The 144,179-nt window shown below is 40.7% G+C and overlaps 1 protein-coding gene and 3 pseudogenes across 5 annotated transcripts; 1 reads left to right on the forward strand and 3 right to left on the reverse strand.

Annotated features, from left to right (window-relative positions):
* Nucleotides 1-535: 535 nt before the first annotated feature.
* Nucleotides 536-65,017, reverse strand: RALBP1 (ralA binding protein 1). Of its 4 annotated transcripts, none has more exons than XM_017963862.3 (10): nt 64,887-65,017; nt 23,783-24,081; nt 19,876-20,334; nt 14,621-14,970; nt 12,450-12,611; nt 11,340-11,471; nt 6,872-6,979; nt 4,600-4,721; nt 4,229-4,352; nt 536-2,479 (listed from the first exon to the last, which is right to left on the reverse strand). In XM_017963862.3, exons 2-10 carry the CDS (start codon nt 24,024-24,026, stop codon nt 2,213-2,215), a joined length of 1,968 nt encoding a protein of 655 aa, XP_017819351.1. In that variant the 5' UTR covers nt 24,027-24,081; nt 64,887-65,017; the 3' UTR covers nt 536-2,212. The 4 variants fall into 4 exon arrangements, with proteins under 4 accessions (XP_017819351.1, XP_035126455.1, XP_017819352.1 ...); XM_035270564.3 differs by lacking the exon at nt 64,887-65,017 and adding an exon at nt 64,525-64,551; XM_017963863.3 differs by lacking the exon at nt 64,887-65,017 and adding an exon at nt 64,377-64,546.
* LOC118147112 (U2 spliceosomal RNA) lies at nt 18,915-19,056 on the forward strand (annotated as a pseudogene).
* Nucleotides 65,018-85,880: 20,863 nt separating the features above from the next.
* On the reverse strand, nt 85,881-86,325 carry LOC100395379 (large ribosomal subunit protein P1 pseudogene; annotated as a pseudogene).
* A 15,520-nt stretch (nt 86,326-101,845) lies between these two features.
* Nucleotides 101,846-103,837, reverse strand: LOC100390795 (actin-related protein 2/3 complex subunit 3 pseudogene; annotated as a pseudogene). The gene has a single exon (XR_013525718.1). The product of XR_013525718.1 is annotated as an actin-related protein 2/3 complex subunit 3 pseudogene (transcript).
* Between the last annotated feature and the right edge of the window lie 40,342 nt (nt 103,838-144,179).

The following is a 144,179-nucleotide window of genomic DNA, read 5'->3' on the forward strand; positions in this document are numbered from 1 at the left end:
TAGATCTAACTATACAAAACAGAGAAGTCAGCTGTTCTCTGAGCTTTCAATGACAGATACTTTAATTGTGGAATTTTTAAAGCAAAAAAAGCAATGGAAACTTCATTTTTATTCTAGACCAGTCTATCCTAGACATGCTAATTATGATTGGCTGTGCTGAGTCCTCATTTACCGCGTGAAATGCAAATGTCTGTAAATTGCAATGCCTGGGGCCAAGCCAGGCCAGTGGACTTGTGTGCAGTTCCCACTAGAGCCAGGAGCGGCTGACTGCAGACCCAACCCAGTCCACTGGGTTTTGCAAACACGGGCTCCCTCCCAGCAGCAACGGCTTGTGGAAGGGTGGCAGGCTGCTGCTAGCATGCATGCCAGGGGCCTGGCGTGCTCCCCACACCTGCAGAGGTGAGGGATACAAAGTGAGCTGAAAACAAAACACTATGTTCTCCTTTAGCCTTGAAGAAGTGCCTCAACCAACTCCTCGGCAGCCACAGGGTGCTCAATCTCTTCACAGGAAGAATGTGTACAAAAAACTCGAAGCTTTTCTTTTTCCCAAATGGCTGTTGAATTTATTTGCTTGATCAATAATGGTCCTGGCAAAAATTAGTTAACCAATGTGAGACATTTGTAATGAAATACTAATTTAAAAAATCCATGACACCTTGATAGAAATTAGAGTTTACACAAACAAAAAAGGAACCTTCGATATTGCCAGCAGCTATAAAGTGAATGTACTGAGACCGACAGGACAGCAAGAAGGCATCTGCACATTTATATATGACACCCAACCATACTTTCAGTCACCAGAATATCTTCTCTCCAGATTTAAAAAAATAGTATGCTGATTTCTATAACAAAGCTTTTTTTCCGTACAAAAATCAAATAATGGCCAACGAGTCACAACAGTGCAATAAGTAGAGGATTAAAAACTGCATCAAATAGGTGCTGAAAATAAATACTACCCAGGAGGAGGAGGAGAGAGCCCTCGTGTGGGGTTTGTTTTCATCCCCTTGAATGTCTGTGGGGTTTGTCTTCCGAGCCACGAGCCTGGCCTGTCACGGTGCTGTTCACTCTGACATAGTGTGACTGCAGCACGTTGCCTCCAGAGCCCGGCCTCCCAGAAGCCTCAGAGCATCAGAGCATTCGTCTCATCAGATGGACCAGAAACAAGAAAATGGGGCGGAGTGAATCACAGCTATCATTCAAAGGAAAGGAATTTTTTTCTATTGCTCAATCTTGTCAATTGGGAGTCCACCAGTAGGTTCACCAAGACGATAGGGATCATTTCAAACTTTTGTTTAAAAGAATATATATGGCTTATTCAGGCAAGGAGACATGTACATTCTAGCCCAAGCAAGCAATCGGAGTCATTCTGTTTTTAAGGAAGGTCAGTCATTTAAAAGACTTCTGGTTTGAGCAACATCCTCTGTGGATGCACCCGGCCAAGGTGACTACCTTACCTTTGACCAACCCCGTGAGAAGGCCTTTATTGGTCCCCGCAGTGAGGAACCGGCGGGAACAGGCGGCCTCCTCTCCGCAGGCCTGCGCTGCCAGGGGCAGGTGGGCAGGCTCCACAGGCAGCCCCTGTCTATGGCCAAAGAGGCCATCCTGGTGACTCGGGCTTATGGACTGTGGTTTAGAACTGCAGAAGGAGTTAGGAGGGTGGGCCAGGGAATACCCACCAGGTGCCACTCTGGCCAGTCAGAGAATGTGAGGCAGCTCCCCCATAGGGATCTGCACCGAGAAGGTGTGGAAGGCACAAGCAAGAGTGACGGTACCAGAGATCCCGGAGGGCGCGGCTCGTGGCAGCCACAGCAGGCACAGCGCTGACCTGGTGTGGTTCCCCCCTTGAATGAAAAAGAGATCCTGATTCTGCTGTGATAAAAAAGCAAAGAAAGACAATTTTTGGTTTAAAAAGAAGCCACTCAAGGGTTAAAATAGTTATTTTAAGTTAACAAAGAAAATTAATCTTCAAATAAGCTGACACTATCTGGAAAACTCATCTGTCCCTAAAGCCCACAATGCGTCCACTGCTTCATCCTCCCACAGAACCTGAGCCTGACGCAAAGGAGTCAGACATGTAACAGAGGAAGAGTCTGAGAAGAGAAGAAGACACCTTTACAGAATGTACAGCGAGAGAGCCAGCCTGGCCCCCGGGTTACAGTAAGATGCACAGGTCCTTTCAGTCTCGTGGACTCCGGACGGCCGCGCAAGCTGCTCAGATGGACGTCTCTTTCCTGTCCCTGCTGGGCGATGGCTTCGCCGGCTCCTTGCCTGCCTTTGGCTGCTCTTTAGCTGCTTTCGGCTCAAGGACGCCGTCTCTGGGCGGCTGTACAGCAACCCCGCGCCACTCAGACTCCTCGTCCTCCTGAGCTTGCTGGTCGGCCTTGGCTCGCTGCATCTGGAGCAGCCGGAGCTGCACTCGCAGCTCGATGATGGCCTCACGCTCCTCATGAATTGCTTGATTCAAATGATTGTTCTTTATCTTTGGGAATGACAGAAAGGGCAGTTATCACTTCAGGAAGTCAGAGGACGATTTCTCAGGAGCAGACCGCAGTTAGCAAGGGCATCCTACAGAGCAATCTCGTTTTGTTAAAGTCAGTGGGTTGTGAAACAGAAGACAAACACAATGGGAATGCACAGTAAGCCACATGACTCTTCAGAATGTAAGGCTGGAAACCCTGCTCCTGGTTACAGGAGAGAAACGCATCCATGTGCCAGCAGAAAACCATTATTTTAATAATTCAGTATCCTAGTGTTTAAAATAGACAACCTATATATAATTTGGAAGTGATCTCTGAACAGCCTTTAAGGAGAAAATAAAAGTAATTTTACTAGCAATTAGAGAGGAGAGTTAGAGATCAGATAAAAGACTAAATTTGTTTCAAAGGTGAATCTCCTTTGTCTTTTGTGAATGGCATTACTTTAATTCTGAAATGTCCTACTCAAATCAAACTACAGAAAATTACTATCACTTCTAAATCATCTGGACACACTAGGCAAAGTTTAGGTACTATGGAACAGCAGCAGCCTTTCCTGCTGTGGCCTCCACTCTGTGACGGGTGCCAGCCTCCCTTGCTTAGTGTGGCATGGACTAGACTCTGCAAAGAGGACGTAAGCACAAGCACAGAGCGCCATGCGTGCACCCTGCCCTTGGTCACTGGGCATGCCTTGATCCCTTCCCTGCTGACTTAGTCCTGCTAAGAGTGGTAAGACAGAGCAGCCATGTTGGACTGCTGGAAAAAAACTTGTGTGAAGGATGATGGGCTGGACTGCCTGCCACACGAGACGCCACCTTGTTTAAACCACTATGTTATTTTCTTTTTTACAACAGTTCAGCCTACGCCCCCAGTACAATACTTCTGGATTCTGTTTTCCTACTACTACGATCTTAAAATGTTAAGAAAGGAACAGCAGGTACCAAGGTGAGGCCTTTCTGAACAGGAGCTCCAGCAACCCCGGTCTCAGCACCTGCAGGGCTTCCTCCCACAGCACATTCCTGCTGCAGCAAGGGTCTCTGCCTTGAGCCTTTGTGGCTGACTCTGAGCCCTGATCACAGGCTCAGCAGAGAGGATTCCTGTGCAGGGTGGCTGTGTGTGGAATTTTGCTTTTCTATGCAGGGTGTAGATCTGGTTCACAGCAGACACTAAGCGAACCCAAATGAGGGACACAGAGCTGTCCCTCTGTCCTTAGACTCCTTTCTATGAAGAGGATGTCTTCTCTCACTCAATCCTTACGTCGATATTTTATTTGGGGTAAGAAGGGAAATTGTGATCTAGACCTTTATCGCTGCGATTCCCTCTCACCTGCTGCCTCTCAGGCTAAGGCCAAGAGAAACTCTGAGAAACCCACAGAGAGACTTGAGAGACTGTCCCTTCTGTCACTAGCACTGATTTTGCTGTTCACCTTCTCTGGGAACAGAGACTAGGTCATTCAAAGCTGCTCAAGCTGACACAGTAAAGTGAGGCTTGCCTTTACTTCAGGAGAAAGGTCTAGATATCATATTAAAGTCATGGAATGCCACTTCATAGCCTGAGGAAGATACACAGGTACCATCTGCTTAGCCGGAACTTAGCTCATGTTCCCACAGACACTCTGTGAGGCGTCCCTTAAATTCCTCAGCCTCCCAACTGGCAATCAAGAAAAAGAAGGACAATTCTGAGGGTAAATATGTGGCCTCTACAACTTTCTAAAAGTTCGTACGCTTTTTTGGCTACTTGCCCCCAAAACTCACTTCCAGCTCTTCGTTCTGTCTCTGTAAATCTTCCAGAATGATCTGCAGTTCCTCTTCATCCTCACTCTCACTCTCACTCTCAGAGGAGTACTCCTCAGTCTCGCTGCGGCCGTGCTGCTGGCGACTGCAAAGGTGAGAGACAAAGGAAGACTTCACTGGGCGTGCTTGTCTGTGACCTCCTTTTATATTTACCCTATTTTCATGAATCTCCTCGAATTAAAACCATTCTTAAGACCTGATAAATAGGAAACTTAAAGATGATTAATTTCACATGCCTAATACTTTTGTAGGAAAGTCTGAGAGATAAAACAATTATGTTTATATTTAAAGAAACATTCTCAGAAGCCTCAAAACTCTTGGCTTTCCTTTACCTCTGAATTTCGGCAATCTCAGCTCTGAGGCGTTCAATCTCTTCTTTTTCTGAGGCAATCTGCCGGCGCAGAAACTGCTCCATGGCCAGGAGCTCCTCCTGTTCAGTCAGGATCTCATTCTCCTGAAATAATGATCACTGGTGAACACCTCTGAGTTTTACTCCAGGAAATGTCACTTGTTTGGGGTCTCCCATGTTGCCCTGAATTCTTGAGCCCCATTGAGTGCTGAACATGAGTTATGTACTTCACAACCAAAAACATCCTATTTCATTAGGGTCAAGAAAAGGCTTCTTTGAGAAAAAGTAAAGTTATTTTGGGGGAAACGACTAGATTTTTCTCAATAACAAAATGCCACAAAGGAACCTCACATCCTCCTACTGCAAAAGCCCCGTGAAGCCCACAGACGGGAAGAAGCCAAGGCTTGAGGGACAAAATTGGCTTTAGTTTCCCACTCTTAATTCCTCCCCATCTCTTAGGAAAGAAGGTGTATGTAGTGACATTTGATAGAGTCACTACGAAAAGGAGGATCTAAGAGATGTCTGGCTGATGTCAGTGTTACCTTTAGGGTAGATCAGAGTAAAGGAAAGATCATAGAAACTTTTTCTCCTTTCCATAAGCCACCATCCTCTTTAAAGTCTTAGAGGTTTTTTTTTTCACTGTTTATTTGTTTTTCGAAACAGTCTCACTCTGTTACCCAGACTGGAGTGCAGTGGTACACTCACTGCAACCTCCACCTCCTGGGTTCAAGTGATTCTCCTGCCTCAGATGCTGAGTAGCTGGGATTACAGGCACCTGCCACCACGCTTGGCTAATTTTTACAGTTTTACTAGAGACAGGGTTTCACCATGTTGGCCAGGCTGGTCTCAAACTCCTGACCTCAAGTGATCCGCCTACCTCAGCCTCCCAAAGTGCTAAGATTACAGATATGACCACCATGCCTGGCCCAGAGGTATTTAAATTTAAGTCAATATTCAATATTCTGCTTTACCAGAATATCCACTTCCAAGACTGATAAGATCACCAGTTTTATTAAAAGAATGGGGGGGGAAACCCCTATCTGCCTAAGATCTAGAAAGCCCCTCCAACCTAGAGAAAAGAACAAGACAGACAAAACAGGGAGTAACAGAAGGTAGCTGTGGGGATGAGGAGCTGGGTGCAGACGTTCCTTCCAAACAAGCAGGTACTGAGAGGGTAAGTACTTACCACAGTCACATGCCAAAATGAACTACCCACAACCACCAACAGCACTGTGAACCTCTCTCCCGTAAATGAGAGACAACAGTATTGCTCAAATGTTTTTGAACACACAGATGTCTTTCTTGTACCTCCGCATTCCATTCTCAGTAACATTCCAAAGCTAACATTCTAAAGCTAATTCTAAAGCTAAGATTCTAAAGCTAACATTCCAACCAATACCAGGTTGAAAAACCCTGAAACAAAGACATAATCTGGGACTTCATCCTCTCCTCAGGGGAAAACAGTTATGTGTTCCTGCTAGGCAAAACAACGCATGTTTCAGAAGTGACAGAGAAGCCTACCTATTAATTAGGCTTTAGGTAAACCATTTTCATGAGTTTCTGGAAGCCTAGACACAATGTTGTCAGAGCCTAGAACTTAATTCCTTTCTGATTAAACTCTGGCAATTTCCAGAACAAAGTAAGGCTGACTTGAGAAATTCAGAAAGAAATGAGCTCATCTTCAGCTCTATGGCTGGAATACAGTAGGCATGAAAGAGGTATCTGTTAAATCAATAAAGGACTAATAAGACAATTTGCCTCCAACAATTGACTTTCACTTGCAAAGAATGAAATCAAAATATCTAAAAGGTGTTATTAGCAACAACTATTAGATGAAATCTGTATTTTACATTTCAAGAATCCCAGACTTTGTAAGGTCAGGAACAACAGTTTTAAAAATATTTTTAAAAGTCTGATCTCATTATATGGAACAAGTACCCCTAATCTGTAAATTAGGGAAAAGACCTATAACTGAGACCTATGTGTGGACAAAATTAGATTAAGCACCTAAAACAAGTAAGGAGTCCATTGCCCTTAGGAGTCATTACTGTATAATAAGGTAGTTTCTTTCATCATTAACTGAACATTTTAACAAACACAAAATTAAAGGAGGGCCAAATAAAACAGACACAGGCCCTCAAAATCATGTTACAATTTTGGTTAAAAGATTCACATCTGTAGTAGAGCTTCTCAAGTTATTATTTTTAAATGACCACTAAGAGTCTTGCAAAATAGAGAAAAAGATTTTAGGTTACCTGAGCAAGAAGAATATTTATAACTTCTTCATTTTCATTCATCTCTTCTTTGGAAACATCCTCTTTTGAAAGACTGGCTATCTCTTGTGCAATCTTGGTTTCACACTCCTGCCAAGTAAGACAAATAAAAAAGAACTGGTCAGCCTATATGCAACACATATTCAACAAAGTCACACCACCACAAATCTAGACGATTCCTTCTTATTTCCTAGAATTGAAATAATATCATGAACCATCTAGATGAATGGGTATTTGGTAACTGGGCTTGGAATATAACATGGAGATATCTTAGTCTGTGGCTGCACTGTGAAAACATTCAATTCTGGTTAATGTACTCGCCATTTTTTGGTACTCTTCCACAGAAATTACCTATTGTGATACTTAGGAAGGGTGTAGTCAGGAATGTAAATCTAGAGCACAGAATTGAGTGTTCACAAACATACAGTCAAGTAACCACCACCACCACCATCATGCTCTAGAACATTTCCATCGCCACACAAAGTGCCCTTGTGCTCCTCCCCATCCACTGACAACTTAGCAACTACTGTCCTGCTCTCCATTGTAGTTTTTCCTTTCCCTGAGTTTCATAACTGAATCAATCAGTAAATAGTGTGATTATCTAGCTTCTTTCACTTAGCACAATGCTTTTAAGATTCATCTATTTGGTTGTCTGTATCAGTATCAGTAGTTGCTGAGCAATATTCCACACAATCAATGTACCCCAATTTATTTATCCATTCACCAACTGATGGACATTGGAGTTCCTTCTAGTTGTAAGCTATTATAACTAGAACTGTTAGGAATATTTCGCACATACTTTGAGAGGTCAAATATTTCTCTTAGATAAATACCTAGGAGTGGGAAGGATGGGTGCTATGGTAAGTAACTGTATGTTTAACTTTATAAGAAACTGCCAACTGTTTTCCAAAATGGCTGCACCATTTTGCATCACCAAGAGCAACCTATTCTAGCTGATGTATACTGTTACCTCAGAGTGCTTTTAATATGTATTTCCTTACTGACTAATGATGATGAGAGTCTTTGCATGTGCTTATTTGCCATCTATATATAATCTTTGGTAAAGTATTTGTTTAAATTTTTGCCTTTTAAAATTGGTTTTCTTATTAAACAGTAAACTTTTTTTAAAAAAATTCAAGTCCTTTATCACATACAAGCTTTTGCAAATATTTTATCACAACTTCTGTCTTCGATATTTATTTTCTTAATATCTTTTAAAGAGCATATTTTTAAATTTTTTATAAAATTCAATTTATCAAATTTTTCTTTTATAGTTTATAGATTTTGTGTCCTATTTAGGAAATTACTAAGCCAAGATCAATAAGATATTTTCCTGCTTTTTCCTCTGGAAGCTCAAGTTATTTTTTGCATATGTTATATGGACAGAGTCAAGATTTTTTTTTCTTTGCATGTGTTCCAGTGCTATTTTGTTGAAAAAAAAATCCGTTCCCCACTGATTTTAGCATCTTCATTAAAAAGTAATTGCCTATATATGTGTAGGTCGACTCCTGAACTTTCTATTCTGTATGTGTATCTGTATCTAATACCTACTGTCTTCATTCCTGCAGCTTTTTAGTAGGTCTTGAAATGTATGAGTCCTCCAAACTTCTGGCTATGTTCTTCTTCAAAACTGTTGACCTCACACCTGTAATCCCAGCAATTTGGGAGGCCAAGGCAGGCAAATCACCTCAGGTCAGGAGTTTGAGACCAGCCTGACCAACATGGAGAAACCCTGTCCCTACTAAAATTACAAAATTAGCCAGGCATGGTGGCGCATGCCTGTAATCCCAACTACTTGGAGGCTGAGGCAGGAGAATTGCTTGAACCCAAGAGGCGGAGGTTGTGGTGAGCTGAGATCACACCACTGCACTCCAGCCTGGGCAATAATAGTGAAACTCTGTCTCAAAAAACAAAAACAAAAAAACCTGTTGGGTTTTTTTTGGTCATCTGTATTTCCACATAAATTTTAGAAGAGCTTATTCATTTTCACAATACCATCTGTTTGGATTTTGACTGTGATTGGACCCACGGATCAATTTGGGAAAACCTAACATCTTAACAATACTGATCCTTCTGTTCCACATGCATGATTTCTCTCTCCATTTATTTAGGTCTCCTTTTAATTTTTTTAAGTTCAATATCCAATTGTGCATTGCTAATACATAGAAACACATCAGACATTTGTAAATCTGGTCGTGTATCCTACAAACTTCCTAAACTCACTGATTAGTTCTTTAGTTGTAGATTCTTTAGGATTTTATATATACATAATCATGTTATCCAAGAATAAAAACTTACTTCTCGCCAATATGTGTGCTTTTTTTCTTGCTTTATTGCGCTGGCTAGAATGTCTAGTACAATGCTGAATAGTGGTGGTAACAGCAGAAATCCCTGCAGTGTTCACCAATCTTAGAGTAAGCAGTTAGTCTTTCACCATTAAGTATAATAATTGTAGATTCTTTGTAAATGTTCTTTATTGGGCTGAGAAAGTTATTTGCTGGGAGTTTTATCATGAATAAGTATTGAATTCTACCAACCTTTTTCTGCATCTACTGATAGGATGTGGGTTTTTCTTCTTTTTAGTCTGTTAATATGGTAAATTATATTACTTCTGTCTTTAAAAGTGATATATTCCTCAAAGTTGAAATTTGGGAAAAGCTAACATCTTAACAATATTGAATCTTCTGTTCCACATGCATGATTTATCTCTCCATTTATTTAGGTCTCTTTTTTTTTTCAGTTTCAATAACCAACTGTGCATTGCTAATATATAAAAATACATTAGGCTTTTGTAGAATCTTTTGAGCCTTTTGTGAATTAACGAGCTGGTGTGAAAACATAGCAGCAAGAAAATTGGTAAAGCAAAGTTAATCCATCCCTTCTCATATTGGCTCTGGCTGCTATATCATGATTCCTTTATTCAAGCAAGATATAGAAGCAAGAGAAACAAAAGCCAAGCCTCCCATCAGCCCTGTCCTAGGTCAGTCAAGACACTCTTCATTTAAAGGCGGCCTTGCAATGCCCATACGATGAACAGTTACAATTTGCTCATGAAGTCTGAGTGGTCTGTCTCTAATATCTGATTCTAGGCTGAGATATGAAGGAAAAAATTTTAACAGCAGCAATAACAACAACAAAAACAAGTAAAGGAAGCAAGAGATAAATAACCTAGTGAGCAAAAGAAAAGAAGAAAGAAAAATATACAGAGAGCTTCTGCTAGATTACCTATCCTGGAATGCACATGTAAGAGTCCCATGAATGCACTCGTCTGACAAAGCTATCCTTCACATGAATACAAATCTCTGACCTCAAAGAAACAGAAGTACTCAGGTTACCTTTGTCTTTTTAACACAACCACAACAGAGACTTATTATCATGTTCCCCAATTCTGGCAAGTGCTAACTAATGTTCCTTAGCTGTGCTGTTTAGATGCTGCACAGTTGATCTGCAATGTGGATTTTAAAGTGATCCAGAGATCCGGGATTTTACCGTTGATGTGACTGGTACACTCGCAGTCCCAGAACCAAGCAACACACTAAACAAGAGGGAACTCAAAAGTCTGACTGGCATGCCCTAAACTCATCAGGTATTGCACACCACTCTTCTTCTTATTATATAAATAGAATCTCCCCTAATCTTCAGGGCCTTCCAGGCGACCCTCATCACTACATTTCCAAAGGGCTGATTCTAAATGCCTCAAATTCCCTAGCAGTCCCTGAAGGTGTCTCACCATCCAGTCTGCTTCTCAGCTGTAGAAAGCCCTGTTTACAGGTATAACAAGGCAGGAAATGACAATTTTTTAGTAAAATCATTTTTAATTAAAACAAAACTTTCTAGGCCAGGCATGGTGGCTTACGCTTATAATCCCAGCACTTTGGGAGGTGGGAGGACTGCTTGAGTTCAGAAGTTTGAGACCAGCCTGGACAACATTTCTACAAACAATAAAAAATTAACTGAGCATGGTGGCGTACACCTGTAGTCCCAGCTACTCAGGAGGCTGAGGTGGGAGGATCCCTTGAGCCCAGGAGGTTGAGGCTACAGTGAGCCATGATTGTGCCACTGCACTCCAGCCTGGGTGACAGAGTGAGAAATCCCGTTCCCAAAAAATAAAACAAGAAAACTTTCTAGATTTCATTAAAATATGTCACTGACACCAGGCTGCAATATCAATAATACAGGACTAGAAACATTTTAGTGAATAAATTTCCCATCAGAGTAGTTCACTTCAAGTGACATTATATATTATATTCTTAAAAGAAAGAACTTGGGCCGGACATGATGTCTCATGCCTGTAATCCCACCACTTTGGGAGGCCGAGATGGGAGGATTACTTTAGGCCAAGAGTTTGAGACGAGCCTGGTCAACATCAAAAGAAAAAATAAAAGCAACAGTACATAAAAGACTCCAATATGTTCTATTATAAACATTATGTATCAAAATAATAACTCACCTGTCTTTTAGCTTCTCTCAGTTTTCTTTTGAGGGCTGTCAAAATTCTTTGTACTTCCCATAACCTTTCTTCTTTAGATAAATCCTTTATCCCACCCTGCAGATCTCGATGTAAACAATTCAAAAGAAACTCCTAGAAAGCAATGCCACACACTAAGTTGCATTTCATATCCTCATATCTTAAAGTAACAACAAGTGCAAATTCTAAAGATGTACAATCAACTATTTTTCAATTATTCCTTATTTCATTAGAGTAAAATAATGGCACTAATTATTTTTTTGAAGATATGATTGAGAAATAATCATTATTTGTTTTGCCTATGAATTAGGCACTCATTCACTAATGTCTATCGGTTCAATAATACTTAATCCACACCCCCCATCCCCAATGTCATCATCACTAACTAATAACAATTGGGAGTTCAGGGCAGGTACAAGGGAAGAAAAGCAAGCAGGGGTTTGATAAAGTTCATGGAAATAAATAATCATTAATGTAATTAAATTTATTTAGTCTTGAATTTCTTAATTTTCTCACACACACACACACACACACACGGCATTGTTTCTTCCATCAAAATAGCATAGTAAACAAGCCCAGGATTTGGGCTCAAATCTTGGGTCTATAATTAGTAATCATGTTACATAGGGTAAGATACGTAACTTCCCTGAATTTTAATATTCTTACCTATAAAACACAGGCGATGACAGCAACCTTGGCCAGAAAAAGCAAACATTTTTAGACTATTTACAATTTGTCTGGCATGTTTGATGTATTATTTCATTTGTGGTAATCTTTACATCAATCCTATAAAAGGGTCCATTTTAAAACGGGAATACCAACACTTAAGGTGGTTAAGAATTCACCTAAAATCAGTTAACTAAGAGAAAAGCAAGAATATAAAGCCAGGTTTTTTGATTCCAAAACCATGCTCTTTCCACCACGGTATTCCAACTTATTTGGCACGAAATAGTACTGGATGGGAATTTCTGACTTCAGTGTGCCAAACAGCCCCAGACACACATAAAGTGCTCAGGAAACAAGAGCCCATCGCCACTGGACTCCACAATGACCAATGCAGAGGCAGGCTATAGGGCAAGTGGGTGCACACACCTGTCTCCTGATCTCCTCCTTGATGCCCGCCTGGGTCTCTGGCAGCGTGGGCATCGTGGCCATGTTAGACCATCGCAGAGGTTTTGTCACTTGCTTTAGTATCACATTTCCAAAGAGTTCTTGCACATGTGTGAAAAACACATATAGGACTCGATTGCTGATCTAAGAAAAAAAGATTTACAAGAAAACTATTTAAATTATTATATTTCACTTATTTGTGTCTATCACATCATGAATCTTTTAATCCTGGGCATGTAAAGAAAAATCTACCCAATACTGACAACACAGTCTTTGCTAGTTAATGGCCAATTTAAGAAGAAAATGGTAAAATATGAGTTAATCATATATTCAAGCACCAGAAGGAACTGAAGGGAAAAAATGCCAAGAAAAGGATAGAGAAGCTGATGTCCATCCATTTGTTTATTTTTTCTATCACAACAATATTAACTGATTAAAACATCTTATGTTCTTTTTTATTTTTTAAGATGGAGCTCTGTAACCCAGGCTGAAGTACAGTGGCACAATCTCAGCTCACTGCAACCTCCACCTCACTGGTTCAAACGATTTTCCTGCCTGAGCCTCCCTTACTGGTAAGCTGGGATTACAGGTGTGTGCCACTATGCCCAGCTGATTTTCTTGTATTTTTAGTAAAAACAGGGTTTCACCATGTTGGCCAGGGTGGTCTCAAACTCCTGACCTCAAATCATCCACCCACCTCAACCTCCCAAAGTGCTGCAATTATAGGCGTGAGCCACGGTGCCCGGCTAAAACATCTTATGTTCTTTATTTTCAACTTACTTTGAGATCTTTTACAGATACAATGGGCTGAATGAGGACTGTGAGGGAAGCCAGAGAACTACAGTAGTAAAGCTGGATTGAGGTTGAAAGCTCAATTTACGTATGGATGTTCATATGCTAGAAGATCAGAGCATTAGGATGACTGAAAAGCTAATATAAGAAATTATTTCCTACCTAAAACTTAACTCTTACAACACACTTGGCTCTCCTATGATACGATCATCTATATTACAGTAATATTAAGTATCAATGTAATATTTACCAGATCCTGAAATCCTAATATGACCAAACTAAAATCTGAGAAACTTTTGCTTTCAAAGTGTAATCAATGAATAACAAAAGAATCTTTATTTTTTAGAGATAGATTCTTGCTCTGTCACCCAGACTGGAGTACAGTGGCATGATCATAGCTCACTAATGGGCTCAAGCAAGCCTTCTACCTCAGCCTCCAAAGTAACTGAGACTACATGTACATGCTACCACACCCAGCTAATTTTTTATTTTTTTTTTGCTATGTTGCCTAGCTGAACTCCTGGCCTCTAACTATCCTCCTGCCATGGCTTTCTAAAGTGCTGGCATTACAGGTGTGAGCCACTGTGCCTCACTGAAAGACTCTTTAGTAAATAAAAACACACTCTCATAACAGCAACAGTCATTTATGGTGACTTAGAATACTGGCCAAAAAGAGGGCTTAAGATAATAAATATAACCTATCATCTCCCTTTTATTGGCCTGAGCAAAACATCATTAACTCTAATTAAAGGAAAACATATACTCTATGACAGCACCAATTGAGCAGCAACAAAGAAAGGTCAACGTGTATGTTGTAAAAAGATACCAATTAACATATTACCCAATTTCCTGAAGTACCTTCTCAGATTCAGAGCCTGTAACATGTCCCTCTAGGATCCATCCTTATGAATGAAATCCTCAGGCTAAATATTTGACCAAACAAATTAATTTTAGGTCCTTTTGTGCTTGAGTTTGATGCGTGTTTGTGATATAATTAAGTAATAATGCTATTTGATGAAATAACTGGCATCTCTAAAATTCTACACATGAACTCTCTAACTGTAGATGCCATGGGCTCCTGCTCCAATAACAAACAATCCCTGTCATCAGGCCTTATTTATAAACCCCCATCAAAGACTATACCATATTCACATTACATCATTACAAGCTAAAGGGCAAGTATGTTCATTATCTTATACCTTGACACTGTCCACATTATGAAAGAAAAAGACCTGTATTCAAGCTAATCCATTACCTATCTTCTCAAGTTCACTGCTTTACATGTGACTCAGCAATAGAAAATGTACTCCGATTCCCCAGTGTCAGTACTAGAGGGGATGTGTGTAGAGAAGACCATGTACCTGCACAGTTGGGCTGAGCACTATGGAAATGTTCTGTATGTTCATTTTTGTTTCCAGTTCCTTTGCGATGACATGGTCCATGTGCACAATGAGCCAAGAAATCAGAAGATAGTTACATTCTGGCAGTTCTTTGAGTAAACGCTGGAATTCCTGCACTTTCTCAGTCTCCGTGGTTCTCCCACAAGCCTCTTCAAATCTGGGCATAAGCTCTTTGGTAAGCAAATTCTCTGGAAGGTCTCGCAAATACTGCTTCAGCAAACTGGCTACAGTGTTAGGCTCATATTCTTCCAAGTTTGTAGACTCCTCTCGGTCATAGGCTGCTTTTAGCTCATCCACCTTTGATTTAATTCCTTAAAACATTCAAATTCAGAAGAGAGAAGATACTGAGAAAATAAAATAAAACACACAAGCTTTCTTCACCATTTCACACACCCTTGCTAGGGATCTGAGAACAGCAACCTGAACAATAACAAACCTCTTCCTATGAAATATTTATCTGCACAAAGGTCATACAATTCCTCTGTAAACACCAACGTGTAAGACAACACTTGGCCAGGCGCAGTGGTTCACACCCAAAAACCCCAGCTCTTTGAGAGGCTGAGGCAGGCGAATCACTTGAGCCCAGGAGCTCAAGACAAGCTGGGCAACATGGTGAAAACCTGTCTCTACAAAAAATACAAAAATTAGCTGGACATGGTGGCATGTACCTGTGGTCCCAGTTCTGTGGGAGGCTGAGTTGGGAGGACCACTTGAGCCTGGGAGGTTGAGGCTACAATGAGCCATAGTTGTGCCACTGTATTCCAGCCTGGGGGACAGAGTAAGACACTGTCTCAAAAAATAAAAAAATTAATTAACAATAGGCTGGGTGTGGTAGCTCACACCTGTAATCCCAGCACTTTGGGAGGCCAAGGCAGGCAGATCATTTGAAGTCAGGAGTCCAACATGAGCCTAGCCAACATGGTGAAACCCTTGTCTCTACTGAAAATATAAAAATTAGCCAGGCATGGTGGCACATGCCTATAGTCCAGCTACTTGGGAGGCTGAGGCAGGAGAATCACTTGAACCTGGGAGGCAGAGGCTGCAGTCAGCCAAGATCATGCCATTGTACTGCAGCCTGGTGACAGAGCGAGACTCCATCTAAAAAAGGAAACCCAAAAAACTACACTTCAAAAGTGAATTTAACCAAAAGTTAAATAAGAATTGAAAAACTCAACATTCAGAACAAAAGTCAAAGCAACCATGGATACATTACGCAAATATGCCCATCAATTCATGAATTTTTTTTTAATGTAAAAGTGATTAGGTGTGGCCTGGCGCGGTGGCTGACACCTGTAATCCCAGCACTTTGGGAGGCCAAGGCAGGCGGATCACAAGGTCAGGAGCTCAAGACCAGCCTGGCCAACATGGTGAAACCTCGTCTCTACTAAAAATACAAAAATTAGCTGGGCATGGTGGCAGGCGCCTGTAATCTAGCTAAGGCAGGAGAATCATTTGAACCCGGGAGGCAGAGGTTGCAGTGAGCCGAGATCATGCCATTGTACTCCAGCCTGGGCAACAGAGCAAGACTCTTGTCTCAAAAAAAAAAAAAGGTAAAAGTCAGACACACTACAATCCAAGTGTAAGTCTTGCTTTACACAGGCAGCCAACTGCTTTTTCCAACAAGTCACAAGACTGACAAAAAATGCAACTTGGTGTACATAAGTATGTTCCAAAAAGTTGTGGGTAAATGACTTTTTATGTGTAAATACTGTACATGTGTAAATATTGTACTGTAACTGCAAAAGGTGAGTTAGCTACCCAAACAAACTCTTTGAAGATTATTCTCCATTAAACAATCCACATCTAATTTCTATTTCAAAGTTTGGATTTTTTAAGTATACCTTTAATCTGAACAGAGCTGGGACAAAAAAATAACGTTTGGGGTTCTAAAATCAAATTGTTTTGCTTATTGAACAAAAGGAAACTCTAACACACAAGCAAATAATTTTCAAACATTGTATAAGATTTGAAGTCTTCAGTACAATCTGCATTAAGTGCCGTAATTTAGTGATAGTGATTGCTCAGAAGAACACAAAGTCGTTTTTTGTTGTTTTTAATACTTAACACTTTCATCCAATTATTTGAAACAAGCTACATATTAAGGCTGACGGTTTCTACCGGTAAATGCTATCTAAGCTGAACAGCACTTGACAGTGAATACGGTGCTTACATCTGGACTTTGGGATTCCTTATCCTTCGTGAAAACCTTTTAGTGGCATTATGATAAATCTAATTTAGTATTGACAAAATAAAATAACAAAATACAAAATAACACTATTAATTTATTTTTAGATAATCTTTATTTTGTGACAGCAAAGTCAAAAATAATTCCCATTTTCTTACTTTTATGATAATATGAGTAAACCGTGATAACTTTAACCGAAATCCTTGGCAAAGATTTATTCTCTTCCTCATGTATATTTAATTCTTCCCCTTATAGTACCTACCCAACAAATTGTACAAGTAGTCAATCGGAATGTGTGTTTGGTTTGCCTTACTCTGAAACTGTTATCAAAATGTTTTCCTTTTAAAAATTGGACACTCCAAATAAAGCATTCCACAGAAAGAGAGAAAGTGCATACAGGTACACTTCAGTGCAAAAGATACAAGAAAATGTAGATGAATAAATTGAAATGTATAAAATCACTTGAATTGTCTTTCATATTAGCTTAAAATTGGTAAAATCACTTGAATTGTCTTTCATATTAGTTTAAAATTGGATAATCAAGAACTAAAACGTCCAGCAAAAGGTCTTAAAATGAATTAAGTGAGAACTAACATCTCCAGCAAAAAGCAGTATTATTATTAGCACTGGCCGGAAGAGTAGTACAAGCCAGGCTGACTACAGCAAACTGCCACAGGTTAGAGAATAAATGGAAAACTCATCGGAGCAGGAGCTCAGCCCCTAGCTATTGCAATGATGGACAGCAGCTCAGTCTGAATGCTTTTACATACAGAGAAGAGGAGTTCTATGACTATGAATTTCCTAAAAAAATGCAGACTTTAAAGTAGGCCAGAGACAAAAAGAATCCTTTGAACAAAGCTGCAGAAAATTTTCAGAGAAACTTTTACCTAAAACAAAATTACTTTATGGCTACTAAGACCATGTGAGAGAGGCAGCTTGTGTTATTAATGTTTAAATGTTAAAAAATCAATTCAGTAAATTATTCTTAAAAATTAAATATTTGGGCCAGGCGCAGTGGCTCATGCTTGTAATCCCAGCACTTTGGGAGGCTGAGGCAGGCAGATCACGAGGTCAAGAGATCGAGACCATGGTGAAACCCTGTCTCTACTAAAAAAAAAATACAAAAATTAGCTGGGTGTGGTGGCACGCACCTGTGGTCCCAGCTACTCAGGAGGCTGAGGCAGGAGAATTGCCTGAACCCGGGAAGCGGAGGTTGCAGTGAGCCGAGATTGCACCACTGCACTCCAGCCTGGCGCCTGGCGGCAGAGCAAGACTCTGTCTCAAAAAAAAAAAAATCAAATATTTGTTTAAATATATTTATTGAATACTAAGGAGTTATAAACTTAAATTCAATGCCTAATTTATTTCATGTTCTATAAAACAGTAACATTTTAGCCAAAATACTCTTAATAATGGCATGTAATCTAGTGGATTATGTAACAGTTTTCCCAATTATCAAACCTATCTGCTCTTTCTCAACAAAAGTATCAAATCTACCTTCTCAAACTGTGTATGAGCCAATTAAATGAAAAAACTAAGTCTAATCTCTCCATATATTCTATATATGACTTAACAACACCTCATGAAAATACACGTGACCAACAAGTATTATTATTTTTGAGACAAGGTCTGACTCTTGCCTTGGCTGGAATGCAGTAGTACGATCATGGCTCACTGCAGCCTCAAACTAACTCCTGGGCTCAAGTGACTCTCCTGCTTGGGCCAACAATTAATTTTATAAAATAAATCTCTAAACAGAAATTGATAATGTACCAAGAAACTGAATAATGGGAATTTAATAATTTGGAACACAGATGCTGCTACAGGTCAGGGCTTTCATCCTATCCCAGTATAAACATCATACTGCTTTCTAAGAAATAAGTCTTTTTACTTTTAAATAATATACATATTGCTTGATTTAGATACCCAATCAAAACATATTCTTGCCGAGTATAAAAAAATTTAATTTGTATACATATGGGATAAAGATTAATAGAAAATCAATTTTGCTAATGTATGTAACAGCTGCATGTAGCTGACCAAAGCATTCACATATGGGGCTAAACATTTACTACTTCTTGGTCTTTTGGCTAAAGTCAAGTATAGTATCTGTTCTAGGATTTCTGGAGCAGGGAGATGGAACAGAAGCTTGCTTGGACCACTCCACATATTGACCAGGTATTATGATATCTCCAAGAACCATGCACCAAGAAAACAAAAACAAAAACAAAGACCATTTCATGCCTCTTAGCTAAAGAAATATCCATAAATGGGTTTCTTGGCCAAGAAGCTTCCTTCACACAGTTAACCTTCCTTCTCTTGCTAAAGACCCTCATACCACTGAGCCTCTGCTTAGAGAGGAAAGAAAAAAACAAAAGCAGGCATCCAGGCATAGTGGCTGATTATGAGTAATTCCAGCACTTTATGAGGCCAAGGAAGGCAGATCACCTGAGATCAGGAGTTTGAGACCAGCCTGGCCAACATGGTGAAACCCCATCTCTACTAAAAATTCAAAACTCAGCTGGGCATGGTGGCAGGCATCTGTAATCCCAGTACTCAGGAGGCTGAGGCAGGAGAATTGCTTGAACTTGGGGGGCAGGAGAATTGCTTGAACTTGGGAGGCGGAGGCTGCAGTGAGCAAAGATTGCGCCACTGCACTCCAGCTGGGCAACAGAGCGAGACTCTGTCTCAAAAAACAAACAAAAGAAAAAAAAAGTAGGGTCTGAATGCAGTCCTGTTAAGCAATGCTAACAGTACACCTCACTTTGTTTTAGTCCTGATTGCTGCAACCTCTGAACAACTCACATGAAATCCTCCTAACGAAATGGAATATCATAAAAAACCAAACTGCTCAAACACTAAAGAAAGGCTGGGGAGAAGGGTGGATTTTCGTGCAATTGGAAGGATCAAGGAAATGAATAAGGCTTAGGATCCAGGCCAAATTTTCCTCACAACATTTTTTTCTTCCTTTGAAAAATGAAAGTGAAGTTAATTATTAAAAATCACCAAGTGAAGTGCACATTCCCAGTACCTGATACTCTGTAGATGCCTTCGCACTTCATGCCATACTTCTCTACGTAATCTATACATTCACGGAAAACAGCTGGCAGCCGAATGCCATCATACATCATGGTCCTCTCTACTGCATCAGCCAAAGGAATTCCAAAAATGGGTTTGAGATTTGGAACATCAATCTGAGGCACCTCTGGCTCCTGAATTGGCTTTTTCTTTTTCTTCTTTTCCTTCCACTGTTTAACAACATCAGCTGCTGTTAAGTCTTTAGACTTCTTCTCTTTATGTTTTTCTTCTTTGTGCTTTTCTTCTTTATGCTTTTCTTCTTTGGGTTTCTCTTTTATTTTAAAATCCTTCTCCTTCTTTTTAGAGAAGCTGGGCTTCTTGAAAACATGGATTCCCTTGGACCTCTTCATTTTAGAAGGACTTTCTGCCTCATCTCCAGAGCTATCTTCCTGAAAGGCTGCATAGCCTTCAGCTGCCAAAGGAATGAAGACAGTATAAGTTATATGTTTGTTTAATGTCAAACTGTCCATATGCTTTCGAAAAACAGAACCAAAAAAACGGTGCCACCTGGCACCAGCTATCTAGTTTTTCACTTCTTGGCCAATTCCTTCTGGGCACTCCAAGCAAAGAAATGGGTTTCCCCTCAGTTAAAAAGAGATGTTGCAGTGACATCTCTTGACCACAAGAGGGCGACAAATAAACAGCAGTTATCATCCTTACAGTATTAGAAGGGGAAACAGGTTTTATACATTATATATGTGTATAAGTGAAATTCAGGCAAACCAAATATAAGAGATACACCTGAAAGGCTCTACATAGAGGGCTAATGGAATGAATTCTTCTCTAAAATAGAGTGAGCATCCTTTCATCATGTGAATCATATCCTCTAACATACTACAGGTTGAGTATCCTTTATCTGAAATACTTGAGGCCAGAAGTGTTTCAAACTCTGGATATTTGCATTATACCAGTTTAGCATCCCTATTCCACCCTATTCCAAAGATTTGAAATTCCTAATGCTCCAATGAGCATTTCCTCCAAGCATTATGCCAGTGCTCACAAAGTTTCAGATTTTTAGCATTTTGGATTTTCAGATTAGGGATACTCAACCTGTGTTCACTTTAACCAGCCTAACTTTTCCAACTAAGTAGTGCCTATAACTTTAGGCAATCTCAAAGCATGATAAACTGCACTACTGTTAATGTGCTTCAGTTATTCCCCTATCACACTTCACTCTCCTGTCACCAGCTGCTAAGTTCTTTATGGAGACTGCAGCAGGAACTGCAGCATCATTTGAGTAGAGGATTAAACTGGGAAATTCCATCTTTAGATGGTGGTCAAATCCACTGGGTGCACTTCCCTGCATCAGAAAGTTCTGGTTTTCACACACTGACAAATGTGCCCAATTGCTTTACCAACCATGTCAGAATTGTCATAGTTTGGTTTTGTTGTTTTAAAATATCTGTAACTCTCCTATATCTTTTCCTTAGCTACCTTGCAAGCTATTATATAAAAGATAACAGCTATTTCCTAAGTTACCCTCTAACTATAATACCATGTACTCCACACCAACCAGGGCAAGAATCTTAGGAACAAAATACCATGATGCTTTAGCAAGTGGAATGTTCATACATTGCTGGTGAGAAGGTAAACTTGTACAACCACTCTGGAAGATTGTTTTACAGGGATCTACCGAAGCTGAAATATACATGGCCTATAAATGAACAATTCCACTCCCAGGCATACACATAACAGAAATACAAAAATATGTACACCACAGAAGCACTACTCCTAATAGTCAAAAACTGAAAACCACCCAAACAAGCAACAACAGAATAGATTAATGAACTCTAGCATATAAAGCAATGAAAGAGTATCTAGTGCAAAGATGAACAAATTACTGCCACATGGAATAACATGAATGAATCTAACAAACATGTTAAATGAAGTTAAAGCTGCTTCCTTACATATTTTAAGTTTGGCCTAAAGGTTTCTCCATATACAGTGAACTGTAACCTAACTGGATGTATAAACAAACTGTAATCTACTCTTGTACCATTCACAGAGTTTCAGCCAATCATCGAGGGGGCAACTGTTCAAACTGCTCAAATAAGGCAAATGCCCATAACCAATTCAGGTGTTTCTGTATCTCACTTATGTTTTCTGTATGTCACTTTACATTTCTGTTCATAAATACTATGTGACCATGTGGCAGTCCCAGAGTTGCTCTAAGCCGATTCTGGTTTGGGGGCTACTGGATTCCCTAAACATTCTTTGCTCAATTAAACTCTGTTAAACTGGCCAGGGAGGGTGGCTCACACCTGTAATCCCACGACTTTGGGAGGCTGAGGTGGGCAGATCACCTGAGGTCAGGAGCTCAAGACCAGCCTGGACAACAAGGTGAAACCCTGTCTCTACTAAAAATACAAAAATTAGCCAGGCATGGTGGTGTGTGCCTGAAATCCCAGCTACTTGGGAGGCTGAGGCAGAAGAACCACTTGAACCTGGGAGGCAGAGGCTGCAGTGAGCTGAGATCGTACCACTGCACTCCAGCCTGAGCAAGATTCAGTCTAATATCGGGCAAAAGAAACTAGACACAAATAGAAGTATACATAAGTTTAAAGTCAGTCAGCATCAATCAACAATGAAAGAAGTTTACTTATGGGAGGGGTGGGTGATTCCCTTTAAAGAGGCAGCAAAAGAAAATTGATAATGCTCTATTTCCAGATCCTTGTAGTCATATCCACTCATCGAGTTGTATATAATTTGTACACTCTGTGCAAGCCTTCAAAAGAAATCAATTTAAAGTATCATGAAGTCCAAAATAAGGAATACTTAACTTATAATAACTCACTTCATTTGCTTTTAACATACTAAAAAGATAACACTTAAATGATTCATCCTTCTTACTGAACAAGACCTCAAATTAAATGGATCATGGAGTTGCTTAAGATAAATGAGTAACTACTTTATTGAAGGTTCCAATAAAGTATACCCCAAATAGGTGACATTACCTACCCAAGAAAAGTAAAATGCTTTAAGATGTTTCCAGTATCTACCTTTTTTTGAGAGGGGAGTGACAGGGTCTCACTCTGTCACCCAGGCTGGACTACAGTGGTACAATCATAGCTCACTGCAGCCTCAATCTCCTAGCCTCCTAAGTAGCTGTGACTACAGGCACACACCACCATGCTCAGCTAATTGTTTAACTTTTTTATAGAGAGGGGTGTTGCTTTGTTTCTCATGCTCTCAAACTTCTGACTTCAAGCAATCCTCCCATCTCAGCCTCCCAAAGTGCTGGGATTATAGACATAAGCCACTGTGCCCACCTCAGTATCTACTTTCTAGACATTATTTTGAATTATTACTTCAGGAAATATCCACTAGAAAACCTTGCCATTTCTGGAAACTCAGTATTTTTATTTGTGAGAGTAAGACCCCAAAATACAACTCTAATATACAAAAATTGAGACCCTGAAAAATAAAGAACAGAAAAATCAAACAAGAGTCTGTCTTGCCATGTTTCCAGAAGACAGTTGGTACATGTAATTAGAGTGGAAGTTTATTTAAAATATATCTAGGCCAGGCATGGTGGCTCATACCTGTAATCCCAACACTTTGGGAGGCTGAGACGAGTGGATAACTTGAGGTCAGGAGTTCAAGACCAGCTTGGCCAACGTGGCAAAACCCTGTCTCTACTGAAAATACAAAAATTCGCTGGGTGTGGTGGTGCACACCTGTAGTCCTGGCTACTCAGGAGGCTAAGACATGATAATCGCTTGAACTGGGAGGTGAAGGTTGCAGTGAGCTGAGATGGCACCATTGCACCCCAACCTGGGCAACAAAGCAAGACTCTGTCTCAAAAAATAATAATAAAATAAAATAAAAATGTCTAAAGAATAGGAAAAAATGGTACTTACTCCTCTTTTCCTTTTTCTTAAATTTTCCTTTTTTCTTCCCATGGTCTTTCTCATCATCGGACACTATATCAGGAGGCTCGTGGAGGATGTCATGAGGAGGTGAGGGCTCGCCAGTGCGGTACAATCCAGGAAACTTAGTAGGGCTGATCTCTTCAGAGCTGGGGGTCCGGGTAAGCCCACTGCCATGCTCCACCCTGCGGTGTTCACTGGGGCTGCTGGTTGGGGGCAGGAAGCACTCTGTCATGCTGATGTCCTGACTGGGAAGGAACGAGGTCTTCTCTGTTACCTATCCATTACACCTGCAGCAAGAGAAAAAACATCAGCAGAGTCACCTAACACCAAGGAACAAAAACACCTCAAATATACAACACAGCATTTACAAATCAATAACATTTTTTCCACAAATCCCTTTTAAAAATACTCTTTCAATTTATTATCTTGAGATACACGCATCACACATTTCAGTTCTCAGGTTTAAAAGCACTGGGATCGTCAAGTATTCAAAAAATAAATCAAATGAAAGTCAGAGGTAGACTTCTCAAAGCAGAATATGGAATTCCTTTGAAAAAGAACTCATCATTTTCAAGTGCTTCATTTTAGCTACTACCCAACATAAAATTTTGTTATTTTGCTTTATGACTAAACAACTATAAAGTCACAAAGATGACTTCATAACTACACATGAACAGTTGTAATTAAATTTTATCATAGCTAAAATGATACATTTAATGATTCATATAATTACAGACAACTATCATTCTACCATCGATGTAATTTATACATACAGCTCATGTGCTGATAGTAACTATTATATTTTGTACTGCAGTTATGCTGAAAGAAACAAAGGAACCCTCATTTAATCAATCCTAAAATACATACAAAATAGTTTTACTACAACAGATGCTACAAATAAGAGGAATTCAAAATCTGTCTGCATGTGTTCCCTTCGTTAGATGGTAAGTACATAGTCAAAGTACTGCGTTTAAAAGTTACTTGGATTAGTTCTTATTCCTCTTTAATGTCATTATGATATGCTTTTGAAATACTGTCAGAATCACTTTTTCCTCTCTGCGATCACTTAACTTTTTAAATTTTTTTTGAGATGGAGTCTCACTCTGCCATCCATGTAGGAGTGCAGTGGTGCAATCTTGGCTCTCTGAAACCTCTGCCTCCCGGGTTCATGTGATTCTCTTGCCTCAGTCTCCTGAGTAGCTGGGATTATAGGTGTGCACCACCACACCTGCCTAATTTTTGTATTTTTAGTAGAGATGGTGTTTCACCATGTTGGCCAGGCTGGTCTCAAACTCATGACCTCAAGTGATCCACCAGCCTCGGCCTCCCAAAGTGCTGGGATTATAAGGTGTGAGCCACCACGCCTGGCCTCTCTTTGCACTCACTTTAAAGGTTAACTTTACAGTTTAAAAAAAGCACAAGCCATAAGTGACAAATCTGACCATGAACAAAGTCAAAAGACAAGCAAATGTGGGGGGAAAAAGTTGCAAATTGAGAGAGCTAATTTCTTTAAAAAGCAGAGTTATTAACAAATTAATGAAAATAGCAACAAATTATGAGACCCAGACAAAGGATGTGAACAGGGAGCTCACAGAAAAGTGGCTAAAAAATGAGTGGAAACAATGTTCAAATCCAATGATAATTTTTTAAACAATGAGCTATCACTTTTCTAATATGAAAGTGGCAAAGAACAAAATGGCACATTTTGACTTTGCAAATTGTTCTTGTCACCAGATGTGTTCAGACACTGCTGTGCAATTGTGAGGGAGAGTAGGGGGAAAGATGAAATACTTAATGGTCTTTTTGTTTTATACCTTCCTTAAGAGGGGATAGTCTAGCCAACTTGCTCCAGTAGTGCAATAAAGACATTGCAATAGAGTAAAAAAAAAAAAAAAAAAAAATCCAGTGTGATGGTAAGGATAGAGGAAACAGGACTCATGAGAACACCTACTAATGGTAGAAGTATAACACGATCCTTTCTGAAAAGCAATCTTATCATAGCTATCAAAATTGTAAATATATTAGTCCCAGCACTAAATAATCCCAGCACTTTGGGAGGCCGAGGCTGGTGGATCACTTGAGGTCATGAGTTTGAGACCAGCCTGGCCAACATGGTGAAACACCATCTCTACTAAAAATACAAAAATTAGGCAGGTGTGGTGGTGCACACCTATAATCCCAGCTACTCAGGAGACTGAGGCAAGAGAATCACATGAACCCGGGAGGCAGAGGTTTCAGAGAGCCAAGATTGCACCACTGCACTCCTACATGGATGGCAGAGTGAGACTCCAATTATCTTTGATCCAGGAATTCTTTTAGGAAATTATCCTTCAGATATACCTTCACAAGAATGCAAAAAAAATTCACTGACATATTGTAAAAACAAAAATAAAATAATCTAAAATGCTATCAATAGAATATTGATTACATTATTGTTTATCAAAATAATAAGCTATAAAGTCACACACAAAGTTTCTGAAAATATATAAGAAACAATTACTGTTAACTCTTGGAAGCGTTAAAAGGGTAGGCTTTATTCTTTCCATTGTATCCTTTCTATATAGTTTGAACCTTGGCATGTCTATATATTATCACTTAAAAAAGATAAAAGGGGCCTGGTGTGGTGGCTCATGCCTGTAATCTCAACACTCCTAGAGGCCAAGGTGGGTGGATCACTCGAGCCTAGGAGTCTGACACCAGCCTGAGCAACACAATGAAACCTTGTTTCTTAAAAAACAAAACAGGCCGGGCGCGGTGGCTCATGCCTGAAATCCCAGCACTTGGGAGGCCGAGGCGGGTGGATCACGAGGTCAAGAGATCAAGACCATCGTGGTCAACATGGTGAAACCCTGTCTCTACAAAAATACAAAAAATTAACTGGGCATGGTGGCGCGTGCCGTATTCCCAGCTACTCAGGAGGCTGAGGCAGAAGAATTGCCTGAACCCAGGAGGCGGAGGTTGCAGTGAGCCGAGATCGCGCCATTGCACTCCAGCCTGGGTAACAAGAGCGAAACTCCGTCTCAAAAAAAAACAAAAACAAAAACAAAAAATTAGCTGGGTACGGTGGTACATGCCTGCAGTCCCAGCTATTTGGGAGGCTGAAGTGGGAGGATCACTTGAGTTCAGAAGATGGAGGTTAAAGTGAGCTGAAATCATACCACTGCACTCCAACCTGGGTGACAGAGTGAGACCCTATCTCAAAAAAAAAAAAAAGCAGGCTTTGATCCTGTAAAAATTACGCAGTATTAAAAACCATGTTTTTGACAGTATTTAACGGTGTGAGGAAAAAAGTAATTTTATTTATAGCATATCAATTTAAATATATAAATATATGCATAAAATAACAGATTAATAATTATCTCTGAATTATAAGATTATAAGTGATCTAATTTTTTTATTTTTCTGCATTGTATACATTTTCTACCCAATATACATTACTGCTTATATAATCAGGAAAAGAACATTAAAAACAAAATGTTTCATTGAAGGATCAATAAGCATCACTATAATTCTGTTTTTCTTAATGGGCCCTGACTTTTGGCAATTCTTAGTTTATTTTGTTTCCTTGTTTGTTTCCTTGAGATGGAGTTTCACCCTTGCTGCCCAGGTTGGAATGCAATGGCATGATCTCGGCTAACTACAACTTCCACCTCCCAGGTTCAAGCGATTCTCCTGCCTCAGCCTCCTGAGTAGCTGGGATTACAGGCCCCCCCACAACACATCCAGCTACCTTTCTTGCAAAGATGGGGTTTCACCATATTGGTCAGGCTGTTCTCGAACTCCTGACCTCAGCTTTCACCATACTGGTCAGGCTGTTCTTAAACTCCTGACTTCAGGTGACCTTGGGTAGCTGGGATTACAGGCATGAACCACCATGCCCAGCTTTGACTACCGTTTTTTAAAGTGCATTCTCTTTCCCCATTAACTGAAGTTTAGACAACCTAAGAGTGGAGAGTTTAAGGGACCTAGAGCTACACAACAGAGATAAGAAACTGAGCTCAAGTCCATGGAAGCTAAACCATAACTTGTGGGACAGGAGCACAACTTTACACTCCAGAAATAAAATTCCCTATAGACATATCACCCACAACGATACCATGTTATTGTATGCTTCTCTGTCTTTGCTCATTCTCTCCCAGGAATCCAGCTTTCTTTTCAATATTTTTACGTGGCTAATTCATACTCATCCTTTAACACCAGGCCTACAATTGGGCACGATTTTGTAAATCATGGAAACATCCTAACTTTGGATTATGGTGATGGTTGCAGAAACTCATAAACTGACTAAAAATCATTAAATTATACACTTCGAGTGGGTGGATCTTATGAGTTCTACCTCAATAAAGCTGTTTAAAAAAAACTAAGCACCAGCAACATTTCTCAAAGAATCCTCACTGGTGACCAACCCCAACCACTGCCACAAATACTCCTTTTCCACGTCCTAGAAAATTCTGAACATACCTCTTCACAGTGCTTATACCACACTGCATTGTAACTGTACGTGCATGTGTTCGCCTTGCTAATGGTGAGCTCCAACATTTAACACTACCTATGGCACATAGTAAGTACTCAAATGTTTATTTAATAAACTAATTGGTATCTTTTCTGTTCTCAACATATTTACTGTGATGAGACAAAGATTAGAAGAAATGAACCTTGCCTTGAGCCTTAAATTCAAATTCAGGAAACAAAGAAAGGGAATCCACATTTTACTTGAGTTCCTGTGGCTTCTAGAACTTTCACATACATTAATTTAGCTAACCCTGTGAGAAAAGCAATATTTTTCCATGTTTACAAACAGAAAGTAAGCCTCGGAGAACTTAAATAACTTACCCTAAATCACATAGCAAGTAAGAGGTAAAACTGGAATCTGTTTGACTCAAAACACTTTTTTTTTTTCACTGAACCACCTTTCATCTACACACACACAAAAGGAAATAAATACATTTATGCCAGGAGGAACAGTGTGATTAAAGACACAGAGTAACATTTGGGATTTACTATGAGAATGGGGAGAAGACCAGCCTGACCCAGGGAGTTCTTGCTAAGGAAGAATGGAAAAGACATTAAAAGACAAAGTGGGCTCAGACAACCGAACGCCATGCTGAAGAGTTCCGACTTGGTATGGGAGTCATTACCGATTCCAAAGCCAGAAAGTGACAAAACTGGGGCTACGAGAGGAGTAAGGGCAGGAATACCAGCAGCAAAATGTCAGACGGCTTTTGATCATTCACTCCTATAACATTTATAAGTTATACCTATGTTTCCATGTTCTCCTGGTTCACAATTATTTTTGTTTCCATACTAGACTGATAATGACAAGAAGACAGTTTTGTTCATAATGTATTTAATAGATTATCTCACAAAAGCTACTCTGAAGAAATATTTGTTGACTTGCTCTACGGACTGAATGTGTCCCCTCAAAATTCATATGTTGAAACTTAATCCCCAAGGTGATGGTATTAGGAGGGAGGGCCTTTAGGAGATGACTAGGTAGTGAGGGTGGAGCTCTCATTAATGGAATTAGTGCCCTCTTATGAAGACACTATGAACCAGAAAGCGGGCCCTCAGTAGACACCAAATCTGTCAGTTTCTTGATCCTGGACATTCCAGCCTGTAACTATAAGCAATAAATTTCTGTTGTTTATAAACTACCCACTTTATGGTATTTTGTTATAGAAGTCCAAACAGACTAAGTCAACTTAATTCATCTAGAGTTGAGAATAAGTGGAGTGGCTAAAGCAGACATGAAGGAGTGAGAGTCTGAGTGCAGGATGGTTAAATAAGAAAGGAAGAACAGCGTGTTTGCATTAGGACACACTGTTTGACCACTGGGGAGCTACAGCAAGCCTAAACTTCACTGAACTAAAGGGCAGAAGAAAGTGGCCATAATAAATTTAAGTATAAATATTCAAAAGTAAGAAAATAAACAACAAAAATCAGAAATTCTTATTTCTGAGGCAAGAGGAATCCTGGTATAAATTATTGAAAATTTGAATAAAGATTATTTATCCCTATTCTTCCTGGTAAGTACAATTAAAATTCCCAGATCAGATTAAAAAAGAAGAAGAAGAAAAAGATTCTGAAAAGCAGACAGAAGGAGGCAGACTGGTTTGGTACCTCAGGATAGGAGGAACACAGCGGTGAGTTCCCAGAGTTTTCTTCTGTCTCACACCACAGACTTGGAATGATAGAAGCTAGAAACCCCAGAAAAAACAACAGGCACAGACAGAAACAAAAAGAAAAAAAGCTACAGTAATCAGGACAGTCAGGTGTTGCAGTAAGAAAAGACAATAGATCATAGGAACAAACAGAAATTCCAAAAAGAAATGCACATGTGTATAGTTAATTGATTTTCAACAAAGGTTCCAGAGGAATTCAATGAGGGACAATCTTTTTCAACAAATAGTGCTGGCTACACGTATGGAAAAAAATGAAGCTTAACTCTCTAGGTTATATCATGCACAAAATATAATTCATGATAAATTACAGACCTAAAACCTAATGGTTACAAACTATACAACTACTAAAAACACGTTTTTGAGGCATCTGAGAGGGTAAAAACTTTCCAGACAGTACCAGAAAGCACTAACTATAAAATTAAAAACTGACAAATTGGACTTCTGCTCATCAAAAGACACTATTAAGAAAATAAACAGGCCAAGCACAGTGGTTCATCCTGTAATCCCAGAACTTTGAGAGGCCAAGGCAAGAGGATCACTTGAGCCCAGGAGGTAAGCTGCAGTGAGCCATGACCACAGCACACTTCAGCCTGGGTGACAGCAAGAGGCCTTGTCTCTTAAGGAAAGAAAAAGAAAAAAAAATAAAATAAACAGAAAATGGTCAAGCCAAAGACTTGAAAAATACACATTTGTGTGTGTGTGTGTGTGTGTGTGTGTGTGTGTGTGCGCGCGCGCGTCTGACAAAGGATTTTATCTAATAAAAAGATAAACAACCCATAACAAAAATGGGCAGAGCTGAACAAAAAATTTACAAAGGAAAATATTATATGAAAATTGATCGTATGACTTGGGTCACTCTTGTCATACCCAAATAAAACTGAGTCAAGAAGCCAGGAGGAAAAAGCACTCTGGGCACATACCATGGCTCCAAGAATGTAATTCTCTGCCAGCCTGACTGCTCAAACTATCTGCTGTAACCTGAAACCAGTTTTATCTAACAATCTGCTGCCACTCTAAGACTGGCTTTATCCACCCTGTCACTCACCAGTCAGAGCTTGCCAGCTCCCCAAAACCTTACTGGTGCTCATGAACTTTCACACAGAGCAATATATAACATCCCTCTCTTTTTTTTAAACAAAACCCCTAACCTTCTCTTTGTTCTTGGGACATAGCAAAGACCATCAGGACTGTGTGAGTACACAGTGAATTGTAATTCTTGCTTCCCAAAGAAAATGTTTTTGAATTTAGAGATCTATCTCTATATTTTATTTTACTTCAACAATACTGATGTATTGTACTTAGTAAGCCCAAGAAAAAAGCTCCAGATCAATAAATATCAAATAAATGCAAATTAAAATCAAAATGAGCTATCAATAGACATCATCTAGAATGGCTAAAAATTAAAAACAACAATCCCTAACACTGGTAAGGATATGGGGCACCCAAAAGCGTCACACATTGTGACTCGGAAAACCAGCAGTATCTTTATTTAAGCATATCCTTCTATATAATCTAGTAATTCCACTCCTTATTTACACCTAGGTATTAAAAGAATTTAGAACTATGGTTATGAGGGTATGGAGAAGAGGCAGGGGTTGAATACAAAGTAGCAAGGGAGAACATTCTGGGTTGATGGCCATGTTCTATCTACAGCTTAACAGGCATGTGGGCTATAAGTATGTATACATTTCTTAAGACTTATCAAAGAGTGCATTTCACTAAATATAAATAATGTCTCAATAAAAACTCTCGGAAGGAAAATTAATGGCCATGAATGCCTTACAGAGATGTGATCATGAGCCATTAAAAACTACGGACATTGGCCAGGCACAGGCTCACACCTGTAATCCTAACGCTCTGGAAAGTCAAGGCAGGTGGACTACTTGAGGCCAGGAGTTCAAGACCAGCCTGGACAACATGATGAAACCCCATCTCTACTAAAAATGCAAAAACTCAGCTGGGTGTGGTGGTGCATGCCTGTAATCCCAGCTACTTGGAAGGCTGAGGCATGAGAACCACTCGAGTGAACCCAGGAGACGGAGGTTGCAGTAAGCCAAGATCGCAACACTGCACTCCAGCCTGGGTGACAGAGTGAGATCCTGTCTCAAAAAAACAAACAAAAAAGAACAAGAGCTTTCCTTTTTTTTTTTTTTTTTTTAAGATGTAATCTCACACTGTTGTCCAGGATGGAGTGCAGTGGCGCAATACCGACTCACTGCAAACCTCTACCTCATAGGTTCAAGCGATTCTCCTGCCTCAGCCTCCCAAGTGGCTGGGATTACAGGTGCACACCACCATGCCCAGCTAATATTTTGTATTTTTAGTAGAGATGGAGTTTCACCATGTTGGCCAGGCTGGTCTCGAACACTTGACCTCATGATTTGCCCACCTCGGCCTCCCAAAGTGCTGGCATTATAGGCGTGAGCCACTGAGCCCGGCCTAGGACTTTCCTTTTCAAATATATGGACCTGACCTCATGAAATTTCAGAGCACAGGGGATAAAAAGATGATACCAAAAGTGTCCTGTGGGTGAGGAAGTTGGGGAAACAGCTTACATTCATACCCAATATCATTATTTCCAATCATTCCAAAATAAAAACATGTGGCTGGTTCCTTCCTGTGTAAAAGAACAATTTCTCCCTGGAGAGAACTGAAGATTAAAAAAAAAAATTACTTCTGAAATAGCAAAAAATATTAAATGTATAAAGCAAAAACCATATCTAGAACTTTAAAATCAAAAACAATTGTACCTTTGAAAATGAATATTTCAAGTAAGAAGTACAATTATGACAGTTACGACTGAGATGAAATAAACAAAAAGTTCATAAAACTAGACTCAAACTTAACTAGTTTAAAAACATTCACTTCTCTGAAAGACTAGGTTATACATTGTTCTTAAAGTAGTATTTTCTGCTCATATGCCAATATTAATCAGCAAACACAGTAGAATCAGCCACCCATGGAAGAGGACAAAGCAATATAAACAGAGAAGAAAGAAATTAAGGAAATTTGTCTTCTGAAATTAGCTTTCAAGAAAAAATCTACTAGTTTATTAAACTTGATAAAATCTAAACATAAAAAGATCTATTCCAGAAAAACAATAACTTGCTTAACTAATTTACAAGTTAAACAGATTCAATATTTTATAAATGCTCTTTATAATAAATATCAGGCTTAAGTTCACTAAAAGGAACTTTTCCTCACATTTATAGTTTAAAAAAATAATCTGTAAATTAAAAGTCTCTAATCTAAAATCCTTTAAGGGAATCCAAATACTGACTTATCAATACTTTATATACTGAACACCAAGCAGTATTAACCTATTTGGAAATGTTATATTTTGTAAGCAGTGTTTGCAGGCACAATACATTCTTATTCTTCTCACAATAAGGAAATAAATTGTCCCAGAATTTAAGGACAAGAATGTCCTTTGAGAGCACCCTTCATAATAAATGAGGAGACCTGTGACAATGCATCTCATGAAATTTCAGAGCACTGGGGATAAAAAGATGATACCACAAAGTGTCCTATGGATGAGGGAACTGGGGAAACAGCTTATATTCACAGGATGAGGACTAACTTGCCAACCGAAATACTTAAAGCTTAAAGACACTAAAGAAGTATCTTCAAATGCTGAAAGAAAATTAGTTCCAATAATATAGGTAAAATAAAGCCATTTTTAGACTAACAGTCTCAAAAAATTTATTTTCCCAATAATTTACAATCTTTTTTTTTTGACACGGAGTTTCGCTCTTGTTACCCAGGCTGGAGTGCAATGGCGCGATCTCGGCTCACCGTAATCTCCGCTTCCTGGGTTCAGGCAATTCTCCTGCCTCAGCCTCCTGAGCAGCTGGGATTAAAGGCATGCGCCACTATGCCCAGCTAATTTTTTGTATCTTTAGTAGAGACAGGGTTTCACCATGTTGACCAGAATGGTCTCGATATCCTGACCTCGTGATCCACCCGCCTCAGCCTCCCAAAGTGCTGGGATTACAGGCTTGAGCCACTGCGCCCGGCCAATTTACAATCTTAATAATATACTTTCTCAGTAATTCCAACAAAAACAAGGCAGTAAACAAACAGTAGGAAGACCTGATCGAGATTCAACCCTGGAGTACAGCAAAGGGAAGTCCCCATAAAAGCAGGTCTGTGATCAATTAATCTACAGTGTACCATGAGGAAGAACAGCTCCAAGGAATGGTGGAACTTAGATATATCTCACCATGTGGAAAACAACAATAAGATATGTTAAAAATCCACTGGAGCTTTAGGAATAAATTTGTCATAAGAATGGGCTGGCATGGTGGCTCAAACAGCTAATCCCAGCACTTTGGGAGGCCAAAGAGAGAGGATGGCTTGAGCCCAGAAATTTGAGACCAGCCTGAGCAACGTAGTGAGACCACATCTCTACAAAAAATTAAAAAATTAGCCAGGCATGGTGGCACCTGCCCATGGTCCCAGCAACTTGGGAGGCTGAGGTGGGAGAATTGCTTGAATCCAGGTGATCAAGGCTGCAGTGAACCTTGATCTCATCACTGCGCTCTATCATGGTCAAAGAGCAAGACCCTATCTGAAAACAAACAAATGAAGAAAACAGTAAATAATGCAAATGAAAAGAAAAAACAACTATCAACTCTAGGAGAAAGAAAAGTTAGATGAGAAAAAGAATCCATAGTCCACTTTTCAGTATTATAATACAATATTTATCTAGTTATCATAATGGTAACAGTGAATACTGACAAACATTGTGAAATGGTCACACTGGAGGACTGAAGGCAGGGAACTGGGGCAAGGGTATAAGAAACCTAAATCCTCATCTAATCGCAATACCTGATTAATAGATAACATCAAAAACTGGTATCTCAAGAAATAGCAGTTTATTATTAGAAAAAAGGAAACAAGTAGCAAAGAAAAGACCTAAAAGAAAAAAAAAAAGACTAAGTCAGAGAGGTATAAAAATGAGGAAGGGAATAGTGTTTTCCTTTTTAAGTCATTTAGTACTATGTCAGGGGCTGCACTCCCAGGATTGGTGATTTGCTAGAAGTACTCACATAATTCAGCATATGGTTTGTACTCACAGCTAAGATCTATCATAGAGAAAGAATACAAAGCAAAAAAGAGCAAAGGAAGAGGCACATGGGGTGAAGTCCAGAGGAAACCAGACAGACACCAGCTTCCTTGGGTCCTCTCCAGCGTCCTAGGGTCCTCTCCCAGTGTGTAACACTAGAAGGGTTCAATCTCTCCAGAAACAGTTAACATGTATAAAGTGTTGTCTACCAGCAGCACATTAGATATGGGGAGCACATTCTCTTTTTTTACATTTATAAGCTGAAATGGGACAGAAATAATCCTTCAGACTGGGCAGATAAAGTTTAAAAGATTTCACACAACAGTGAAATTCCCCTCATGATAATATGTTTGAAGTTTATGACTAGGACCCACTAAATGCAAATTATTCACATATACAGGCTCAAAAATAATTTCTCATACATATTCCACAGAGTAATTATCCAATTTAGTTGTTATGTAATTAATCCTTTCATATCTATTAACATTGTTTTGGCTTGTACTTTAATCAGGATTTTACTCTTTATTTGGGTTATTTTCTGTACCCTTCCTCTATACCATGAGATTTAATCTTTATTTTAGTTTCTGCCCTACTCATATATGCTTCAGACAAGATATGCAGGTATAATCAGTTTAGAAAATGTGAAATTCTCAAATTCATTATAATGAATATGAACGTATGAATGCCTTTTTCATGCTGATGACAACTGTTAAAGGATTAATGGACCAGGAGCAGTGGCTAGCACCTCTAATCCTAACACTTTGGAAGGCCAAGGGAGAAGAACTGCTTGAGCCCAGGAACTCAAGATCAGCCTGGGCAACATAATGAGACTCTGTGTCTACAGAAAATAAAAAATTAGCCGAGCCTGGGCCTACTGCAGTGGCTCACAACTGTATACAATCCCAGCACTCTTGGAGGCTAAGGCAGGTGGATCATGAGGTCAAGGGATCAAGACCATCCTGGTGAAACCCTGTCTCTACTAAAAATACAAAAATTAGCTGGGTGTGATGGTGCGCTTAGTCCCAGCTATTCGGGAGGCTAAGGCAGGAAAATTGCTTGAACCCAGAAGGTGGAAGTTGCAGTGAGCTGAGACTGTGCCATTGAACTCTAGCCTGGGCAACAGAGTGGGACTCCATCTCAAAAAAAAATTAGCTGAGGGTGGTGGCATGTGTCTATAGTCCCAGCTACTCGAGAGGCTGAGGCAGGAGAATCACTTGAGCCCAGGAGGTAAGGCCATAGTGAGCTATGATGGCACCACTGCACTCCAGCCTGGCCAACAGCATTAAGACCATGTCTTTTAAAAAAAAAAAAAAAAAAAAAAGAGTTTTAAAAAGTTTTTTTTTTTTAAAAAAAAGAGTCAAAAAAAGAGTTTTAATGACAAAAAAGTAGAAAAATTAACAAATTATTTTCACCTGGATGGTAGAGCCTACTATACACCTAGGCTATATGGTATGGCCTATTACTCCTATGCTACAAACTTATACAACATGTAACTGTATTGAATACAGTCAGCACTCTAACACATTGGTATCTAAACATACCTTGCTCCGCATAGAAAAAAGTACAGTTATGGTATTATAATCTTATGGGACCACCTGTCTACATGCAGTCTATCCTTAACTGAAACATCATTAAGTGACACATGACTGTACATATATTAAGTATCAGAGGGAAAAACCCACATTAGACTCTTGCCTTTATTATTATTATTTTTTGAGATGGAGTCTCACTCTGTTGCCCAGGCTGGAGAGCAGTGGTGCGATCTCAGCTCACTGTAATCTCCACCTCCCAGATCCGAGCGATTCTCTACCTTAGCCTCCTGAGTAACTGGGATTACAGGCGCCCACTGCCATGCCTGGCTAATTTTTGTTAATTTTAGTAGAGACGGGGTTTCGCCATGTTGGCCAGGCTGGTCTTCAACTCCTGATCTCAGATGATCCACCTGCCTCAGCCTCCCAAAGTGCTGGGATTACAGGGACGAACCACTGTGCCCACCTGACTTTTGCCTTTAAACAAAACCAAAAGTGCTATTTACTAGCAGTTACTCTAAATGTGGAAGACCAAAACAGTTTTCTTATAAAGTATAATAAATATCATTGGTTACTTCATGGTGCAACCAAACATTTTAAAAGGTATAGTATATCCTTTTAAGGGTGGCAGCCCTCTTTCATGCTATATTCCAAGATCACATAATCTATTCTCAAGTATATCTTAAATTAGAACGTAACTGGGGTGATGAGGGGACCAACAACATATTTATTTAATAAAAAGAAAATTCACACATTGGTTACAATAAGAACTAGATAACAGTTTTTAGCTATGATTCCCAAAACACCCAGGGGCACTGCAAGCAAACTCAGAGAGTTTTGGGACATCTTAAATTTGAGGGAAACAGCAATGCTGGATATCTTTCAGAAACAGCACAAAAAATTAGCTAAAAGTAGTTCAGTTTCAATGTTAGATAGCACTGCATTCCTCTCAACAATATATCTCGTGAAGCTGAGTTTTCTGGAGCCTCATGACAGAAAAAGAAAAAAGAAAAGTACCACGTAAAAATCAACATGGAAGAAGAAATGAGGGTAGTAATATCCAATCTGATTGCATGGTATTACAAGTTGTACACTGTCCCACAGACACACACAAACCATTAGTAATTTTAGTTATGTAGGAGTGAAATAAAAATAATTATTTTCCTCTTTCAACTTACATGTATTATTTTTTCAAACATCTATTAACTTATTGTGATATAATAAGAAATAGAAGGCCGGGCATCATGACTCATGCCTATAATCCCAGGTGGGGGATTGCTTGAGGCCAGGAGTTTGAAACCAGCCTGGGCAACACAGCAAAACCCTGCTTAATTTATTTTAAAAATCCTAAAAATTAAAAAATTTAAAAATCCTTTGTAATAAACCAGTAATAGTAAGTAAAGGGTTTACCTGGTTCTGTGAGTCATTCATGCAAGTTCTCAAACCTGAAGGGGGATCTTGGGAACGTCCAATTTGGAGCCAAATGGGATAGGGCTGTGGGTAACCTGGGGATCCACTATTTGCGATTGATGTCTAAAGTAGGGGAAGGTCTTGTAAGACTGAGCCCTTATCCTGTAGGGTCTGCATTAACTTCAGGTTAGTGCAGTTAGTGCCACAATTAAGTTAAGTTGTAGAACATCTAGTCAGTATCTGCCAAGAGTTGGATAATTGTTTGACATGGGAAAACGCTACATACTTCTGGTGTCAGAAGTGCTGTGAGAGAGCAGAACAACTGTTTTTCTCTTTTTAACTGTTAAGATGTAAATACATTCTAAGTTGTCTGAACCTGACAACATAATAAAGGGAACTTTTAAGTGTTCCTGTTAAGTAGATTTAGGGTCTAAGAGCAGAATATGAACAAGATAAGGCTGAAACACCGGTCACAAAAGAAAGTCATGAAAGATGTTCGGAATTAAAAGGACTCAGAAGTCAACTTGAATAAGCTCCCACTGGCCAAAGATGGGACAGTATGAGTACCGACAAAATTAACTGCAATGAGCTAAAATGTATCAATTATATTTAAATCCATGAGTGCATAATTATACTAAAAAACAAAAATTAATTGGTCACCTTTGGAGGATCAACAGGAACACCTCATTTTTTGAATAGTTGGTTAATAAAGTTGGGGAGAAATCGAGCATTTATCCTAAATTTCCAAAGTGATGTATTAATGCTGCCAAGTTTCTCTTTACCAAAATCTTATGGCTAGTAAGTAAAGAAGAAATGAAAGAATATTGGAGACCAAGCACAGTGGCTCACACCTGTAATCCCAGCACTTTGGGAAGTTGAGGCAGGCAAACTGCTTGAGCCCAGGAGTTCAACACCAGCCTGAGCAATATGGCGAACCCCTGTCTCGATCAAACATGCCAAAAATTAACCCGGCATGGTGGTATGCAGCTGTGATCCCAGCTACTCAGGAGGCTGAGGTGGACAGATCACCTGAGCCTGGGAGGTTGAAACTGCCTTGAACTGAGATCATGCCACTGTATTCCAGCCTGGGCGACAGACCCTGTCTCAAAAAAAAAAAAAAAAAAAAAATGTAATATATATATATATTACAACTATCAACAAGGAGTCAAACTCTATAAAATACTTTAAGAGATTTATTCTGAGACAGATGTGAGAACCACTGCTACTTGAAAGGGATCCCGATCCAGACCCCAAGAGAGAGTTCTTGGATCTTGCACAAGAAAGAATTCAGGGTGAGTCCACAGTGCAAAATAAAAGCAAGTTCATTAAGAAAGTAAAGGAATAAAGAAGGGCTACTCCTTAGGCAGGGTAGCAACCTGAGCTGCTAGACTAAGGATACTTATTTCTTGATTATATGCTAACAAGGGGTAGATTATTCATGAGTTTTCCAGGAAAGGGGTAGGTATTTCCCAGAACTGAGGATTCCTCCCCTCTTTTGACCGTACAGGTATCTTCCTGACACTGCCAAGGCATTTGAAAACTGTCACAGCATGGGTGGGAGTGTCTTTTAGCATGCTAATGTATCATAAAAAGCATATAATAAGCAGCAAGGACCATGAGGGGTTACTTCCATTGCCATCTTGGTTTTGGTAGGATATGGCCACCTTCTTTACCACAACCTGTTTTATGACCTGTATCTTATGCTGACCTCCTATCTCATCTTGTGACTTAGAATGCCTAACCTGGGAATGCAGCCCAGTAGGTCTCAGCCTCATTTTACCTAGCCCCTATTCAAGATAGAGATGTTTTGGTTCAAACACCTCTGACACTGATTCATGACAGCCTAGGAGGTCCTGAGAAATGTGCCCAAGGTGATTGTTTTACAGCTTGATTTTATACACTTCAGGGGGACAGAAGTTAAAGGCAGACATCAAACAATACACATAAAGGGTGCAGTGGTTCAGCTAGAAAGACAGGACAACTTGAGGAAGGGGCTTCCTGGTCATGGGTCGATTCAAAGATTATCTGATTCATGATTGGTTGAAAGAGTTGTTATTATCTAACTATCTAGACTGAAAAGAAAGGAGCATCTGGGTTAAGACAAGAGGTTGCTGAGACCAAGATTTTTATCATGCCAATGAAACCTCCAGGTAGCAAGCTTCAGAGCTCTTTTCAGACCCAAAAAGGTGCCAGAGTCTAGTTAATTTGTTCCTGGATCAGTGAAAAAGATCTGGAAAGGGAAGGGGATTCTCTACAGAATGCAGACTTTCCCCACGAGACAGCTTTGCAGGGTCATTTCAAAATATGTCAAATAAGTATGTTTGGGGTAAAATACTTTGATTTCTTTCAGGGCCTGTCATCTGATGCTATACTACAGTCAGACTGGAATCTGGTAGCTTATTGCTACAGAGTCTGTTTTGACAGTCTGAAGATCTCTGTTTTAATGTTAATGCTGGTCAGTTATGTCTGAATTCCAAAAGGAGGAAGGTATAGTGAAGCATGTCCAACCCCCATTCCCTTCATGGCCTGAGCTAGTTTTTTAGGTTTGGTTTGGAAGTCCCTTAACGAAACCTAAGGAAGGGGGGTCCATCAGTCTGCTGGAGGGCTTAGAATTTTATTTTTGGTTTACACCACTTTATACACAAATAAATATGGATACTGGCAATGATCATCAATGGCTGCTAATAACACCAAAAAAAGAGTGAGCGATAGAAAGAGAAGAACTCCTTGATGGATGCACACACTATCTCTGAAAAATAAACAAAACAATCTGATTGTATAGAAAAACAGTTTTTTCTCTGCTCTCATACCACAATGTGTAGGAGTTTACTCCATACACCAAGCAAGCAATCAACTTTGGAGTGGATACCAGCTGGGTGTTCTCTGATTCAATTCTAACATCATCTGTAGCATCAGATTCCACAGGTTGAGGGATCAGTCCCCACAGCTGCCCACCTCCAACTTCTGATGCCAATTGCAAGCCCTAGGCTGTTTTACCTGTGCTTCGGTCAGACATATTTGAACCAGAGCAACTCCATCTTGAATAGGGGCTGAGACTGACTGGGCTGCATTCTCAGATTAGGTGTCCTCAGTCACAGGATGAGATAGGAGGTCAACACGAGATATGGGTCACAAAGACCTTGCTGATAAAACAGGATGTGGTAAAGAAGCCGGTCAAATCCCACCAAAACCAATATTGCAACAAAAGTGACCTCTGCTCCTCCTTACTACTCACTGTACACTAATCATAATGTATTAGCATGCTAAAAGACACTCTCACTAGCACCATGACAGTTTACAAATCATGGCAACGTCAGGAGTTACCCTAGATGGTCTAAAAAGGGGATGAACCCTCAGTTCCAGGAATTACTCACCACTTTTCTGGAAAGTCCATAAATAATCTACCCCTTGTTTAGCATATAATCAGGAAATAACTATAAGTATATTTAGTCAAGCGGCCCATGCCACTGCTCTGCCTGTAAAGTAGCAATTCTCTGTTTCTTTACTTTCCTAATAAACTTGCTTTCACTTTATGGACTCTCCTCGAATACCTTCTTGTGTGAGGTCCAAGAACCCTCTCTTGGGTTCTGGATCAGGACACCTTTCCAGTAACACTTCTGATGGGACCAGCTATAAATCAGGGTTCCCATGACCCCTGCCTTGGGTTCGATTAATTTGCTAGAACAGTTCACAGAACCTAGGGAAACATTTATGTTTCCACTTACGTTCAGTGTATTATAAAGGATACACAAAGGGTATAGATGAAGAGATCACAGGGCAAGGCAGGGAAGGGGTATAGAACTTTCATGCCCTCTCTGGGTACACTAACCTCCAGAAACTTCTACCTGTTCAGCTATCAGAAAGCTCTCCGAACCCCATGTTCTTAAATTTTTGAAGGAGACTTTCATTGGACAGGCATGCTGAAGTACGGACAACCATGAAAGAATGCTACTGAACAAAATGGGTATAATCTGATAACCTAATACTAATAGACTGAGTGGGGAAACCCAGTAAGCCCTATCTTGTTCAGATTCTTCTTGGCCTCTCTGTGTAGCATTCCTTCCTCCATGGTATGAGACAAGATCCATTCTGAAATGGGGATCTTATGACCTAAAATCAGACAAGGTAAGTCAGAGAATTTCTTTATGGTCAGCTCCTAGACAGAAAGCTGGGGGAAGATTAGAGGATGTTTTTAGCTTCTATAGCCTGCCCTGGGGAGAAAAAGGAGCAAGTGAACAAAGACCAGAAGAAGGCCAGAGACAGAGAGAGATCTGTTTTCTGAGGCCTACTGCTGAGGTCTAAAGTACTCCAACATTATAACAAAAGACTGTCTTTCACCCTGACTGCTCAGAAGCTGTTCCAAAGCTTCTTCAGGAATCAAAGACAAAAGGCAAAATACTTTAACAAAAATATGCTTATTGTTTAAGTCACTTAAGAAATAACATGGGCTATGGGAGTTATGAGCCAGGAACTCTAGATGAAAACATATATGGACAGATAGATAAATAGATAGATAGATATATCTCATATCTTACAGATCCAGTTGTAAAATCAATAGGATATACAGTTTAGTTCCTTTAGTTAATGCTCTGGAAAAAAAAAAGAGAGGGAGGGTGAACATAAAAATTAAGAGTCTTAAGACTGAAAAAATGAAAAGTCACACTGAAAGAAAATGCTTATAGAAAATATATCTGATAAAGTACTATTATGCAAAAAATATACAAAGAACTCTTTAAACAACAAGAAAACATTCAATTTTTTTAATGGGCACAATACCTGAAGAGACATCTCACTGAAGATATGCAAATGGAAAATAAGCACATGAAAAGATGCTCAGCATGATATATGTCATTGGAGAACTACAATTTAAAACAATGTGATACTACCATATACTATTATTACGGCAAAATTCAAAACACTGACACCACCAAATACTAGCAAGGATATAGAGCAACAGGAACTCTTATCCATGGTTGATGAGAATGCAATATGACACTGCCACTTTTGAGGACAGCTTAGCAGTTTCTTACTCTTCTTATATGATCCATCAATAGCATTCCTTAGTATTTACCCAAATGAATTGAGAACTTATGTACATGCAAAAACCTGCACATAGATGTTTATAGCAGGTGTATTTATAAATGCCAAAAAAAAAGGAGCAATGGATAAACTGTGGTACATCCAGACAATGGAGTATTATTTAGTACTAAAAAAAGATGCTATCAAATCATGAAAAGATATGAAGGAAATTTAAACACATATCACTAAGAATGAGGCACAGTGGCTGACAACTGTAATCCCAACACTTTCGGAGGCCAAGGTGGGCAGATCACTTAAGCTCAGCAGTTAGAGAACAGCCTGGGCAACATCGTGAAACCCCATCTCTACCCCCAAAAAAGAAAAAATTAGCTGGGTGTGGTGGTGCACACCTGTAGTCCCACCTACTTGGGAGACTGAGATGAGAGGATCACCTGAGCCTAGCAGGTAGAGGCTGCAGTGAGCTGAGATCACAGTGCTGCACCCCAACTGGGTGAACAAAGTGAGACCCTGTTTCAAAAACAAAAAAAAGTTAATTGAAAAGGTGATATTATTCCAACTATATGACATTCTGCAAAAAGCAAAACTATGGAGACAGTAAAAAGATTAGTAGCAGTCAGGGTTCTGGGAGGAGGAAGAAATGAATAGGTAGAATACAGAGGATTGTTGAGGCAGTAAAACTATTCTGCCCTGGTACTTTAGTGGTGGAAACATGTCCATTAGTCATTCATCTAAACACACGGAATGTAATGTACAGCATACCAGGAGTAAACTCCAACACAAATGCAGATCTAAAAAATAGTCTATTTTTGTAAAAGGTTAAGAAATACAAAAACACTACAAAAAATATGGCATGTAACCTTGAAAAAAAGAGAGACTTAAAAGACAGCAACCAATTACCATGTATAGACCTTATCTGGATTTTAATTTGAAAAAATTGTTAGGGGCCAGGCATAGTGGCTCACACCTGTAATCCCACCCCTTTGGGAGGCCAAGGTGGGAAGATCACTTGAGGTCAGGAGTTCAAGACCAGCCTGGCCAACATGGCAAAACCCCATCTCTACTAAAAATACAAAAAATTAGCTGGACATGATGGTGCATGCTTGTAATCCCAGCTACTCAGGAGGCCGAGGCAGGAGAACCCAGGAGGCAAAGGTTGAAGTGAGCCGAGATCATGCCACTGCACTCCAGCCTGGGCCAGAGAGAGCCTCAGTCTCAAAAAAGAAATGAAAAAATAGGAAAAAAATTATGAAAATCAGAGAAAACTGATATTAATTCATTATTTCACATTAAGAAACAACTGTTAATTTTTTTAGTGTGATCATTGTGTTGTGGTTAGAGATACATACTAAGTATACCTGGATTAAACAATATGACATCTAGGTTAAATGTATAAGATGTGGTACCAGACTTGGTAAGAGAAAGGGCTGGGAAAAGAAAGGGCTCCACTTAGGTCCTACCTAAATTTTTGAAAACAAATATATAGCTGGGTGTGGTGGCTCATGCCTGTAATCCTAACACTTTGGGAGGCTGAGATGGGCAGATCACCTGAGGTCAGGAGTTTGAGACCAACCTGACCAACAAACCCTGTCTCTACTAAAAATATAAAATTAGCCGGGCATGGTAGGAGGCACCTGTAACCCCAGCTACTCGGGAAGCTGAGGCAGGAGAACTGCTTGAACCCGGGAGGCAAAGGATGCAGTGAGCCAAGATCGCGCCATTGCACTCCAGCCTGGGCAAGAAGAGTGAAACTCAAAAAAAAAAATTTTATATATACATATATACACATGTGTATATGTATACATATATGTACATACACATATGTTTAAATATGTATATATACAAACACGTTTATGTAAATATATGTCTATATATGATTTTTATAATTTTCTTCAAAAAAATTTTTCCTAAAAATGAGACTGAGGGGAAAATTATCTTATATTATTCACATTAACTACTGATGGATATAGAATAACAAGTAGGTCTAATATCATCCATGGTAGAGAAAGTCCTCAGCTGACAATTCTAAGTAGAAGTTTCCTTCATAGGTGATCTCTAAACATTTAAATGTAGACAGCTGTTCGAAAGTTATAAAGTCATCAATTATCTTGGTTGGGTAAGTAAAAACCACTACCCCATGAAGATTTCCGTTTTTAAGGTGTATTGATTCATTTTCATTTTGCTGATAAAGACATACCCAAAACTGGGAACAAAAAGAGGTTTAATTGGACTTACAGTTCCACATGGCTGGGGAGGACTCAGAATTGTAGCAGGAGGCTAAAGGCTCTTCTTACATGGGGGTATCAAGAGAAAATGAGGGAGCCAAAGCGGAAATCCCTGATAAACCCATCAGATCACGTGAGACTTATTCACTATCATAAGAACAGCATAGGAAAGACTAGCTCCCATGATTCAATTACCTCCCTCTGGGTCCATCCCAAATCATATGGGAATTCTGGGAGATGCAATTCAAGTTAAGATTTGGGTGGGAACACAGCCAAACCGTATTATAAGGCAATATTTTAGAGAAGAGAAATGGAAAATAGGAATAAAATTACTGGCTAGGATGTAAAGGCACTGCATAAGAATTAACAGCAGCTCACACCTGTAATCCCAACACTTTCGGAGTCCGAGGGGGAGGATCACTTGAGGCCAGGAGTTTGAGACCAGCCTAGCCAACACGGTGAAACTCTATCTCTACTAAAAACAGAATAAAATTGCTGGGCATAATGGCGCACGCCTATAATCGCAGCAACTCAAGAGGCTGGGGCATGAGAATCACTTGAACCCAGGAGGCTGAAGTTGCAGTGAGCCAAGATCATGCTGGTGCACTCCAGCCTGAGTGACAGAGCAAGATTCTGTCTAAAAAAAAAAGTAAATAGAATTAACAGCAGCTGCATTATTTCCTGGAATTAAATAAAATCTGGAGACAGAAGTAAAATACTAATTTTATACAGGCAAAATAGTCCAAAAGTCAAGATTTGGGGTTAAAATGTTAAATAATAACTCTTTACCTACATAGTGAACTATTTTGATTAAAAAAAAGCAGAAAGTAAAGGCACCATTTATTAAACTATAACAACAAATAAAAGTTCAAGTTAACTTGTTAAAAGTAACAATCATTATTTGTTTAAAAAAATGTTTATACACACACACACCACACACACACCACACACACACCACACACACACACACACACACACACACACACACACACACAGTTGGCAGATTGTTCCTGTCTTGTAACTTATATTCTGTAACTCATTATCATGTAAAACTATTCCATCATTTAGACCTGAAGGAAGGAAATTATGCTTTTATGCCTTCAGTTGACTACCAAATATTTTTATACAATCATAATGCTTCTAAGACATTAATTTGAAAAGTAACTTGGGGAATATTTGAAGAAGCAAATTCTAATGTCATTTTTTTTCCTTAAAATGCTAAACTATGTTGAAAAACTCAGAATTTTACCCACTGCTTTTCAATTTACCTTTTCAATTGTTTGTAACAAAATGGACTTAAGTAAGCTTTTCTTCAGCTTTATATTTGCAATTTCTTTCTCATAATTTTCTCAAGCAGAAAGTCTAAGATCTTGATTCATATTTCTATTTTGAAGCTAGGTACAGTAGCTCACGCCTATAATTCCAGCACTTTGGGAGGCCAAGGCAGATGGATTGCCTGAGATCAGGAGTTCAAGATCAGCCTGGCTAACATGGTAAAACTCTGTCTCTACTAAAAATACAGAACACAAAACCCTGTCTCTACTAAAAACACAGCCAGATATCGTGGCGCACGCCTATGGTCCCAGCTACTCAGGAGGCTGAGGCAGGAGAATCACTTCAACCCAGGAGGTGGAGGTTGCAGTGAGCCAAGACTGCGTCACTGTACTCCAGCCTGTGTGACAGAGCAAGACTCCGTCTCAAAAAAAAAAACACATAAAAATCCTTACAAGGGAAGTTCTAGTTACACAATAACCATTTCATAACTGACAAGTATACCTCATTTTTAAACAATGAAAATGATATACAGGTTTATTTTCAAAGTATCACAATACCTGATTCTCATTTTTAGTGCTTCTAAACTAATGTAACCTTCATTTGTTGATGGACTGCCATGCTTCAATATATCATGGTGCAAGCTCTGGAAGCAATTCCAAATGACTTCTGCCAGTATTTTTGTTTTCAATAACCTTTTACATAAAAGTTTCATAAAATAATTATATAAATTTTCCAGGCAATCAGTTTGAAAAACTTCACTCAAATATAAAAAAACAGGCTCAGTGCCTGTTAAAACAGCAGGTGTCAACAAATACTGATTCCCTTCCTATACATATTACTTACTCATGACTGTTTAGAATAGAATATTTACATGTTCACACATATTACTTGCATGTATATAAAACATCTCTGGAAGAATATAAAAGGAAATATTAAGTTTTAATCCCTTCAAAGAGATCTTGGCTGAGAAAAAAAAGGGTAAAGGGGAGAGAGAGTTTAACCTTTATGTACCATGGGTATTATCTTTTTCAAAATAAAATACATTTTAACTGTTTTAACTAAAAAGACAATCACATTATTTCCATCTCATCTAGCCTCCTATCCATCTATAAAGAAATGGAAATACACCGATGGATCCTGTTGATGCTTCCTGATCAACAGGAAGTATACAAGCTTTGGAGTTTGACAGATGCTGTAGGTAAACTTTAGCTCTGTCTGGAACATAGCTGTGAGCTGTGACTAAGTGTCATAACCTTTGTGTTATTAACCACACATAAAGCAAAAAATTGAAAGACATATTTTCCCCCATAAACGAGTCTGAAAAGAGAAGAGTTTCATTGCTTTTTCCCTTAATTTTCCATTTAAAAAGTCCTTCAGAAAAGACGTAATTACATTTTTAAAATATCAAAACTCAAAAAGCCAACAAGAAACTTGAAAAAAAATACTAGCAATGGAAGTGACAAATAATTTAGAAAACTATTTTTTAAACCAGAAAAATGAGTAAAGGATATGAACACACAGCATACATCAAACATATTTTAAAATGAAAGAATGGCAAATGAAAGAGATATACTTTTTCATGCACCAATTTTCTAAAGATGAACAAGTTTGATTCCCAATATTAAGGAGGATGTGAAGAAAGAAACACTCATACACTACTGGTAGAAGTGTAAGCTGATAGAATTAGAAGGACAACTTAGTAATATCTATTAAAAATTAATATTCTAGCTGGGTGCGGTGGCTCACAACTGTAATCCCAGCACTCTGGGAAGCCGAGGCAGGAGGATCACCTCAGGTTAGGAGTTTGAGACCAGCCTCACCAACATGGTGAAACTCTATCTCTACTAAAAAATACAAAAATTGGCCAGGTGTGATGGCAGATGCCAATAGTCTCAGATACTTAGGAGGCTGAGGCAGGAGACTCACTTGAATCCAGGAGGTGGAGGCTGCAGTGACCCGAGATCGCACCACTGTACTCTAGCCTAGGCAACAGAGCAAGACTATATCTCAAAAAAAAAAAAAAAAAAAATTAGGACCTTACCCTCCAAGCAGACAAAAGTAAGCAAAAATATTAAGTTTTCCGCAATATGTATTACAGCATTATTTGTTAACAGCCAAAAAAACCTTCATTGTCTTACATCTTTATTAGCAACTTAAAATCCTTTAGAAATAAAGCAATAGAACTGGCCAGGCACGGTGGCTTCTGCCTGTAATCCCAGCACTTTGGGAGGCCAAGGCAGGCAGATCATGAGGTCAAGAGTCTGAGACCAGCCTGGCCAATATGGTGAAACCCCGTCTCTACTAAAACATACAAAAAATTAGCCAAGTGTGGTGATACGCACCTGTAGTTCCAGCTACTCAGGGGGCTGAGGCAGATGAATCACTTGAACCCAGAAGGCGGGGGTTACAGTGAGCTGAGATTGCACCGCTGCACTCCAGCCTCAGTGACATAGTGAGAGTCCCGTCTCAAAAAAAAAAAAGAAGAAAATAAAGAAAGCAAAGGAAAGACAAAAAAAAAAAAAACCCTGCCGTCTACAAGAAACTCACTTGTGATACAGGTAGCTTAAACATAATTAGAGGAGTAATAAATAAATAGATGGAGGAGTGACTGTGATTAAAATGGTGGAATAAGGAATCCAAAACTCCACCCATCCACAAAAGCAACTAAAAACAGGCAATACTGTCAGAATTGACTTTTTTTTTTTGAGACAGGATCTCACTATGCCATCCAAGCTGGAACACAATGGTGTGATCATAGCTTAGTACAGCCTCAACCCCCCAGGCTCAACCAATTCTCCCACCTCAGCCCTCCAAGTAGCTGGAACTATAAGTGTACACCACCACAGTCAGCTAACTTTTGTATTTTTTGTAGAGATGCGGTTTCACCATTTTGCCCAGGCTGGTCTCAAATTCCTGGGCTCAACAGATCCTCCTACCTTAGCCTCCCATATTACTCTGTCCAATCACTAACTGACTACTAAATTAACAGAACAAATACCTTTTTAGTAGTCTTCAGCAGAGGGCACACAGGACAAAACACAAAGACTTCACAAAAATTCAGAAAAGTCACTAAACAAAACTAACAATAGCTACAGCAGGCAGCAACAACATCCCTGGAGACGGGAGAATCTGATTTCCAGAGTTGCAACATTATAATGTTCAAAATGTCCAATTTCATCAAAAAGTTACACATATGCAAAGAAACAAGAAGGAATGATTTTAAACTAATAATAATAAGCAATCACAGAAACTGTCCCAGGCCAGGGACGGTGGCTTAGAGCTGTAATCCCAGTACTTTGGGAGGCCAAGATAGGAGAACTGCTTCAACCTGGGAGGCTGAGGTTGCAGTGAGCCAAGATTGCGCCACTGCACTCCAGCCTGGATGACAGAGCAAGACTCTGTCTCAAAACCAAAAAAAAAAAAAGAAAAAAGAAACTATCCCTAAGGAAGCCCAGCACTGACTGGACTGATTACATAACAACTTTAAAAGACCTATTTTAAGTATGTTCTAAAGCTAAAGGAAACCATGTCTTAGAAGAAAGCAAGAGAGTATCAATAAAGAGTAGAATTTTTTAAAAATCAAACAAATTATAGAGTTGAAAAGTACAATAACTGAGATGAAAAGTTCACTAAAAGGGCTCAACAGCTTATTTGGGCAGGCAGAAGAAAAACCAGAGAACATAAAGATAGGTTAATTGAAATAGTCTGAGGATCAGAACAACAACAACAAAAAGATACGGAATCCCTTACAACAGAGCCTAAGAGATATATGGGATACCATCAGGCATACCAAAAATACATATAAGAAAAGTCACAAAAGGAAAGAGAGGAGCATAAAGAATATTTGAAGAACTAATGGCAAAAAAAAAAACTTCCCAATTTAATGAAGTTCAAGAAACTGCAAGTAGGACAAGAGATCCATGCCAAAACACATCTTAAATAGCTGAAAGACAAAGAATCTTGAAAAAAGCAAGAAAGACAAAGAATCTTGAAAGAAACAAGAAAGAAGTTACTCACCAAAAACATTAACTGGTGACTTCTCATCAGAAACCACAAAGACCAGAAGGCTATTTAAAAAATATGCTAAAAGGAGTCCTTCATGCTAATATGAAAAGACATTAACTAGACAACTCTCAAATCCACATGAATAAAGAATACTGGTAAAGGTTATTACAGTTGAGCACAATGCTCATGCCTATAATCCCAACAGTTTGAGGGGCCAAGGTAGATCACTTGAGCCTAAGAGGTCAAGGCTGCAGTGAACCATGATCATGCCCCTGCACTGCAGCCTGGGCAGCAGAGTGAGATCTTGTCAAAAAAAAAAAACTTATTATGTAGGTAGATACTAAAAAGAATATAAATGCATTTTTTGTTTGTATTTCTTCTTTCTCCTGAGTTAAATAACAACTGCATAAAACAGTAATTGTAAATCAGTGTTGATGAGCATACAATGTACTAAGATGTAAATGTGACAATAACAGCATAAAAGGGGGTAAGGCTCTATAGGAGCAGAGTTTCCTACATTATTAAAATTAAGTTGATATTAATCTGAACTAGATTGTTATAAATTAGATGTTAATTGTAATCCCAGGGCAACTACTATGAAAATACATAACAAATGGCTTTTCTGCCCGTGGATGCCGCCGAAGAAGCATCGTTAAAGTCTCTCTTCTCCCTGCGATCATGTCTAAGTCAGAGTCTCCTAAGGAGCGGGAACAGCTGAGGAAGCTCTTCATTTGAAACAACCAATGAGAGCCTGAGGAGCCATTTTGAGCAATGGGGAACGCTCACAGACTGTGTGGTAATGAGAGATGCAAACACCAAGCACTCCAGGGGCTTTGAGTTCATCACGTATGCAATTGTGGAGGAGGTGGATGCAGCCATGAATGCAAGGCCACACAAAGTGGATGGAAGAGTTGTGGAACCAAAGAGAGCTATCTCAAGAAAAGATTCTCAAAGACCAGGTGCCCACTTAACTGTGAAAAAAAATTTGTTGGTGGCATTAAAGAAGACACTGAAGAACATCGCCTAATAGATTATTTTGGACAGTATGGAAAAATTGAAGTGACTGAAATCATGACTGACAGAGGCAGTGGCAAGAAAAGGCGCTTTATCTCTGTAACCTCTGACGACCATGACTCCATGGATAAGACTGTCATTCAGAAATACCATACTGTGAATGGCCACAATGGTGAAGTTAGGAAAGCCCTGTCAAAGCAAGAGATGGTGAGTGCTTCATCCAGCCAAAGAGGTCGAAGTGGTTCTGGAAACTTTGGTGGTGGTCGTGGAAGTGGTTTCGGTGGGAATGACAACTTTGGTCGTGGAGGAAACTTTAGTGGTCATGGTGGCTTTGGTGGCAGCCATGGTGGTGGTAGATATGGTGGCGGTGGGGATGGCTATAATGGATTTGGTAAAGATGGAATCAATTTTGGAGGTGGTGGAAGCTACAATCATTTTGGCAATTACAACAATCAGTCTTCAAATTTTGGACCCATGAAGGGAGGAAACTTTGGAGGCAGAAGTTCTGGCCCCTATGGTGGCGGCGGCCAATACTTTGCGAAACCATGAAACCAAAGTGGCTATGGCGATTCCAGTATCAGCAGTAGCTATGGCAGTGGCAGAAGATTTTAATTAGGAAACAAAGTTTAGCAGAAGAGGAGAGCCAGAGAAGTGACAGGGAAGATACAGGTTACAACAGATTTGTCAACTCAGCCAAGCACAGTGGTGGCAGGGCCTAGCTGCTACAAAGAAGACATGATTTAGATAAAATACTCATGTACGGGCAAAAAACTCGAGGACTGTATTTGTGACTAATTGTATAACAGGTTATTTTAGTTTCTGTTCTGTGGAAAGTGTAAAGCATTTCAGAAAAGGGTTTTAATGTAGTTTTTTTCTTTTCTTTTTTTTTTTTTGCACCCATGCTGTTGATTGCTAAATGTAATAATCTGATCATGATGCTGAATAAATGCCTTTTTTTTTTTTTAACATGCTGTGTAAAGTTAGTCTACTCTGAAGCCATCTTGGTAAATTTCCCCAACAGTGTGAAGTTAGAATTCCTTCAGGGTGATGCCAGGTTCTATTTGGAATTTATATACAACCTGCTTGGGTGGAGAAGCCATTGTCTTCAGAAACCTTGGTGTAGTTGAACTAATAGTTACTGTTGTGACCTGAAGTTCACCATTAAAAGGGATTACCCAAGCAAAATCCTGGAATTATTGGTTATAAAAATGATTGTTGGCACATTCTATGCAATATATCTAAATCAAATAATGGTACCAGATAAAATTATAGCTGGGAATGTAGATTGTGTATCATCCATTGTGTATGATCCATCATGTGTAATCAATAAATGATTTAATTCTCTTGAAAAAAATACATATATATAACAAATGAAACATAAAAGAATTAAAATGGTACAGTGAAAAGTATTTAACACAAAAGGAGGCAGCAATGGAAGAAATGAGGAACAAAAAAGATATATCAAAAACAAATAGCAATATTGTAGAAGTCCTTTCTTATCAGTAATATGTAAATGAATCAAACTCCCCAATTAAAAGACAGTTATTGGCAGACAGATTTAAAAACACAAGATCTGAGGCCGGGCACGGTGGCTTATGTCTGTAATCCTAGCACTTTGGGAGGCCGAGGTGGGTGGATCACCTGAGGTCTGGAGTTCAAGACCAGCCTGGCCATAATGGTGAAACCCTATCTTAAAATAAATAAATAAATAAAACAAGATCTGGCTGGGTGAGGTGGCTCACACCTGTAATCCAAGCACTTTGTCAGACTGAGGCAGGCAGATCACAAGGTCAGGAGTTCAAGACCAGCCTGACCAATGTGGTGAAACCCCATCTCAACCAAAAATACCAATGTGGTGAAACCCCATCTCAACCAAAAATTAGCCAGGCATGGCGATGCACACCTGTAGTCCCAGCTACCCAGGAGGTTGAGGCAGCAGAATTGTTTGTGCCTGGGAGGCCAAGGTTGCAGTGAGCCAGGATCACACCATTGCACTCCAGCCTGGATGACAGAGCCAGACTCTGTCTCAAACACACACACACACACACACACACACACACACACTATCCAATTATAGCCTGTCTATAGAGACTCACTTGAGATTTGAAGACAGAAATAAGCTGAAAGTAAAAGGATAGAAAAATATATTTCATGCAAACAGTAACGAAAAGAGAGCTAGAAAGTCTATGCCAATACCGACAAAATAGACTGTCTCTTAAATATTATATAATGATAAATGTGTAAATCCATCAATAAGATATAACAATTATAAACATATATGCACATAAAAACAGAGCCTCCAAAGATACAAAACAAAAACTGACAGAACTGAGAGGCGAAAGAGACCGTTCTACCATAAACAAAGACACCAATACTTCCCTTTCAATAATGGATAGACTAACTAGAGAGAAGATCAACAATGAAAAAGAAGACTTGAGGCCGGGCGCGGTGGCTCAAGCCTGTAATCCCAGAACTTTGGGAGGCCGAGGCGGGTGGATCACGAGGTCAAGACATCAAGACCATCCCGGTCAACGTGGTGAAACCCCGTCTCTACTAAAAATACAAAAAATTAGCTGGGCGTGGTGGCGCATGCCTGTAATCCCGGCTACTCGGGAGGCTGAGGCAGGAGAATTGCCTGAACCCAGGAGGCGGAGGTTGCGGTGAGCCGAAATCGCGCTGTTGTACTCCAGCCTGGGTAACAAGAGTGAAACTCCGTCTCAAAAAATAAAAAGAAAAAAGAAGACTTGAACAACACTATAAGCCACATCTATAGAACACCCACACAAAGACAGTGTAATACAAATCCATCTTAAGTACACATGGAACAGTCCCCAGGATAGACCATATGTTAGGCAATAAAATATGCCTCAATAAACTTTAAGACTAAATTCATACAAAGTATGTTCTCTGATCACAATGAAATAAAACTGGAAATCAATAACAGACAAAATGTTGAAAACTTCAAAAATACAAAGATAATTAAGTAACACACTTGGCACTCAACAAAGTACTCAACAAACGAGGAACAGAAAGAACATCCTTAAACCGATAAAGGGTATCAGTGAAAAATCCATGGTTGGCTAAAGCATGGTGGCTCATTCTTATAATCCCAGCATTTGAGGAGACTGAAGAAGGAGACGCTTGAGCCCAGGAGCTCGAGACCAGCCTGGGCAAAATAGGGAGACCCTATCTTTACAAAATATACAAAATTTAGCCAGGCATGGTCGCTCACGCATATAGTCCCAGCTATTCAGGAGGCTGAAGTGGGAGTATCACATGAGCTTGGGAGGTCAAGGCTGCAGTGAGCCATGATGGTACCACTGCACTTCAGCCTGGGTGACAGAATGAGACCGAGTCTCAAAAAAAGAAAAAAGAAAGAAAGTAAAGAAAAAAACCCCAGTTAACATTATACTAAACGGTAAAAGACTGGAAGCTTTCCTCCTAAGATCAGGAACAAGACAGGGAAATCTGTTGTTACCACTTTCATTCAGCATTGTACAGGAAGTTCTAGCCTGGACAATCAGATAAGAAAGAAAAATAAATAAATAAATGGTATCCATATTGGAAAATAAGTAAAACTGTCTCTATTTACAGATGGCATGATCTTATATACAAAACTCAAAAGAATTACTATAAAACTATGGGAACGAATAAGGGGTTCAGCAAAGTCACACAATATAAGGTGACAGAAAAGTTGTATATGTACATGCTAGGCAATAAACGTGAAAATTAAATTTAAATACAATTTCATCTGCAACAGCAGCCAAAAAAACAAATAAAATAAATTTAACCAGGAAACTGAAAGCCTTGACACTGATAACGACAAACACTGCGCAAAAAAGACAAACTAAATAAGACAAAAGACATCCCATGTTAATGGTTTGGAAGACTTAATATTTTTAAAACAGAAATATTACCCAAAGGGATTTAGAAATTCAATGCAATCTCTATTAAAATTCCAATGGCCTTTTTTTTTTTTTTTTACAGAAATAGATCCTCAGTTTCATATGGAATTGCAAGGGGTCCTGAATAGCCAAAAAAACGCTGGAAACCACAAAGTCAGAAAATTCACACATCATTTTTTTTTAAATTTACTTATTTTTACTTTTCTTTCTTTTTTTTGAGACAGTTTCACTTTGCCACCCAGGCTGGAGGGCAATAGTTCGATCTCAGCTCACTGCAACCTCCCCCTACTGGATTCAAGCGATTCTCCTGCCTCAGCCTCCCAACTAGCTGGGATTACAGGTGCCCGCCACCACGCCCAGCTAATTTTTGTATATTTAGTAGAGATGGTGTTTCACCATGTTGACCAAGCTGGTCTTGAACTCCTGACCTCAGGTGATCAGCCCACCTCGGCCTCCCAAAGTGCTGGGATTACAGGCGTGAGCCACCATACCCAGCCCACACATCTCAATTTCAAAATGTACTATGAAGCTGAAATAATCAAATCGGCACATGGTACCTGGCACAAAGATAGCTATATGAATCAACAGAATCAAACCAAGAATCCAAGGAAAAAAACCCAGACATTTGTGGTCAACTGATTTTCAACAAGGATGGCAGGACCACTAAATCAGGAAATAATGGTCTCTTCAACAGATGAGGATGGGACAAGTAGATTGACACATCCAAAAAAGTGGGGCCCCCCCCCAGCAGGGCACGGTGGCTCACGCCTGTGATGCCAGCACTTTGGGAAGCCAAATGGATGGATCACTTGAGGCCAGGAGTTTGAGACCAGCCTGGCCAATGTTGTGAAACCCCATCTCTACTAAAAATACAAAAATTGTCTGAATGTAATAGCACATGCCTATAATCCCAGCTACTCGGGAGACCGAGGCATAAGAATCGCTTGAACCTGGGAGGTGGAGGTTGCAGTGACCTGAGACTGGGCCACTGCACTCCAGCCTGAGTGACAGAGTGAGACTGTCTCAAAAAAAAAAGTGGACCTCTATCTCACACCATGTAAAAATATGGACCAACAACTGAAAATAAGAACTAAAACCACAGAACTCTTAGAAGAAAGAATGGAGTATATCTTCAATCCTTGGATTTGTCAATGTAGATATGACACAAAAAGCCTGTGTAACAAATGAAAAGAGCAGATAAATCATACTGTAAAATTAAAACTTTTCATGCATCCAAAGGATATTATCAAGAAAGTGAAAACACAGTAAACAAAAGTATTTGTAAACCATATATCTGATAAACATTTAGTAACCAAACACACAAAGAACTCTTTCGATAACAAACAATACAATTTAAAAAGAGACAAAGAACTTCAGTAGGTATTCTCCAAAGAGAATATACAAATGGCCAATGAGCACCAGCCACAAGCTGCACATTGCCACCTGTACTTCTGACCAAACAGCTATAAATCAGGGTTCCCACAACCCCCTCCTCATGTTCAATAATTTGCAAGAATGGCTCACAGAAACTCAGGGAAACACTTTACTTATTTATGCCTATGAAAAGATGTTCAACATCTTACCTACCAAGGAAATGAAAATCTAACTCTCAATGTGATACCACTTCATACCCACTAAGATAGCGAAAATTTTAAAAAGAAAAGAAAATGGCCAAGTTTTGGCAAAGATGTAGAGAAATTGAAAAATTGGATTATAAAATGGTGTAGTCACTTTGGGAAACAATTTGGCAGTTCCTCAAACTGTTAAACAAGAGTTACCACTTGAGCTGTTTTCTAACACTTCTGACACCACATGTGGAAGTGTTTTTCCATACCAATAACCAGTTCTCCAACTTTCCAGACACCATGTGAGTGCCCTATAATTCAATTCAATTCTGACACTAACTGCCCAGAGTTAATGTCAGACTCCACTGGCTCAGTTTTACAAGACTGTCCTCACTTCAGTCACCAGCCACAAGCTGCACATTGCCACCTGTACTTCTGATCAAACAGCTATAAATCAGGGTTCCCACAACCCCCTCCTCATGTTCAATAATTTGCAAGAATGGCTCACAGAAACTCAGGGAAACACTTTACTTATTTATGCCTATCAGCTCATTATAAAGGATATAAATAAACAACCAAATCAAAAGGCACAAGGGTGAGGCCCAGATAGGTTCTAAGTATATGAGCCTCTGTACCACGAGGTTGAAGCAACACCTTCCCAGCACAAGGACGAATTCACCAACCCAGAACCTCTCTGAAACCCACTGTTTAGAAGTTTTTATGGAGGTCCCATTTCATATGCATGATTGATTATATCACCTGCCACTGACTGTTAACTGCACTCAATATCCAGTCCTCACCACCACCTCACCCATCCAGGGGTGGGGCTGCAAGTTCCAATTCTCTAACCCACACAGTTGGTTCTTCTGGCAACCGGCTTCCATCCTGAAGTTGTCTAGGGGCCTACCAAGAATCACTTTTTAGCATAAATTCAGATGTGACTGAAAAAGACTTACTATGAATATCTAAATATGCTCTATTACCTCTATCATTCAGAAAGCTCCAAGGATCTTTGAGGTTCTGGGCTAGGAACCACAGACAAAGACCAAATATATATTTCTTATTGTATAATATCATGCTCAGCAATTCCAACTCCTACTCCTAGGTATATACATAAGAGAAATGAAAATATGCCCACACAAAAACTCGTACATGAATATTCACACCAGCATTATTCACAATAGCCAAAAAGGAGAAACAATTTAGATGTTCAGCTGATAAACGGATAAATGCAATGTGGTATATCCAGATGAGAGTACTGTTTTGCAATGAAAAGAAATGAAGTACTAATATATCCTTCAATATGGATGAACCTTGAAAACATGCTAAGTGAAGGAAGGCAGTTACAAAAGATCATATATATGATTTCATTTATATGAAATATCCAGAAATCTGAAATATCAAGAGAGACAGAAAGTAGATTCATGGTGGGGTGGGGGGGGTGGGTAGGGGGGTAGTGAGTGACTACTAATGGGGAACAGGTTTTTTTGGGAAAGTAATGAAAGTGTTCTAAAACTGATTGTGGTGATGGCTGTACAACTCTGTATATACAGACTGTCCCCAACATACAATGTTTCAACTTGGGATTTTTCAACTTTACAATGGTATCCATATAATCATTCTGTTTTTCACTTTCAGTAAAGTATTCAATAAATTACATGAGATATTCAACACTTTATTACAAAATAAACTTTGTGTTAGAGGATTCTGTAGGCTAACGTAAGTGTTCTGAGCATGTTTACAGTAGACAAGGCTAAATATGATGTTAGGTGCATTAAATGCATTTTCCACTTACAATATTTTCAAATTACTATGGGTTTATCAGGATGTAACTGTTGTAAGTAGAGAAGAATCTGTACTAAAAACCAATGAGGTTGGGTGTGACAGCTCATGTGTGTAATCCCAGGACTTTGGGAAACCAAAGCGAAGAAGGTGGATCACTTGAGCCCAGGAGATTAAGACCAGTGTGGGCAATATGGTAAAACCCCATCTCTACAAAAAATTAGCTGGGCATGGTGGCACATACCCATAGCCCCAGCTACTCAGGAGGCTGAAGTGGGAGGATGATCTGAGCCTGGGAAGTCAAGCTGCAGTGAGCTATGACCACACCACTGCACTCCAGCCTGGGCGACAGAGTGTGACTCTGTCTCAAAAAAAAGAAATTGAGTTACACAGACCAATGAATACATACATACATACATATCAATGCATTGTACAATTTAAAAGGGTGAATTTTATGGGTACATAAATTATATTTCAATAAAGCTGTTTTAAAAAAGAAAAGCAGGTTCAAGTCTTTGCCATGTTAAAAAACTCTCTCAACCCTTTATCACCCTCTGCTACCACTTCTTTCTGTTCTCCCCTTCATAGCTAAAATTGATTTTAAATAATCTATGTAGGCTTCTCCACTCTCTAACCTCAACTCCATGAAATCTAGCTCCTCCCCCAACCATTCTATCAAAACTGTTCTCACATAGGCATCAAACTGAATAACCTCCTCAATATCAAATCAACACTCTCAATAATCTTTGTTTGCTCAACTTTTAAAGCATTTAAAGTATAGCTTTCCTTTATTTAGGCCAGGGTCTCACTCTGTCACCCCATGCTGCAATGCAGTGGCACAATCAGCTCACTGCAGCCTCAACCTCCCAGGATCAAGTGATCATCCCACTTCTGCATCCTGAGTAGCTGCGACCACAGGTATGCACCACCACCACCCCTGGCTAATTGTCTTTTTTTTTTTTTTTTTTTTGCAAAGACACCACTCTCCCTATGTTGCCCATACTGGTCTCAAACTCTCTGGCTCAAGCAATCCTCCCACCTCAGCTTCCCAAAGTGCTGGGATAACAGGCATGAGCTACCGTGTGGAGGCTTTCCTTTTTTAAAAAAAAATATTAACATATTTTTTCTTGAGAGTTGATTGTGAAGTATAACTTCCTTTAAAAATGATGCCAGGCCAATGCGGTGGCTGACACCTGTAATCTACCACTTTGGAAGGCCAAGGCAGGCAGATCGCTAGAGCCCAGGAGTTCAAGACCAGCCTGGGCAACATGGCAAAATCCCATCCCTACCAAAAATAAAAGAAAACCGGCCAGGTGTGGTGGTATATGCCTGCAGTCCCAGCTACTCAGGAGGCTGAAGCAGGAGGATGACTTGAGCCCAAGATGTGGAGGTTGGTGAGTTGTGATGGTGCCAGATCCCATTTTAATTTCTATGACATTTTCTCATGATTTGTCTACATCTCTAAACACAGGAATTTCCTTTTCCAGCTCTTCTTCTATCTGGCTTTAAAAGTTCTTCACGGCCTATTTCCAGAATTATTTTATGTCGACAAACTCTAACTTGGTGTTATCTAAATCAAAGAATTCAGATACCGGTTGGGCGAGATGGCTCACACCTGTAACCCCTGCACTTTGCAAGGCTGAGATGGGCAGATCATAAGGTCAGGAGATCAAGACCATCCTGGCCAACATGGTGAAACTGTGTCTACTAAAAATACAAAAAATTTGATTTGCCAGGCGTGGTGGTGCATGTCTGTAGTCCCAGCTATTCGGGAGGCCGAGGCTGGAGGATCGCTTGAGTCCAGGAGTTCTGGGCTGTAGTGCACTATGCCAATCGGGTGTCCCCACTAAGTTCGGCATCAATATGGTGACCTCCCAGGAGCGGGGGACCACCAGGTTGCCTAAGGAGGGGTGAACCAGCCCAGGTCAGAAACGGAGCAGGTCAAAACTCCTGTCCTGATCAGTAGTGGGATTGCGCCTGTGAATAGCCACTGCACTCCAGCCTGGGCAACATAGCGAGACCCTGTCTCTTAAAAAAAAAATATATATATATATATACAAAAAATTAGCTGGGTGTGGTAGTGTGTGCCTGTAATCCCAGCTACTCCGGAGGCTGAGGCAGAAGAATCGCTTGAACACAGCAGGTAGAGATTGCAGTGAGTCGAGACTGTGCCACCGCACTCCAGCCTGGTGACAGAGTGAGACTTCATCTCAAAAAAAAAAAAAAAGAATTTAGATACCACTCATAATATAGCCTGTTACTTTGTACTTCAAATCCACATTCACAATCCCACAGCAAATGATTTCATCTAGATGTTTCACAGGTAACTTCCACTAAATATGTTCAGAAGCTAAAATAATGTTTCTCCTCAAATTTGCTTCTTTCTGAATTCTGTCTCAGTATATTTTGCCATTGTCTATTCAATCAGCCAAATTAAAATCCAAGTCATCTTATTCTATCATTTTCCCTCACTCCCCATATCCAATTGTTGCTGAATTCTATGAATTCTACTTTCTAAATATTTCTATTAACCTCCTCTTCCATATTCCCTCTAACACTGCCTTAGTCTGGACCCTTATTTCTCACTTCAATTATTGTAAAAATCTCCTAACCAGTCTTTCTGCATCCATTCTTACCTTCTCTCCATCCCTTCTGAAATTCTTACTCTGTAATTCCATAATGATCTTTCTAAAATGAAAATCTTGGCCAGGAATGGTGGCTTCCATCTCTAATCCCAGCACTTTGGGAGGCTGAGGCGTGTGGATTGCCTGAGCTCAAAGTTCAAGACCAACCTGGGTGACATAGCAAAACCCCATCTCTACAAAAAATTAGCCAGGTGTGGTGGTATACACTTGTGGTCCCAGCTACTCGTGAGGCTGAGGTGGGAGGATCACTGGAGCCTGAGAAGTTGAGGCTGCAGTAAACCCTGATGGAGTGCAATGAGTGCCATGGCATTTCTTCCTGAGTGACAGACTGAGACCTTCTCTCAAAAGAAATTTAAAAATTAAAAAATAAAATAAAAATCATATCCTGTCTCTTTTCTCATTAAAATACATAAACCCTATTATTATCTATAGGAAAAAATGGTAAGGTCCTTGGAATGGCATGCAATACTTTTGAAGATCTGTGCAACCTCATCTTCTGCTACTTACCACCACAACTAATGCTACAGCTACAGTAAACAAATTTCCATTCTCAAAAGTGTTCCATGTTCTTTCTTTTTTTTGTCTTTTTCTTTTTTCCTTTTTGTGGAGAACAGGGTCTCACTATATTGCTCAGGCAGGTCTCAAACTCCTGGGCTCAAGCTATCCTCCTGCCTCCACCTCCCTAAAGCTGGGAATACAGGTGTGAGCCGCTGCATCCAGTGTTCCATGTTCTTTCTCACCTATATGTCTCTGTCTACATTTCCCTCTCCAAGTTCCTTCCCCACCCCAGCCCCAGCCCCCTAATTTCTGCATCGGTCATGAGTAAGCCTGCTTTAAGCTTAAGGACATAAAGTATACAGTACCGAATATAGCGCCAGACATATAGCAGAGGGTTAAAAATGGGCTGAGTTGACTTAGGTTTTTTTCTTCGTCCTCTCAATGACTTCTATTTGCTTATAAGATAAAACTGCAATTACTTCGATGTCTGCAAGACTATCCACAATTTGCTCTGCCTGTCTCCCCAGTTTCAGGTCTTGCCACCACTCTGTATTATATTTGCTATTTTTGCAGATGCTACTCTGTAATTTTACACTCCCATGCTTTTTCTCACACTGCTCCTTCTACCTAAATGCCCATTCTTTCTATGCCTGTACACTTGTTATTTTCATCACCTTCTATATATATAGTTTTTCCTTACAGCTTCCCCCTTCTTCAGTTCTCCTTTTCTTCATTTTAAGAAACTGAACACTAACTCCTTAGAACATCTACTATACCCTCATCTGTTCTTCAATCAATACAAGCTTGTACTTGTTGACAATTAAAGAGAGAAGGTTCAACTACCCTAAAGGCAGGGACATTGCCTTATCTATCTTTAAGTCCTCTTGCCTGGTCACAATAGTTTCTACATAGCAATTCCTGTATTCTAAATAATCTGCATTTTTCCTCATTCCCTCTTACATATACTAAGTTTCTATAGGGATCTTCTTTCAAAACACAAAGCACATTCTTTTAGGTTACATTCTTGGCCCGATTTCTTCTTGCCAAGCAAACAACCATGTAACTATAACTGTACAAATTAAAGTTACTATGCACTTTCTGATACCATTTTCCATTCTAAATTAGGGGAGAAATTCATATTTTGAAGAGATAGCAAACTAAGTTGTATTACATTGTTTCAAGTTACCTTGTTTAAAGAGTTACTTCTCAAAAGCTACTGTTAACTAACCTACCCCACTCATCTACCAGATACTCTGAATGAAAAGTGAGAACCATTCTACTGACCTTCCAACCCTTATTACCACCACTCCAGCTTACAGTAATTATTCATTATCAGAAAGACAGAAAGGAGTTATCAAATCACCAAAATAACTCTAAAAACAGAAAGTGATCTTTCTTATTCACAGTCCCATTTATTCATTTAGAAGTGCTGCCTCTCTGAGCACCAAATCAAAACCTTATCACAAGTTCAGTATTTCGTGAATAACTGCCAAGTACGATGGAATGCTCCCCAAAGTATTGCAGCATTAGAACATGACCACTCTACTAAATAAAAAATCCAGCGAAAGCTTTTCTAACAAGGCTGGATGGTGCGCTAACTAAACGACCAAACGGCTGCACTTCCTGTACATGCACGTTCAAAATACCTCGAATTAACACTAGGGATCTTGAAGAACTGTACTAGGCCTTGCTCAAGAGGAAGAAGGCTATGTAACACTGAATCCCAAAACTTGAAACAGCAGGATTACTTCAGGGAAGTCGGAGGTGTGAAATAATTCTGTAAAACCTGTTTCACTCTCACAACGACCAGTTTTCTAAAAAGAGAGAGAAAGCTGACCTCAATTAAGAGCATTTTGGCAGAGACATGAGTTTTGAAAGAATTCTCAACTCCAGATCCGTCCCTTCATTCCAAATGAAACCTGAAGGAAGGACCGCAGCACCCAAGGGCGCTCACTGCTCAGTGACAGCGGAGAGCGACACCAGGAGCCTGTCCTGGTTTCCTGGGAAAACCCCAAAGCCCGGCCACTATGCCGGGCACGACCCACCAGCCGTGAGGGCTGGGTCCCCTGGTCTCCGTCCAGGCGTCCCCAAAAGCTCCCCCGAGGCCTGGAGACTCCGAGGGAGACTCAGCTACTAACTCTCCGCCCCCGGCCCCCGAGAGCACCACAAACGTGGATGCCGCGAAGGGAGGCCCTTCGGCCAGAGGGAGCGACGAACGGCCAGGAGGGCGAGAACTGGGACGAAGTCTTCCCGGGAGGAACCGACGCCGGGGGCAGCCACGCCCACCACCCCCAACTTCAAATTCCAGCGCGGCGAGCGCCGAGCCCCACACGCTGCCTGACAGACGAGGGCGCGAGGCCGGCGCCGGAGAGGGCTCCTCGGGCATGCCAGGGGCATCGCCGCGACCCTCGCACGCGACAGCTCCCTGTGACTAACCTGTACCTGCCGCCGCGCGACCGCCCGCCCCGCCGCAGCCGCCACCTCTTCGTGCTCACGCTGCTGCCGCAGCCACTGCAGCCGCCTCCTGCGCTGCGCCCCAGGCCGGCCTCGAGCGCCCCATTCCCACCCCGCCCAGCCTCCGCCTGTTTACAATGATTGGGACGGAACGAGACGAGCCGGTCCAGCGCGCACGCGCACTCCCTCCTCCCGCCGCAGCCGGCTTCCCGGGTCCTCCTCTCAGCTCTGACGGCTGAATCCGTCAAGGGCAGGCGCCCTGTGCCCTCGCGCGGGGTGCACTGGGAGGCGTAGTTCTTCAGACCCCGGCGTCCAGTCAGCCAGAAGGCCTCTCTCCAAGGAAGAAAACTACAACACCCAGGAGGCACCGCACCGCCTTCGTCCTGGCTCGTTGAGCTGACAGACTGAGGGAGAGCGCGAGAGAACGCGCCGAGCGCTAGTGCTCTGCAGGCGCCTGCGCAGTCGCTGGCCTTGCAGGACCCCAGGACGGACGCCTACCCCTGTGTATTGCTGGCGAGGGTGGTTTGCGGGCATCTCCTGCCACAGCCTTGAGGACAGAAAGAGCTTTCCTCTCCACGCTCTGGTCAGCCTGCGCCTCAGCTACCAAAGTTGAGAGCTTTCTTTGTGCCGGCGTGTTTCAGTCGTTCCAACCAGTTAAACCAGCCTGGGGGCCGTCCGGCCTGCCGCTGGGTGGGGCAGCTGCCCCGCCTTCGACTGGGTGTGGGGTTGGGGGAAGGAGCGTCTTAGGCCTGTAGGGAGAGACGGGAATAAAGCTCGGTCGGGAGCATCCACAGAATTTCTGAAGCGGGTGTTGGCTCCTGCGGGGACTTGGAATAGACGGCCCTTCCCTGTCACTCGCATTCCTACTTGCAGGACTCTCTGGAAAATCGTTGTCCAATAGATTGGCAGCTGCTATCCATCTTGCTCTCTTGCTCCCACACCGGCTTTTCTCAAAGCAGGCAGTAAATTTGTCCCTAGTACTCTGCGCTCCCTACCCATCAAAGTTCAACCTCAGGGGTCTTAACACAGGGGCCTTCCACGAGTGGATACGGGATAGTCTTTGGCTTTCGGGGCCACTCGCAGTAGAACAGTCTCCTCTGATCTCTGGGTTGGACAGGTAAGCATGGCAGTGATAATTTCCTGCCTGTGGCAGCACTGATTGGGCCGCAGAGGGGGAGCAGGGGGAGATTTTTGCTGAGGCAGTTGCTGATGGACATGTTTCCTGCATCATCAAGTGGCCTACCCAAAGATGAGGGTGTGATAGAGAAGAAATGAGAAATGGAAAGGGAGAAAGAGCTGGCAGAATGAAGACTGTGCTTTTATTTGTTTTTTTGCAGCTCTTTAAGTGCTGTGAGCATGTGAGCCTCAGTGGGTGAGCCCACTAATTCATTCATTATTTGGAGCCAATATGTGTGGATGTAGCATATATTTGTTGACTGCCTCTTGAGCATTTATTCCTCCCATTTTAGCCTCACCACCATTCCATCTAGCAACAGAGATGGTCACAAACCCAATCAGAAACAATGAACCCACAAAGACTTGGGCTGGGGCTTCTAGTAAACTGTAGCTCCTTGCTCCTCTAGTATGGTGTAAGTATATGACGTCTAGAAATATGGCAACCATTTTCCTCCTATAAGGAGAAACCCTAGAGAGATGAGAGTTTAGAGGGAAGGCAGCAGTAGAGCCTGAGGTTGAAGTCAGTACTGTCAAATGGGTGCGGGAAAGATGGAGAAGAACCTTGTGTTTGAGGCCTGGTTTGAGCTGCAGTAAACCTCACGTGTTTGATTCTATGTACTATCCTGTAGACTATTCTGGATTGTGTGCAAGGGCCATTTTACAGACTATCCAGAATTGTGAGCCACAAATTTCCTGTGTTGTTCAAGCCAGTTCATATTAAAATTCTAAAAGTTCTAACTAATTAAGTTGGATTTCTTTTACATGACACTGAAAGGTCCTATTATAGGTTCCTACATAAAAAAACTGTGGAAGGAATGTTCAGCTATGGCTGTGTGGCATAGTCAGCAATTCTCTGCACACAAAATCAGTATTAAACTGGACAAAATTGGCTAAAACAACCATTTCAGAGCACTGGAAATCAAATACAGAAAACAATTTGAGAAGCATTTATTCTTGAAAAACTGCTAGAACTTCTAGCAGAAATAGATGTCTGTGGCCTTCTGGCCTGAGGCTGCTTCTCTCCCACCCTGTTGCACCAGAACTGCAGTTTTGCCAGTGTGGGTAGGACTAGCCAAGAAAACTAGCAGCTTTGCTGCCAAAGGGAAGGACTCAATTTGTGGTGGGAGGTAAAAAACCCAAGGCTTTGCCACTAAAAGTGACAAACTTATATGGAAATGAAAAAGGCAAACCCACAGCCATGCTTACCTGAGGTTACAGTCCTGGGTGGGGCAAATGGCAAACCAGTCAAAAACATATAACAGGGAGATTTTAGAAATAAGGGTCACTGAAGTGTTATGGTCACACCACTGCACTCCAGTGTGTACTTTTCAACGGTAAAAATATCATTTATTCTTTTTTATAGAGTCTACTTCCCCACAGAAATCCTCTATTTGTTAATTAAGTCTCCACACGTCTCTGATTCGGAAACTATGCATCTGCCTGGGGTTGACCCAAGAGACCTGTGTGAAAAGTGAAAGTCAAGGGAGACTTGAGAACTGGTGGCAACTGTGAATGTATTCCTCAATCCACACACAGACTGATTAGCAGGGGGAAGAAGACTCATAAACTCAACGTGTTTGAGTACAACCACTGCCAAATCATTGGCCACAGCAATACAGACAGGGACAAAGCCCAGAAAGTCAGGGTAAAAATCAAAATGTGAATTTAAAAAACAGCAAAGATAACCAGCAGCCACAGGCCATATAGAGACAGGTTTTAAATCTGTGTAAAACTAGGAAGATAAATTTAAAAATAACACCAACAAAACTAAGAAAAATAAAATGTTTAGAGTTGCTGCAATATATAAAATATCTACTTTTCAACCAGCAATTATGGTTCATGCAAATGTTCTGTTAAATGTCACCCACTCTGAGGAAGAAAATAACAATCAATAGAAACAGACCCATTGGGCTCAGATAAGAAATTACAGGAGAGCGTAACTCTGATATATAGAAAGAAACGAAGATGTGAAATTTTAAACGTATGTGGATAAATATAAAAAGACTATACACACACGATTTTCTCTTAATTTCTTTAAAAAATATTAAAGCAATAATTTTATACTATATTGTTTATATTATATAAACAAAATATATATGACAGTGATAGCACAAAAGTGGGGGGGAAATGGTGCTATATCAGAGCAAATTTGCTGTAGTTTATTGAAATTAAGCTAGTATTAACCTGAAAGAAATTAAGTTAAAGACACATGTCTCAGTTCATTTTGTGCAATTATAACAAAATACTACAGATTGCATAATTTGTAACGAGCACAGTTCTTGAGGCTGGGAAATCCAAGATCAAGGTGCCAGGATCAGTTAAGGCCCTTCTTACTGCATCATTACATGACAGATGGCACAAGAGCAAGAGAGAAAAGAAACCTTGACCTTCTACTTCTAGCTCTTTTATAAGGGCCCTGAAACTACCTTTGCAAAAATTATAGCAGTGAGAAAATTATGACTGTGAAGGAGATCTGACCCAACCATTTCCATATTGTCTTTAACCTCTAAACTGCCCTTGATTATTTCTGGGCATAAGCTAAGCTAACTTTGGGAGAAATTTAATTTATAGTTTAAATGTTAATAACCCCTTCCAAAACTAAATTGCCTTTGTAAAACTGACAAAAAGTCAACAGATTAGGAGGATGAGAGGAACCTGAATTCTGCTAAGATATACACATAATTAAATGATTACCAGCCATTATTATGGAGAGCACAAGCTTCTTCAATTACTGGAACCTAAGATTGGCCTTTTGAGATGTCTTTTCAGGCTTTTGCTTGCTTCTCTAAGGCCTCCACCCAAAACTCCACTCAGCACTTGAGGACTATTTTTCACATCCCTACAATTGCATCCCCAACCCATCAGCAACACCTATTTTTCTAGTCACTACCTGCCAAACTATCCTTGAAAAACCGCTAGACTCTGACTTTTGGAGCAGGGTGGGGCAGATTTGAGTAATAATAAAACTCTGGTCTCCTGTTTAGCCAAATCTATGTGTATTAAACTCTGTATTTCAATTCCCCTGTCTTGTTAAAAAGGCCCTACCTTGGCAGTGGGCAAAATGAATCCTTTGAGCAGTTATAGCCCTCATCTTATCCATGAAATCTCCACTTTCATGACTTAATTACCTTTTTTTTTTTGAGGCAGAGTCTCACTCTGTCACTCAGGCTGGAGTGTAGTGGCTGCTCATTGCAGCCTTTGCCTCCCAGGTTCAAGTGATTCTCATGCCTCACCCTCCCAAGTAGCCGGGATTACAGGTGCACACCAACACACTCAGTGAATTTTTGTACTTCTTTTTAGTAAAGACAGGGTTTCACCATGTTGGCCAGGCTGGTCTTGAACTCCTGACCTCAAATAATCTGCCTGCCTTGGCCTCCCAAAGTCCTGGAATTACAGACATTACAGACATGCACCACCACACCCAGCCTCTTAATTACCACTTAAGGACCCTACCTCTTAATACTATCACTGTGGTAATTAGGTTTTAACCTACAAATTTTGGAGGAGACACAAACATTCAAACCATAGTACATGTTGTACTCCTTAAAATAACCAGTAAAAAAGTAATTTAAAATATTTTAGGTGAACAAATAAATGGAAAAAATGTATTAAGTAAAATTAAGTAATTTTTTAAACAGATGATGTCCTATTCTGTCATTCAGGCTGGAGTACAGGGGCACAATCATAGCTGACTGTAACCTCAAACTTCTGGACTCAAGCAATCCTCCCATCTCAGCCTTATGAGTAGCTAGGACCACAAGTATGCACCACCATATCCAGCTAATAAATAATTTTAGAGATGGGGTCTCATTATGTTACCCAGGCTGGTCTTGAAACCTTGGCCTCAAGTGATCCTCCCACCTCAGCCTTGTGAGTAGCTGGGATTATAGGCAAATTAAGTAAAAGTAAAATGTTAAAAATATAGCTAAGAAATCAACAACACAGGAATTAAAATTGTACACTAAGCTGGGAACAGTAGTGTGTGGCTGTCGTCCTAGCTATTCGGGATGCTGAGGCAGGAGAATCCCTTGAGACCAAAAGTTTGAGGCCAGCCGAGGCAATATGCAAAATCCCATCTCTAAACAAACAAACAAACAAACCAGCAAAGGAGGAACAGAGGAATTCAACAACAACAACAAAAAGCAATTCAATTAAAAAACAGACAAAGGACATGAATAGACATTTCTCCAAAGAAGATATACAAATGAAAAGATGCTCAACATTATTGGTCATTAGGGAAATTCAATTCAAAACCACAATGAGATACCACCGTATACTCATTAAGATAGCCACTATAAAAAACAAAAAACCAAACAACAACAGCCACAAAAAAAAAACAGAAAATACAAGTGATGGCAAGGATGTGGAAAAATTGGAAACTTTGTGCACTTCTGGGAATAATGTAAAATGGTGCCGCTGCTATAGAAGACAATATAATAGTTCACTTAAAAAATAAAAATAGAATTACCATGTGATCCAGACATTCCATTTCTGGGCTTATACCAAATAATTTAAATGAGGAACTTGAAGAAATATTTGTACATTTGTGTTTATAGGAGTATTATTTGCAATAATGAAAATATGGAAGCAACCCATGTCAATCAGTGAATAAATGGATAAGTAAAATGTATATAGATACAAAAAATATTATTCAGTCTTAAAAAGAAGAAAATTCTAACACATGCTACAGTATGGATGGGCTTTGAGGGCATTATGTTTTGTGAAATAAGCCAGTCACAAAATGACAAATACTCTTTGATTACACTTTTTTTTTTTTTGAGACAGAGTCTCACTCTATCACCTGGGCTGAAGTGCAGTGGTGCGATCTCAGCTCACTGCAACCTCTGCCTCTTAGGTTCCAGTGATTCTCCTGCTTCAGCCTCCTGAGTAATATTACTCTGAGTAATTATTACAGGATTACAGGTGCTTGCCACTATGCTCAGCTAATTTTTTGTATTTTTAGTAGAGACAGGATTTCACCATGTTGGCCAGGCTGGTCTTGAACTCCTGACCACCTGATTCACCCACCTCTGCCTCCCAAAGTGCTGGGATTACAGGTGTCAGCCACCACACACAGCCCTATAATGACACCTATATAAGGCCCCTAGAGAAGTCAAATTCATAGAGATGGAAAGTCAAATGGGGATTACCTGGGGCTGTGCACTGGGGAGAATTGGAAATTATTATTTAATGTGTATAAAGTTTCCATTTTGTAAGAAAAGAGAGATGAATGGTTGCACAACAATGTAAATGTACTTAATGACTCTGAAATGAACACTTTAAAATGGTTAAGATGGTAAGTTTTGTTATGCATATTATGCCACAATCAAAAACAATAATAATAAAAAGGAGGAAAAAAGATAAGATATACAGGAAACAAATTTCAAAATAGCAAATGTAACTCACAGCATGTCAGTGATTACATTAAATGTAAATGGACTAAACACTGCAATCAAAAGGAAAAGACTGCCAAGTTGGATTCAAAACCAAAAGCAAGTCTCACTATAGATTGTCTAAAAGAGACATACTCTAGATTTAAAGACACTCATCATTTGAAAGAAATAAGATGGAAACAGATATACCATGCAAGTAGTAATCACAAGAAAGTTGAATCAGCTGTAACACCACACAAACTATACTTCAAAACAAGGAATATTACAAGAGAGAAAGAGGGACATTTTATAATGATAAAAGGGAAAATACATCAGGAAAAGATAAAAATTATAAATATACATGCATCTAATGTCATATATGGCATATGAATTTTATCTGAATAATACTGTTATTTAAAAAACAGATAGAAGGGTTGACTAAACTATTTTAAAGATATCCCCATTCTTGAATAAATAAAGTATAAGATTCCATAAGGCCTGTTGCCTGTATCCTGAGTACTGGCACCAGAGGCCTGATCCCAAAACAGTTCACTGGGTCAAAGCATTGTTCATAATTCAAATTTTCTGTTTTATATATTTAAAAGATATGACATTTGGAACTCATTACAAAACCAAGTATCAGAACTCTATGAGTTTGCCTTTGCTCTTTGTAATAATTCACCTCACAACATATTAGCCTTAAACAACTGTTCTGTCAGTCTTGCCTATGATCACTCAGTTGTAGCCAGTTGGTGGTTTTAGTCGGGGGTAGGCTTAGCTGGGGCACCTAGGATGGCTGATCCCCTTTCAGCAATGTTCTCTCAATAGCCCACATTTCAGTTGGATTTCCATAATTTTCTTCTGAAAGAGTCACACAAGTACTTTTTGAGCTCCTGTTTGCATGTAATTTACTAATATCTTACAGACCAAAAAAGTCACATGCCAAGCCTCAGATTCAAGGGATGGAGAAATAGACTGTCTCTAGGTGGAAGATGTTGAAAATAATTAGTGGGCCGGGCTTGGTGGCTCAAGCCTGTAACCCCAGCACTTTGGGAGGCCAAGGCATGTGGATCACGAGGTCAAGACATCAAGACCATCCTGGTCAACATGGTGAAACCCCGTCTCTACTAAAATACAAAAAAAAATTAGCTGGGCATGGTGGTGTGTGCCTATAATCCCAACTACTCAGGAGGCTGAGGCAGGAGAATTGCCTGTACCCAGGAGGCGGAGGTTGCGGTGAGCCAAGATCATGCCATTGCACTCCAGCCTGGGTAACAAGAGCGAAACTCCCATCTCAAAAAAAAAGAAAAGTAAATAATTAGTGGCCATTTAAGTTGGAGTCTTAAATGGCCACTAATGACAAGAACTCTTTAATCTCCTTGGCGTCTGAAGGAATGATACTATGTCTTCCAAGGATCCGTAAATCACTGTGAATTGACAGCTTTGGCTGAACCAGCTGTCTCTTAGGGTAGTTGGCTAGGACTGTAGAAGAAAGTGCAAGAACAAAATCAGAAATGTGTTCACCATTATATCCCTGATGGCTGATAGAATGCCTGGCATGTAAGAGATGCTTAATACATTTTTGTGTAATAAAGCTGTTAGACATCTTTCAGAATAAATGGAAATCTGTGTTAGCCCATTTTGCATTGCTATAAAGGAAGGCCTGAGACTAGGTAATTTATAAATAAAAGGAGTTTATTTAATTCACAGTTCTTCAGGCTGTACAAGAAACATGCCACCAGCATCTGCTTCTAGTGAGGACCTCAGGAAACTTTTACTACTTGTAGAAGATGAAGGGATAGTAGTCATGTCACATGGCAAGAGAAGAAGCAAGAGAGAGGAGAGGGGAGGAGATGTAGGCTCTTAAACAATCAGCTCACCTGTGAACTCAGAGCAAGATCTCTCATCACCAGGGGGAGGGCACCAAGCCATTAATGAGGGATCTATTCCCCATGACCCAAACACCTCTCACTAGGTCCACCTCCAACACTAGGGTTCACATTTCAACATGCAATTTTGAGGGGGCAAACATCAAAACTATATCAAAATCAAATTCAAACTCATTTTTAAAAATAAAGAGAATTAGCTGGGTGCAGTGGCTCATGCCTATAATCCTAGCACTTTGGGAGGCCAAGCCAGCAGATCACAGGGGCAAGAGTTTGAGACCATCCTGGCCAACATGGTGAAACCCCGTCTCTACTAAAAATACAAAAATTAGCTGGACATTGTGGTGCATGCCTGTAGTCCCAGCTACCTCAGAGGCTGAGGAAGGAGAATCGCTTGAACCCTGGAGGCGGAGGTTGCAGTGAACTGAGATCACACTGCTGCCCTCCAACCTGGCAACAGACTTCATCTCACAAAAAAAGAAAGAAAGAAAGAAAAGAAAGAAGAAAGAAAGAAAGAAAGAAAGAAAGAAAGAAAGAAAGAAAGAAAGAAAAGAAAGAAAAAGAAAGAAAGAAAGAAAAGGAAGGAAGGGAGGGAAAGAAAGAAAGAGAAAGAAGGGAGAGAGGGAGGGAGGAAGGCAGGGAGGGAGGGAGGGAAGGAAGGAAGGAAGGAAAGAAGTAAAGAAAAAGGTAAAAAAGGAGAATTTACTGGTACATCTAAGCCAGAAGTGTAAGATACTGACTCCAGTTGCTGCTAGGGTTTCAAATGTCATCACCAGGATTCTCTCTTATTAACTTTATTCTTTCTTTGAGTTGGTTTCATTTTCTGTTACACTTTCTCCATGTAGTAACAAAGATATCACTAAGTTTATTCTTGGGTCTTGTACCCTGTAACTGTATATGTCTTCTTTCTCTGTTTAAAATAATAACATCTACTATTTCTGAAATGACTATTCTGTGTCAAGCACTGTACATTTATGTTAAATATATGTTTATTTTTTGTTAAATATTTATATCACATAGTGGCTAAAGTCATGGACCCTGGAGCCAGTCTATCTGGATTTAACCTTATATCCATACAAATCCCAGATTATACTGAATAATTCATAGCTAACATTGTAGAATAAAGTTTATCCTTATATTTGAATTATGACTATTTGAATGTTCCTTGCAATCCTTCAAATTAACAATGAAGCTATACTAAACGATGTGACTCAAAATTTGGCAGTGAGGGATAGCGGGGTGGTGGTGCTGTTGGAAAGCTATTTTGTGCCTCTACACTTCTGCTAAATTCTTTTTTCTTTCTCATTCCCTTCTGAGGTTGAGATAGTATTACTTCTAAATTTCCCCCTTCTGAGTTTTTGATATAGTTTAATTACCTCCCCCTCAAAATGAAGCATGATAAAACCTTTTGGTAGCTGAGCTTGCTCTACTTGTAGACTTATCTGGTTTTGTTTTTTTTTTTTTTTAGATAGGGTCTTGCTCTGTCCCCCATGCTGGAGTGCAGTGGCACAATCATAGCTCACTTTAACCTTGAACTCCTGGGTCCAACAAATCTTCCTGCCTAGCTTCCCAAGCAGCTGGGACTACAGGTGTGTGCTACCATGCCTGGTTAATTTTTTAATGTTTTGTAGGGATGGAATCTTACTATGTTGCTCAGGCTGGTCTCAAACTCCTGGCCTCAAGTGATTCTCCTGCCTTGGGCTCCCAAAGTGCTGGAATTACAGGTGTGAGCGCCTGTACTCAGCTGACTTTTTTTTCTACCTCCATTATAGACTACATATAGAAGAAAATATAGAAAGGTTATCATATTGACTGATTTGTTGAAAGTGGGTAAATGCTTCCCCCACTCCAATCCCATCCAAATCCTAAACACTTTCCAAAAGTAAATAAACTATAAAGCTTATTCAAATAAGAAATTTTACCTTACAAGCATCTATACAGTATAGCAAATTTATTTGAATTTTCCATCATAAGCTGGGAAGGCAATGCCTTGTTCAGTCATTTCCTGGGGGAAATGGTAAAATCTGTGCCACAAAATTTAAATTATATCATTTGCTTTTTTAGCATTATCATTGATAACCTTGAAGCTATTTAGAATATGAATAATTTGGAGTTTGACCTTGTAGATAGTTTCAGTCTTAGATAAATTTCAACATTTAAAAGTATATAATGCTTTCTATGAAGGGTTAAAAGTTTTATTTTCATTTTTATCAGTTATCCATGCATATAGTTTAAAGAGTCACATAGTTCTTCGAAAGCTGTGGTGTAAACAGTGGTCAACTGTCTAACTCCCCTTCCCAATGCCAACATCCACTCATCAGATGCAATGACTTTCAACTTTTTAAACTAATATTTTAATATTTACCTCTCTATTGCTAAATACAGATACTCCTCAACTTATTATGGGGTTGTGTCCTAATAAACACATCATAAAATGGAAAATATCCTAAGTTGAAACTACATGTAATACTCCTAACCTTCTGAACATTATAGCTTAGCCTCACTTACCTTAAACATGCCCAGAACACTTACAGTAGCCTACACTTGGGCAAAATCCTCTAACACAAAGTATATTTTATAATAAAGTATTGAAAAGATCAAAATTCAAAGCAAGATTTCTACTAAATGCATATCACTTTCACACCATCACAGAGTTAAAAAATTGTAAGTTGAACTATTGTAGGTTGAAGACTGTCTGCTGTGTGCTTACATTGTTATTTCTTGATGTTGAGAGACAATTCTCCATGAATTTCTTGCATTTTTTAATGTCTCACAAGCAAAGTTACTTACAGCTTTTTTTTGCAAGCTATCTATTTTGTAGGTAGGTATAGCAAAGCATCAGAAGAGATAGTCTCTCAGGAGTACAGATTCAGTTTGCTCACTGTCCAGTATAATAAAGATAATGTCTCCTTCTGGGGCAAAGGCTGGACAGGTGTGTTAGCCCATTATAAAAGGACTATTGCATGTATAGTATCCACCTGGGCTGCCACACATCACCCTCATGGGACTGATTGTAAAGGGAATGATTGTGAATGTGAAGCTCATACCACCTGCTGTACCATGACTAACAAAAGTACATGGCTTCTGACCCCAGAGTTTCATATCTTCGGTTAGCATACATGAACTGTGACAGGCTAACTTGATAGCTTAAAGTACGGTAAAATCTCAGATTCTTCACAGTTCTTGACACTTGATATTTCCACTTCTGATACTACCAACTGATTAATCAGTATGGAATATGTGGGAAGCTTCCTTTCTCTGCCTCCCGTGGCCCCCATCTGTCACACACCTGCATACACAGACTCCTGTCTCCCCCAATATAATTAATATGACAATTTGAAGCTGGGCGTGGTGGCTCACGCCTGTGGTCCTAGCATTTTGGGAGGCTGAGGTGAGGTCAGGAGTTCAAGACCAGCCTGGCCATCATGGTGAAACCCCATCTTAAAAAATAATAACAATAATAAAATGACAATTTGGGTCAAATCAGTATTCAGTATTTACATGATTGAAGCTATGCAAATGCTATTCACAGGTACATCATGTAATGTGCCATGATTACCTTTCTGTTCCTACACAACCTTTTGTCTTCTGAAGATTTGATCTTCAGTGTTTACATGATTGAGACTTTGTTCACAGATATATCATGTAATATGTCATGACTGCCCTTGCCTTCCTCCACAACTTTCTTTTTAAAGATGGGGTTTCACCATGTTGGTCAGGCTGGTTTTGAACTCCCGACCTCAGGTGATCCACCCGCCTTGGCCTCCAAAGTGCTTGGATTACAGGCGTGAGCCACTATGCCCAGCCACAACTTTTTATTTTCTAAAGAGTTGATAATTGCCTTCTATTTATTTGATTGTGTTCTTAGTTTTCTATGTACTTATTTGTAGTTTGTCCCCAGATTCTCCCTCAATTGTATGTTCAATATATTTAAACACATAAGATGTTCTATTAGTTTCATCTTCTTGGAGACATCTCTCCCAGAGATTCCCAACTTGCTCAAATTGCATTACTTGCTCTCCAGGCATGCCTTGGCTGTCATTTGGGGTGTTCCTTTGCCATCATTCTAGGCACACCTTTCATCCTTTTATAGTAGGTCCTGCACTCATTTGCTAGGGCTTCCATAATAAAGTGTCACAGACTGAATGGCTTAAACAACAGAAATTTATCTTCTCACTGTTCTAGAGACTGGAAGTCTGAGATCAAGGTGCTGGCAAGGTTGATTTCCTTTAAGGCCTCTCTCCTTGCCTTGTAGGTGGTTGTCTTCTCCGTATGTTCATGGTCCTTCCTCTGTGTATGTCTGTGTCCTAATCTCCTCTTCTTATAAGGGCACTGTTCATATTGAATTAGGGTCTACCCATATGACCTCATTGTACCTTAATTACCTCTTTAGAAGCCATATCTCCAAATACAGTCACATTCTGAGATACTGAGGTTAGGACTTCAGCATATAAATTTTGGGGCCGCATTCAGCCCATAACTGATTGCTTCTTTCCTGGGTATGTCTTCTTCCTTGGTTTATTTACCCTTTCATTTTGGCAAAGCACATCTTCTAGTAGCTTTTTGAGAATTGAATGTGTAGAGAATCATTTTTTGAGACCTTGTATATCTTATGATGGCTTTTTTTTCCTATGCAGACAATTAGTTGACTTGGTTTTACCAGCTATATTTATTGGTAATAATTCTATTTCAGAATGTTAAAGGCTTTGCTACAGTTTTCCTAGCTTCCAGTGCTGCTCTCAAAAAATTCATTGCCACTCTGATTCTTAATCCTCTGTGAAAAATGCTTGAATTTTCCCACTTTCTGGGGGGGAAAAATATTTTAAGATTCTTTATTTTGTCTCTGGCTTTATGAAATTTCATAATGATATCTCTAGAGCTGGGATTAATCTTATTCTTTAGGGGAGTTTGGCACTTCATGGATGCTCTCAATTGAGGAACTCATGCACTTCAGTTCTGAGAATATTTTCATAAATTATTTCATTGGTGCCCCTCTCACCACTTCTCTGTCTGTTTCTGTAACTCTTATAATTTGATGTTGAATCTTTATACTGATTCTCCACTTTTCTTGTCTTTTGTCTCATATTTTCTTTTACTTTATTTAAGAGATGGAGTCTCTCTATATATTGCCCAGTCTGGTCTTGAACTCCTGAACTCAAGGGATCTTCCCATCTCAGCTTCCCAAAGTGCTGAGATTATAGGCTTGAGCTACCATACCTGGCCTCCTTCCTATTTTCTGATTCTTGGTCTTTTTGCTTAAATTTCTTCAACTGTATTTTCAATGTATTTACTGAGTTTTTCATTTCTGTTTTCATAATTTGCAAGAAATTTTTGTTGTTATTGGTCTCTAAATTTTTTACTTAAAAATTCTGTTTTCTACTTGATGAGGTAACCTATCTTATTTTCCTGAGGCTAGCAGGAGACAAATATATATCTTCTTGAATAATCTCTAATTTTCTCAGATTGTGATTTTGCCATTTTTGTGGTTGTTGGTATTTGTTTTGACCTCTGAATTTCTTATTAGAAAGTTTCCTTAAATGTTCAGTGATCCTTGGCTGTCCAAGAATATTTAAAAAGGTAGAACTTAAAAAGAAAAGCTGTATCACTCAGGCTGAAGTGCAATGGCACAATTGTAGCTCACTGCAGCCTCAACTCCTGGGCTCAAGCAATCCTCCCACTTGAGAATCCCACGTAGTCAGGACTACAAGCATGGGCTACTAGGCCCAGATAATTTTTTCTTTCTTTCTCTTTCTTTCCTTCCTTCATTCCTTCTTTCTTTTCTTTTCTTTCTTTATTTCTTCCTTTCTTCCTTCCTTTCTTTTTTTTTTAGAGATAGGGGTCTCACTATGTCATCCAGGCTGGTCTCACACTTCTGGACTCAAGTGATTCTCCCACTGTAGCCTCCCAGCATGCTGGGATTTATAGACATGAGCCACCATGCCTGGCCAGTCTGCAAGCTTTGTACATGTGTGTAGGTCTTGGAACTTGTGGGCCTCATTCATTGTCAGGTGGTCAAGCTGGGCCATTTAGTTGCATGTGTCAGATATCTGAATTCCTGCAAAAGATGGTTCCCCCTTTCCCTTGGGCACATAAGGTGGGAAAGCCATGAGGAATATACCTCTCGGGTCTCTGACTGAAAGGATCACAACTGACTGATCTCTCCAGATGATCTGGTCCGAATGTATCACTGCATACTTGCCAGACCACTCTTCCCATTGGCTCCCCCCAGTCAATGACTAAGAATTGCAGGAATACGGCCAAACGAGGTGGCTCACTCCTGTAATCCCAGCACTTTGGAAGGCCGAGGCAGGCGGATCACCTGAGATTAGGAGTTCAAGACCAGCCTGACTAATGTGGAGAAACCCCATCTCTACTAAAAATACAAAATTAGTCGGGCATGGTGGAATATGCCTGCAATCCCAGCTACTCAGGAGACTGAGGCAGAAGAATCGCATCACTTGAACCCGGGACGTGGAGGTTGCAGTGAGCCGAGATCGAGCCATCACACTCCAGCCTGGGCAACAAGAGCGAAACTCCATCTCAAAAAAAAAAAAAAAAAAAAAAGAGTTACAGGAATACTAAAGCAGGTGCATTCCTACAAGAAGCAGGATTTATCTCATGGGAGTCTTTGGCTTAAAGGTGCCTCATGGCCTTATCAAAACTTTCTTAGAACTGCACTATAGTTTATAAACTCCTATGCTTCCTGGCTTCCCTCTTCCCTTCCTTTCTTCCTTGCTTCCATACTTCCTTCTTCCCTTTGTTCCTCCTTATTCCCACTTTCCTTTCTCCCCTCTATTCTTCTTTCTTTTTTTCCTTCCTCTATTTACACAGTTCACACATGTGTCATGACTGTTATGTCTCCCAGTTTCCACCAGTATCTTCTCTATTTTCTCTCAAGGTTGTTTTTCCTGAGGAATCTCTTGGATGTCTTCTTGTCCCAACTTGGCATTTTCCTTTCAGAAGACTCCTACTAACAGAAATAGTGCAGATATTGGAGTCTTAGAAAACATATGAAAATATGGGGTGTTAGGATTTATTGATTCACCACTTGGCAGTGTGATGCCATCTTGAAGGGTAAGTAGACACAGAGTGTCCTGCCACATGGTCGTGGCCCAGTTGCTTAAGATTTTACCAGTGGTGAACTAGGAAAATGTCTGGGTGGAGGGGAACACTCTTGCAGATAAAATAATTCAGGAATTTGAGAACTATGAGAACAATGCCTTCCATGACAGCTGAGTTGGATAATTGCGGATAAATTGTATTAATGTATTACAGATTGATAATTAGAAACTGAGCATCATTAATAAGCAGTTAATGGCCAAGAGCCATAAGGCCTTTTTTGGGGTACTCAAGGAGACCCTTACCTCCTGCAATAGAGAGCAGCTACAGATGAGCTCCAGGATGTTTGACTTCTCAGCCAATAGCAGGTCTGTTATGCTAAGAGCAGAGTGCTGGTTTGGAAAACCTGGGACTCTGAAATATGGAATGGAGACAACTGGATGTCCACCATTAAAAATGTTGACACTGTACAGCCCCCATGATAATTTAATGTTATTTAATAAATAAGGGATAAGTGACACTGTATATGTAGATAGACAAATACACACATATATATGCACAGAGGTGGGAAATACACACTTATATGGATAGATGATTTTAGAGGTGTGTGTGTACATACATGTATGTTATATACTTTTTTATTATACTCTAAGTTCTGGAGTACATGTGCAGAACCTGCAGGTTTGTTACATAGGTATACACGTGCCATGGTGGTTTGCTGCATTCATCAACCCATCATCTACATTAGATATTTCTTTTAATGCTATACCTCCCCTACTCCCCCACCCTTCAACAGGCCCCCATGAGTGATGTTCCCCTCCCTGTGTCCTATGTGGTCTCCTTGTTCATCTCCCACTCATGAGTGAGAACATGCGGTGTTTGGTTTTCTGTTCTTGTGTTACTTCGCTGAGAATGATGGTTTCCAGCATCATCCATGACCCTGCAAAAGACTTGAACTCATCCTTTTTTATGGCTGCATAGTATTCCATGGTGTATATGTGCCATATTTGCTTTATCCAGTCTATAATTGATGGGCATTTGGGTTGGTTCCAAGTCTTTGCTATTGTGAACATTGCCACAATAAACATATGTGTACATGTGTCTTTATAGTAGAATGATTTATAATTCTTTGGGGATATACCCAGTAATAGGATTGCTGGGACAAATGGTATTTCTGGTTCTAGATCCTTGAGGAATCACCATGCTGTCTTCCACAATGGTTGAATTAATTTACACTCCCACAAACAGTGTAAAAGTGTTCCTATTTCTCCACATCCTCTCCTGCATCTGTGGTTTCTTGACTTTTTAATAAATGCCATTCTAACTGGCATGAGATGGTGTCCCATTGTGGTTTTGATGTGCATTTTTCTAATGAACAGTGATGATGAGCTTTTTTTCATATGTTTGTTGGCTGCATACATGTCTTCTTTTGAGAAGTGTCTGTTCACATTCTTTGCCCACTTTTTGATGGGGTTGTTTGTTTTTTTCTTCCAAATTTATTTAAATTCGTTGTAGATTCTGGATATTAGCTCTTTGTCAGATGGATAGATTCCAAAAATTTTCTCCCATTTTGTAGGTTGCTTGTTCAGTTTGATGATGTTTTCTTTTGCTATGCAGAAGCTCTCTAGTTTAATTAGATTCCATTTGTCTATTCTGGCTTTTGTTGCAATTGCTTTTGGTGTTTTATTCATGAAGTCTTCACCCATTCCTATGTCCTGAATGGTACGGCCTAGGTTTTCTTCTGGGTTTTTTATGATTTTAGGTCTTACATTTAAGTCTTTAATCCATCTTGAGTTAATTTTTGTATAAGGTGTACGAAAGGGGTCCAGTTTCAGTTTTCTGCATATGGCTAGCCAGTTTTCCCAACACCATTTATTTATTTTGAGGTGGAGTTTCACTCTTGTTGCCCAGGCTAGAGTGCAATGGCACGATCTCGGCTCACTGCAACCTCCGCCTACCGTGTTCAAGCGATTCTCCTGCCTCAGCCTCCTGGGTAGCTGTGATTACAGGCATGTGCCACCACGCCCAGCTGCTTTTTGTATTTATAGTAGAGATGGGGTTTCTCGATGTTAGTCAGGCTGGTCTCAAACTCCCGACCTCAGGTGATCTACCTGCCTTGGCCTCCCAAAGTGCTGGGATTACAGGCATGAGCCACTGCATCCAGCAACACCATTTATTAAATTGGGAATTCTTTCCCCATTGCTTGTTTTTGTTAGGTTTGTCAAAGATCAGATGGTTGTAGATGTCATTATTTCTGAGGCCTCCGTTCTGTCCCAATGGTCTATATATCTGTTTTGGTACCAGTGCAATGCTGTTTTGGTTCCTGTAGCCTTGTACTATAGTTTAAAGTCAGGTAGCATGATGCCTCCGGCTTTGTTCTTTTTGCTTAGGATTGTCTTGGCTACCTGGGCTCTTTTTTGATTCCATATGAAATTTAAGGTTTTTTCTAATTCTGTGAAGAAAGTAAATGGTAGCTTGATGGGGATAGCATTGAATCTATAAATTACTTTTGGCAGTATGGCCATTTTCACAATATTGATTTGATTCTTCCTATCCATGAGCATGGAATGTTTTTTCCATCTGTTTGTATCTTCTCTTATTTCCTTGAGCAGTGGTTTGTAGTTCTCCTTGAAGAGGTCCTTCACATCCCTTGCTGGTTGTATTCCTAGGTATTTTATTCTCTTTGTAGCAATTGTGAATGGGAGTTCACTTATAGTTTGGCTCCCTGTTTGTCTATTATTGGTGAATAGGAATGCTTGTGATTTTTGCACATTGATTTTGTATTCTGAGACTTTGATGAAGTTGCCTATCAGCTTAAGGAGATTTTGGGCTAAGACAGTGGGGTTTTCTAAGTATACAGTCATGTCATTGGCAAAGAGAGACAATTTGACTTCCTTTCTTCCTATGTGAATACCCTCTATTTGTTTCTCTTACCTGATGGTCCTAGCCAGAACTTCCAAGACTATGTTGAATAGGAGTGGTGAGAAAGGACATCCTTGTCTTGTGCTGGTTTGCAAAGAGACGGCTTCCAGTTTTTGCCCATTCAGTATAATATTGGGTGTGGATTTGTCATAAATTGCTCTTATTATTTTGAGATATGTTCAATCAATACCTAGTTTATTGAGAGTTTTTAGCATGAAAGGGTGTTGAATTTTATTGAAGGCCTTTCCTGTATCTATTGAGATAATTGTGGTTTTTGTCATTGGTTCTATTTATGTGATGGATTACATTTATTGATTTGCATATATTGAATCAGCCTTGTATCCCAGGGATGAAACTGACTTGATTGTAGTGGATAAGCTTTTTGATGTGCTGCTAAATTCAGTTTGCCAGTATTTTATTGAGAATTTTTGCACTGATGTTTTTCAGGGATATTGGCCTGAAATTTTCCTTTTTTGTTATGTCTTTGCCAGGTTTTGGTATCAGGATGATGTTGGCCTAATAAAATGAATTAAGGAGGTGTCCCTCTTTTTCTGTTGTGAATCGTTTCAGAAGGAATGGTACCAGCTTCTTTTTGTACCTCTGGTGGAATTTGGCTGTGAATCTGTCTGGTCCTGGACTTTTTTTGGTTGGTAGATTATTAACTACTGCCTTAATTTCAGAACTTGTTATTGGTCTATTCAGTGATTTGACTTCTTCCTGGTTTAGACTTGGGAAGGTATATGTGTCCAGGAGTTTAACCATTTCTTCTAGATTATTTGCATAGAGGTGTTTGTAGTATTCTCTGATGGTTATTTGTATTTCTGTGGGATTAGTGATGATATCTTCTTTATCATTTTTTATTGTGTCTATTTGATTCTTCTCTCTTTTCTTCTTCATTAGTCTGGCTAACAGTCTATCTATTTTGTTGATCTTTTCGAAAAACCAGATCCTGGATTCATTGATTTTTGAAGGGATTTTCATGTCTCTATCTCCTTCAGGTCTGCTGTGATCTTTCTGCTATGTTTTTTTTTCTTTTTTTTTTTTTTGGAAAGAAAGAAAAAAAAGGAGTGAAGGAGAGGAAGAAAGAGGAAGAAAAAGAGGGAGAGAGAACAGGAATATAGCTTTATTCTAAAAATAGATATTAATAATGGCCGATCAATATTTTGTGTATTTAAGGTGGAGAGTGTATATTTTGTGTATTTAAAATGGAGAGCTCTATAAATATTTATTGAGTTTACTTGTTCCGGATCTGAGTTCAAGTCCTGGATACCTTATTAATTTTCTGTCTCGTTGAGTCTAAATCTCTTTATGGGTCTTATGTATCTGGGTGTTAGAATCGTTAGTGCTTATTGTTGCATTGATCCTTTTACCACTATATCTTTGTTGCTTTGAAATCTATTTTATCAGATGAGATAATTGCAACTCCTGCTTTTTATTTATTTATTTATTTTTGCTCTCCATTTGGTTGGTAAATCTTTCTCCATCCCTTTGTTTTGAGTCTTTGTGTATCTTTGGATGTGAAATGGGTCTGGATGTAGCATACCATTAGGTTTTGGCTGTATCTTTTGATTGGGGGATTTAGTCGACTTAAATTTAGGGTTACTGCCATTTGATGCTAACTGGCTATTTTATCCATTCGTTGATGTAAATTCTTCTTTATGTTGATGCTCTTTACTTTTTGGTATATTTTTAGAAAGGCTAACACTGGTTGTTCCTTTCTATGTATAATGCTTCTTTCAGAAGCTCTTGTAAAGCAGGCCTGGTGGTAATAAAATCTCTGAGTACTTGCTTGTTCATAAAAGATTTTATTTTTCCTTCAATTGTGAAGCTTAGTTTGGCAGGATATGAAATTCTGGGCTGAAAGTTCTGTTCTTTAAGGATGTTGAATATCGGCCCCCACTCTCTTCTGGCTTGTAGGGTTTCTGCTAAGAGATCTTCTGTAAGTCTAATAGGCTTCCCTTTGTGGGTAACCTGACCTTTCTCTCTGGCTGCCCTTAGTATTTTCTCCTTCGTTTCAACCCTGGTGAATCTAATGATTACGTGCCTTGAGGTTGCTCTTCTTGAGGAATATCTTTGTGGTGTTCTCTGTATTACCTGGGGTTGAATATTGTCCTGCTTTGCTAGATTGGGAAAGTTTTCCTGAATAATATCCTGAAGAGTATTGTCCAACTTGGATTCATTCTCTTCGTCATATTCAGGTACATCTATCAAACATAAATTAGGTCTTTTCACATAGTCCCATATTTCTTGGAGACTTTGCTCATTCCTTTTTATCCTTTTTTCTCTATTCTTGTCTTCTCATTTTATTTCATTAAGTAGGTCTTCGACCTCTGATATTGTTTCTTCTGCTTGATCAATTTGGCTATTCAAACTTGTGCATATTTCACTAAGTTTTCGTGTTGTGTTTTTCCAACCCGTTAGTTCCTTTATATTCCTCTCTATATTGTCTATTCTTGTTAGCATTTCGTCAAATCTTTTTTCAACGTTCTTAGTTTCTTTACGTTGGGTTAGAACAAGTTCTTTTAACTCCCAGAAGTTTCTTATCATCCACCTTCTGAAGCCTACTTCTGTTAATGGCACACAGTCCTTTTCCACTGGGGCTTGTTCTGTTGCTGATGAGGAACTGTAATCCCCTGTAGAGGGAGAGGGGTTCTGATTTTGGGTATTCTGAGCCTTTTTAGGCTGGTTTCTTCCCTTTGTTATAAATTTATCCATCTGTCATCTTTATGATTACCGCCTTTCTAGTTGGGTTTCTGAGTGGACATCCAGTTTATTGATTCCCAGAGCTGGAATCCAAGCAACCCACTGCACTGGTCAAAACAGTGGTATTAAGACTGATGGTGCTCTTCTGCCCAGGAATCTCCTTCCTGTTTACTCTGCACGAAGAGCTGCCATGCTGAGGCACCAGCAAAACTGCTGCGCCAGCCACAAGAGTCACGCTGGTGACCCATGGGGCTCCTCCACTGGGAATCTTCTGGTCCGTGAGTGACAAAAAATCGTCTGAAAGTGTGGTGTCCTCTCGTTCTCTGCGCTTTCACTGGGAGCTACAATCCCAAGCTGTTAGCGATCAGCCATCTTGGATCTGACACCTCTTTCTGTTATCTTTTGAATTTGTTTGCTCTTGCTTCTCTAGTTCTTCTTCTTTTTTTTTTTTTAAAAGTTCACATTATAAAAAGGTTTGGTCAAAAGGACCAAAGTCTATGTCATCATCAGACTCCCTGGATTCTTCTTTCTTTGCTTCCACTTTCTTCTCCTCAGCTAGAGCAGCAGCAGTGGAGGGAGCAGGATCTCCTGCTGGTGAAGCATCAGCTGCTGGAGCAGGTCCACCAGCTCCTATCTTGTAGATGAGGCTCCCAATGTTGACATTGTCCAGGGCCTTTGCAAACAAGCATGGTCAAAAAGGTTCAACATTTATATCACTGCTTTAATGAGGGCATTGATCTTATCCTCCATGATGGTCACCTCATTGCTGTGCAGCATGAGAGCCAAGTAGCTGCAGGCGAGCTCAGAGATGGAGGCCATGGTGCCGGTGAGTGTGGGCTAGTGCTGCTGGATGTGGTGCTAGTGACCGCATGAAGTGAGGGCCTTATTTCAACATGGCCTTAGTTTCCTTGGAAGGACCAAGCACCTTGGCAGCAGCTGAGGAACGCTTCTCTAGTTCTTTTTTTTTTTTTTTTTTTTTTTGGGGTGGGGAGGAAGGCAGGAAGGGAGGGAAGAAGGACGGTAGGGAGGAAGGAAGGGATGAAGGAAGGAAGGAAGGGAGGAAGCGGGGAGGGGGGCAGGGAAGGGAAGGAAGGAAATCAAGCAATGAGAGAGACGTTGCGGACCTGGATCTAGAGGTTTACAAGTTGATTTCTTTTTTTTTGAGAGAAGGAAAGAAAAAGAAAAAAAATAAGTAATGGAGAGGAAGAAAGAGGAAGAAAAAGAGGGAGAGTAAATGGAAATATTGCTTTATTTTGAAAAAAATTGGGTATTAATAATGGCCAATCAATGTTTCATTTAAACTTATGGGTAGGTGTGATGTGGTATTGACAAGAATGTATATTTTGTGTATTTGAAGTGGAGAGCTCTATAAATATTTATTAAGTTTACTTGTTCTGGATCTGAGTTCAAGTCCTTGATATCCTTATTAATTTTCTGTCTCATTGAATCTAAGTCTCGTATCTGGGTGTTAGGATCGTTAGTTCTTGTTGTTGCATTGATCCTTTTATCACTGTATCTTTGTTGCTTTAAAATCTATTTTATCCGATACGAGAATTGCAACTCCTGCTTTTTATTTATTTATTATTTATTTTTGCTCTCCATTTGGTTGGTAAATCTTTCTCCATCCCTTTGTTTTGAGTCTTTGTGTATCCTTGCATGTGAAACAGGTCCGGATGTAACATGCCATTGGGTTTTGGCCATCTCTTTTGATTGGGGGATTTAGTCAATTTATATTTAGGGTTACTGCCATTTGATGTTGACCGGCTGTTTTATCCATTCGTTGGTATAAATTCTTCTTTATGTTGGTGCTCTTTACTTTTTGGTGTATTTTTAGAAAGGCTAATACTGGTTGTTTCTGTGTGTAATGCTTCTTTCAGAAGCTCTTGTAAAGCAGGCCTGGTGGTAATAAAATCTCTGAGTTCTTGCTTGTTCATAAAAGATTTTATTTTTCCTTCAATTGTGAAGCTTAGTTTGGCTGGATATGAAATTCTGGGCTGAAGGTTCTGTTCTTTGAGGATGTTGAATATTGGTCCCCACTCTCTTCTGGCTTGTAGAGTTTCTGCTGAGAGATCTGCTGTAAGTCTGATAGGCTTGCCTTTGTGGGTAACATGACCTTTTTCTCTGGCTGCCCTTAGTATTTTCTCCTTCATTTCAACCCTGGTGAATCTAACGATTATGTGCCTTGGGGTTGCTCTTCTTGAGGAATATCTTTGTGGTGTTCTCTGTATTACCTGGGGTTGAATGTTGACCTGCTTTGCTAGTTTAGGAAAATTTTCCTGAATAATATCCTGAAGGGTATTTTCCAGCTTGGATTCATTCTCTCCGTCACATTCAGGTACACCTATCAAACGTAAATTTGGTCTTTTCACATAGTCCCACATTTCTTGGAGACTTTGCTCATTCCTTTTTATCCTTTTTTCTCTAATCTTTTCTTCATGTTTTCTTTCATTAAGTTGGACTTTGACCTCTGATATCCCTTCTTCTGCTTGAACAATTCGAGTGTTTAAACCTGTGCATACTTCTCGGAGTTCCTGTATTGTATTCTTCAGTTCCATTAATTCACTCATACTCCTCTCTAAGTTGTCTATTCTCAATAGGATTTCATCAAACCTTTTTTCAAAGTTCCTAGTTTCTTTACATTGGGCTACAACATGTTCTTTTAACTCACCAAAGTTTGTTATTATCCATTCCTTGAAGAGTGATTCTGTCATCAGGATGCGCTCGTTCTCCATCAAGCCTTGTTCCATTGTTGATGTGGAACTGTGATCATCTTTAGAGGGAGAGGCGTTCTGACTTTGAGTATTCTCAGCTTTTTTACCCTGGTTTCTTCCCGTCATTGTAAATTTATACTCCTGTCGTCTTTGAAATTACCAACTTTCAGATTAGGTCTCTTGAGTGGACATCCAGGTTGTTAGTTCCCAGGGCCAGAGCAGCGGCGTTAAAACTGATGGTGCTTTTCTGCCCAGTATTCTCCTGTCTGGCTTCCTTCTTGTGTCCGTAGTAGGCGACTCTGCCTTCCCAGGACTCCAAACCTCGGTCAGAAGGGGAACCCGTCCCGTTTACTCTGCGCCGAGCGCTGCCGCGCCGAGGTGCCGTCACTGCCGCTGCGCCGGGCTCTGGTATTGTGCTGGGGGCCCCTGCGGGTCCTCCAAATGTGTTTACTCTGCTCCGAGAGCTGCCGCGCCGAGGTGCCGGCGGAACCACTGCGCTGGCCACGAGAGTCACACTGGCGACCCGTGTGTTTCCTCCACTGGGGGATCTTCTGCTCCCTGAGCAGCCAGACTTTGTCTGAAAGTGTGGCGTCCTCTAGTTCTCCGCGCCTTCCCTGAGAGCTGCAATCCCGGGATGTTAGCGATCGGCCATCTTGGATCGTTCCTGCCTCTAGTTCTTTTAATTGTGATATTAGGTTGTCAATTTTAGATCTTTCCTGCTTTCTCCTGTGGGCATTTAGTGTTATAAATTTAGTGCTCTAAACACTGCTTTAGTTATATCCCAGAGATTCTGGTACATTGTGTCTTTGTTCTCACTGGTTTCAAACACCTTATTTATTTCTGCCCTCATTTCATTATTTACCCAATAGTCATTCAGGAGAAGGTTGTTCAGTTTCCACGTAGCTGTGCAGTTTTGAGTGAGTTTCTTAATCCTGAGCTCCAATTTGATTGCACTGTGGTCTGAGAGACTGTAACGATTTCCATTCTTTTGCATTTGCTGAGGAGTGTTTTACTTCCAATTATGTGTTCAATTTTAAAATAAATGCAATGTAATGCTGAGAAGAATGTATATTCTGTTGATTTGGGGTGAAGAATTCTGTAGATGTCTATTAGGTCTGCTTGGTCCAGAAGTGAGTTCAAGTCCTAAATACCCTTGTTAATTCCCTGTCTCCTTGATCTATCTAATACTGACAGTGGCAAGATAAAGTCTCCCACTATTATTGTTTAGGAGTATAAGTCTCATTGCAGGTTTCTAAGAACTTGCTTTATGAATCTGGGTGCTCCTGTACTGGGTGCAAATATATTTAGGATAGTTAACTCTTCTCGTTGCATTGATCCATTTACTATGATGTAATGCCCTTCTTTGTCTTTTTTGATTTTTGTTTGTTTTATCAGAGACTAGGATTTCAACCCCTGCTTTATTTTTATTTATTTATTGCTTTTTGCTATCTATTTGCTTGGTAAATATTCCTCCATTCCTTTATTTTGAGCCTATGTGTGTCACCTTTGCACATGAGATGAGTCTCCTGAATACAGCATACCAATAGGTCTTGACTTTTTATTCAACTTGCTAGTCTGTGTCTTTTAATTGAGGCATTTAGCCTGTTTACATTTCAGGTTAATATTGTTATGTGTGAATGTGACCTGTCATTATGATTCTAGCTGGTTATTTCATCTGTTCGTTGATGCAATTTCTTCATAGGGTCAATGGTCTTTACAATTTGGTATGGTTGTTGTTGTTGTTTGAGATGAAGTCTTGCTCTGTTGCCCAGGCTGGAGTACAGTGGTGCAATCTCAGCTCACTGCAACATCCGCCTCCCTGGTTCAAGTGATTCTCCTGCCTCAGCCTCCCAAGTAGCTGGGATTACAGGTGCCCATCACCACCCCTGGCTAAGTTTTTAATTTTTTTAGTAGAGATGGGGTTTCATCATGTTAACTAGGATGGTCTAAATCTCTGACCTCATGATTTGCCTGCCCTCAGCCTCCCAAAGTGCTGGGATTACAGGTGTGAGCCACTGCATCCAGCCCAATTTGGTATATTTTTGCAGTGGCTGCTACCAGTTGTTCCTTTTCATGTTTAGTGCTTTCTTCAGGAGCTCTTGTAAGGAAGGCCTGGTGGTGACAAAATTTCTCAGCATTTGGTTGTCTGTAAAGGATTTTATTTCTCCTTCATTTATGAAGCTTAGTTTGGCTGGATATGAAATTCTTGGTTGAAAATTCTTTTCTTCAAAAATGTTGAATATCGGCCCCCACTCTCTTCTGGCTTGTAGGCTTTTTACAGAGAGATCTGCTGTTACACTGATGGGCTTCCCTTTGTGGGTAACCCAATCTTTCTCTCTGGTTGCCCTTAACATTTTTTACTTCATTTCAACCTTGGTGAATCTGACAATTATATGTCTTGGGTTTGCTCTTGTTGAGGAGTATCTTTGTGGTGTTCTCTGTATTTCCTGAATTTAAATGTTGGCCTGTCTTGCTAGGCTGGCTAAGTTCTATGGGATAACATCCTGAAGAATGTTTTCCAATTTTGTTCCATTCTCCCCATCACTTTCGGGTACACCAATTAAACGTAGCTTGGTCTTTTCACATAGTCCCATATTTCTTAGAGGCTTTGTTCATTCATTTTCATTCTTTTTAATATAATCTTGTCTTCACATTTTATTTCATTAAATTGATCTTCAATCTCTGATATATTTTCTTCCTCTTGATTTATTCAGCAATGATACTTGTGTATACTTCATGAAGTTCTTGTGCTGTGTTTTTCAGCTCCATCAGGTCATTTATGTTCTTCTCTAAACTGGTTATTCTAGTTAGCAATTTCTCTAACCCTTTTTCAATATTCTTAGCTTCCTTCCATTGGGTTAGAACATGCTCCTCTAGTGCAGAGGAGTTTGTTATTATCCATCTTCCAAAGCCTACTTCTGTCAATTCATCAAACTCATTCTCTGTCCAGTTTTGTTCCCTTGCTGATAAGGGGTTGTAATCCTTTGGAAGAGAAGAGGCATTCTGGTTTTTGGAATTGTCAGCTTTCTTGTGCTAGTTTCTCCCCATCTTCATGGATTTATCTACCTTTGGTCTTTGCTGTTGGTGATCTTTGGATGGAGGTTTTGTGTGGTCATCCTTTGTGTTGATGTTGATGCTATTCCTTTCTGTTAGTTTTCCTTCAATGGTCAGGCCCTTTTGCTGCAGGTCTGCTGGAGTTTGCTGGAGGTCTATTCCAGACTCTGTTTGCCTGGGTATCACCAGCAGAGGCTGAAGAACATCAAAGATTGCTGCCTGTTCCTTCCTCTGGAAGTTTTGTCCCAGAGGGGCAACCACCAGATGCCAGCAGAGCTCTCATGTATGAGGTGTCTGTTGGCCTCTGCTGGGAGATGTCTCCCAATCAGGAGACACGGGGGTAAGGGATCCACTTGAGGAAGCAGTCTGACCCTTACTGGAGCTTGAATGCTGTGCTGGGAGATCTGCTGCATTGATCCAGCAGACAGGGATGTTTAAGTCTGCTGAAGCTGTGCCCACAGCTGTCCCTTCCCCCAGGTACTCTGTCCCAGGGAGATGGCTATTTTATTTATCCACTTCCCATACTTTCAAAGGTGTCATCCCTTCCTAGTAAGAGCTGACAGTTCTTCCATGATAGAAATAATTGCATAGGTCTCTCTCTGACAATACAAGAGGGGTATCCCTCAGGAGCTACCCCTACTGGCTGTCCTGAGAGCCAAGCCAATAACTAGAATTGAATCCAAGCATAGCCTGGCTGGAACATGCTGGGCCTGATAGTGAGGGAATGAGACACTACTAAAAGAGTTGCTGGAATTGGCCAGCATGTACTATTAGGAGTCGAGGGAGTATACTGGCATTGGATTTTGAGGGTTCCTATTCAAGAGGTCAGAATGGAATACTGGATAAGCAAGAATTCATTATTCTTGGACACTTTCTCAAGACATAAGTTTTAACATAGCAAAAATCTCAAGGAATAGAGCAAACATGTTTAGTTTAAAAGCCTAGAAGTCTAGGAAAAGCAATGACTAACACTCGGTGAAGCAGAGATGTCTGAGTTTCCCTTGGAGATGGTAGAAAAAAGAATGAAAAGGTTGAGAGAAGTGGGAATATTGGAATGGGTATAATATGTGAGGCCAGACGATCCCCCTAAAGGGCCATGTTCCCCAAGAGGGCCCAGGATGCTCCATCCACCAAGGCTGTTAGACATGTGCTTGCTAGAGGGGTACCACCATTACTAAGATCTTCAGTGATCTCCTCCTTTGACAGTCAGGAATGATGATAGGAGAGACAGGCACAAAACTGGACTTGTCAATATCCATGGGGAAAATGGGACCTTGACATAATATAGGCTAGGCAGCAGCACTTAACATGCAGAAGCCAAGAGGCTGGATTTAACATAGTGATGAGTAAGGCCAAAGGGACAGCCACAGGACTCAGCCAACAAGGAGCAATAAAGGTAGTTAACAGCACATGCTATCCCTTAGGGAAAAATAAGCAGACAGCCAGTGAGCTGCTACTTGATATCTATACTCAAGGAAGCAAAAATGAACCATCAGAAGTCCAAAGAAAGTCATCTCCCATAAAGTCATAATTTCTTGCCCATTTCCCATGCCCAAGCCAACTGCCTGGCTGTCTGCTCATGGATCTTGAAAGAAAAAGCCTGGAACATAGGAGACAAGGAGGCCTGAAGGTATGTGGATGAACATATGGAATAGGGATAAAACGCGGGGTCTCATTATTTCTTTAAAAGACTTTCACTCAATCCTTTTGGTTTTAGCTCCTGAACCTCTTCCTTACTCATTCTAATTTCTGAGCTTTGCAGGGTGGCGGGGAGGGGGGGGAGTTCACAGTAAATTGGCTTTCTTTGTGGCTGGGTTAGCCAGAGCGGTTAGCATATTAATCTGCTTTGTAGCTCCCAAATGTCATTATTTTTGTCTTCTCTCTCCCATCTCTTTGTCCTTGTGGAATTATGGCTTTTATTTTATATAATGCTTCATTGTCATTTTGTTGGTGATATGATTTGGTTATGTCCCCACCCAAATCGCATCTTGAATTGTAGTTTGCATAATCCCCATGTGTCATGGGAGGAACCTGGTCAGAGGTAGTTGAATCATGGGGGTGGTTACCCCCAGACTGTTCTCATGATAGTGAGTGAGTTCTCATAAGATCTGATGGTTTTATAAGGGGCTTTTTTCCCTTTTGCTCAGCACTTCTCTTTCCTGCCACCTTGTGAAGAAGGACATGTTTGCTTCCCCTTCTACCATGATTGTACATTTCCTGAGGCTTTCCCAGCCATGCAGAACTGTGAGGCAATTAAGCCCATTTCCTTTATAAATTACTCAGTCTTGGGTATTTCTTCATAGCAGCATGAGAATAGAGGTTGGGTACTAGGAGGGATTAGAGGCTATTGCCTTTAGGTGGAAGTTGGCAAATTCTTTACCACAGAGAATCCTATTCAAGCTTTCCCTGTCTCAGTCTATAACAGGACATCTTGCTTAAGTTGTATTGCTTTCAAGGAAGGGTTGAGCTTGGCTAGCTTTTGACTGACAATCAACAAAGAATTCCTTTCAAGTTTTCTACCAGTCATTAAAGCAACCTCTCCTCAACTCCAAGATGATTCACCAAAATATTGTATATATAACCCAGATGTGATTTGGCCAGGCAGTCACAGTTACAATGATGGTGGGAGAACCTCTACTCATAGGCACTGAATTAGCAAGTAACTGTACTCATCCAGGCCACATTACTTTAACTTATCCATGAGGATATGAAAAATACTGTCAAACACTTTGCAAAAATCTGTATACACAATACGCAGGTATACTTAGACCAGATAATATGGCACAGAATTTCTGGAATTTGGCAGAACTGAGTTTGAATCTTGGCTCTAATTCCTGCTCTACATCAGTCGGCAAACTTTTTCTTAAAGGGCCAGTTAGTAAGCACTTTAGGTTTTGCAGTCCATATGGTTTCTGTTGCAACTACTCAACTCTGCTGTGCTAGTGCAAAAGCAACCATAGACCATAAGTAAGCAAATGAATGTGGCTGTGTTCCAAAATAACTTTATTTAGAAAAACAGATGAAAGTCCTGATTTGGACCATAAGCCATACTCTGCTGATTCATGCTTTATGATCATATTTTTTTTGAGATGAAGTCTTGCTCTGCTGTCCAGGCTGGAGTGCAGTGGTGCAATCTCATCTCACTGCAAACTGTTCCCAGGTTCAAGCAATTCTCCTGCTTCAGCCTCCAGAGTAGCTGGGATTACAGGTGTGTGCTACCACAACCAGCTAATTTTTGTATTTTTAGTGAGGAAAGGATTTCACCATGTTGGCCAGGTTGGTCTCAAACTCCTGACCTCAGGTGATCCACTCGCCTTGGCCTCCCAAAGTGCCAGGATTACAGGCATAAGCCACTGTGCCCAGCTGATCCCATACTTTTTTAACCTTGGATAGGTCATTTGTAATAATGTTGTTAATGCTAACTAATTTTTAGGTTGTTCTGGCACTTACCTAAAATAATATGCACAAAGGCAGTGAAGTGGGGTCCCACAATCAAATAGATACTGGGTTGAGTCTGGAGTTTGCCACTTACTGGTTACAGGTGACCTTGAATAAGTTTTTAAATCTCTCTAAGGTCTATGGTCTGGCTAGATAGAACACAGCCTAGGATAGTATAATTTGCAGAGGATTGCTTAATGGAGCATAGACATTCTGGTTCACTGCTCTATCTGTGGTTCTGGCTCTGACTGCAACCATGTAGATGTACTATTTGTGACTCAGTCAAAAACATTCACTTTAGCTCCAGATCTTTCTGAAGCACTTAGTAGTTTTATTTAGTAATTTTTTCAAACAGATATTAGGTGGCTTCCCCTCTCTTTCTTCCCATTTTCTCCTTCTTTTCCATTCATACCTAGCACAGAGCTTTCCAAACAGGAGAAGAGATGTCAGTGTTTATTTAAGGAATGCAGTGTTTCAGTCCAGTTGGATTCAGCTATGCTTGTGGAGATGTGCCTTTAATGACTAAATTTTTAGTTTTCAAGTAAAGCAATCAGGTATTTCATCTTTTTACTGAAGTTGAAACACAAAGAAAAGAGCCTTAATCAAAATAGGGCTTTGAAGTTTGCCATCAAAAGGATTTCCTTATAGTAGCTGTTGCAGACTTTTAAAATGATAGACGTTTAAAACTAGAGAGGGTTACCATTCCTTAGGAAGCTTATGTGTGAGTCTAATTACAACAAAGGATGATCGATTGAAATATCCTTCAATATTTCTAAAGTATTTGATTTAAATGGCAGTATCTGGCAAATAAAAGATGCCAAATGTCCTGCTAGTGAATATCTCAGAGTTCCTTTGTTAAGTGGTTTAAGTTGTGAAGTAGGAGCTACAGAGTTCTAGAAGCTGAAGCACTAGCCAAAATCTAACATGGTTTGTGGAACTGTAAATTGGTGTAGGCTCCCTAGAGAGAAATTTAGGATATCTAACAAAATTTTAAATATACATAGACTGTGATCCAAAAACATAGTCCAAGATTATAATAGGACAAGTGTGGCATGCATAAGAATATTTAGACTATGGTAATTTTTAATAATGAAATCTCCATCAACAATGGCTTGAGTAAGTCAATTAAAATACAAGTATTGCAGTAGAATACTGTGTATAGTTTTTAAAAGATAGATCTTTAATTTTTGGTGTGAAGGATATTTATGACATAGAGCAAACAATAAAGTGTTCATTATCTGGACAGAATATGTATGAGAACATGTTCCTGTCTCTGTATTGTTTGAACTATTTATGAAAGCGATGCAATATGAGGGAAGGAAACAATGATGCTTTCTATTTGAAAGGAAAAAGTCAGCTGTGATTTTTAATTTCACTGCTCAGGAAATGGAATTAAGAATAGAATATTGGGCTAAAAAGATATATGATCATCCAATCTAATTTTCTCACATAGGATATAAATAGTAAGACACTTATCCTAACATAATTCTGTATTTAAAACATAAGTACTAATGTATTTTCCCGAAACTGTTGCTGAGAACTGTGACATGAAATAAATTATATTTTCCCCAAAAATAATATAATAATTTATTTCATCATTAAAAATATTAGATATAGCCAAAACGATTTTTATAAATTAAAAAATACATACAACATGCAAAAAATACAATAGTGCCATAAGATGAAGTATCTAGACTTGTACAATAATAATACATAATACATGTTCATAATTTAATAAAATTTTAATTGATTTATCAGAATTTTGGTGGCATTAGGGGATAATTTGTATGAAGCATGTTACTTATAAATTGTCCATGATAATTTAAAAAAATACTTCCTTTTTTATTAGTAAAGTTTTATGTAGCAAATGGAAACTCTTGAAACACTTGATATAAAATTATTTTAAACCAAGCCAGAAATCTTGACATCCTCTTTTATTTCTCTCCCTTCTCTGTCTCTTTCTTGTCTGACAGACATCTCTGAATTTATAGCTTATTTATAATAATTGGAAAGACTGACAAACTCAGCTTTGAGGGCTATTTCCCAACCTTATTTTCATTAACAAACTCTTTTCACAGTACAATATCACTAACCCCATTAGAATTTTTATATGCCTTTTTCTCCAATATTTTATTATGAAAATGTTCACATATATAGAAAAGCTGAAGAGTTGCACAGTGATAAATCCAATCGTTAAATTCTACAATTGTCAATATGCTGTTCTATTGATTTCATCACCTGTCTCTCCATTCTCTGTCCATGTACCTATCCATCCATCAATTCATCTTATTTTATTTATTTATGTAGCGACAGAGTCTTGCTCTTGTCACCCAGGCTGGGGTGCAGTGGGATGATCTTGGCTCACTGCAACCTCTGCCTTCAGGGTTTAAGTGATTGTCCTGCCTCAGCCTCTTGAGTAGCTGGGATTACAGGCTCCCACCACCACAGCCAGCTAATTTATGTATTTTTAGTACAGATGGGTTTCACCATGTTGGCCAGGCTGGTCTCAAACTCCTGACCTCAAGTGATCCACCTGCCTCAGCCTCCCAATTCAGCTTATTTTTTTAAATGCATTTCAAAGTAAGTTGCAAAACTGGGCTCACTGGCTTGCACCTGTAATCCCAGCTACTCATGAATCCCTTGAAGCCAGGAGTCTGAGACCAGCACCTGGGCAATACAGTGAGACTATCTCTACAAAGAAAAAAAAAAGCCAAGGTGGCATGTACCTGGAGTCCCAGGCACTCAATAGGCTGAGGTGGGAGGGTCACTTGAACCCTGGAGTTCAAAACTGCAGTGAACTCTGGCCATGCCACTGCACTCCAGCCTGGGCAATAGAGCAAGATCCCATCTCTAAAAATATAAAAAAATGAAAGAAAGAAAGTTGCAGACCTGAGTACATTCTATCCCTAAACACTTTGGCTTGCAAATACTTATCTAGATCATTGTATTTTTATAGTGTTGTTTTTATTTCAAGGTACAATTTAGATATAATGACATAGATATATTAACTGTAGCATTCTATGAGTCTTTAAAAATGCAAAACTCCACCCAACTCCTATCTAGGAAACATTTCATTACCAAGAAGATTCCTTTGGGTCCTTTCCTAATCAGTCCCAACTTTGCCCATATGAAGAAACAACTACTGTCCTCATTTTTATACCACAGATTAGCCATGCCTATTCTAGAACTTACATAAGTGCAATCACACAGCACTATTTTATGTAAGGTTTCTTTTGCTCAACCTGTTTTTGAGATTCATTCATGCTGCATGTTTCAGCAGATCAGACCTGCTTTAGTTTTATTATTTTATTGTTTTTTTTTTGAGACGGAGTTTTGTTCTTGTTAGGCCATTGTGCAATGGCGCAGTCTCGGCTCACCGCAACCTCCGCCTCCTGGGTTCAGGCAATTCTCCTGCCTCAGCCTCCTGAGTAGCTAGGATTACAGGCACGCGCCACCGTGCCCAGCTAATTTTTTGTATTCTCAGTAGAGACGGGGTTTCACCATGTTGACCAGGATGGTCTCGATCTCTTGACCTCGGGATCCACCCACCTCGGCCTCCCAAAGTGCTGGGATCACAGGCTTGAGCCACCGCGCCTGGCCTTAGTTTTATTATTTTAAAATTTTTTACTTAATTTTTTTATTTTTTTAGATAGGATATTGTTCTGTTATCCAGGCTGGAGGGCAGTGGCACAAACATAGCTCACCTTAGCCTCAACTTCCTGGGCTCAAGTGATCCTCCTGCTTCAGCATCCTGCACAGCTGGGACTATAGTTGCATACCACCATGCCCAGCTAATTTTAAATATATATTTTTAGGGTGGGTGTGGTCTCATGCCTGTAACCCCAGCACTTTGGGAGACCGAGTCGAGTAGATCACCTGAGGTCAGGAGTTTGAGACCAGCCTGACCAACAATGAAGAAACTCCGTCTCTATTAAAAATACAAAATTAGATGGATTTGGTGGTACATGCCTGTAATCCCAGCTACTTAGAAGGCTGAAGCAGGAGAATCACTTAAACCCAGGAGGTGGAGGTTGTGGTGAGCCATGATTGCACCATTGCACTCCAGCCTGGGCAACAAGAGCGAGACTCCATCTCAACAACAATGAAATTTTTTTTATTGAGAGAGGATCTCACTGTGTTGCCCAGGCTTGTCTCACACTCCTGACCTCAAGCAATCCTCCCACCCCAGCCTCCCAAATCACTGAGATTACAAGTGTGTGCCACTGTGTCTGGCCAGTCCATTCTTTGTTTGTTTTTGAGACAGAGTTTCACTCTGCTGCCCAGGCCAGAGTGCAGTGGTATGATTATGACCTCCTGCAGCCTCAACCTCCCCAGGCTCAGGTGATCCTTCTACGTCAGCCTCCTGAGTAACTGGAACTACAGGCATGTGCCACCATGCCTGGCTAATTTTTGTATATTTTTAGAAGGAAGTTTTCACCATGTTGCCCAGGCTGGTCTCCATAGTTCATTCCTTTTTATGGCTGAGTGGTATTACATCATTTAAGTATGACACAACTAATTTGATCTCTTTTCCAGTTGATGGACATTTGGATTGTTTCCACTTTAGGGCTGTTAGAAGACAAAATTACAACAACTTAGTCTAAAGATTGAATTGGCTTTTATTTTCCATCCTGGAATCAGGCAGCACCTCATTCTATAAAATGGAATGAGTGTTCCAATGAGTTGAGCTTGTAGGCAGGAAAGGGCTAAAGAAGGCAGAAGCAAAGAAGGAAAAGCAGATGGGTCTTTTCAGTTACTTTCCTTGTGGTACTAAACACTGATACTGACTCAAGTTGACTGGAATCTCCTGATTTTTAGAAAAACCAGCCCATGTCACTGTTCAGTTTGATTAGGTGACAGTTAGTACAAATGACATCATTCTGGTTTGGTCTAGTCTCCCTTGGCCCAGTGCAGGAGGCTAGTCCAAAACAATGGCCTCCCATAACCCTTATTTAACTGGACAATTCTGAAAGGAGCTGCTACAAACATGTCAAGAAGTATGCAAGGTTTGAAATGTCATCCTATTTGCAAGATTATGAATCAGCCCGCTGCAATTTCATGGATGCTGGCAGATAACACAAGACTCCAGAGGGAGTGACAGTTTTCTTGCTAACAGCAATAGCAGTGGCCACAGTTACTGGAATTGGTGAGCATTCCCTAAGTCCCAATTTCCACAGGGTGACGTGGAGAAAGCCAACTGACATCTGCACACAGTTATGCAGGTGTTACAAGAGAGGAATCCTGAGCTTAAGGATTCCTAATCTTTTATAACTGCCCTGGAGGGTGACATTATTGTTATCTTCCAAGGCTGTTCTCTGTACAAACATCCAGATAGCTCAGAAAAAGCAGCCAGCGCTTCTGCTCACAAGATGTGTAAAACACCAGAGACCTACAGAGAATTGTCTCCTGACAGACCATTCTTGCACAAATCTTTTTGTGAACATCTGTTTTTATTCCTCTTGGGTAAGATCCTAAGAGTAGTCCTAGATACTTGAAAGGCTGAGGCAAGAGAATTGCTTAAGCCCAAAAATTCAGGGTAACAGTGAACTATGAGCTACAATCATACCACTGCACTCTAGCCTGGGCTACAGAGTGAGAATCTGTCTCAGGCATAGAAAACCTTTCATAGAGATGTTTATCAAACTTTTCCAGTGTTCATAAATTTCACAAAAAGTCTGAGGTGTGACCAGCTACACGTTTTACCAAAGAAAGCTGTGGCAGTGGCTCACACCTGTTATACATTAATAGCAACTTGGGAGGCTGAGGTGGGAGGATCACTTGAGCCCAGGAAGTCAAGATTTCAGTGAGGCACGGTCATGTCACTGCACTCCAACCTGGGAGATAGAGCGAGACTGTATCTTAAAATATATATTTCTTGTATATATATTAAATACATTTAATATATATATTTTAAAAATATATATGTTTATATATAGCTATATCATTCTTTTCCTGAAGGGCTATTGCAGGGTTCCACCATCTTGCAGCTGCCTGAGACATGGCTTCTGTTTGTAAGTCCCTATTAAATGTTTGTTTCTAGGCTGGGCATCGTGGCTCATGCCCATAATCCCAGCACTTTGGGAGGGAGATGGGTAGATCACAAAATCAAGAGATCAAGACCATCCTGGCCAACATGGTGAAACCCCATCTCTACTAAAAATACAAAAATTATCTGGGCATGGTGGTGCATGCCTGTAGTTCTAGCTACTCGGGAGGCTGAGGCAGGAGAATCAATTGAACCCAGGAGGCGGAGGTTGAAGTGAGCCAAGATAGTGCCACTGCAGTTCGGGCTGGTGACAGAGTAAGACTCCATCTCAAAAAAAAAAAGAAAGAAAGAAAATGTTTCTTTCTGAGAAACTGGAATTGTCAGCCTCTTTCTTTGGCTTCTTAGCTTCCCCAGCCTTTGGGAGCAGGTTTGCACAGCCTGGCTCACTGCAGAACATTTGGTGAACTAGCCAGGAGCTGAGACTAAGAAATGGGTAAAAATGGGTAAAAGCACTGAAGCATCCTTGGAGGAGACCCCAGGGTGGTGCCATCTCTGTGTGGAATGGTGCGGCTCATGTTTTAGATGCTTGTGGACCTTGTCATGAGTATAGAGATGCTCCCCAAATACTGGCAGGCTTAGAGCGACCTTTAGCTGAGAGCCACCTACCCCACCACAGCAAGGGAGGGCAGAAAGGGGTGAGCAGCCCTGTAGTGGGGTGGCCACCTCTGTGAACAAACTGGAAGTCCAGCTAGCAGCAGAAGCAAAAGTAAAAGAGCTTGAAGAGGAGGCCAGGCACAGTGACTCTCCCAGCACTCTGGGAGGCCAAGGAGGGAGGATTGCTTGAGCCCAGGAGTTTGGGGCTACAGTGAGCAGTGACTACACCACTGCACTCCAGCCTGGGCAACAGAGCAAGACCATGTCTCTAAAACAATAAATTTTAAAAATTAATTAATGAATGAACTCTGTGATCAGAACTCAGATTAATTAAAGGCTGGTATTATGGTTGTGTTGTGTGTGGCGGGGGATAAAACTGATTTTTTAAATTTCTTATTTTGTTGAGACAGGGTCTTACTCTGTTTCCCAGGCTGGAGTACAGTGGCACTATCGTGGTCTCTGCAGCCCTGACCTCTGGGCTCAGGAAATCCTCCCACCTCAGCCTCCCATTGTATTTGGCACTACAGGGGCTTACCACTACACCTGGCTATTTTTTTTTTCCTAGAAATTTCTTTATTATTACTTGTTCTTATTAAGCGCCAGCTTGATACTGCAGAAAGTTTCAAATCACCCTTGATAACCCACTTTCTTTTCTCCTACCCGAATTCTTGATCAAGAGTTTTTGAAGTAAAGACATGCTCTTCTCTCTTCTGTATAAAACTTTATGAAATAAAGGCAAAAGATTGTGTACATCTTGCTGGAAAATGCTGCCCAGCGCTCCGAAGATGGTGGCTGCTCGAGCTCCCTTCACTGTCCGGGTGCTGAAAGACTTGTTGATGAACTGTCTCTTCACAAAGCAAGTCCACCACTCGCTGGGTTTATCAACCTTAGGGTCGAAAACTTTCTCACAAAGTCTCAGTCCAGTCTCTTGCCTTAGCTGTTGTAAATAGGCTCTCATCACTTCATCTTCCTGTTTGTTTGCAGGTTTGGCATAAATTGCATTAAGTGAAAAACGAGGCTCTCCAGGAATGGGAAAATTAGTGATTCCCAGTGTATACATTTCTTTCTCACCTTGGCGTTTGGAATCGCACTTTTGGAGTTTCTTCAGAGACTCAGAAATGTGGAGAGTTATATATATCAAGGTCCCATCAGCTTCATTCTTAATTTCATGGTTCTTGAAGAAGACATTGGGCTTGAAGTAATAGATGGCTTCATCCATAATATCTGTATCTTTTGTCTCTCTGGGGCAGGCCCTTTGAATTGACTTCTGATAGGTAACAGTACCATGTTTCCAAAGAGTTTGGTGTCGGGCTCCATGAGAGAAGAGTGGTCAGCCAGCATCTTGGCAGGGCCCAGGTTTCAACCCGGAGAAGGAGGATCGAGTTAGAGTGGTGCCCGCCCAGCTAATTTTTTTAACTTTCTGTAAAGACAGAGTCTCACTGTGTTGCTCAGGCTGGTCTCAAACTCCCAGGCTGAAGCAGTCCTCCCACCTCAGCCTTCCAAAGTGCTGGGATTATAGCCGTGTGCCATCACGCCTGGCTTTCTTCTCTTTTTGCATCCTGTATCTGGGAACTTGTTTGCAGTTAACTGAACATCCCCCCTTTTAAAAAATGTGTATGTTTGGTCTCTCTGTGTGGTGCCTTTCTTGTTGGTATGGTTTTTGCTTTTTAGAAAACTTGAAATTGCCCCAGTTTGCCTCCTCTAAAAGTTAATTTTCAATTTCCTTCCACTCCTGCTCCTCCTTCTTTTTCTATCTTCAAGACCACATGAAGAAATCTAGAGGCGACTTCTAGCAACCCTGAGACCTCTTAAGAACATAGAAAAATGTGTCACATATCCACTTTGGGGGTTTCTGCCTTCTGTATGGAGCCCCAAGAGTTGAGGGGAGGTTTCTCTTGGGTCTAGAGTTCCGTTCTCTTTTGCAGTGAGTTCTCTGGTCTCTTTAGCTTTGGGAGTACCATGGATGCCTTTATGTTATTAGAGAACATGACCTTTGGGTGTGCAGTGGCTGAAAAGTCACCAGTGAGGGCTGCAGTTTTGGAGGTGGGTGACAAGGTTTATAGTAAGCGGTAATGACTGCAGGGGGCTACTTGGGGCTACTCATTTCTTTGCATGTTTAGATAAGAAAAGCATGGCTTGGACACCTAGAGGCTATGTGTCTTAGTCCATTCTGCAATGCAATAAAATAATCACCTGAGGCCGGATAATTTATAAAGAAAATAGGTTTTTTTGGCTTACAGTAAGTTTTGCAGGCAGTTCAAGAAATATTGTACTGGCATCTGCTTCCAGTGAGGGCCCCAGAAAGCTTCCACTCATGGCAGAAAATGAAGGGGAGCAGGAGAGAGAAAGGAAGAAAGAAGGAGGGAGGTGTTGGGCTCTTCCACAGTCAGTTCTCTCTGGAACTAAGAGTGAGAACTCACTTCTGAGAATACCGCACAAAGCGATCCGCCCCAGGATTCCAAACACCTCCTACCAGGCCTCGCCTCCAACCTGGGGGATCAGATTTCAACATGAGATTTTGAGGGGAAAACTATCTATTCTATAGCACTATGGAAACACTTGCCACCAAGGAACAAGACTCCCATGGGGTGTGGGCTGATCAAGAGTGGGCTGCATAGTGCTGGCTTGCCCATCAGCCTCAGGGGAATGTCTGTGCAATGAGGTACACCATGGAAGCATTGCACCCTCCAGTCCTATGCTGTTTCCCTCTCTGGGGGAATGTGAAAAGAGACACAAGGGAGCACATGCTGTTGGAAAAATGGCACTGACAGACTTGCTCCATGAAGGGTTTCCACAAACTTTCAATTTGCAAAAGATGGCAGTATCTGTGAAGCACAGATAAACGACAACACTTGAAGGTTTGTTCGAAGCAAAGTGAAGCAAAATAAAATGAGGTCTGCGTTTATAAGATTCATAAAGGATAACCCAGAGGGCTCTGTTCCAGTCACTATTGCTACTAACAATCTACCTCGAAACACAGTGGCATAAAATAAAAAGAATCATTTCATTAGCTGTCAGATCTGTGTTTGGGGCTGAGTTTTGTTGGGGAGCACCTCCTGGGTCCTCATGGTGTCAACGGAAACAGATTGAAGGCTGAGACTGATTAAACTCTTCTCAACTCTCCCCATTATAGCAAAACTCCGTTTTCTATACTCACTGTCTCTTATTTTCTCAGACAGTGTACTCATTTTAAAATTATTTTTAATGATTCATTTTGAAGTAATTCCAAATATAGAGAAAATCTGCCAGAAAGGTAAAAGGACTCCAGTCTTCCTCAGTTATTAGTACAATTAATAATAACAGATTCCTCAATTACTAGTGCAGCCATTATAGAGAACAGTATGGAACTTCCTTAGAAAACTACAAATAAAGCTACCCACACCCACCGATCCCACTGCTACCCATTTACTCAAAGGAAAGTCAGTATATTAAAGAGACAGCTGTGCACCTGTGTTTATTGCAGCGCTAATCATAATAGCCTGGATGTGGAATCAACCGAGGTGTCAATAACAGATCAATGCATAAAGAAAATGTGGTATATTTATACAATGGAATGCTATCCATCCATAAAAAAGCATGAAATCCTGTCATTCATGGCAACATGGATGGAACTGGAGATCATTATGCTAAGTGAAATAAGCCAGGAAGAGAAGGTTAAACACCACATGTTCTCACTCATATGTGAAAGCTAGAAAAAGTTTATCTTGTTTGGGCATAGTGGCTCATGCCTGTAATCCCAGCACTTTGGGATGCTGAGCCAGGAGGATCCTTTGAGTCCAGGAGTTCAAGTCCAACCTGAGTATCGCAGCAAGAATCCTGTCTCTATCAAAAAATATATATATTTTTTTATTTCATAGAAGTAAAAAATATAACAGGATACTAGAGGCTGAGAAGGGTATGGGGGAGGAGGGATAGACAGAGATTCGTTAAAGGATACAAAATTACAGGGAGACAGGAGGAATGAGTTTTAGTGTTTCATACCACTGTAGGATGACTGTAGTTACAAATAATATACAGTTTCAAATAGCAAGAAGGAGGATATTGAATGTCCCCACACAAAAAATGATAAATGTTGGAGATGATGGATCTTCTAATTATCCTAATCTGAGACTACATATTATATGTATCAAAACATCACTATTTATCCTATAAATATGTACAATTATTATTCAATTGGAAAAATAAAATTAACATTTAAAAAACTTTTTTTTTTTGAGACAGAGTCTTGCTCTGTCACCCAGGCTGGAGTACAGTGATGCTCATTGTAACCTCCGCCTCCAGGGTTCAAGTGATTCCCCTGCCTCAGCCTCCTGAGTAGCTGGGATTACAGGTGCTTGCCACCATAACCTGGCTAATGTTTGCATTTTTAGAAAAGATGGGGTTTCACCCTGTTGGCCAGGCTGGCTAGTCTTGAACTCCTGACCTCAGGCGATCCACCTGCCTTGATCTCCAAAAGTGCTGGGATTACAGGTGTGAGCCACGGGTGCCTGGCCCTAAAAAACCTTTTGAAAGTTACGTTTACACTACACTATAGTCTACTAAGTGTGCGATAACATTATGTCTAAAAAATGTACATACATTAATTTAAAAATACTTTATTGCTAAAAAAAATGCTGACACAGAGACGAGAAGTGAGCATATGTTGTTGGAAAAATGGTGCTGATAGACTTGATTTATGCAAGGTTGCCACAAACCTCCAATTTGTAAAAAATGCAGTACCTGTGAGGGGTAATAAAGCAAAGCACGATAAAATGAGGTATGCTTGTATAAGAGAGAAATTAAGTATAAGGACACAAAAACCATTTTAATAGCTATTTTGTAATTTTCATAATTATTTTATATTTCATAAACCCATTATTATAAGTCCAAATTTGACTTTTAAAATTTAACAACTGATATATGCCATGTTTTTAGTTAAAATTAATTAGGCAAGAAAAACATAACAATGTGATGTTATCCAGCTGTGTTTGTTATGTTTTGATCCTTTAGAATAAGATATTCTAATTAGTCTGATTAGACTGATTAGTGTAGCCTGATTTGATAGTTATGCTCTAGAAAAACTAAGAATGAAAAAAAAATTTAATTAAGAACAAATTAAGTAGTCATTACTTTGTTGATTCTTGTCTAATTATAATATATAATTGAATCCCTCACCTAAATTTGCCTTCTTTCCTTTTCTCTCTCTCTCTCTTTTCTTACCTTTTCTTTTTTTTTGGTAGATACAGGGTCTTACTGTCACCCAGGCTGGAGTGTAATGGCTTAATCAACAGCTTACTACAACTGGGCGCGGTGACTCACTCCTGCAATCCCAGCATTTTGGAAGGCTGAGGCGGGTGGATCACCTGAGGTCGGAGATCGACACCATCCTAGCTAACAAGGTGAAACCCCATCTCTACTAAAAATAGAAAAAATTAGCCGGGCGTGGTGGCATACGCCTGTAATCCCAGCTACTTGGGAGGCTAAGGCAGGAGAATCGCTTGAACCCGGGAGGCAAAGACTGCGGTAAGCCGGGATCCTGCCGCTGCACTCCAGCCTGGGCAACAAGAGCGAAACTCTGTCTCAAAAAAAACAAAAACAAAACAGCTTACTGCAGCCTCAACCTCCTGGGTTAAAGCAATCCTCCTGCCTCAGCCTCCTGAGTGGCTAAGACTATAAGGCACATGCCACCATGTCTGGCTTAAACTAGCATTCCTAACTAAAGATTTTGTTCATTTGTAAACAACATTAGAAACAAAAAATATTTTTTTAATTGAAAAATTATTAGGCATGTACTTTTGAAAGTTTGACATTGGAAATATCTAAAATCACAAAATATTTAATAGGCTAATATTTTAAAATCTATACTTTAATAAACATCAAGAATACAGACAAATTTAGTAATCCAGAGGTTGATCTAGATAAAAAGATAGGAGATACAATTGCCAGTGTAAAGTTTTTCTATCATTTTATACTGCTTTACTGTTTGTTTTTTTAAAGTTGCTTGATATACATTTTCTTATTTGTCCCTTTAAAATCTGTATATTGAAAATAATAATTCATTTGTCTTCTCAGCTGTTATATTTATCTTATCATTGTTATTACTTTTTTTTTTTAGACAGAGTTGCCCAGGCTGGAGTGCAGTGGTGTGATCTGGGCTCACTGCAACCCCCGCCTCCTGGGTTCGAACAATTCTCCTGCCTTAGCCTCCCAAGTAGCTGGGATTACAGGCATGTAATCCCAGTGTCTGGCTAATTTTTGTATTTTTAGTAGAGAGAATGTTTTGCCATGTGGCCAGGCTGGTCTCAAACTCCTGACCACAGGTGATCTGCCTGCCTTGACCTCCCAACATGCTGGGATTATGGGTGTGAATCACCACACCTGGCCATTTATCTTATTATTGAATAAAATTTACAATCTCATGAAACACTGTTTTAGTTATCTTAGCAGTTTCTGGGACTTTTGATGTATTGATGAGTTTACTTTACTAGCTACACAGTGTTGTGACATGCAGTAGTAAAAAGTCAGGGGTAAGGTCCCCAATTGCAAAGCTACTAGTACACTAGATATAAGATAATCTTTTCTGTCAGAGAACCTTATCAATGTAAAAACAACTTGACCACCAAAACATCTCTGCTACCAACAGAGCAACCCTTAATGAAGGATAGCCTTGAGGCATAGTAGTTGGTTAGACAGTAAATATGAACAACCAAGGACCCCCAGATATACAAGAAAATAAATTGCAAAAAAGAAAATGCTAAGGTAGACAAACAGACAAACTGATTGTGGAGCATAAAGTGGTAAGTCAGGGTTTTCTAACATTAATTTGAAATTATTTTCAATTTAAAATGCATATATAGCCATCCTATCTATTGAATGAGAAAGCAAAATTAGGATATTTGTACACATCCAAGAAAGTATAGCTCCCATGCATTCCTTTTCAGGAAGAATTTGAGGATATTATTTTAGTGAAATGTGTGGACAGCCAAGAGAAAGGAAGTTACGGAATACAACAAAGATTTAAACTGTCCTAGAAGCCTATTAAGAAGACAACATGTTTCTTTTTCGGTTCAGATAAAAGAAAGGCACTTAGAGGCCAGGCATGGTGGCTAATGCCTGTCATCCCAGCACTTTGGGAGACTGAGGCGAGTAGATCACTTGAGGTCAGAAGTTTGAGATCATCCTGACCAACATGGCGAGATCCCTTGTCTTTACTAAAAATAGAAAATTTAGTCAGGTGTGGTGGTGCATGCCTGTAGTCTCAGCTACTCGGGAGGCTGAGGCAGGAGAATCTCTTGAACCTGGGAGGTGAAGATTGCAGTTAGCCGAGATCATGCCATTATGCTCCAGCCTGGCTACCAAAGTGAGACTCCATCTCAAAAACAAAAACAAAACAAACAACAACAAAAAAAGCAAAAGGCACTTAGAAATGCCAAAAAAAACAGAAGGTTGTACAGGACAGTCTTGGTTCAAACATGAAACACTCTAAAATGTAAATGTAACACTTTGAGCAATTGGTAGTGTTTTAGAAGAGACTACTTTTTGCCCATGATTCTGGAACTTCTTTCAGTTGATACTGGAGTGCTGCCGTTGACCACGTAGAGGAGGAAACAGAATCTTAGCATATTTTTAAAAACCTCCGTGGTTAATAATACCTACATATTATAACGGGCATGCTATTTCATGGTTTTCGACTTTAAAAATGAACCAATAGACAATTCACCGAAGACTTAATATTGGAACCTAAGTTGAGAGGTGATAGTTGCAGAAGAATCTTATATCCTGGAGAGGCAAGAAATATTGTATAAAGTTAATGGATCATGAAATAGAGGCTTAAGTGTTTTATTTCAAGTTATGAAGGTTTTTTTAAAAAGAAAAAGACATAAATAAAGTAACAATAAAAATTGAGAGGAGAAAGGCAATAGTATGGGTTAAATCCTCATCTTTTAGAGCAGGGACTTGTTAGATGTTACCTATCTAATCTAAAAATAGCGATATGGAAATATACTGTTTAGAATCCTGAAGGTAACAACCAAGAGAACAAAATATAGAAAAATGATTGCGTATGAAGTTAGGCCTAGGGTGGGAAGGAGACATAGACTTTTCACCACAAACCCTGCTATACTCTGATTTTTTTATTCTTTATTTCTTTCATTGCTCATCAGCTGACTTTAAGCTGTACTCTGGGGTTTTTTTTAAGTAATTTACATATATCGTGTTGATAAAAATTTGTTTAAATGAGAAAAAATTTAGATTGAAATGTATTTGCATGATGCCATCAAAAATAGACCAAAGCAGCTATTTCGAATGCTTGCAATTTTTGGCTTAAAAAACCTAGCTGGCTTATTTTTGTCGTTTTTCAGTTTTGTTTCCAAATGAGGAGCTAGAGAAGATCTCAAACTGCTATTGGTGCTGTTGGTTGACATTTGTTCAGAAATCATACATTGTGAGTGAGAGCTTCTTTTCTTTGTAAGTAAAAAGCCAAATTGATTTTTTTTAACTATACTGTATTTTCTTTTTTTGTTTTTTTAAATATGGGATTTCACCATGATGGCCAGGCTGGTCTTGAACTCCCGACCTCAGGTGATCCACCTACCTTGGCCTCCCAAAGTGCTAGGATTACAGGCGCGAGCCACCGCGCCTGGCAACTATACTGTATTTTCTTTGCTAAACATCGATGTTTGAAGAACCAGAGCTAGTTTCACATGTTATGTAAGAATTGTGACCTGATAAATATATGGTGTAGACCTAGTGAAAATATCTTGACAGAAACTTGAAAAATTATCATTTTTATGTTCCTTGTTAAATTGTTTGTAATTGAACAAAGCATTCGTTATGCTTCCCAACTTTTTAAAAGTCGTGGTCCAATATATATAACATAAAATTTACCATTTTAACCATTTTTAAGTGTACAGATAGTGGCATTAAGTACATTCACATTCTTGTACTACTATCACCACCAGACGTTGCCAGAACTTTTTCATCTTCCTCAGCTGAAACTCTCACACATTAAATAACTTCCTATTGCCCGTGCTTCACCCTCCGGGACCACCATTCTACTTTCTGTCTCTACAAACTTGACTACTCTAGGTATTCAATATCAAGTGGAATCATACAACGTTTGTCTTTTTGTATCTGGCTTATTTCACCTAGCATAATTCAAGTTTCATTTATGTTGTAACATGTCAGAATTTTATTCCTTTTAAAAACTTTTTCATGATATGTATATGGTACTTTTTATTTATCCATTCATCAAAGAACATTTGAGTTATTTCCACCTCTTGGCTATTGTGAATAATGCTGCTGTGAACACTGATGTATAAATATCTGAGTTTCTGCATTAAATTATTTTGGGTATATACCTAGAAGTGGAATCGCTGGATCATATGGTAATTCTATGTTTGACTTTCCTTTTTGAGACAGAGTTTTGCTCTTGTCACCTGGGCTGGAGTACAATGGCACAATCTTGGCTCACAGCAGCCTCTGCCTCCCAGGTTCAGGCAATTCTCCTCTCTCAGCCTTCTGAGTAGCTAGGGTTACAGGCATGCACCACCATGCCCTGCTACTTTTGTTATTTTTAGTAGAAATGGGGTTTTGCCATGTTGGTTAGGCTGATCTCAAACTCCTGACCTGAGGTGATCTGCCCCCCTCGGCCTCCCAAAGTGCTGGGATTACAGGCATGTAACTGCCCCCAGCCTGTTTGACTTTTTGAACAACCAACACCCAAGTGGCTGCACCACTTTACATTCCCACCAACAGTGTACAAGGGTTCCGGCTCTCCACATCCTCACCAACACCTGTTATTCTCTGTATTTAAAAAAACAATAGTCATCCTAATGAGTGTGGACCAGGATCTAATTTTGTTTCGTTTTGCATTTCCCTAATGATGAGTCCTGTACTTATTGGCCATTTGTTTTTTGTTTTGTTTTTGAGACGGAGTCTCACTTTTTTGCCCAGGCTGGAGTTCAGTGGCTTGATCTTGGCTCACTGCAACCTCTGCTTCCTGGGTTCCAGCCATTCTTGTCTCTTAGCCTTCTGAGTAGCCGGGATTACAGGTGCCTGCCACCACGCCCAACTAATTTTTGTATTTTTAATAGAGACACTGTTTTACCATGTTGGCCAAGCCGGTCTTGAACCCCTGACCTCAAGTGATCCACCCACCTCAGCCTGTCAAATTGCTGGGATTACAGGTGTGGGCCATTGTGCCTGACATTTATTGGCCATTTGTATATCTTCTTTGGAGAAATGTCTATTTAAGTCCTTTGATCATTTTTAAATTGGGGTTGTTTGGGGTTTTTTGTTGTTGTTCTTGAGTTGTAGGAGTTCTTTATATATTCTAGATGTTCATCCTACAGCAGAAACATTACTTGAAAATATATTTTTCTATTTGGTGAGTTGGCTTTTCACTTTGCTTCCCACTTTGAGCAGTAGGGTTTTGTTGTTGTTTTTTGCTTGTTTTTGAGACAGGGTCTCACTCTGTTGACCAGCCTAGAGTGCAGTGGTGTGATAATGACCCACTGCAGCCTCCACCTCCCTAGGCCAGATGATCCTCCTACCTCAGCCTCCCAAGTAGCTGGGACTACAGGTGTGCACCTCCATGCCCAGCCTATTTCTCTATATTTTGTAGAGATGGTATTTCACCATGTTCCCCAGGCTGGGAGCAGTAGCTTTATATAAATTAAATTAAACCTTATAAGATTAAGGGTAAAACAATGAAGAACTATATAATAGTCCACACACCAAATAAGCCCACTAATAGGAGTAACTAATATGTGAGCTGATTTGTCTGATCCAATTATTAGATAGGCATTTGGTTGCCCTCAAACTTTCTGTTTTAAGGCGGAAATTTTTTTAAAAACTAATTATTGCATTATTTTTAACAGTTGGGGCTGGGTGCAATGGCTCATGCTTGTAAATCCATTGCTTTGGGAGGCTAATGTGGAAGGACCGGTTCCAGCCAGGAGTTTGAGACCAGCCTGGGCAACCTAGAAAACTGTTTCTCAAAAAAAAAAAAAAAAAATTTAAGTTAGCCAGGTATAGCAGCATGCATCCCAGCCACTAGGGATGCTGAGGTGTGAGGATTGCTTGATGCCAGGAGTTTGAGGCTACAGTGAGCTATGATTGTGCTACTGCACTCCAGCCTAGGGGAGAGAGTGAGACTGTGTCTTTAAAAAAATTGAAATAGAAACAATGACCATTCTATTCTCTGTCAAAGTGTACCCCGTTTACCCCTCAGTTGGGAAAAGCTGCCCTGCTCCAATAAACCTAATTGCCAAAGTCACTGCTTTGAAATTACCCCAGGACTCACCAGGAGCTCTCTTTTTAGGACTAGGAAATTCTGCTCTAGAACTCTTGCTTCGCCCTTTCCCTGTCAGTTCTTTTTTACTTCACCTCTATGAGATGAGCCATTCCCCCTGGATAGCTCTATCATCCCTATGGTGGGGAGGAGAATTTGAAATCCAGTTTTACAATAATCAATCTTAAATAATGAAATTCAGAAAATAAGATTAAAGTGTAGCGTTTACTCTAGTGTAAAGCTTGAGGATAGGCACCTGGCACATGCAGACTCCAGATGAATAGGGTCAGCATTTTAAAGTGGAGAAGTTGGCTGGGCATGGTGGCTCATGTCTGTGATCCCAAGGCTTTGGGAGGCCAATGTGGAAGGACCGCTTGAGGCCAAGAGTTTGAGACCAGCCTGGACAGCATAGTGAGACCCCATTACTAAAAAAAGTAAAAAAATTTAGCCAAGCATGCTGGCATGTGCCTGTGGTCCCAACAGCTACTCAGGGGGCTGACCCAGGAGGATCACTTGAGTTCAAGGTTATAGTGAGCTATGACAGCACCACTGCACTCCAACCTGGGTGACAAAGTGAGACCCTGTCTCTAAAATAAATAAAGTGGAGAAGTTAATGTCTCTCTTATATAGACAGAGACAGAGAAGTTTTGGTAGGATTTTAACTTTCTTTTTTTTTTTTTGAGACGGAGTTTGTTCTGTTGCCCAGGCTGGAGTGCAGTGGCATAATCTCAGCTCACTGCAACCTCTGCCTCCCCAGTTCAAGTGATTCTTGTGCCTCAGGCTCCCAAGTAACTGGGATTACAAGCAAGCACCACCACGTCCTGGTAATTTTTGTATTTTTAGTAAAGATGGGGTTTTACCATGTTGGACAGGCTGGTCTTGAACTCCTGATCTCAGGTGAACCTCCTGTCTCAGCCTCCTAAAGTGCTGGAATTACAGGCATGAGCCCCTGCACCTGGCCTGATTATAATTTTTTTTATACAAGACCAAAGCACATATTACAGCAATTTGATTGATTACAGATTACTACATTCCATGGAAGATGATTTATCTGTGAGGAGGGATAATGGTCTGAGGGGCCCTTATTCTGGTGCTGCCTGGTCTTCCTAATTATTTACAGGAAAACAAAAGGCAGAAGATGCAGCTGCATGGCATGTGACCCAGTCCACAATGCCACATTCCTCTCAAGGCTCGGAATAATTTAAGGTTCTAATAGCTTTAAGTTTGAATGATTTAATTTCACACAATTAAAAAAATGACAACAGCCCTTTTGCCAAGAGAATTACACTTTGTGAAATTCCCTCTCTACTAACTTTACAAAAATTCAAATCTTGACTCAGTCTCTGGCTTACAGGGCTTTCATTCTATCCACAAGGCAAGCCAAGGCACTTGTGTGGCCAGGAAAACGGAGCTGGGACCATGAAAGACACATCTGCTCAGCTTCCTGCCTTTGCCCCCGCTCCAACATTCATGGCGTTGTCATACTTCATTAACTTATAAAAGCTAACTAACTACTAAGGAAATTAAATGCTGCCCTAGGAAAAACAAATTGCCAGTTATTTTGACGTCTGAAGTTGTTTCAAAGTTCTGTGGAAGAAAAGCCCAACTGTGATCTTAGGAAAATTTTAAGAAACATAATTTTCAAAGGTGATAATTATTGTTCAAGAATATTGCTGACCATTGGCATCTGAAATAAGCTTTCGGGGTTTTTTTGTTTTGTTTTTTGTGCTTTGCCTTTCACGAAGATTATTTTGACATTTTTGCTTCTGGGAATTTCTTTCTTGGCAACACATATAAAAGCATTAAACTGTATGAAGTTGACATTCTAAGCATTTGAAGTTTGTCTTTGATTCCTTCACAAAAAGAGAGCAAATGACATAAAGGGAAGAGGAAGGCCATTTAACATCATTAAAACTTCTTTGAAAGTTCAATAGGCTTGTGCCATGGTAAACTAAAATGAAACAAAAATATTTTTCAAAATGATGGAATTTGGAGATTTCACCTCAACTTTCCCTAATCTCTACTTTGCAGAGATATAGGTGCTGAGGACATGCAAGTTGCTCCCCCAGGACATGGGCTGGTTAGTAGCAAAGGGGGTTTTAGAGGCCGGCTCCCGCAGGCCACTGCATGTCTGGGCTAGTGGCCTCACTCTCCCTGGTCCTCTCCCCATCCTTTCCTTTTTTGAGACAGTGGCTAGCTCTATCGCCCAGGCTGGAGTGCAGTGGTGAGATCTTGGCTCACTGCAACCTCTGCCCCCCGGGTTCAAGTGATTCTCCTGCTTCAGCCTCCCCAGTAGCTGGAAAATGCCACCACACCCAGCTAATTTTTCTACTTTTCGTAGAGATGGGATTTCACCATGTTAGCCAGGTTGGTCTCAAACTCTTGACCTTGCTTGATCTGCCTGTCATTGGATTCCTGAAGTGCTGGGATTACAAGCATGAGCCACCGTGCCTGGGCCACCAACAGCCTTCTTTCTTTTTAGACAGGGTCTCACTCTATGGCCCAGGCAGGGGTGTGGTAGCATAGTCCTGGCTCACTGCAACCTCTGCCTCCAGGGCTCAAGCAATTCTCCGGCCTCGGACTCCTGAGTAGCTGAGATTACAGGGGCATGCCAGCACCACCCCCTGCTAATTTTTGTATTTTTAGCAGAGATGGGGGTCTTATTATATTGGCCAGGCTGGTCTTGAACTCCTGGCCTCAGGTGATCTGCCCACCTAGGCCTCCCCAAGTGCTGGAATTACAGGGGTAAGCCATGGTGCCCAGCAGAGGCTTCTAGTTGTAAAAGATAGGCAGATTTCCTCCAGGGGAATCGCTTGAATCAAGTGATTGCACCACTGCACTCTAGCCTGGTGACAGAGTGAGATTCTGTCTAAAAAAAAAAAATCCAAGATGGCTCTACATCTAGTGATGTGGGATGCTGTAGTCTATTAAAGGAAAAAGCAAGTCACAGGAAAATAACAGGATTCCATTTACAGTTTTTAAAAATTATATATCTGTGTGTATACATGGTTTAAAAAAATAAATGGAATCATACTATCAACCTAAAGAGGAAACTCAGACAGACTCGGAAACAAATGAGCTCATCTGGGACTATGCAAGGGGTTGGAATCGGGTCAGTGTGTGCTATGATGGTTCATAGGCATTTAGGGGTTAGAAACTGTCAGGGAAAGGGAAAATCGTTTAAAAGACAAACAGAAGTCCATGCACGCTGCTTTGAAACAAGGCTGGAAGGTCATAGAAGCTCACTGCAGGAGTTGGCGTCTGTTTGTTGGTGGAGGCGGCCATTGCCAGGTCACTATCCCATGCTGGTAGTGGATCTGGAACACAGCATCCTCAAGAAGTCCCTGAAACAAGTCCTGATGCTGGTCTACATGCAGGAACATCATGAGATGGGTCCGGCAGCGAGCACATGGGTATGAGGGCTATTTTATGGCTTCCCCGCAACTCCATTTTGCTAGAGTTTACAGTTTGACCTAAGTGACTCTGTTTCAGTACAGGCAACTTTCAGAATACACCCCACCACATATTATGTAACCCCCCACCCACCTTTTTTTTTTTTTTTTTTTTTGAGACAATCTCACTCCCTCGCCCAGGCTGGAGTCCAGTGGCACAATCTCGGCTCACTGGACTCAAATAAACCTCTGCCTCCAGGGTCAAGCGATTCTCCTGCCTCAGCCTCACAAGTTACTGGGATCACAGGTGCCTGCCACCACGCCCAGCTAATTTTTGTATTTTTCATAGAGATGGGGGTTTCACCATATTGGCCAGGCTGGTCTCGAACTCCCACCCTCAAATGATCCGCCCGCCTTGGTCTCCCCAAGTGCTGTGATTACAGGCTTCTTTGCACCCCCAAGGCAGGCCAGGCCCATCTCACTGTGCTCTGCTGGGGAATGCTGCTCTGCCATGGGACCTCCCTGTTTCCAAGGAGTGGGGCTGCCCCTGCAGCAGTGCAGGCTTGGCTGAGGCTGGGCCCCCTTTCTCCTGACCACTGCAGCCCTCGGGGCTTCCAAGATAGAGGCAGTTACACAAGGAAATAAAAGCACAGAAGAGTCAACATCCTTGCTAACTCAGAATGGCTCCTGAGCTGCAAAAGTTAGGTCCTAAAGCTGGGACTGTTTTTCCCTGGGAGGGAGGCGTCTGTGTGCCCTGGCTTTCGTCTGAGCAGTTCCCCTCTCATCCTCCTCACTGTCCCCAAAGCTGCCACTTGCAGCAACAGCTGCCTGCCGCTAGGCTGCCCCCTCCTCCTCTGCAGACTTGTGCTTGAGTTTCCCTCTCTTCCTGAGGTATCTATGGAACTTTGTAAAATTGGGCCTCCTTTTCCCCTCTAGAAATTCTCCAGCATAAAATCTGTGTTCTTGGGGAGTGAGGAGGAGAGGTCTTCCTAGGAGTGCAGGGTTGGGGTGGAGGGGAGCTGGGGCGGGAGGTCTTCCATCTGTTGAATCTATAAATACTCTGAGAGATGTCTGGGAGGAAAAGGAGATGGGAAGGTGTGATGAAGAGGCTTTTGCTTTTTGCTGCTTTTTTTTTTTTTTTTTTTTTTTTTTTTTACAATCAGCACGAATTCATGCTTTACTTGTGTAATGACAGAAGGGAAAAAGATGCTTGGTTGTCTGAAATGAGTGATGGGTGTATGTATACATTTCTCAATTGTCTTCTGCTTTCCATGGACCAGGGATAGTCTCTGAGGTGAGACCACCAGAGGAAGTAATGCAAGAGGATGTCGAGGGAGCTGTAGCAGGCCAAGGGCATTCTCCAGATTGGTGATGCTTGTGCCTCAGATAGTGAAGTTTAGAGGCAGTTTGTCTTCAGAAACACTTCAAATAAATACATTGTATTACTGCATTCTTGCACTGTTATAAAGAACTACCTGAGACGGGGTAATTTATAGAGAAAAGAGGTTTAACTAGCTCATGCTTCTGCAGGCTGTACAGAAGGAATGGGTAGGGAAACTTACAATCATGGTGGAAGGTGAGGGGAGCAGGCATGCCTAACATGGCCAGGGGAGGAGGCGTAGAAAGAAGGGGGAGGTGCTACTCACTTGTAACTAACCAACTGTTGAGAGAACTCACTCACTATCAGAAGAACAGCAAGGGGGAAGTCCGCTCCCATGATCCAGTCACCTCCCACCAGGCCCCTTCTCCAACACTGGGTATTAGAATTGGGCCAGGTGCAATGGCTCGTGCCTGTAATCCCAGTACTCTGGGAAGCTGAGTCAGGTGGATCACTTGATGTCAGGAGTTCAAGACCAGCCTGGCCAACATGGTGAAACCTTGCCTCCACTAAAAATACAAAAATCAGCCGGACATGCCTATAGTCCCAGCTACTCGGGAGGCTGAGGCAAGAGAATTGCCTGAACCATGGAGGTTGCAGTGAGCTGAGATCACCCCACTGCATTCTAACTTGGGTGACAGAGAGAGAGACTCTGTCACAAAAACAAACAAAAAAGAATTAGACATGAGATTCAGACGGGGACACAGATCCAAACCATATCATACATGTATAAAGAAAGTATCCAGATCAACTTAGTCTTACTGGCTGTGAAATTCTATAAAGCTCAACAATGGTAAGAAGTATCTGCTCACAGTTGAAAGCTGACTAACTGAGGCAAAGGAGTATAACTGATATGAGACCAACTAATACCACAAATGAAAACATCTTTGTAGTCCAAGTTTACTTTTTGGAATATGGATTTTTAATTTTATTTTTTTATTATTATTTTTTGAGATGGGGTCTCACACTGTCACCTGGGCTGGAGTGCAATGGTGCCACCTCACCTCACTGCAATCTCCAGGGTTCAAGCAATTCTTCTGCTTCAGCCTGCTGAGTAGCTGGGATTACAGGTGGCTTCCACCATGTCCTGCTAATTTTTGTATTTTTAGCAGAGATGGGATTTCACGATGATGGTCAGGCTGGTCTTGAACTCCTGACCTTGTGATCTGCCCATCTCAGCCTCCCAAAGTGCTGGGATTACAGAATTTTATTTTAATTTTTAAAAAAATAGGCTCAGTGCAGTGGCTTGTGCCTGTACTCCCAGCACTTCGGGAGGCTGAAGCAGGAGGGTTGCTTAAGGCCAGGAATTTGAGATCAGCCTGGGCAACACAGCAAGACCTAATCTCTTAAGAAAATTGAAAATTAGCCAGGTGTGGTAGCACATGCCTGTAGTCCCAGCTACTTAGGAGGCCAAGCCTTGAGCCCAAGAGTTTAAAGCTAAGGTGAGCTATGATGGTGCCACTGTACTCCGGCCCAGGTGACAGAGTGAGACCCTATCTCAAAAAAAAAAAAAAAAAAAAAAAGGTCAGGTGCAGTGGCTGATCTTTAATCCTAACACTTTGGGAGGCCAAGACAGGAGGATCACTTGAGGTCAGGAGTTCAAAACCAGCCTGGCCAACATGGTGAAACCTAGTTTCTACTAAAAATACAAAAAAATTAGCTGACTGTGGTGGCCAGCACCTGTAATCCCAGCTATTTGGGAGGCTGAGGTACAAGAATCTTTTGAACCCAGAAGACAGAGATTGCAGTGAGCCAAGACTGTGCCATTGCATTCCGGCCTGGGCAACAGAGCAAGACTCCATCTCAGAAGAAGAAAAAAAAAAAAGAGTAAACAAAAATACTTTCGCTGTAAGACTGGAATGTTGAAAGAGAACCAGTTTTCTAAGTAAGTAATTCATTGGGAGGCCCCTAGACTGAGGAGGCTCCAGCACCCTGGCTTCCTAGTAAGCAGATGAAACCCACCTCAGTGTCAACAGTCATATTTTAGGCCAATCGGAAGCCATCAACTAACTTCTAACTAGGGACTATTGCCGGATGGATTTCTTTGCCTTGCTTCTGCGTTCACATTGTAAAAACCCCAGTGTCCCATTGGTGGTGTCCTGAGCTACTTGAGATCTGGTGCTGCCCAATTAATGAAAACTGTTCAAGAAACTCTTTAAAATTTTTAACATGCTGTAGTTTATATTGTAACAAGGTGATATGGATTGAGGAAAAGAAACCTTATAAAATAGGCGATTAGTGAAATGTGGGGTATGAAGCAGAGGTGATCACCCTTGCTGCTGAAACCATTAGCTATATAAAAGTATGCTGCATAGCACATTTTAAAATTAATTAGCGCTTGTTGGTACAGGTTGAGTATCACTTATCCAAAATGCTAGAGACCGGAAGTGTATGGAATTTTGGATATTTTTGGATTTTGAAATGTTTGCACATGCATAATGAGATATCTTGGGATTGGAATACCTAAACACAAACTTATTTATCTTCACATACAGCTTATACACATAGACTGAAGGTAATCTTATATGATATTTTTAAATGATTTTGTGCATGAAATGAAGTTTTATTTTATTACCCTTTGTGGGCATGCTTGCCTGTGGGAATCTGGGGATGAGTGGAAAAGATCTATTGCAACTGAGGGCCTGGAGGGTCTTTTTTCTCTTGGGGCCACTGAATAAACTGTGTGTTGTGTGTCGGTGTTTTGACTGAGACTCTTCACATGAGGTCAGGTGTGGAATCTTCCACTTGTGGTATTAGGTTGGCACTCAAAAAATTTTGGATTTTGGAGCATTTCCAATTTCAGATTTTTAGATTAGGGAGGCTCATTCTGGAGATCAACATTTGAAAAAAGAAATGAAAAGTGTTCCTTAAGGAGTATGTATGTTTAAACATCCTGCTTAAAAAAAAAAAAAAGGAGTATGAACCTAGGCTGGGTGCGGTGACTCACACCTGTAATCCCAGTACTTTGGGAGGCCAAGGTGGGCAGACCATGAGGTCTCAAGAGATCAAGACCATCCTGACCAACATGATGAAACCCCATCTTTACTAAAAAAAAAGTCTCTACTAAAAAAATACAAAAATTTGCTGGATGTGGTGACATGTGCCTGTAGTCCTAGCTACATGGGAGGTTGAGGCAGGTGAATAACGTGAACCTGGGAAGTGGAGGTTGCAGTGAGTCAAGATTGTTCCACTGTACTCCAGCCTGGTGACAGAGCAAGACTCCATCTCAAAAAAAAAGGAGTGTGATCCTAGAAAGTAAATATTGCACCTGCACTTGATAATTTAGTAAAATTAAATACAGAGAAAATAACTAACCTCCTTGTAAATAAAACTAGTTTAGTTATTTAAAAAATGCCTAAAGTTGTGATTTGCAGATATGGACACTTTCATTATTATATCAAACTTTGCCCAAAAATGTATCTGTTTATATGTTACTTACACGGACAAAGTTAAGACAACCGAGATCTGACTCAGTTTCCCTTTTAAAAATGTCCTAGTCATTATAACTTCATATCTTAATACAGGTGACCTTTCTAATAGTGGCCCATGAGCAGTTAAAATAGAGACAGCCAAATTTCCTGGGCTGGGAATGTAAAATGAATCCAACATGTTTACAGGTAGAAGCTTCTAAAAAAGAGCAATCTGTTGTCTGTGAATGGCCATTTGTTCTCATTTGCTCTAAGTACCCACGTTGCTCTGCATTCCTGAGGTTTTGGATGTCCCAGGGACTGGTCCTTGTTTAGAGCAATGTTCTAGTGTTCGTCATGCAAATGTGGTTTTGCTTTAAACATGAATTCAATGTGTTTGCTGCTTCGCAGATGCCTTGATTATTCCTCATACAAACTTAGCACTGAGAACCTCATGAATTCTGAAACGGGTAATGCTTTTAAAACAAAGGAGCTTGTTATTTTGTTCTCCTACTTTGAACACTATTTTTTGGCAAATGCCAAAAAATAATGTCCAAGTAATTTCCCAGCTGTTAAATAGAGTTCTATTTCTTAACCCACAAATTTGCAACTGGAAAGGATGCTTGACTCAAGGCTTCTGAAACTAACACAGTTTGAGATTGGCATTGCATAATAATAATTTGCCCTACATATTTGGTACCAGGTTTTGGATATTTTTGGCTACCTCTGACAACCAGAGTAATTGTGTGTGTATGTCTTTCATTTGGCACATGAAAAGGGACAGATTCTGCCTGGAGACATGTGGAATCTTTTTGAGGGAGTGAACTATTCCGAGAGCATTAGCAGTCAGAGGCTTACTGAATTCAAGCCATGAATTCCAACCCATGCAACTGTGCATGGGCCAAGAGTGTGGCCCGGCACACTGAGCTTTGACTGGCCGCCTAGATGGAAGCAGCTCCCACCGCTCCATTCTCTGGTGCATGTAGTTCATCACCTCAAACACAATTCTCTGTTGTTCACAACACACTGGCGCTAGGGATGTTAGATTCAAAAATAACTAGCAGACCATTAACTTGTCCAGGCAATTGTGCATCATGGGGAATGGTGGGACTGGCTGAAGTTTGCATTGATGTGTGATTCATGCTATCATGGCACAATCTGTAGTTCTGCAGATTTGCCTTCAAAAGAAATCCGACATATCCCATTCCAAAAAGAGACTCTTACTCCCCTGGCTGAGGATCACTGCTTTAGGAAGCAACAGGGAAAATCTAGAAGCATCTGAAGAGGAGAGAAGAAAGGAGCAGCAGGCCCCAAATGTGTTTCCTGCTTTCTCAAGTGGGTCAAAGTCTAATGGACTTCGACTTCCAATGAAAAATGTTAGGTTCAAACCCACTGTTTTAAAATAAACATTACTACTTTGCCATATAAATGCCTGTAAACATGTAAATGTCTCATTAGAATCCTGCTAAATTCTTTCAAGGGAAATAGAATCAATATTTAGCAGTTGGGCAAATTGCCAAAAAATACTATTCATTTCCCATCGAGAGAACACGCCTTTCAGAGCCTGTATCCCACTATCAGAGAAGCCTCTGGGACAGGCGGTGCCCAGGACACCACCAGATAGGCCAGTGACACAGCCCCCCAAGGAGGAAATACATAGTCAGACTGCCTGGTCGCTCTTTTTCTCTCTCTCAAGCCTTCTCTCCTCCATCTCAGCCATGTGAGAAGGGCGTTCTGGAGTAAGCACACAGTAAACCATCACAAGTAGGGAGGCTGCACACCCACCCTCGTCTGCCTCTCTGTGTTGTTAAGAGGTTGTTTTCTGTTGGGCATCCATCTCCTTGTCTGTCAAGCGAGGAGTTGGTGAGCAGTGCCTCTCAGTCTCATCCACTGAGGATCCCCACTGGCAGAAGTGAGTTTCACCCAACCCAAGGGTCTAGAGATGAGGCCCGAAGAACCTTGCCAATAGTGAGAATATTTCTTTCCATACTTACATTTTTATTGTTAGAATTTATGAGAATCTTGCATTCTATTCTGTAACATACCTGTGTTTATTTAAATATTAAAACAATGTCTTGTTGAGTGGGGTGGTTCACACCTATAATCCCAACACTATGGGAGGCCATAGCAGGAGGATTGCTTGAGTCTAGGAGTTTGAAAACAGCTTGGGTCACATAGTAAAACCTCATCTCTGCAAAACATTTAAAAAAATTAGTGGAGTGTGGTGGCATATACCTGTAGTCCAAGCTACTCGGGAGGCTAAGGTAGGAGGATCACTTGAATTTAGGAGTTAGAGGCTGCAATGAGCTATGACTGTACCACTGCACTCCAGCCTGGATGACAGAGTGAGACCCTGTCTAAAAAAATAAAATAATAAAATAGTCTTAAATCACTTCCCATGAAATAAATGTAATACTCCACATTCTTCTTGTGCCTTTGAGAACTGCCTGGCTCCTTCCCATGAGCCTGGGTGCACATACCTCAGTTTAAGTGGCATGACTTGGGTCTGGGCCACCAGCAAGGTGCTTCCTTCCAGTAGTGTCGCATTGTGACAGGTGTGCTTGTTTGAATGCTGACCCCCTAAAGTTTTCCAGATCTTAATCTCCTGTGAATATGACCTTGTATAGGAAAGGGACTTGGCAGATGTCATTAAAATCAGTGTCTTAAGATGGGGGATCAGCCTGGATTAGCTGCATGGACCCGATGTAATCACCGAGGCCCTTCTAAGAGGGACAAAGAGGAGTCAGGGTTGGAGGAGAAGGAAGCAGGATTGGAGTGACGCACTAGGAAGGCCAAGGAAGGGGCCATGGGCCAAGGAATGTGGCAGCCGTTGGAAGCAGGAGAAGGCAGGAAACGGATTTTCCCTTCAGCACCTCCAGGAAGAACCTGCCCTGCTGACACCTTGACCTTAGTTCAGTGAAACTGATTTCAGACTTCTGGGCCTCCAGGACTATAAGATTATAAACTTGTGTTTTTTTTAAGCCATCAGATTTGTGGAACTGATTTGCTATAGCAGAAACAGGAAATGAATGCTAATGATATAAAAACCCAGCTTATTTTGGCAGTTTCCCCCAATGTCAGAAATCCTTATTCTTAGATTCATTTTTTTTACATTGCTAGGTAAATCAGAACAGCAGCTGGTTTTGTTCAGGTGTGCAGGTGTAGGCCATTTTCTTGTTCAGAGGACATACCGCTGGGCGCTCGTTTGAAGCCTACTCTCCTGTTAATGGCCTGACGGCTTACACTTTTTCTCTAAAGGAGGAGTCCATGAGACAAAAGGAGTGCACCAACAATGGTCCCTACTCAGTCAGTACACCCAGGCAGCCTCTGACTGTCTTGGCTCAGACTTGGTCAAGGAAGAACAGAAGATCATGTCCCCACATGACATCTGCCAGACATCCCTCTCAGTCTTAACTGGCTTTGTCACTCTGCAGGAGTTAAGGGGCCAACCTCCAACTCCAGTCTCACTTCCAGTTTCTCACACTAATTTCTCTTGCAAAAATTTAACTAATTCATCGTAGGGAAGTTGTTGTTTTCATTATTGTGACAAAATTTTCAAGCAAAAGGTGAAATCAAGCAAAAGTTTGCAGTCTATGACTAATTATTTTAAGTGTACTTTAAAACAAATTAAATGTTTTTTATTTACATTTTCATTATGAAACATTTCAAACATATCCCAAAAGAGACAGTGATATAAAGAACCCCCCATGCACCCGTGACCCAGCTTCCACAGGATCAATATGTGGCTGATCCTGTCTCCTCTGCATTGGAGCATTTGAGAGCAAGTCCTAGACATCATATCATTTCGTAAATACGTACTTAAGTGATTATTCCAAAGAGTAGGTAATATGAACAGAAAGTACGAAATTCACAAGGTGGAAAGAAAAGAAGTAAGTCTTGCTGTTTCCCTTTCCTCCTCTGCAGAGGGATGACCAGTTTTTAATCGGTTCTTTTAAGAAGGCAATCCTAAGAAATCAGCATCTGAATTAACAGACTGAGCTATCCCTCATATGTCATTGATGGTGCCTTTGGCGAGAATGGTGTTTGATTGGATTAGACACCAAGCACATGGTAGAGCAATTCATATTTGTGGGTTAATTGATCCAGAGCTACCTAAAGATGAGTGTTACTCAAAACTCAGTTTCTAAAGCGCTAATTTGCACCACTCTTATCTGGGCCATGCCTAGAACCTCAGAACTGGAAGGGATCTTAGCACCAATCTAGACAAAAGATCTGAGAGGCAAGAGGATTGAGGCCAGGGAGGTCAAGCTGGTGGCAGAGAAAGGATTAGAGCCTCCTGCATCCAGGGCCCTGTCCACCTTGTTTGCTAAATTCTTGCAGCCGCCTGTCCACATGGGAGCACACATGCCCATCAGATGCGTGATCATTACCCGTAATCAAGGGCAGACGCTGCATCTTCTTAAATTGCCCTTGGAGAAGGAATCCTTATGGTGCTTGACAGTGCAGCCAATAGTGTTTTACGTGTAGAGCTGGCCATAGAAAATTCTTCCCAGGACTCAAGACATTCTCGAACAGACCCACTCTATAAGATGTTGCCAAGATCCCACAATGGACTCTGCTCTGAGCTGCTCACTGGGGGCAGGTTGCCTTCTGCTCAGGAGGCATTTGTGCAGCAGTGCAGTTTATAACACATCTTCACACTCAATATTTCATGTGTTCCTCCTTCTTTAGGGTGAATATTTGTAACCCTCATTTTGCTTAAAATAAATGAGATTCATGCATCCCAAGTGACCAGCCCAAGGATCCATAGTCATTAAGGAGCAGAGAGAAATAGGACTTAGATGATGGTCTGGCCCCAAGCCTAGAGTTCTTCCTGACAGAATAGCTGGTCAAGTATAAACCGGGTAAATATCCCTATTTAATGGGAATATTTAAAATTGGGCCGTTCTTTTGGAAGTTCATAAGCACAGTATGTGTTTGTCCTGATACCAATTTTAATTTAGTGATTTTGGAAAGGGGATTTCAGGCAAAGGAGATAAACCAGGTGTGTGTCGAGTTACAAGCAGTTTACACATCTGGAGCATGAAATGGGAGTCAGGCAGGGGTGGGAGAGCTCGAGGGTGGGCGGGAGCCTGGGCTTTGCATATCCTGAGAAGAGCTTGGATTTTATATGATTAGGAGGAGATGAGAAGTTACTGAGGATTACTTTTAAGCAAGGAATAATATGACAATACTTGCATTTTTTTTTTTTTTTTTTGAGACAAAGTTTCACTCGTAACCCAGGCTGGAGTGCAATGGTGCGATCTCAGCTGACCGCAACCTCTGCCTCCTGGGTTCAGGCAATTCTCCTGCCTCCGCCTCCTGAGTAGCTGGGATAATAGGAATGCGCCACCATGCCCAGCTAATTTTTTGTATTTTTAGTAGAGACTGGCTTTCACCATGTTGACCAGGATGGTCTCGATCTCTTGACCTCGTGATCCACCCACCTTGGCCTCCCAAAGTGCTGGGATTACAGGCTTGAGCCACCATGCCCGGCCAATATTTGCATTTTACAAAGGTCACTGGGGTAGCTGTGAGGACGATGGATGGAAAGTGCCAAGCTCAGAGGCAGAAGGACCTGCCAGGTGGCTGTGCATGGGCCAGGGAGCCATGGGGAGAAGGTGGAGTAGGAAGGAAGGGAGGGAAGGGAACCCTGGCCCAAGGTTTCTGCCTACTCAGAGAGTCCATGGGAAAGACAGATTTATGTGCATCTACACCTAATCTTACAGTGCTAATTAACAGGTAAAGCATTGCTTTTTGGTTTAATTATTTTTCACTGAAAAAAATGTTAAGACATAATGAACATACAACAAAATGCACAGGTATTAAGTGTATAGCCCATTGGCTTTTGACAATTGTGTAATGCCCAGAATGTGACACATTAAAGTGCTTTTGGCTGACAGCTAACTCCAAGAGGGGACACTATGAGAGGGAGCAACTTTTTCTTTCTCTTTTGTTTGCCGTTTTCCAAAGGCCCATTGCTATGGAACAATGCAGCTTTACACCTTCTGATGTCCCCATTTTCTCCAATCTCTGGTGTGACCCCAGAGAAATTATGAAAGAAGAAAGGGTAGAAATAAAGACGGACCAGTGTGAACTGCATTCTGGTGATTGCAAGTATGGTGGCCATAACCTCCCAGCCTCCAGCCAGCCAATGACATGGGAACAAATGGTTTCATTTTGTGGATGGAGAAGTTGAGCCTCAGAGGCCATATGTATTGTCAGGCTAAGCAAAAAAAGCAACTTACTGACCACCAAGAATGAACAACTAGAGCTCAAAATACAACGGACATTTCTTAGAAACTCCAAATTCCAAATGTGTTCACTCCAGGCAAGTATCTTAGACATAGTAATGGAGCAGCATTGGCCACATCCTATGAGAACAGCAGTCATCCCTGTGGCTGGAGCTTGGTGAGGTCGACAGAGGTCAGAGGGAGAGGTCAGCATGCAGCTCCCTCTGGGCTGTGGGAGGCTTGAGGGACAGATGATGCCTCCATGAAAGACCTGGATCTAGGACTCTGGAGGGCCTGAGGCTCCCAGAGTGAGAGTCCTTGGGTGCAAGACTGGGGTGACACTGATGTACCTCTAGGCTGCATCAGTGTCACCCCAGTCTTGCACCCAAGGACCCTCACTTGGGGAGTTCCCTATGATGAATTAGTTGAATTTTTGCAAGAGAAATTAGTGTGAGAAACTGGAGGTGAGCCACCACTGAAACACACTTTGGGAGCAGACATTTGAAGCCACAGGAGCATGATCTTTGCCATTGTAGGCATGACATGTCAAAAATGTGTTTTGAAAGGCCCATATTTCTTGAAAGCCCTGTGAGATGGTTCAGTAGAGATCCAGGATCATCTTCATTTGAGTTCTACCAAAGTTGCTCAGAGTTTCTGTTTGGTTTTTTAGTTTGATGACAGATTTGCTATTTTTAAAAAGTCACAGAACGGCCAGGTGCAGTGGCTCACCCCTGTAATCCCAGCATTTTGGGAAGCTGAGGTGGACAGATCACACAGTCAGGAGTTCGAAACCAGCCTGGTCAATATGGTGAAACCCCGTCTCTACTACAAACACAAAAATTAGCTGGGTGTGGTGGCAGGCACCTGTAATCCCAGCTACTCAGGAGGCTGAGGCAGGAGAATTGCTGGAACCCATGAAGTGGAGCTGAGATTATGCCATTGCACTCCAGCCTGGGGAGCAACAGCGAATCTACATCTCAAAAAAAACAAAACAAAACAAAACAAAAACCCACACAGAATGGAGAGGCTCCTTGAGGGAAAACACTTGCACAACAATAGGGAAAAGCCACAAATAGGTCTGAGGATTACTCTGGAACGGAGGCAGGTCTAGAGGCCTCAGCAGGAGCCCTTGTGATGGCTTCACTCTGCCCTGTGGCTGGCAGGCTTACCTCCTTTTCGGATTTTTTCTCTTGCCCACAGCTTCTACTTAGATTTTCTTCCCTTAACAATTTCAGCCTGCACAGGACCTGTGCCCTCCCAGTGCAACCAGAATCTTTAAGATGAGTTCCTGCTGCTGGTCTCGTCATTCTCCCAGGGCCTTCTGGTTTCAACACCCACAAGGGAATAGCCATGGCTTACTTGTGTTTGTGCCCAGCCTCATGAGCAGCCCAGGCTATGGGGCTGTTTTGGGACACCTGTGCTCCTGGCCCAATTAGCCAGGCAGTGTGGGTTATTTGGTCTTAGCCTGGCAGTGCTGGTGGCTCGGACATGGGGGCGGGGTAACTTAAAAGAAAGAGGTGGCAGTGTCCCCACCATGAGTAATGCAGAGAAGAAACAGAATGAAAACCTGAATGATAGAAGAGGATGCAGTTCCACGCTTGTGAACAGGGTGCTCCACCTTGTGCAGCTTGAGGCTTTCTGTGCCTCACCCAGAGCAGAGCCCGCCCGGCCTGCCAGGCCTGCCTGCTCACTGCTCCTAGTTCCCAGCAGAAATATCTGGATTTACCAAATGACTAAATCATGGGTGATTGTTTTTCACTCCATCTTATAGACCCTTATCATAAGGAGAATCAAGCATTAAATGAAAATAATTTTCTTCTTTCCTCACCTTCAGTAGAAATTGTTCTTTTTATTTGGAAATCAAAGAGAGGGCCAGGCACAGTGCCTCACACCTTGGGAGGCCCGGGCAGGTAGATTGCCTGAGCTCAGGAGTTCCAGACTAGCCTAGGCAATAACACAAACTCCATTTCTAATAAAAATACAAAAACATCAGCCAGGTATGGTGGTGGGCCCCTGTAATCCCAGCTATTCCGGAGGCTGAGGCAGTTGAATAGCTTGAACCCAGGAGGGGGAGGTTGCAGTGAGTCAAGATCACACCAGGGCAGTGCAGCTACTTGGGCGACAGAGCAAGACTCTGTCTCAAATAAAATAAAATAAAATAAAATAGAAAAGAAATCAAAGAGAGGACAAGAAGAGTCTCGGATAAAGGCACAAACTAGGCGCTCCATGGGGGTGGGTAGGGCCCTTCTTCACAGACACTCCTCCATCGGTCACAGGAGGCAGCAGCTCTGCTGTGTGAATTTTGTCTTCAGAATTGCTGAACACCTGCACCGCTTGAATTTCATTCAAGATTCCTAGTCAGTAGGAATGTGTTGTTTCAAGAGGTCAGACTGGTTTCTGGAGCCTCGGAGCATGAACACTCCTGGCACCCCACCACTGGGCCCAGGGGTGGCCAGCACTGCAGTGTTCTGGGGGCTTTCGGAATGAGTTCTTTTGTCCCACAGTCTGTGCTTGCGTAGAACGGGTCCTCAGAGGAAATCTGGTTTGTCTGCTCAGAACAGTCACAAAAGGGAGAGTTGTAAACACTCTGATAGACAAGTTCCCTTTAATAAATCAACAGTCACCTTTAGATGATTACACGCTGAGGCTCCCTCCTCCTCATCCGGGGAGTGCTGGCCCTGCCAAACCTATTGGACTGTATAGCCGGCAACTGCAAGGAAATTCCAAGTCGGGAATGTAATGAAGGAGCTGTGATTGGGGCAGGAGGCACGCGGGCGGAGAAAAGCCGTGCTGAGCAGCCGTTCAACACATTAGAAACGCGGCAACAGATGAGAGCCGTTTGTTAGTGTGTTTTATGTAATTAAAATGCGTTCTTCAAAACCATTCTCATGTAATTTAAAAACCGCTTGGAGTTCCTTGCTGGTGTTCTTTTTGGTTCTGATTAGTTTAAGGAAGCTGTAATGCAGCTGTTTGAATGCTATGAACTGAGTTTGCACTCGAACTCTTCTATAAGGAAAAAGAAGGCACCTTCCATGGTAGGAGAAGACACAAACTATAGGATTATCTATCCTGAAATTTTCCTGCACCAACCTAAGCCCCTCTGTGGAAACTATTTGGTACAGTTTGAGAAGTGAATCTGTCATCATCCATCCAAAACGTGATAGATCAGCAGCAGTGGGAGTTCCCAGTTAAGGCAACAGCGTTTTGCTCCCATAGAGTGCTAACATTTTCATGAGAAACTGTGAGCATCTAGACCTTCATATGAACACATTTCTGGGCACTGATAACCAAGGTGCTGCAACGTTTCTTTTATAAGTGCCCTCCTCTTTTTTTATTTCTCTGAGACAGTCTCACTCTGTTGTCCAGGCTCGAGTGCAGTAGTGTGACCTTGACTTACTGCAATCTCCACCTCCCAGGTCGAAGTGATTCTCTAGCCTCAACCTCCTGAGTAGCTGGGACTACAGGTCCTGGAGCTACCATGCCCCACCCCACTATTTCCTTTTTTTTTTTTTTTTTTTGAGACAGAGTTTCACTCTTGCTGCTCAGGTTGTAGAGCAATGGCACAATCTCAGCTCACTGCAACCTCCACCTCCCAGGTTCAAGTAGTTCTCCTGCCTCAGCCTCCTGAGTAGCTGGGATCACAGGCATGCACCACCATGCCCTGCTAATTTTCTATTTTTAGTAGAGACAGGGTTTCTCCATGTTGGTCAGGCTGGTCTCAAACTCCTGACATCAGGTGATCCACTGCCTCCGCCTCCCAAGTGCTGGGATTACAGGCATGAGCCACCGTGCCCAGCCTAATTTGTATAATTTTAGTAGAGATGAGGTTTTGCCTTGTTGGCCAGGCTGGTCTTGAACTCCTGACCCAGATCCACCCATCTCAGCCTCCCAAAGTGCTGCGATTACAGGTGTGAGCCATGGTGCCCAGTCAAGAAGTCTCTTCCTCTTTGAAGGGCCTCCCCAGCAGCATTAAGGGCCTCTCCTTCAAGCTCCTATGGAACTCCTATCCTGGCCCTTCACACAGCTGTTCTGATTTTCAATGCCATTCTCTCCCATTTAACCTGATTTTTTTAAGAAAAAAGTTTTAAGATACAAGTGTCTTTTTTTTTTTTAAGTTTAAATGTTTATTTTTGAAAAGGTGGTATATTCTCACAGTTCAAAATTCAAAGCTACAGGCCGGTGCACTTTGGGAGGCTGAGGTGGGCAGATCACTTGAGGTCAGAAGTTCGAGACCAGCCTGGCCAACATGGTAAAACCCTGCCTCTACTGAAAATACAAGAATCAGCCGGTGTGGTGGTGGGCCCCAGTAATCCAAGCTACTGGGAAGGCTGAGGCAGGAGAATTGCTGAAGCCACGAGGTGGAGGCTGCAGTGAGCCAAGATCGTGCCACTGTACTCCAGCCTGTGTGACTAGGTGACTATCTCAAAAAAAAAAAGAGATACAAAAGGGTGTACTGTGCAAAGTCTCCTACTATGCCTATCCCCTTCAGTCCGTTTTCCCTCCCTGATGGCAGCCAATGTTTTTATTTTCTTGTGAATTCTTCTAGATATCATATTTGCATACAAGCAAATATGCACACAATTTTTTCTCAAATGCCAGACTGTATCTGTACATACTTCTGAACCTTGTTTTTTTTTCTGTTAACAATATCTTTTAGAGATAATTTCTGTCAGTCCATCACATTCCATTATAAGAATGTATATAATTTTATTAGCTACTATTGTTGGACATTTAGGTCCAAAATTTTGCCATGGCTGGGTGTGGTGGCTCATACCTGTAATCTCAGCACTTTGGGAGACCGAGGCGTGTGGATCAAAGATGGAGGTCAGGCATTTGAGATTAGCCTGGCCAACATGGTGAAACACTGTCTCTACTAAAAGTACAAACAAAAAAAAAATTAGCCAGGCGTGGTGGTGCTAATCCCAGCTACTCAGGAGGCTGAAGCAGGAGAATCGCTTGAACCCGGAAGGCAGAGGTTGTAGTGAGCCAAGATCATGCCACTGCACCCCAGCCCAGGCAACAAGAGCAAAACTCCATCTCAAAAAAAAAAAAAAATTTTGCCATGATGATGCCATGAAGGATCATTTCTCTCAGTGTAAGGTAAATCTATAGGATCAGCTCCTAGACTTGAAAGAGCTGGGTCAATGCATATGTGCAAGGCACCCCTCTCCCCACAGAGGCTGTGGAAAATTACATTCCCGTAAACACCGAGACCAAATTCCCACAACCTCCCCTAAGTTAGGCATTATTTGATGATTGTCAGTTTGACTGATGAGAAATGTTGATCATTGTCAATTTGATAGATGAAAAATGGTATCTCCATCTTTTCTTTTCTCTCTTTTTTTTTTTTTTTGAGACAGAGTTTCACTCTTGTTGCCCAGGCTGGAGTGCAATGGTGCGATCTTGGTTCACAGCAACCTCTGCCTTCTGGGATCAAGCAATTCTCCTGCCTCAGCCTCCCCAGTAGCTGGGATTACAGGCACCTGCCACCACCCTGGGCTATGTATCTCCATCTTTTTATTTTGTGTTCCTATTCTAATTTGCGGTTCTCACATCTTGAGAAAGGTGGAGAATCTTCTTATGTATTAAACGGCGACTAGCATTTCCTGGTCTGTGACTAGTTCATCTATTTTTATAAATCAGGTTGTTCTTTATCTTACTGACTTATCAAGAATATATGACACAATTTCTCATTTGTCATTTTCATTGTTTATGGTGTATTTTTCATCCCCAAGTTAAAATTTTAGTTTTATAGTAAAATGTATCAATCTTTAAAAGCCAATAAATGCTTTTACATTCTTAAAAATTGTAATTTGAAAGGCCTTTCCCACATTGAGAAATATTTTCTCTTTTTGGGGTATTTTGTGGTTTAAGTTTTTGCATTTAAATCTTTGATTGATATTGAGATTTATGTCGGTACAAGGTGTGAGGTATGATTCCGGCTTTATTCTCTTTCAGGTCGTTACCCAGTTGTTCCCACATTTATTTAATTATAGTTCCCACTGGTGTGCAGAACCACCTTTATCTTATACCTCATGCTTTATGCATTTGGAACTATTTCTAGACTTACTGCTACCATAAATATGTCTGTTCATATTAATTACTATAGCATTTATAACATGTTTTAATATCCTTCATCTGATTTTAAATGCATTTTGTAAGCAATTTATTATTAGTTGGTGGTGTTCTTTTGGATGCAACAACAGAAACAGACTCTTAAGCAAGAAAACACATTTAATTGAAAGATTGTTGGGAGAAGTCTCAGAATCAAGTTGGGGAGGAGAGACAGAGGATTAGCTCCAAAGAATTTGTTGGTAGAACTCTTCTCCAGAGTGGTGTCATTAAGTGATTGGGCGCCTGGGTAACTGTCTTGAAGTTTCACATTTTTGAGACAGAGATGAGCTGTCCTGGCTTAGGTCAAGTGCTGTCTTGATCCAAGCTGTGCTGGGATGCAGGGTTGTTACAGCATAAGAGGCCACTGAGAGGTCACAGTGAGAAGGAAGTTGCTCCAGCTAATGTCTACTACACACTTGGATTCTCGCCACCCTCCTCTGAATTCATGACATCGCTAATATATAATATATTTATATTGAAAAGTAAATGCTCCAATGTCCCTAGCATTTCAGCAGATTAGATTGCCTGGGAAAAGTTCCAGCTAAAAAAAAAATAAGAAATGCTGACAAAATATAACCAAAAAATATTTTTGAAATAGGGTTTTGCTCTATTGCCCAGGATGGAGTGCAGTGGCATCATCATAGCTCACTGCAGCCTTAAATGCCTGTACTCAAGCAATCCTCCCACCTTAGCCTCCTGAATAGCTAGGACCACAAAACATGTGGAACCACACCTGGCTAGTATTTTATTTTGAGAGATGGTGTCTCGCTATGTTGTCCAGACTGGTCTTGAACTCATGGGCTTGAGTGATCCTCATACCTCACTCTCCCAGAGTGCTGGGAGTACAGGCATGGCATGGGCCATCTCACCCAGCCCCAAACCTTTTTTCTTTTTTCTAATATGCAGCTGGGCTTGTAAATATTTAAGGAAATTCCACAGATTAAAAAAAGAACAAAGTCTGATGCTGAAGCTGATAGTCAGAATGAACCGTTACTAGGCATTGGTCTGCGAAAGGTAGAGATTGTTGTTCAGAGGCTTTCTCTTGCCTCCCATGGAGCTGAGATTCTTGATAAACAGGTGAACTGGAAAAAAATCCTCTTTCTTACAATAGTAGAACAAATGACAAACAACTGTCTGGCTCTGGATGGGGCAAATGTCTCCCTGAAAGTTCATGATCATGAAAGTTCATGCCTTCATGCTATTCTGGAGTTCAAAAATGTAACCTACCAATTTGTTCTGACTCCTGTAATTTTAGCAATTAACATCAAGCATTTCTGGGCTGGTAACCCCCTGGAACAGCTGTGGAAGCAAATAAAAATCCCCCTATAAACTATAGATCCACAGCCCAAGTCTTCTAGAAATCGCCCAGACAAAGCCCTGCTGAACACACACTTACACTCCAAAAGTTTAAAATGTGTGGAAATAGGCCACCATACATAAACTAGAAATGAAAGCTTTAGCCACTGGAGCAAAAGACATCAGAATGCTACTCTGGCAAAGTCTTTAGCTACTATAAAATCATCTCTGGGTGTCATTACTGCCTTAGTGACTACCCATTTCATTTGACCACCTATTCATTTGACCAACTCAAAAACACATATTTATCATGCTGAAAGAGCCTCAGAATAAAAGTGTCCCACTGATAAAACATTTAGAAATGGGCCGGGCGCGGTGGCTCACGCCTGTAATCCCAGCACTTTGGGAGGCCGAGGCGGGTGGATCATGAGGTCAAGAGATCGAGACCATCCTGGTCAACATGGTGAAACCCCGTCTCTACTAAAAATACGAAAAATTAGTTGGGCATGGTGATGCGTGCCTGTAATCCCAGTTACTCAGGAGGCTGAGGCAGGAGAATTGCCCGAACCCAGGAGGCGGAGGTTGCGGTGAGCCGAGATTGCGCCATTGCACTCCAGCCTGGGTAACAAAAGCGAAACTCCGCCTCAAAAAAAAAAAAAAAAAGAAATGCCCAGTTTCCTGTCAGTAATTGTCTGTACTCCACAACCAGTCTAGACACAATCTACCAATATATGCTTTACTCCCCAAATACCAATAGTCATGGATTTTAAAAGTTTAATTTTCAATACTGTAATTGATTCTCAAAACAAAACAAAACAAAAAACCCCAGAAGAATCTACTAGCAGTATCCCGAAGAAAATCTCTGCAAAAATCCAGTAGAAAAATCCACTTAAATAAGGGGCAAATACAAAATAGTTAAGAAAACACAGAATATAATCTTGGACTTTATCCAAGGGCAATGAATACATGATTAGACTCACATAAAAGAAGAGGAACATTAAACCCAATTTCTTGTATTATACACTGAGAACTTAAAAATCAGTAATCCTTTTTCCTAGGTTCCCTGGATCTCAAGTATTGGATCTGATAGAGTTCTTAAATTTTTTGGTTGCCCATTTTTAGTACCTAGTATGTATATGGATAAAGAAAATAAAAAATAAAAATAATGCAAATTATTATTGCATTATTTGTTATATGTAAATTTTTGGTGCCGCAAAAGAAGTAGCACTCGAATATAAATTTAATTTTTCTCAGCAAGGCAACTTTACTTTCTGTAGAAATGGTGCTACTGTTAGCCATCTTGCCACGAGAGGACACTGAACAAAGGAGGCAGGGCCATTTGTATCTAATGCATCCGCCCTACTACTGGGTCCTAATTCCATTGGCTGGAACTGGACTTCACAGTGTAGGCTGTACCCGGTTGGCTAACAACTTAAAAAAGTTTTGAAGAGGAAACTTTTATTTATTCTTATTTCCTACATTACTCATTTATGCATTATGAATAGCTTGGAATAATAGTACAACATGTAACAATTGAGGAATAAGTCATTGTTTATGGATAACATTTATCATTCCCTTTATTAAAATACATTTTTTTATCCTAAGAAAATATGTTGCATACTTGAGATTCAAATTGGCCTTCATAGATGTTCTTTCATACTTTAACTAAAAGAATACTTCTTTTCTTTTCTTTTTGAGACATAGTCTCACTCTGTTGTCCAGGCTGGTGTGTAGTGACGTGATCACTGCTCAATGCAGCCTCAATCTCCCAGGCTTCAGCCTCCCAAGTAACTGGGACTACAGATGTGCACCACCATGTCCAGTTAATTTTTTATTTTTTGTAGAGACATAGTCCCACTATGTTGCCCAGACTGGTAGTAAAATCCTGGGCTCAAGTGATCCTCCTGCCTCGACCTCCTAAAGTGCTGGGATTACAAGCATGAGCTGCTGCACCTGGCCAGGAATACTTCTTGACTGATTTACTAGATTACATTAGTAAGAATTTTTAACATGTCAGACCAGAAAAAAATTGTGAGGCCTCAAATGAAAAATACTTAAATATTTTTTAACATGTGGATTTCCAGTTGTTCTAGTTTGTGTAGAAGTGGGTTTCTAAAGAAAATACTTAATAAAGCTGAAACTTTTTCAGAAGCATACCTAGTGAAGATCTTTAGCCTTTACCTGTGCTTTGTCCTAAGCCCTTTTTCTGCTAATCTCTATTTCCTTTGGGGATCTACTACTCCCCCACACTGTCCATGTGACTTGGGAGGATTGACTTCCAGTCTCTGCCAGTGGGAGTCTTCTCTGGGACTTCCAGCTATCTGAATAGTGATGATCTCTTCCTGTTGGGATTGACATGTGAGCCTGGTGTAGTTGAGGGCTCCCTGAGAATGTGGCAGCGCAGAGTTCCAAAGAGCTACAAGTAAGAGCCATTTCCTGCACTTGGCCTTGCCTAAAGCCATGGTACCCCATGGTTTTCAGGTATCTAAGACTTCTCCCTAGTATTTTCTATTATTTTTTCACTTGAGCTAGTTTAAACTGGATTTCTGTCATCTGTAACCAAATCTCTCCAATAAGAATACTAAAGGGAGTTCTTTAGACTGAAATAAAAGGACACTAGAATAAAAGTAACCCAAATCCACATAAATAAGTAAAGAGCACTCGTAAAGGTAGCTAACGAGATAAACATAAAGGATGGTATAAATATATTTTTTGTATGTAACACTTTTTTCCCCACCTATCTGATTTAAAAGACAACAGCATAAAGCAATAATTATAAATCTATATCATGGGCACACAAAGCACAAAGATGTAACTTGTATGACAATAACATCACAAAGAAGGAGAGAGGAAATGGAGATACATAGAAACAAAGTTCTTGCATACAACTGAAATTAAATGGTATTAATCAAAACTAGATTGTTATAACTTAAGATGGTAATCATAATCCCCAGGGCAACTGCTCAGAAAATAAGTCATAAGAATATATAGTAAAAGAAATGACAAGATAATTAAAATGGTACATGACAAAATATGTCTTTAATGTAAAAAATAAAGGGAAAGTAAAGGAGAAATAGAAAGGAAAAAAGACAAAAGACAAATAGCAAACAAAAAGCAAAATAGCAGATAAAACCCTTCCTTATCAATAATTACATTAAAAGTAAATGGATCAAAATCTCTGCAATTAAAAGGCATAGATTAGTAGCATAGTTTAAAAAACATGATTCAACAATATGATGTCTACAAGAGACACACTTTAGAGTCAAAGATATAAATAGGTTAAAAGTAAGAAGACGTAAAAAGGCATTCCATGCAAAGAGTAACCAAAAGAGAGCTGGAGTGGCTATACTAATATCAAACAAAATAGTTTTTAAGATATTAATTGCTACTAGACACAAAGAAAAATATTTTGTAATTATAAAAGGGTCATTAATCAAGAAGATTTAAGAACTATATACATATATGCACCTAATAAGAGCTCCAGAATACATTAAGCAAAAACTGACATAATTGAAAGGAGAAATAGACACTACAACAATAATAGTTGGAAACTACAATACCTAAGTGTCAATAATGTATAGAACCACTAGACAGGAGATCAATAAGATATTAAGTGACTAAACTTGTTAACATAAGTTCTCTAGATCCATGCTGTCTATTAGCCACATATGGCTATTGAGCACTTGAAATGTAGCTAGTCCAAATTTGGATGTGCTGTTAAACATACACCAGATTTCAAATACTTAATACCAAAACAAAAGAATGTAAAATGCACTATTGGAATTTTTTTTTTTTTTTTTTGAGACGGAGTCTTGCCCTGTCACCCAGGCTGGAGTCCAATGGCACAATCTTGACTCACTTCAACCTCTGCCTCCTGCATTCAAATGATTCTCCTGCCTCAGCCTCCAGAGTAGCTGGGATTATAGGCACCCACCACCATACCCAGCTATTTTTTGTATTTTTAGTAAAGATAGGATTTTACCATGTTGGCCAGGCTGGACTTGAACTCCTGACCTCAAGTGATCCTCCCACCTGGGCCTCCCAGAATACTGGGATTACAGGTGTGAGCCACTGTGCCCAGCTTACCATTGTTAATTTTTTTTTTTTTTTTTTTTTTGAGACAGATTCTTACTCTGTTGCCCAGGCTGGAGTGCAGTGGCATGATCTCAGCTCACTGCAACCTCTGCCTCTCATGTTCAAGCAATTCTCCTGTCTCAGCCTCTCAAGTAGCTGGGACTACAGGCCTGTGCCACCACACCCAGCTAATTTTTGTATTTTTAGTAGAGACGGGGTTTCACAATGTTGGCTAGGCTGGTCTTAAACTCCTGACCTTGTGATCCACCCACCTCAGCCTTCCAATTTCAGGCAAGAGTCACCGTGCTTGGCACCATTGGTAATTTTTATATAAGTAATATATTAAATTGCTAATTTGGATATATTCGGTTAAAGAAAATATATTATTCAAATTAATTCTACATGTTTCTTTTTACCTTTTTCATGTGGCTACCAGAAAATTTTAAATTACACATGCCTTGTGTAATTTAATGTCTGATTCACACGCCTTGCTGTCCTGCAAGACTACTTCAGAAACCAGAAAGAAAAGTCTGTGGTCTATAATTTTAATATCGAATAATCTCAAGGCTGAGCCCTCTTGTTCAGGGATGAGAGTCACTGCAGACTAATCAATGAAGTTTCAATAAACTGGTCCAGTCATGGATTGTACATGCTTTCCAGCTTAAAAGAAATAATTTATTTCACCTTCAAAGAGAACAGAGAAACTAGAGAATATTGATCTTTTCTAGAGAAATTCAGCCAAAGAGAAAAATGTAACTGCATTAAATGAGAAACTCTACTGCACAGATGAAAAGACCACTATTAACATGTGAAGTTATCCAACTCATATATACATCTTCAAAACTAAGAACCTCAGAAATTGCTATTAGCTAATTTCATCTAGATCATTTTAAGTCATGCCCCTTTTGATAATCACAAAACCTCATCTGTCTTCATCTGCCACTCTGTCTAGACCCAGTGCTTTTCTAGCTGGGCCAGGGGATGCCTCTCACTTTGAAGTTGGACATACGTCATTCCAGTGTGTGTGTATACAACCATGTAAACAGGCAATTACAACACAGAGTTATTAAACACTATGAATGGGAAGTGTTTTGGATGCTATAGGCACACATGCATAGTGGAGTTGGCTTGTTGCCTATCCTTCTCCCTTTCTTCATTCTCTCCTTACTTACTGACAATCCTGAATTTTACTCAGGCTCTAATTCCTTGTCACTTTTGCAAATAGTGGTGGCCAATGAGGCATAAGGAATTGTTGCTGGATGGGCTTCCTGAAGGCTGACTTGGCTTGGAGGTATATAATTTTTGCACTAATCTCCTTCTTCCTTCTTGGAAAGTAAATATGATGGTTGGAGCTCCAGAAGTATCTTGAGACCATGAGACAAATTTTAGGATGGCAGAGCAAAAGGAAAGCCTATTTCCTGATGGCAATGGAGAGCTCCCATTCCAGAACTGGTCTATGTATCTTCAGAATTCAAGTTATGTGAGAACAAACAATCTCTAGTTGTTTAAGCTACAGTGACTTTAGGTCTTTGTTATTGGCCATTAAAAAAGTTAAGGGACAAAATGGAGGTGGAAGGGGAGACTAGGAAAGGTGGGCCTGTGGTCAGCCATGACAAACTCCTGAGTATAAAGGCCACTGGAAATCCTCAGTGGAAACAGCCTTCCATAGAAAGACCTTAAAGTTGTGGCCACTGGTTAGGCAAAGCCAACTGAGGTAACTCAAATTCTGTACGGTATCATTTTAGAACAGTTGTATGATCCTTAGAACACGAAAAAAATGAAAGAGTCCATTAGATTCAAAGCTCCCGAACCTGATATTCAAAAGACATTTATTTCCATATTTGAGAATTTCATCAAAGGGAACTTAGAGAAAAAGACAAAAACGTATCTTTTTTTTTTTTTTAAATACAAAGTCCCACTCTATTACTCAGGCTGGAGTGCAATGGTGAGATCTTGGCTCACTGTAACCTCTGCCTCTCAGGTTCAAGCATTTCTCCTGCCTCAACATCCTGAGTAGCTGGGATTACAGGCACCTGCCATCATGCCCAGCTAATTTTTGTACTTTTGTAGAGATGAGGTTTCATCTTGTTGGCCAGGCTGAGCTTGAACTCCTGACCTCAGGAACTCCTGACCTTGGCCTCCCAAAGTGCTGGGATTACAGGCGTGAGCCACTGTGACCAGACAAAAAAAGACAAAAACATATCTTTCTTTTTTTTTTTTTCCCTGAGACAGAGTTTCGCTCTTGTTACCCAGGCTGGAGTACAATGGTGCAATCTTGGCTCACCGCAACCTCCACCTCCTGGGTTCAGGCAATTCTCCTGCCTCAGCTTCCTGAGTAGCTGGGATTACAGGCATGCGCCACCATGCCCAGCTAATTTTTTGTATTTTTAGTAGAGATGGGGTTCCACCATGTTGACCAGGATGGTCTCGATCTGTCGACCTCATGATCCACCCGCCTCGGCCTCCCAAAGTGCTAGGTTTACAGGCGTGAGCACCCGCGACCGGCCGACAAAAACATATCTTAAGAACCAAAGATATGCAAAATCCAATCCACTCATTGCCCCGGGTGGGAAGGGCAGACTTCTCTGAGAAGTTGGGAAGACACAGGTAATGTGTATCACTTGGAACTGAGAACAATTTTTCCCTAAACCTGATGTTTCCTTCCTGGGTAGGAAATCATTTAGTCCACCATTGGCCTTTCTCTGCCTTTATATTCATTCTGCCTCTGGGCAGAGAAACAACACGACTGGCAAATTTGGGAAGAAAACAGGATATTCTTCATCTTGGTAGTAAATCAGTTGGAAAGAACACCTGTTTTGCCCTGCTTGTCCAGGGGCAGGCTCTTGTTGACTTATGTTTTGGGGTGTGTCTGGCTAAATGTTGGTTAAGTCTTATCCTCTAATCTGACCTACCTCCATTTCCAAGTTCTCTGCCACCTACTTTACTGAGGCCATAAGAAACCTCTGTGACGTGTTTTGCTTAACCAGAACCTGTTTTTCAACCATGGAATGATTTAGAGGATCTGGGATAAAAGAATCAAAACTATATCATTAGTACTATTGTGTTAAGTATGGGCATATTTGAATATTTTAGAGGATTTGGCTTATTAGAACACAACCTCACAATTCCAGTTTAAAATTGGTAAGTGTGAAATTGAATGAGAATTGATTCTAAGTTGAAATCTTCCTGTTTATGTGCAGTATTGGAAATTTCAACAGGTTCACCTTAATAGTGAGTTTATTAGCTGTTGAAGTACTCAGAAAATATTGAATGAGGGCTCTGTAAAAATGATCATTAGATGTATAGTTAGGCTGCTAGAAGAAATATTTGTAAACTTTTAAAAAACTATGGAAGAACTAAGTTTGATTTTGTAAATTAAATAAATTAAACATTAATTTAAAAAATGAACATTAGTTTCTGTGCAGTGTTTTCTGCAAATAAAATCTGCTCTCAAGGACATCAAAAAAATTCACATCATCATGCATGGCTTCTTGCTAGATTGCTAAAGAAGTCCCTTAGTCTCCCACAAAGCCCGCATGGGTCAGCAGTCTAAAAACAGCCTAAGCCACATGGTTAAAGGTGTATTTGCAATTCTGCAAATGGCCCAGTGGAAACGTGGACACCAGGTGGAAATGTGGAAAACAGAAGTATAGGGTATTGATGAAGTTAGGATGCTGCTGAGAAATGCCCTGGAGTCAAAGGCTACGCCATTGTGAGCCACTCAGTGAAAGGCATAGGGGTGGGCACAGAAGGACAAGTGTCTCAGACTGATGAAACCATACTTACAGGGGAACTGACAGCAGCTTCAGGGGATGGCCACCTGGACTGCTGAGTTGGGCCTGGTGGTGAGCAGGGACACACTGTCTGGCCCTGAGAGGTCTGCTGCAAGCTAGCACTTAATCGTCTGAGAGCAATGAGGAGCCACTGTTTAATGTAGCTGTAGAGTAAGATTTGCCATCACTCATCCATCCACAGAAAAGCTAGTGCCCATTGAGTGTGAGACATTAGGTGTCGGGAGCTGTGTTTAGGGCAGTGACAAACCAAAGAAACAAGGTCCCTGCTCTCAATGGCCCCAAATACTAAGAGGAGAATGCATGATAAACAAGTAACTGATTGATTTTGGAGGGGTGTCTGCTGCTAAAGAAAGCAGACTGATGGGATAGGGTAGTGGGAAGGGGCCGCCCCTTTAGAAATGGTCAGAGGGCCAGGCACAGTGGCTTAAGCCTGTAATCAGCATTTTGGGAGGTTGAGGAAGGTTGATCACTTGAACTCAGGAGTTTGTGACCAGCCTGGCCAACATGGCAAAACCCTATCTCTACCAAAAATACAAAAAATTCGTCAGGTATTGTGATGTGCATCTGTGATCCCAGCTACTTGTGAGGCTGAGGTGAGGACTGCTTGAGCCAGGGAGGCAAAGGCAGCAGTGAGCCGAAATTGTGCCACTACTCCAGCCTGGGTGACAGAGGGAGATCCCATCTCAAAAAGGGGGTGGGGGTCAGAGCAAGGAGCCACAATCTGCACAAAAAGCAGGTCCAGCAGGTGAAACTCCTGCGACAGCCTGAGGATGGAGAGAGAGAGGGTGGCATGAGCTTGGCCTGCTAAGAGGGCAGTGATGGGAGTGGAAAGAAGATGGCATGAGCAAGGAGGGGATGCTGGCTGAAGCTGAGGCAAGGAGTCTTGGGGCACAAATGCAGTTCACAAACCCAGGGCTGCAACATCGTGTCTCACTGTTTTCTTCAAATCAAGTAAAATCTGACTCTGAGCCTCATCCCATCCAACACTGGCCAGGAGAGGCTTTGTCACCCTCCCTGGAGGCAAGTCTGTCACAGAACCCTGTCACAGAACCCTGTTGGCAAGTATGGGGGGCTCTGGACAATGAGGGCTGGGCTGCTAATATTTCTAATGAGGCCACTGCAGGCTGGGGCTCCCCGTGAGCCACAGGGCTGGTGAGCTCTGGTCTCCATAGTCAGGAGACCTGGGCCTCTGTGACCTCTTCCTGGCCCCTCTCTCAGACCCTCAAATGCCTCATTCTCTCCCCTCCGCTAGCAGAACAACCCAGAGCCAGGGAGGTTTCAGGAAAACAAAAGACAGGTTGTCTGCCCTTGCTCAACTTCCTAGTGGGTAACTCAGACCTTTCCGAGGCAGAGGAAACAACTTTGCTATTCCCTGGAACTGGGGGGTGGAAGCAGTAATTACCAGCACATGTGTTCTGGAAAGATTGTGTTGGCTGCAGAGGGAAATATGTAAGTTAGATGGGCAGGAAACACATTTCTGCCAGAAAGGTATTTTGCCGGTAACTGTGCCTAACTTCAGGGTCTACCTTCAGCCCAGTGAGGGAAGTCCTGTCTCCCTGACTGGCGAGGCGCCTGCACTCTCCAGGCTTCATTCAGTGAGTCACAGACGGATTCCAGGCTTCCCAGCACTACTGGGAGAGAGCAGAACTCTTTGGTCTTTGCGTCTGCATGGAGAATTCTCATCTCAAAAGCCAAACCTTGGAGTTGTTGCTGACCCCACACTTCAAGCACAGACTTTAAAATAAAAGGAGGTAGAACACATTTACTTCTTACTGGTTAGGAAAAGGTCAAAGAGCTGTAATTGCTAACACCCACCGGCTAATGACGGTGTCTGGCTGGCTTACTGAGCTCAGAGCCTGGAGGATCTGGA

Source organism: Callithrix jacchus, chromosome 13, assembly GCF_049354715.1.
Source record: "Callithrix jacchus isolate 240 chromosome 13, calJac240_pri, whole genome shotgun sequence".
Lineage (NCBI taxonomy): Eukaryota > Metazoa > Chordata > Mammalia > Primates > Cebidae > Callithrix > Callithrix jacchus.

Coding starts and splice junctions, on each gene's coding strand:
- RALBP1 (XM_017963862.3), bottom strand. CDS start 24,026: ATGACAGAGTGCTTCCTGCCCCCAACCAGCAGCCCCAGTGAACACCGC. Junction 11,472..12,449: donor AGGAGGAGATCAGGAGACAG/GTGTGTGCACCC, acceptor ATTGCTTTCTAG/GAGTTTCTTTTGAATTGTTT. Junction 6,980..11,339: donor TGAGAGAAGCTAAAAGACAG/GTGAGTTATTAT, acceptor CTTACTTGGCAG/GAGTGTGAAACCAAGATTGC.